Below are 121,896 nucleotides of genomic sequence, written 5' to 3'. Positions count from 1 at the left end.
TCTGTTCTGCCGAGCATCCATAAGACTGAAACCCTTTTCATTATTGATTTTTCTTAACCTTTCTCAACCCTTCTCAAATGTACTGGGTTACAAGGGCAGTGGCCTGGAATGACTCAGACAAATATTTTTCTCTCTTTTATAATCGATATATTGACACAACAATGGCTGCAGAGAAAAGTTGTGATACTAAATACTATCTTTTAATACTCATGCTTCATCTGAAATACCTTAAATGGGAGGAAAAAAGTGAAGTAGAAACCTTGTTTGCTTTTACAGACCCAAATTATGTAGTGATGTGGACAGGAAAGTATTAAATACTGCCATTTATGATAAGATTTAGTTTAGCAAAATCCTGGAAGTAAATTTCTGTGGAGACCATCACCAGCACAGCAAAACATTTGCTTCACACGGGCTCCCACAGGTTTGGGAGAGTAGTTAACTGTCATTCAGCAGCATCTTATCCTGCAGTGGTTTCTATAAAGTGCCTTGTCACCGTGTGTCTGATGGGAACAGGAAATTCATTATTGGTGGAGGAACTCGTCTCTTTGTGCTTCCAAGTAAGTCTTCCAGGAAAAGCAGTGTTTCAGCATTTGTTTTCACTCAAAAATAGTGTTTTGGCACATCCCAGAGCCAGCGAGAGCCCGTTCCGTGCGACTCCTGAGCACTCAGCAGAGCTGGAGGCAGAAATGTTCTTGTGCTCTGGTCCCAGGGATCTTCTGCCGAAGATTCAGGTGGAATGTTTAATTCAGATTCCTCCTAGAGCCTCGCAGCAGTATAAACAGACAGGATAACTGCAAGGGTCTGTTAAATTCTGTCCTGCCCTTGCAATTTCCGTGAGGTGCTTTTTATAAAGCAGTTTGTACTCAAATCTCCAGCGCCAGATTTTCACCTCCAAGCTAATATCTGACAAAGCCCACAGACTTTTCCAGGGGCTATGACACAAGTAGCTACTCCTTTCCTGCCCATTTACAGCTCTTGGCTGTGCTAGTTCGAAACTGCTGCATTGTTTGGGCAAGTTCAACAATCAAGAAGCAATTGGAAGTCTAATGGACCTCCCTCTGAGGCTTAGATATTCGAGCTACTTAAAAGTCATCTCGTTCTACCAGGTTGAATGACTTCATTGTCTGTTGAATATCCTGGAAAAATGGGCACTTGTGAGAGAGATATACCTGAGAAAGAGAAATCAGTTAAGTAAAATGAACTTTCTTTTCACCTTGTAGAAAAAAATCAGAACAAACCTTTGTTCATAGGAAAATCTCCAATTTGTAGTCAAAATTTAAATAAAATTCCTGAGGAAGAAAGGAAGAAAAGCAGTCCAGACAGCATTTCCTGTAAAATATTTATGTACACTTGACTGGTTGGTTCTGGGGTTTTTCCCATTTTGAACTGTTAAAGGGACGACTTTTTCTTTATAGGCAGGTCCTGTGACTCACCAGCATGCTTTTAGCTGAGAAACTATAAAGTTCAAACTTCAGAGATTATTTTTGTAGAGAACTCTCAAGCAGGGCAACTGTAGGAGGAAGAAAGCAGATATTTGGACAGGGAACACAGCTGTGACAATTAAGTGTAATCTGGTTAAGGAAGCAGCTCTTCTTCCCTGTTTACCTTCCTACTCTGCCAGATATTTTGCAAATGTACTCAGATCCAATTATTGGCCTATCATGCAGATCCGCAGAGTGTAATTCTTCTTCAGTTGTGACAATCTCAAACACTGCAGCAGTCTTACACTCGCTTTTCCTGCCTGTGTTATGTACAGGTCAGGGTAAATGTCTTAGTAAGTCCTGATTCCTGACTTATGATCAGCATGGGGTTTCTGTCAGATTTTGCCTTCGATTCACAGGTGAGAATCTGTGGTTCTGCTGAATTCTGTGACAAGCATTTCTCTTTTCCAAATATCAGGAAATACTGGAGGAGGGGAGAATGCTGGTAATGCAAAGTCATAGGGAGAAAATGCCAGGAGGAAATCCAAGGCTCACCTGAGTGAGCACCACAATGGGTAGGTTAATTCAGCTACAGGCTTGGTTTGATCCGGATCTTATTCAGGATGCAGTGAGTGATTTGTGCCCTGACTGGATGCAGGGAGGACAACTGCATGGGGCTGCAATCAGGCCATCTTCATTATTGCATTTCTGAAAACCTCCCATAAGCAAGTCATCCACTTAAATGTGTGTTGAACCACAGAGGATATGCAAGGAATAGCTGAAAGGGGCATATCCATCACAGAAACTCATTAGGAGGGTGCTTAATTACCTGACTGCAAGGCAAGAGCTCTTTCTCTTCTTTATATTTCAGTGAGCAGATATTTTCTGAATTCTTAGTGAGGAACAAGGAACGGAGGCCTGCAGTTAGGATGGAAGTGTTTTCCTGTCCAGGTAGCTTGCAGAATGGAAACATTTTATTGAGATGCCAAAGATATGCCTAGATTTTCTTTGTCAGGTTCAATAAGTCTGGGATGGGATTATCTGAGTTCACTCCTGTCCAGAAATCATCAGAGAGCAGGAGTTCTCCTGTTTTGTGTGCATTTGCAGAACAGGAAGGGTTTTTGCAAAGGAATTAAATGATGTGTGAATTCAGGAAGCAACTATGGAAGGTTGCAGTTTGGCAAAGGAACGAGGCTCAGTGTTAAACCAAGTAAGTGCATGATCTGAACAAGAGTGTTTTGAGAAGTATTGGAGAATCAGATGCTTGGAACTGGCAGTATGTAATTACCCCGTGAGGGGAATCTCCTTCCATATCTACTGCTTCTAGGGCTGAAATGAGAGTGGCTGAAACATTTACTGGAAACAGAGCAGCAAGAAGTCAGGGGGTTTTTTCTGTAAGGTCTGAGAGCTCATGGAGAGTAGCTGTTACAAGAGGAGTCCTTCCAGGACTTACAGTAAATTTCTACTCACACAATGGATGCAAGGACTAAATTCCCAGTGAAATGGAAACCATGTAATTCAGTGTGGCGTGCTAGAGAGATGACAAATCTTTCACCAAGCTACAGAGCTATCTCATTTCTCAAGTTGCTTGACCTTCATGGTATCCCTTGGTAGAAGGAGATACTGCAAACACTGTAAAAGAATGGATTTTCCTTGTGCTTTTCACATTTATCCCTTTTGAAGAGCACCACAAGGTCTCCCCAAGTGTGGAATTACATGAGCAAGAAAGGAGAAGATGGCTCTTCAGAGAACTGCCAAGTCTCTGTCCTATGAAAAAGTGATTTAATATGTGTTAACAGACACAGAAGAGCCTGTAGAAGTTCTGCTTGCATCAAATACTGGGTCAGATACTGTCCCCAGTCACATCTTCCCCTGCAAAACCACTCAGGACTGGGGAGTGCAGTGCTCCTGGGAATGTCTGTCCTTCCAAAGCACAGCTTTGAAAATAGATTTCAGCTCTGTGTTTTCTGCAGGGAGGGCCTGAGTTGATTCCTGGCTGTGTCAAAGCCTCCCACGATCAGGGCACTTCATCTTTTGTGATCTGTGTTGAAATATAACCTGCAAGGAGACAGAGAAGAGACAACCCAGCTCCATTTTATGGGGATCTCTAATGGGCACTGTGCACATGCAGTTTTATTTTGATTACAAATAGAGTCTCCTGCCCCGGAAGCTGAAATGTGCAGAAGAGTGTGGGGTTTTTGTAAGGGAGTGTTTGGCTGTGGGTATTCAGGAAATGCAAACAAACTGACCTTTGGAAGTGGAACCAGGCTCCTGGTAAAGCCCAGTAGGTATCTCTTCACGAAGGACAGACTGGATCTTTTAGGTTTTCTGTTAGATCTTCCTTAAAATACAGAGGGAAAAGCTTCTTTTTAACATGAAGGAAAGATGGCAAGGGGGAAGAGAGCACATTCTGAACAATTAGCTTCTAACTGCTTTGCCATGTTGCTGTGAGTGGAACAGCTCAGAAATTGCTCCTGTTCAGTGAATGTGTTTGTGTTGTGGAACACCTCAGTCAGAGGAAGCCTTCAGGACAATGTATTTGAGATTAGCATACATGAAAAGCCTTTATTTACTCAGAAGATTTAATAGAGCTGGTTTCTAGGGCTTGGGTTTGGATCCCTTACTGGGTTCCTTGTCAGGTGAACAAACAAAAAGATTTAGGACCTTAGATTGGTTTTTTTCTGGAAGTTTCTGTCTGTTTAATTTTTCTTTGCTTCTTTCTCTCATGGGTCTGGTCCCTTGCTTGCTTCTGAGATTGACCAGCTCCTGATCTGCCTGGCTCCTTCTTTAGGTCATGAGACGTTTTAGAAACAGCTCTGTTAGATGTTTTTAAAAGTGATGGAAATTTTATCCTCTTTTGAAATGTCCAACAGTGTGTTCTGGCTGTTAAAGGCTGAGGCTTCTCTCCTTTAGCATTTTTGTATAAAGGTTGATTACTGTGGGATAACTGAGTCTTCCTGGAAACTCACCTTTGGGAGAGGCACGAAACTAATTCTGAAATCAGGTACATCTAAAAACAAATAGTTGTTTCACATTATAAGTGCAGGCTTGAGATTCTCCTCTCCTAAACATTACAAAAATTGTTCAACTTAAAAACTGCCCAAGAACTTCAATTATGTTATGCTAACTGGGTTGGGTTTTCCACTGCATTCAGAATTGTTTCTGTCTGGAAAGATCAGAGGTATGCAGCTGGCAAAACATCCTAAATTAGACTCAAATGTATGTAACAAGGGTGACATCTGTTTTCCCCCTTGATCTCTTTAGAAAAACACACTTATTTGTGTGGACCCAAAGTTGTGTGAGGTTTTTGTAAGTGAGTGTGTCACTGTGTGAATTCAGGATCTGGCTGGAAAGTGACCTTTGGAAGTGGGACACAACTGATAGTGAAACCAGGTGGGTGAAAACCTGAAGGCAGTTAAGGGTAGGAAAGCCTAATTCCTCTTTCCAGGAAAGCATTGAAACAGCCATTAAAATTCCATTGTTCTTTCCTTCTGAGAGCAATTGAAGGTCACAGGTTGACCTTCCATCAGAGGAAAAAAAAAATCATTATAAAGCCTATATCGTTATAAATACCTACTTGGGGGGCTGGATTTTCCTGTGCCCTGTGTGTCATTGAGAGCTGTGGCTTTTGTGAGTGGTTGTCTTCATTACTGCCTCTTCCCAGAAATCTCCCAGGCCTGTGGACCTCTCACTGTCCTTTTATTTCCATTGTCCAGAACCCAGGCAAGGTCTTCATTAATTCCCAGAAGCTGCAGTTCCTTCTCTGCTGGGAAAACTGTCTTAGCCTTTGCTCTGTTGCTCCGACTTCTGGCTGCAGAGAGGTTTCCATCCAGGTTTGCACTCCTTGACAACAAAAAAAACCTGGGCTGTCATGGAAAGGGGTTGGAACAGGCAGAGCATTTTTATTTGGGGAATCAAGAAATGTGTTTTGAAGCAGTGCAGGAAGGTCCAGGAGGAGATCTCTGCTTTTAATGCTGATCTAATGATGAGGGAGGAATTTTGCTGTGCGATTTCTTTGCATGAATGAAGGAGAAAACTTTCAGTCAGTGGCCATCTCTGTCCAAATGGAACGAGACCACAAACTAGGAAAAGTCTTTACAGGAAATGTAAGTTAAAGTTGCCAAGGAGTTAAAACATTAAAAAGAATGTCAAGTAGGGCCTAATTAGGTACTGGAGGGAAGAAAGGGTTTTTGTTATGAGGGCAAACACTGTGTGAATAACTATGGAAACAAAATCACCTTTGAAATCGGAGTGCAGCTAAGGGTAAAACCAAGTAAGGTTTAAACCATTTTTTTGCACAATATTGTATATATAAAGAAGAAAGATACAAAAAGTCATACTAGTGATATGAGCTGAAGAGAGGTCTACTAAGGTATGTTCTCAATTGCCCTGGCAGTGATCCATGTCCTTCCTTTCAGATATGCAGTGGGGAGTCCTGGCCACATTTGCTCAGGGCATTTTGTGCCATGGCCATGCCAGCAGGGGTTACTTTTCTTTCTCAGAATGAGGATGAGTTTGTGTTCTGGCTGAGCTGAAAACTGCTGTGTGAGCTGTGGCACAAGCTCACACTGGCAAGGGGACCTGGCTTCAAGTTTCAGCTGGTGAGTGCATCCACTTTCTTGTTAAATCATTCCATGTGGGGCAAAACTGCCCCATGGCCAGCGAGATTTCCAGGATGCCCTTCTTAGGCTACTGGTCCTTCAGTTATGGGGTTACAGGTCACCTTCTCTTCCCCAAGACAGGCTTTGGCTTTGGGCAGAAGCAGCAGTGCTCTCAAACAGGGTTTGCATCCACAGGTGCAACAGTGCCCTTGATCCCACAGGCACATCATGGGAGATCTTCACGCTGTGGCTGAATCCTTGTGACATTCAGCACTGCCCAGCTGGGCTGTGGGTGACCAGTGGTACCAGGTGGTGGGGAAGGTTTTTGTCAGGGGAGGAAATGCTGTGTGAACACAGGATCGGGTGCTTATAAACCTGCCTTTGGCTCTGGAACGAGACTCACGGTTTGGCCACGTAAGTCCAACGCTGCTCCTGCGCCTTCTGCTCTGTTTGAGGTCATTCTTTGGGTGGCTGAGAGCAGCAGCCTGGCTGGGGGTTTGGTCAATAGGTGTGTCCATAGCCAGGGGTGGGCTTTGCTTTCAGGGAATGTCCAAACCAAGCCTCCTTGCTCTCTGTGGGACTGGGATGCACAAAGTGGCCACACGCAGCTCCCAAAGGTGCCAGCTGCCCGTGGCAAGCCTGTCCTGTGCCCCTGCATCCCCGTGAGGCACAGGATCCAGTGTCAGGCACTGTCTCCCTTCTGCTGCCCATCTGAGTGTGGCCATGGCTGGGCAAAGGCTGGCAGAGAGGTGCTGCTCTGCAGGGGCTTGCTGGGCTTTTTGTAAGGGCAGGAAATGCTGTGTGATTATAACTCTGGCTCTGGCTACAAGCTGACCTTTGGCTCGGGGACCCAACTGTCCATCCAGCCCAGTGAGTGAGCAGCTTTCCTGTGTGTTCTTTGTCCAAAGTCCTTGAGTGTCCACTGCTTGTTTGGAGGGGCACAGTTTTGGGAAAGACAATGTTCGCACTCCTGCCATTCCCCAGGTGTCCCTTGCATTTGCTTTTCCCACATGTCCCCCTGCCTTCTGCTCCTGCGTGCTCTGTTACAGAGTCAAAGCTTCTTTGCCTGCCCATCCCCATTGCCCTCTTCCCTCTGAGCATGGATGGGCGTCACAGAGAACTGACCCTTCACCTGGCACACCTGTTCCCACCCACCCTGCAGTGCATCCAGGGCTCCTCTGGCTCTCCAGTGTCCCTGCACGCAGCACGGTTTGTGTTGCAGTGGCAGCAGCAATGTGTGAGCAATGGTGCTGCCCACCAGGACACCTCTGGCAGTCGGACAAGGCTCCTGGGGATGCCCAAGAAGTGCTGGCAGAGCAGGCACAAGTGCCTCATTCTCTTAAATCTCTCTGAGCCCTGGGGAGCCTGTGCCATCAGACTGGGTTCTGTCACCACAGCAGAGATTTCCCACTCTAACAGCAACCCAGGGCACAGCCTGGAGGCACGGTGGGCACAGGAGGAGGGGGAGGAAGAGGAGGAGAAGGAGCTTTGATGGCTTCTGCCCAAGCCCTGACCTCATTCCTTGCAGTCAGATTGTCAAGCACTGCTCTTGTCCAGGGACCTCCTGCCTCACGCCTCCCTTCTGCTGCCCATCTGAGCGTGGCCATGGCTGGGCAAAGGCTGGCAGAGAGGTGCTGCTCTGCAGGGGCTTGCTGGGCTTTTTGTAAGGGCAGGAAATGCTGTGTGATTATAACTCTGGCTCTGGCTCTGACAAGCTGACCTTTGGCTCGGGGACCAGACTGTCCGTCCAGCCCAGTGAGTGAGCAGCTTTCCTGTGTGTTCTTTGTCCAAAGTCCTTGAGTGACCACTGGAGAGTCTTCCAGACAGACTTGTTGTGTCAGAGTCATGTTTGCTAGGGGAGGGAGAAGACAGCTGGCACTTCATTGAATGCAGATGATGCAGAGGGGTCTCTGAGATGGGCAACCTGCATAAGATACCCTCTGGTTTAGCCCAGGGCATGAGCAGCAGCCATTCAGGCAGGGGCTTGTACTTGTAGGTGCAACAGTGCCCGTGATGCTTCACTCAGAGCATGGGAGATCTTCACTTCACGCTGTGGCTGAATCCTTGTGACATTCAGCACTGCCCAGCTGGGCTGTGGGTGACCAGTGGTACCAGGTGGTGGGGAAGGTTTTTGTCAGAGGAGGAAATGCTGTGTGAACACAGGATCGGGTGCTTATAAACCTGCCTTTGGCTCTGGAACGAGACTCACAGTTTGGCCACGTAAGTCCAACGCTGCTCCTGCGCCTTCTGCTCTGTTTGAGGTCATTCTTTGGGTGGCTGAGAGCAGCAGCCTGGCTGGGGGTTTGGTCAATAGGTGTGTCCATAGCCAGGGGTGGGCTTTGCTTTCAGGGAATGTCCAAACCAAGCCTCCTTGCTCTCCGTGGGACTGGGATGCACAAAGTGGCCACACGCAGCTCCCAAAGGTGCCAGCTGCCCGTGGCAAGCCTGTCCTGTGCCCCTGCATCCCCGTGAGGCACAGGATCCAGTGTCAGGCACTGTCTCCCTTCTGCTGCCCATCTGAGTGTGGCCATGGCTGGGCAAAGGCTGGCAGAGAGGTGCTGCTCTGCAGGGGCTTGCTGGGCTTTTTGTAAGGGCAGGAAATGCTGTGTGATTATAACTCTGGCTTCAAGCTGACCTTTGGCTCGGGGACCCGACTGTCCATCCAGCCCAGTGAGTGAGCAGCTTTCCTGTGTGTTCTTTGTCCAAAGTCCTTGAGTGTCCACTGCTTGTTTGGAGGGGCACAGTGTTGGGAAGGACCATGTTTGCACTCCTGCCATTCCCCAGGTGTCCCTTGCATTTGCTTTTCCCACATGTCCCCCTGCCTTCTGCTCCTGCGTGCTCTGTTACAGAGTCAAAGCTTCTTTGCCTGCCCATCCCCATTGCCCTCTTCCCTCTGAGCATGGATGGGTGTCACAGAGAACTGACCCTTCACCTGGCACACCTGTTCCCACCCACCCTGCAGTGCATCCAGGGCTCCTCTGGCTCTCCAGTGTCCCTGCACGCAGCACGGTTTGTGTTGCAGTGGCAGCAGCAATGTGTGAGCAATGGTGCTGCCCACCAGGACACCTCTGGCAGTCGGACAAGGCTCCTGGGGATGCCCAAGAAGTGCTGGCAGAGCAGGCACAAGTGCCTCATTCTCTTAAATCTCTCTGAGCCCTGGGGAGCCTGTGCCATCAGACTGGGTTCTGTCACCACGGCAGAGATTTCCCACTCTAACAGCAACCCAGGGCACAGCCTGGAGGCACGGTGGGCACAGGAGGAGGGGGAGGAAGAGGAGGAGAAGGAGCTTTGATGGCTTCTGCCCAAGCCCTGACCTCATTCCTTGCAGTCAGATTGTCAAGCACTGCTCTTGTCCAGGGACCTCCTGCCTCACGCCTCCCTTCTGCTGCCCATCTGAGCGTGGCCATGGCTGGGCAAAGGCTGGCAGAGAGGTGCTGCTCTGCAGGGGCTTGCTGGGCTTTTTGTAAGGGCAGGAAATGCTGTGTGATTATAACTCTGGCTCTGGCTCTGACAAGCTGACCTTTGGCTCGGGGACCCGACTGTCCATCCAGCCCAGTGAGTGAGCAGCTTTCCTGTGTGTTCTTTGTCCAAAGTCCTTGAGTGACCACTGGAGAGTCTTCCAGACAGACTTGTTGTGTCAGAGTCATGTTTGCTAGGGGAGGGAGAAGACAGCTGGCACTTCATTGAATGCAGATGATGCAGAGGGGTCTCTGCGATGGGCAACCTGCATAAGATACCCTCTGGTTTAGCCCAGGGCATGAGCAGCAGCCATTCAGGCAGGGGCTTGTACTTGTAGGTGCAACAGTGCCCGTGATGCTTCACTCAGAGCATGGGAGATCTTCACTTCACGCTGTGGCTGAATCCTTGTGACATTCAGCACTGCCCAGCTGGGCTGTGGGTGACCAGTGGTACCAGGTGGTGGGGAAGGTTTTTGTCAGGGGAGGAAATGCTGTGTGAACACAGGATCGGGTGCTTATAAACCTGCCTTTGGCTCTGGAACGAGACTCACGGTTTGGCCACGTAAGTCCAACACTGCTCCTGAGCCTTCTGCTCTGTTTGAGGTCATTCTTTGGGTGGCTGAGAGCAGCAGCCTGGCTGGGGGTTTGGTCAATAGGTGTGTCCATAGCCAGGGGTGGGCTTTGCTTTCAGGGAATGTCCAAACCAAGCCTCCTTGCTCTCCGTGGGACTGGGATGCACAAAGTGGCCGCACGCAGCTCCCAAAGGTGCCAGCTGCCCGTGGCAAGCCTGTCCTGTGCCCCTGCATCCCCGTGAGGCACAGGATCCAGTGTCAGGCACTGTCTCCCTTCTGCTGCCCATCTGAGTGTGGCCATGGCTGGGCAAAGGCTGGCAGAGAGGTGCTGCTCTGCAGGGGCTTGCTGGGCTTTTTGTAAGGGCAGGAAATGCTGTGTGATTATAACTCTGGCTCTGGCTACAAGCTGACCTTTGGCTCGGGGACCCAACTGTCCATCCAGCCCAGTGAGTGAGCAGCTTTCCTGTGTGTTCTTTGTCCAAAGTCCTTGAGTGTCCACTGCTTGTTTGGAGGGGCACAGTTTTGGGAAAGACAATGTTCGCACTCCTGCCATTCCCCAGGTGTCCCTTGCATTTGCTTTTCCCACATGTCCCCCTGCCTTCTGCTCCTGCGTGCTCTGTTACAGAGTCAAAGCTTCTTTGCCTGCCCATCCCCATTGCCCTCTTCCCTCTGAGCATGGATGGGCGTCACAGAGAACTGACCCTTCACCTGGCACACCTGTTCCCACCCACCCTGCAGTGCATCCAGGGCTCCTCTGGCTCTCCAGTGTCCCTGCACGCAGCACGGTTTGTGTTGCAGTGGCAGCAGCAATGTGTGAGCAATGGTGCTGCCCACCAGGACACCTCTGGCAGTCGGACAAGGCTCCTGGGGATGCCCAAGAAGTGCTGGCAGAGCAGGCACAAGTGCCTCATTCTCTTAAATCTCTCTGAGCCCTGGGGAGCCTGTGCCATCAGACTGGGTTCTGTCACCACGGCAGAGATTTCCCACTCTAACAGCAACCCAGGGCACAGCCTGGAGGCACGGTGGGCACAGGAGGAGGGGGAGGAAGAGGAGGAGAAGGAGCTTTGATGGCTTCTGCCCAAGCCCTGACCTCATTCCTTGCAGTCAGATTGTCAAGCACTGCTCTTGTCCAGGGACCTCCTGCCTCACGCCTCCCTTCTGCTGCCCATCTGAGCGTGGCCATGGCTGGGCAAAGGCTGGCAGAGAGGTGCTGCTCTGCAGGGGCTTGCTGGGCTTTTTGTAAGGGCAGGAAATGCTGTGTGATTATAACTCTGGCTCTGGCTCTGACAAGCTGACCTTTGGCTCGGGGACCAGACTGTCCGTCCAGCCCAGTGAGTGAGCAGCTTTCCTGTGTGTTCTTTGTCCAAAGTCCTTGAGTGACCACTGGAGAGTCTTCCAGACAGACTTGTTGTGTCAGAGTCATGTTTGCTAGGGGAGGGAGAAGACAGCTGGCACTTCATTGAATGCAGATGATGCAGAGGGGTCTCTGCGATGGGCAACCTGCATAAGATACCCTCTGGTTTAGCCCAGGGCATGAGCAGCAGCCATTCAGGCAGGGGCTTGTACTTGTAGGTGCAACAGTGCCCGTGATGCTTCACTCAGAGCATGGGAGATCTTCACTTCACGCTGTGGCTGAATCCTTGTGACATTCAGCACTGCCCAGCTGGGCTGTGGGTGACCAGTGGTACCAGGTGGTGGGGAAGGTTTTTGTCAGGGGAGGAAATGCTGTGTGAACACAGGATCGGGTGCTTATAAACCTGCCTTTGGCTCTGGAACGAGACTCACGGTTTGGCCACGTAAGTCCAACGCTGCTCCTGCGCCTTCTGCTCTGTTTGAGGTCATTCTTTGGGTGGCTGAGAGCAGCAGCCTGGCTGGGGGTTTGGTCATCTAGGTGTGTCCATAGCCAGGGGTGGGCTTTGCTTTCAGGGAATGTCCAAACCAAGCCTCCTTGCTCTCCGTGGGACTGGGATGCACAAAGTGGCCACACGCAGCTCCCAAAGGTGCCAGCTGCCCGTGGCAAGCCTGTCCTGTGCCCCTGCATCCCCGTGAGGCACAGGATCCAGTGTCAGGCACTGTCTCCCTTCTGCTGCCCATCTGAGTGTGGCCATGGCTGGGCAAAGGCTGGCAGAGAGGTGCTGCTCTGCAGGGGCTTGCTGGGCTTTTTGTAAGGGCAGGAAATGCTGTGTGATTATAACTCTGGCTCTGACAAGCTGACCTTTGGCTCGGGGACCCGACTGTCCGTCCAGCCCAGTGAGTGAGCAGCTTTCCTGTGTGTTCTTTGTCCAAAGTCCTTGAGGTGCTGCAGGAGATGTCGCTCCCAGCTGGCAGAAACCCTGGGCTTGTGCCAAGTGCTCTGCTCTTGTGCCACCAGCCCCAGTTCACCCTGGGCTCAGGGGCTCAGTCCCCTGTGGCCAAGGAAGCGGCTCAACGCCTGACTGCTGCAATCTCCCCCAGCAGTTCTGTGCTGGGGCTGTGCTGGGGCTGGGCAATTGAAGGAATGGCCCAGCTGAAATGTAGAGCAAGGCTTGAAATGCTGGAGCAGCTCTGGCATTGCACAGATGCCTCCTGGAGCTGGAAATCTGGGCTGCTGGGAAGGTGGGCTGTGTCAGGGACCCTGAGGCCAGGCTGCCTCCAGGTGCTTCTTCCCTTCCCTTTTGCCATTCCAGTGCAAGCAGCCTTTGGGGCAGGGAGCGCAAACTGGTCCCTGATAACTGAGGGGTTGGTGCTTCCCATCTGTGACGTGTTCAGTGGCCATAAACAAATGCAGTTATCCCCAGGGATGTGGACAGAGAAATGGGCTTTGGGCAAAGAGAGGCCAGAGGAGATGTGTGGAAATCTCTGTGGCTGTTCAGAGGCTCTTGCAGGGGCAGCTCCAGCACTGAATATGTCCCAGCCCTGCAACAGCCCCTGAGGGGGCTGCATGGAGAGGCCCATTTTGTAAAGGGCTCTCACACAGTGCTGCTTCTAGAGCCTGGGGAAAACTGACCTGGGGGAGTGGAACCAGACTTCTCATTGTCCCAGGTGAGTTGCGTCCCCTCTGAGCCAGGCTGGGCTCAATACAGACAATGTTGTTCTCCAGCTGCACCAGGAGCAGTGCAGGGGCTTCGTGGAGGAATTTGGTTGCAATTTCACCCAGCAATTCTGTCTGGGGGCTGTGCTCCAGCAGCAGCAGCAGCAGCACGGGACGAGCACCCAGGAGAGGAAAGGGAACCTGAGCTCCCCAGGAAAGGGAATGTTGGTGCTGAACTGGGAAAGCCCTGGCCAGAGTGGGATGCCCAGCAGAGCAAGAGCAAGCCCTTTGGGCACTGTGCTGGCAAGTCTCAGTGCCAGGAAAGGACAGGTATTGTGCAGACAGCCCGAGAAAGGCAGCCCTGAGCTTTTCTCTTTGCCTCCTCTGGGCGTTGCGGTTCCTGCAGTTCCCAAGGCATCTCCTGTCCCAGGGGCTCATCCCTGTCCTCCCAGAAGGAGCTCAGAGCAGGCAAGAGGCAGCCTGAGCCCTGGCTTCCTGCAGGAGTGTCTCACATGGTGGGGCCAGGGACAAAGCTGCATCTTGTGCCAAGTACCTTTGCTGCTGCTGCTGCTTCCCTCCAGGCTCTCTCCTCCTGCTGCGTTGCTGCCCTTATGCACCTTAAGATCATCAAGAGCAGTCAGGGCTGTGAAATTCAGACACGGATCATTTGAGTTTCCCCAGCTCTGGCAGGGCTGAGCAAAGGCTGGCAGAGAGGTGCTGCTCTGAGGAGGCTCCTTGAGCTTTTTGTTAAGGGAGGAAATGCTGTGTGAATACAGACTACGAGAAGCTGACCTTTGGCTCAGGGACCAGACTGTCCATCCTGCCCAGTGAGTGAGCAGCTTGTCTGTCATCTTCCAAATTCCTCTCCTGCAATGGGAATGTTTCATATCCCTCCTTTCATTCCACCTTTGCACACCCGAAACGCCTTCTCTGCCAGCGCAGGCTCTGAGAATGCCCTCAGTGTGCTCTTTAGGGGGGCTGTGCTTGCCCAGAGGAAATCTCAGCTCCGGCTCTGTGGGATCTTTGGAAAAGTGGCCCCCGTGCCTTGCTGGGACGGTCCTTGTCAGGCACACTGAAAGCTGCCGAGCACTGGGCACAGGAGAGCACTGCTGGGATGGCTTTTGTGCTGTGAGTCCCGTGGGATCAGGTCCTCCCTTGGAGCTGGGCCAAAGCGAGGTGTGAGACCTTGTGTCTCCCGTCAGAATTACCTTTCAGCCCTAGAGGGCAATGCAGAAATGTGCAAAGCAATAAAGTCGGGGTGGGAATGTTGGGAAGCCTTTCTGGAAGCACAGAGAACCCTGTGTCCTCTCTCTGGCAATGGAAGAGCTCTGAGCTGCTGTGGGAGGAGGGCTCCGGGCACAAAGTTGTCTTTGGGAAGGGGGGAAAGCTCAAAGGCACATAAATCTGTGAGATGGAGACAAGTGCTTGTGCCCTGAGCAGCCCTGGCTGCTCCTGAAGGGGCTCCAGACCGTTGTGGGCAGCTCTGTGTGAGCCTGGTGTGCGGGGCAGGATGTTGTCCCAGCTCAGGAATTGGTGATTTCCCTTGCCTTTCCCTGCTTCTTCCAACCTCTGCTGAGAGAGACAAGTGTCACTGTCTTCTGGGTGTTTGCTCTCTGGTGGGGCTGTGGGGTTTTGCTAAAGCTGGCCCTGGCTGTGGCATTTGGCAGGGGCAGGGCTTGGCAGGCTCAGCTTTGGGGCTGGCAGCAGAGTCACTGTGAAAGCCACTGAGTAGGTCCAGGTTAACTGTGCTGGGGGCTGAAACACGGGGAAGGAAGAGGGACCTGGTCACCCCTGGCACTGGGAGCGGCTCTTTCTCATCTGCTTCACGTGGGCACAGGGCTGGGATTCCATCTCCATGGATTTCTTGGTTGTTTTTACAGTCTGAGAACTCAGAGGAATGGGGCAGGCAAGACATTGCTGTGTGGGGGACGAAGGTGACAAGGGCAATACCCATTTCCCCCTTGATCTCACTGGGAAACCTGGTGCTGTTCTCTGGAGTAAAAGTGGTGTGTGGGTTTTGTTAGTGTGTGGGAATTGAGCATCCACTGGAAAATTGCCTCTGGGAATGGCACAGAACTGAAGGTGCCTCCTGGTAGGTGGAAACGCAGCTGGAAGGAGTGGGGATGGCAAAGTGCCACCCCTCAGCTGGAGAAAACCCACCTGGCTTGTGTTGGAAAGTGCTCTGCACAGGGCTGGAGTTGGAGCATGGGAGGGGGGGAGAGCCAGAGAGCAGCCAGGAGCAAGAAAGGTGTTTTGACTGCGCAGAGTGAGCAGGAAGGTCCAAGAGAAGATCTCTCATTTAGAGCCGGGTTCCCAGCACTGAGTGAGGAGCTCTGATCACCATTGTCCATCTCTTCTCTCCATGGGACCAATTGGCCCCCAGGGATCATCTCTGCCAGCTGTAATTCTGTCAAAGAAATGCTTTCCAGGCAGCAAACACAGCTTTCCAGGGAATCAGCCTGTGAGGAGACTGACAGGGTTTTTGTTGTGAAGGCAAACATTGTGTGACTGGTTTTGCCAACAAGGTCGTCTTTGGAGGTGGAACTCAGCTAAGAGTGAACCCCAGTAAGTTTGAAAGCTTATTCCTGCTTCACCCTGTGGAACAGTTCTGTGGTCACCTCTTAGTGAGGGAAGTGGAGGGAGATGGATGCAATCTGTGGGAATTTTGCTGTGTTTTCTCAGGCTACAGAAGGGACCTTGCCTCAGCAAGGCCATGAATTTCCTCCTTCACTGAGCCCTGCCAGCCCCTGCTCTCTCCTTTCCCCTGAGCAGACAGAGGTCCTGAGCCCTCTTGCTCAGGGCGAGACAATTCATCCCATGGCCATGCAGCCCTCTGGAAATCAGGGTGGGACGCTGATGGCTCTGTCTGGCCCAGCCCAGGGAGCTGCTCCTTTGCTCCACAGAGGAAAGGATGAATGAACAATGCTCCTGTTTGCCCCACAATCCCAGCTGCCATCCCTGCTGAGGGTGGCGTTCCCCAGACCCTTCCTTTGGAGGCTGCAGGGACTCTTGGCTGCCAATACCTGGTGTTGGTTGGCAGGAGCTGATCGGCTGCAGGGCCCTGGAGGAGGAAGTGGCAGCAGAGCCGATGGTTTTTGTTAGGCTGTGAAGGACTGTGTAACTCAGGGAACTACAAAGTGGTCCTGGGGACAGGGACACGCCTGGCTGTGAAGCCCAGTGAGTACAAGTGCTGCCCAGCTGGGGGAATTCCTGGCCCTGCTATCCCTGTCCTCCCTTTCCAGCTCCCTGAGCACTTCCCTTGAGCAGACTGGAGCTGCCTGGAGCAGGCACCCCCGGGACAGGAAGAGAATCTGCTGCTTTGGCCTTTCTTTCCCACCCCACTCTCCTCTTCCCCAGCAAGTGGATCTGGCTCTGGGCTGCACAAAGTGTGCCCAGTTCCAGGGGCAACCACGGCTCTCAGAGCCACCTTTGAAACCCACCCACACCCAAGGCTGGGCAATGTCCAGGAGGTCCCTGCACAGGAGCAGCTCCCCCTGATTCTGGGAAAGCCTTGCCGTGGCTGGGGCTTGTCTCTCATGGGAGCTAAAAATGAGGCAAGGCAAAGGGAACTCGGACTTTTCAGGCAAGAGCTGGGGAATAGATGTTGCCTTGTTGCAGGGAATGTCAGCAGACTGGAGCCTGTTGTGTCAGGAAGCTTTGCTGGGGCCTGGATTTTCAGGTGCTTTGTGCTTGAGATCAAGTGCAGGGCTGACAGAGGCGTTTTTGCAATGAGATGTGTCAGGGTGTAAATGTCGCAGCCAGAGTCAGTTTTGGGAAGGGGACGGTGCTTTCAGTGCTGCCAGGTGAGCAAGCCCTTGTCCTGGAAAGTGGAATTGCTTCATTTCTCTCTTGCTCTTGGTTGTTTGGAGGGGCACAGTTTTGGGAAGCACAATGTTTGCACCCCTGCCTTTCCCCAGGTGTCCCTTGCTTTTGCTTTTCCCACACGTCCCCCTGCCTTCTGCTCTGTTCCCGCATCAAGATGCTTCTTCTAGAGATGCTTGTGCCTGGAAGCATTTCCAGGAGGAGGATTTGCTCTGTATGGGATGTGCTGTGGCCATGGTAATGACATGCTGATCGTCCATCAGTCCAGAGGAACAGAGGGGAGGTTTAGGAGAGAGAGACACATTGATTAACTGGTACTCAGTGCTTGTGTGTGTCTGTGGAAAGTGCCAGCTCTGGGCTTGTGCCAAGTGCTCTGCTCTTGTGCCACCAGCCCCAGTTCACCCTGGGCTCAGGGGCTCAGTCCCCTGTGGCCAAGGAAGCGGCTCAACGCCTGACTGCTGCAATCTCCCCCAGCAGTTCTGTGCTGGGGCTGTGCTGGGGCTGGGCAATTGAAGGAATGGCCCAGCTGAAATGTAGAGCAAGGCTTGAAATGCTGGAGCAGCTCTGGCATTGCACAGATGCCTCCTGGAGCTGGAAATCTGGGCTGCTGGGAAGGTGGGCTGTGTCAGGGACCCTGAGGCCAGGCTGCCTCCAGATGCTTCTTCCCTTCCCTTTTGCCATTCCAGTGCAAGCAGCCTTTGGGGCAGGGAGCGCAAACTGGTCCCTGATAACTGAGGGGTTGGTGCTTCCCATCTGTGACGTGTTCAGTGGCCATAAACAAATGCAGTTATCCCCAGGGATGTGGACAGAGAAATGGGCTTTGGGCAAAGAGAGGCCAGAGGAGATGTGTGGAAATCTCTGTGGCTGTTCAGAGGCTCTTGCAGGGGCAGCTCCAGCACTGAATATGTCCCAGCCCTGCAACAGCCCCTGAGGGGGCTGCATGGAGAGGCCCATTTTGTAAAGGGCTCTCACACAGTGCTGCTTCTGGAGCCTGGGGAAAACTGACCTGGGGGAGTGGAACCAGACTTCTCATTGTCCCAGGTGAGTTGTGTCCCCTCTGAACCAGGCTGGGCTCAATACAGACAATGTTGTTCTCCAGCTGCACCAGGAGCAGTGCAGGGGCTTTATGGAGAAATTTCGGGTGGTTTTAGTGTTCTCAGGCAATAATTTGGAGATTTTGTGCTTAACCAGTGTGCACTAGAAATGTTTCCATGCTGGGGAAAAGAAGTATTGGAAAAGTGACAACAAGTACGTGAAATGCAAGAGCAGGGATGTGTAAGACAAAGTAAGATTTCTGAGATTTGGGACACTGAACCCAATGGAAAACTTCAGTCCACTCAAAGCCAGGGTTAATGTTTGCAAAGGAGGAGCGAAACGCACTTGAAGTTGTTGGCAACAAGCAAGAGCAGTGATCTCTGGGTTACTGCTGTGTCTGCTGGGAAGTGTAGAACGGGAGCTATGATCCAGAGAGCAGAAATGGGAATGACACAAGCTGTGGATCTTTCCTGTTAGTTGTGGGGACTGGGAGGATGCATTTGGACACTCTTGGCTAAATTACACAGTTTAGGGGTGAAAAAGGCACTGCTGGGGTATGGGTGTGACCTGATGGTCTTAGAGATCTTTTCCAACCTAAACAATTCCATGTTGCCATGATTCTAAGTGTGAATCATTACAACATGAAGGGTGGCCTGCAAAGGAGGGTGGACATTGCAAGAGAAGAGAGTAAAAAGGTGACACAGGGTGGTGAGACTCAACAGCAGCAGTCAGGAGGCTCCAAACACAATCTGGGAGGTTTTATGTGCACACAGTGATGGACAGAGGCTGCTGCTGTGTGGACACAGAGGACAGAATACACAGAAAATTAATTAACCAGGTGGAGGAAGTGGCTGAAGGAAGTGCTTATTTATGCTGAGGTGGCAGCCAGTAACGTTGGTGAGCTGGGAGCATGTGTCGATCTGCTGGAGGATAGGAGGGCTCTGCAGGGGGATCTGGACAGGCTGGATAGATGGACTGAGTCCAGCAGTGTGAGGTTTAACAAGCCCAAGTGCCGAGTCCTGCACTTTGGCCACAACAACCCCTGCAGGGCCACAGGCTGGGGACAGAGTGGCTGGACAGGGGCCAAGCAGAAAGGGACCTGGGGGTGCTGATGGACAGCAGGCTGGACATGAGCCAGCAGTGTGCCCACCTGGCCTGGATCACGAATGGAGTGGCCAGCAGGACCAGGGCGGGGATTCTTCCCCTGTACTCAGCACTGGTGAGGCCACACCTCGAGTGCTGTGCCCAGTTCTGGGCGCCTCAGTTCAGGAAGGACGTGGAGATGCTTGAACGTGTCCAGAGGAGGGTGACAAGGCAGGTGGGGGGTCTTGAGCACCAGCCCTGTGAAGAACGGTGGGGGAGCTGGGGTTGTTCATCCTGGAAAAAAGGAGGCTCGGGGGTGACCTCATCACTCTCCACAGCTCCCTGACAGGAGGCTGTAGCCAGGTGGGGGTCGGGCTCTGCTCCCAGGCAACCACTGACAGAACAAGAGGACACTGTCAAGCTGCACCAGGGGAGGTTTAGGCTGGACACTATGAAAAAATTCTTCACTGAAAGAGTGATTGGGCACTGGAATTGTCTGCCCAGGGAGGTGGTGGAGTCACTGTCCCTGGACGTGTTTAAAGAAAGACTGGACGTGGCACTCAGTGCCATGATGTAGTTACTAAGGTGGTGTTAGGTCACAGGTTGGACTTGATGATCTCAAAGGTCTTTTCCAGCCTGGTTCATTCTGTGATTCTGTGATTCTGTGAGCTGCTTCCAATAAAACCTTGCATTGCCATGTTCTCCAGCCTTCATGCAGCAAGTACACATCCCAGTGCACCATTTTGCAAAGCTCTGTGTCACAGTGCTATGCTGGGACTTATGGCAAGCTTACCTTTGGAGCTGGAACCAAACTCATGGTTTCTCCAGGTATGTCTGGATTCCCAGGTGGAAGTACTTCTTTCAGTTCACAAGTTATTTTGCCTACTTTGCCACCCCGCTATATATTAGCAACAGGACTATGAATTTTCAACTGGTATTAAGAGTGATTTCCATGGCTGCAGCTATATTCTCCCCTCCCTACTCCTGAGAAAGAACATAGCAGAGGTTTTACATGTGCCAACAGGAATTTTCTTGGAAAGTCAGCAGGAAGTGGTCTCCTAAATCAAGCTCCTCTAGCAGAGGACAAGTGAAGCGAAATGGTGAAAGCCAGCACAGACCAGGAAAATGAGGAGGGGTGAAACTGGTTTCATATAGGTGAAAAGGACTTTTCTAGTATGTGGATAGAAATAGTTGGAGATAACCAGACTCATAATTGTATGTGAACACAAAAAATGCACATATTGGGTCTCTCCTGAGCTGTAACCGTAGGGGGTGGGTTTCTTTTGTTGGGGTATTTAATTGCTGCAGGCTCCATTCAGTACTGCTCTGGATATTGTAGAGGCCTGTGCTGTTGTGTGGCTACGGAGGTAATTACAAACTCACATTTGGATCTGGGACGAGACTTCTGGTTTTGCCAGGTACATTTATCCTGATTTTTTTACTAATTAGCAGGTTTGTTAACACACACCAAGATCTGGGAATGGCAGCTGTCATAGGCATTGCAGCCCACCTCAAGCAGTGGCATTTAGCTCAGGGCAGCTGTCCAAGCTGGCAGGGTCATGCTTTCAGTGCTCCTCCTCCAACTGCATTCCTGGGATCAGCTAAGACAAAGCCTGGTTCTGCTCCTCTGCAAAGTCAGTCATGTGGATTTGTTGTCTCCTAAAGGATCTATCCATTGGCCTCAAGAAAAGTAATAGATTATATAAGTCAGATGGAAGTGCATTGAAAAACAAGGATGTTTATGATATTTACATTGCTGGCCAAGAGGCAGGGATGTGCACTCACAGCCCAGAAAGCCAACTCCATCCTGGGCTGCACCCCCAGCAACACTGCCCAGGAGATTGAGGGATTGATTCTCCTCCTCTGCTCTGCTCTGGTGAGACCCCACCTGCAGAGCTGTGTCCACCTCTGGGGTCCCCATACAGGAAAGACAAGGATCTGCTGGAGTAGATGCACAGGAGGGCCACAAAAATGCTCAGAAGGGATGGAGCAGCTCTCCTGTGAGCACAGGCTGAGAGGGATGGTTTAGATGGTTTAGCCTGGACAAGGCTCCAGAGAGACTTTATTTCAGCCTTTCAGTTCTTCAGAGTACTTTCAAAATTAAAAGAAAGATGGAGATTAAGTTTTTAAAACAACCTGTAGTGACAGGACAGAGAGTAATGGTTTTAAACCAAAAGAGGGTAGATTCAAACTGGAGCTAAAGAAGAATTTTTTTTACTGTGAGGGTGGTGAAACACCAGCACAGGTTGCCTAGAGAGGAGGTGCATGCCCCATTCCTGGAAACATTCAAGGTCGGGTTGGATGAGGCTCTGAGCAATCTTACCTAGCTGAAGTTGTCCCTGGTCGTTCCAGGAGAGTTCACCTAGATAACCTTTAAAGTTCCCTTCCAATCCAAACCACCCTGTGGTTCTATGATTTAGAACATACCCACTTGGGGTGATTATCACCATTTTAGCTGGTCTTTGCTTGTATCAGAATACCACCAAGGAGCATTGCACTATAACATTTTTAATACCAGTGTTGGAATGGATTTGACTGCCTTTTGGCTGGATTATCTGATGTACAGACACTCTATTACCCACAAATACTGCAAGGGGATTCTGTTTGTCACCGAGACTTGCAGGTTTGCTGAGCTGTCACAGCTGCAGGACCATTTGTGATGCTCCAGGCACTGCACAGCTGAGAGACAGAGTGGGAATTCCCAAGAAATAGAGTTACCAGGCTGCCTGTGAGGCTCCAAGCCCGCGGCAGGGGCACAGTGTGCCATGGAAACCTGTAAGGACAAAGCTGTAACCAAGGCCAGTGGGGTCCTCACAAAGGTTTCCTGGGTCACATGAGTTATGGGGATGGAGAGGGATATAACTGACATTAGGAAAAAGAGCCTTGTTGGTGATCAAGGCACGTGGGTAGTAAATACCCAGGAGAAAAGCTAGACTGAAAGGCTGTGGCCCTTAACTGCCCGGCTGAGGGAACTGGGATTTTAGGTGATGTTACAGGTGGAAAAGCAGATAATTCCTTGTATTGCCCCAAAATATATAACACCACACAACTGTAACCAGGGAATGAATGAACATTTTTAAAAACTTTGATCTCTGTGTTTCTGACCCTGATAATTTTCTAGTAGATTTATCTGGTACTTTGATAGTGTCCTAAGTCAGCAAGTTTCATCATTGCTCCCTTAAGTTATCCCCTGCTCTGGACTGTGTGTTGACCTGGCTGCCAGCATGCATTGCAAAAACCTGCCCACATTTTTGTAGAGGCTGGCACCAGTGTGCCAACCAGGGATACACGAAACCCACGTTTGGAACTGGGACCCAACTTGTTGTTACCCCAAGTAAGTTTGAGCTTTCTGCTCCATATTAACCCCAGGAGTGGTAAATCATTTGTTTGTTGGGTAAACGGACCAGGGATTTCATGGAAGCATATTCCAACTTTTCAGCTTCCCTTGGCAAAAGCCAGCTGGAATAGAGATGCTGTCTTGCAATGCAAGGAGGGTTTGGCTGTGGTGTGGCAGTGACCCACTGCAGGACAGAACAGTGAGAGAAGGTGGTGGTGTCCAGGTTTAATAGTCATGGCATGGTGACTGGAGGCTCTTCTGACTAAGGGCTTAGAGACTGCATTTTCTGAGTCTTAGCCTAAGAGAATATGTAGTGATCTTTCTGTTTTAAAATCCATAACCATTATACTATTCCAAGAATTTTTTTTCTGGAAACAAAACCTCTGCCATATATAATTGAAAACTTGATCTGGCAATTGAAAACCAGTTCGATTGTGGAAGAAAATGCACGGAAAAGCATTTTGTGAAAATGACAAAGGTTCTCAGGAGGTGCATAAACAGCCACTTCGAGTCTTTTTGTTTACAGGAAATTGTCACACAGATGGGTTAATCCATCTCAGTTACCCATGAGAGAGTGGATTACATAAGCAGAATTGCTCCTTCTCACTCCCAAAAATCTTTTCTTAATGTTGTTGAAAGGAGAAGCAGAGGAGATTGTAGCAATTCTCTCCGGTGGTTTAGATGGCGCATGAGTAGATCCATACATAAACACAAACAGGGTATTGTTTCCTGTTGGAGTGAAAGCTCCTCTGGACCCAGGCCCAGAGGAAAGCCAAAGCACAAGGGTTGAATTAAAACCTTTGGATAAGCTGAGATACATGAAGCCACACCAAAGTGAAATAAAAATATAGATTTTTAACTTTTAGTAGAAATATATGCTGAGTGCTGCAGCAAGGAAATCTTAAACACAGTTCTTACTGCAGCAGTGTTGCTTTTCACAGAATTTCTTTACTTTAGACAAAATATAGATAGAACTATGTGCTTCACATTTTTTAGAGTGTTCACATAAACAATAAGAGCTGATAGAAACTGTAAATGCAAATCTGTGTAATACCTATGTAACACTTGTGTAAGTTTCACAACTGCTAGAATGAGACCGGGATAGGTTAAGAAAAGAAAAACTAGACTAATGTGTTAGTCTTATTGGTCAGTTAACAAATATAATCCACACTTCTGTAAGTTTAGAGAAGAAGAAGAAGCTGTTTTCTACTTGCTGTTTGACTGCTGCTGCTGCTGTTACTGCTTGGCCTTATCATGTAACCCCCTTGAACTCTGCCTTCAGAAAACTATGAGACTATGAAAGAAAGAACTTTGCAGGATAGGAGCCTCCTCTGCTCTTTCACCCTCGTCTGAAAAGGAAGGGGATCCCATCAAAAGCGCAACAGTTTCCCAATAAGAAATTTAAGAAAAATTAATCTCATTTTTTTCTGAATGTGAACACATGCTAAAAGCCCAGGATTTGTCCTGGTTTGATACTAGAGAGCTATTTATTCCATTGAGCACTTGATTTCTCCTCATATACTGGGTATCTTCCTCTATTAATTCACTGTTACTTTTGGTTCAGTGGGAAATCTTTCCCTTAAAAGGTTTGTGAGAAAGACTTTGGATGGTTTTGATAGTTTGACTTCCCCAAGTGTAATTACAGAGGCAAAAACAAATACATTTTTTGGAAGGAGACCAGAATGATGCCTGAACTGTGCCAGTGAAGCAGCATATTCACATTTGCAGACGCTGAATCTTTCCTCAGTCTCTGCACTTTGGATGACTTGGCTAATGCTGGACTAGGACCTGCTTCTGCTACCTGTCTCCAGACAGAGTCTAGACAGTCTAGGAAGAGTTCCAGTCCTAAATGTGTTCATCCTGTCTTGCTGTAGTCACCCCAGCATCCAGCTGGGAATGGAACAAATGAGGAACTCTTATTTCCTCATCTGTGAGTGATAAAGAAGATTTTGAGACACTTTCTAGACTTTCCCCATGGAAAGAAATTCTTCACCTGGGAGCTAAACTGTCTTCAGTATTTCTACAATATGACTGATTTCACAGAGGACTTCTGGTAGACCTTTTAGAGCATGCATTGGAGGACAGACAGGAAACATCACTGAAGTGTTTGTTAATTCATTGGAGTTGCTCCTCTGGGGGCAAGATTGGCCTGTATGAGTGTGCAGGGGGTACAGGTGGCCCCAGAGTGGGGCAATAGCTCCAGGTTGACTCTGGATGTGGAACATCATGTCTTAGGCTGAGGAGTGGTAAGAACACCAAAGAGCACCAATTCCAGTCTGACCAGAGATGCAGATGGTTTGCTTTGGAAGGAATGGAGAATGTGATCATTTTCTGCACAATACCAGCTGGGAATTAAACCAGTTCAGGATTTCTACTGCAGCTTGGTTGGAGGGGAAAAAAAAAAGGGCACAGGTCTCAGTCTGATGTTGGAATAGGGTTCTACTGCTCTCTCCCTGAAATCAGCCTCTAGTTGGCTGCCTCTGTATACTGGGCAGGAATAGCATTCCAACAGCTCCTGCTCTTCCACCTGGAAGACATCCTTTAGTAAAGATAAAATTAGGCAGCATGGAAAGCTCAGAGTACCATTATTTACTTCTCACTCTTTCCTGTAAATAGAGGGCATAAATATACAACACCTCCAGCACATGCACCAGCTCATTAAGACAGAATAACAGGTCCTAGTGCTGTGGTTAGAGCGGATGGTATTTACCAAAACTATCTGCAAACTTTCACAGCAGTGGGCAAATACACAAAGGAACTTACAGGAACTGAGCTGCAGCACCAGAACAGAGGCAGCCACCACTGAGTAAGAACAGGAAACTAATATTTTGCAAAACTGCTGATGCTTCCTGTGGAAAACAGACTTTATTGTTTTATGTGTTCAAGATCACAGCATTGCACAGATTGAAAGGGAGAAAAACACCCTAATTCAGAGAGAGGTAGATACTTCTCTCTTCAGAAAGCACAGTACTCATTATGAGAAAGAAGCAGAGCAGCTTGATAAATTCCTCCTCTTCTCTTTCATTTCCCTGTACCCATGGCAATGATCTACCCTGGCTCATCTGTATTTTATACAGGGATGTATCACCAAGCCTTTTACCAGCTCCTGCCTTCCTCTCCCTAACAAACAATCACCGAAACCTATTTCCAAAACACTGACTGGGAGTATGGGAGGTGGAGAGTGGGGTTAAGGGAGTTCCAACATACATTAGGCTGTATTTCTGCACAGTTTGCAAAGAGTCTCATCAGGTTCTTCAAAGCCAGGACAAAGCTAGAATGGATGAATTACAGCTCAGGAGATGGGCCAGAGAATGAACTCTTGGGCTTTGTGGATTAGTTTTTTTCTGAGATCATATTAATAGAGAAGTATGGCTATTTCTCTAAGGTGGCACAGCTGGGAATGGAACATTTATTTCAGTGATACAGAAGATTTTGAGACACTTTCTAGGCTTTCCCCATGGGAAGAAATGAAAATTTCTTCATCTGGGAGCTAAGCTGTCTTCAGTATTTCTACAACACTTAGTGAGGTACAATACAATAATCAATGAGGTGCGTGAACAAGGAGAGAGCAAAGATTAATCTAAACTCTCAATCCTACACAAGAACATTTAATCAGTTTATAAACGTGAACTGAAGCTCTCATTGAAATCTGTGAAGGCCAATGGGAAATGCAGCCACAGGGTTGCTGAGAGCCCCAAATCTGCATTGTGGCTACACTATGTCTGTAATGATATTTCATCCAGAAATGAGAGTGCTGCAGTGTCCAGAACATTTTACTGTTAGCCATGAACAAAGATTTAGGAACACACCTTCTCATAGAATCAGATGAAGTGTGTCTTTAGAGTACAAGTTTATAAAGTTAAATATGCAAAAAAGGGTTTAACCACAGGTTGTGTTTTGATATGTGTGGAAAATCCCAGTCTGACTGACTTGCTAGCAGAGTTTGAAGCAAAAAACCAGTACTGAGCCCCAGGTGTCCTGTATCTGCAGTCTTTAGTGCCTCAAACCCCTCTCTGCAGGGTAAAATTTTGTAAGAAAATTTGGTACTGCACTGTCAAGCAGTGGAACATAAGGAAATATTTGTTTGCTTCCCCTTTCTTTCCCTGAATGCAGCCCTCTGTTCCTACTTTGCCATGGCTTCTCGAGCTTCTGCTGTAGGAGCACTGTCAGTAGACCGGTGGTAAATGTGGACAGCCTTCAGATTTAGTGGTTTATCCTCTGCCCCTCAGGACGCAGGGAGGAAGTGGGATTTTGCATTTGGTGGATTTGACAGAACATTTGCAGAAAAAGCAGACTGTCCCTGAGCTGTCTCAAGAATCACAAAATCACAGCATGGTTTGGGTTGGGGGGGACCTTAAAGACCGTGTTCCAACCATGGGCAGGGATAACTTCTGCTAGGCCAGGTTGCTCTTGTGCTCTCTCCACCTGTTACACACATCCTTGGGTGCACCCAGGACAAGATGCCAGGCTGCAGAGCAGGGTTCAGCAAGTTGTCACCGAGAGGAATGGCTGGGTGAGATATGGACATCCAGGGTGTGGATGTCCACGAGACTTTTCAGATGCTCCAAGAATTCTGCCTGGCCACTCTGTGCCTCCCACACAACATAAGTCAAAAGAAGTAGCTTCTGCATCATCTGCTGTAGATGCTTTGGTTCTCTAAAGGTGTCCTAGCACAAGGTCCCAATGATCAGGCAACTTCCCACTGGATTAATGGAGAAACCTGCATTTCTAAGTGACTGTATGTTAACACTGAAGGAACTATGAATGTATAGTCTCATCTAATGACTCTTCTTTTCTCCACTTGCAGAAGTCACTCCATCTCCCTCAGTCTACAGGCTGACCTCTAAAGATGACCAGGATTTGGAAATGTGCCTTATCACAGATTACTCCCCTGAAAAGCTCGCTCTTAACTCGGCTGAGCAGCACACATCCGCTGTCGTGGAGGTGGCAACTGCTGAGAACCACGAGGAATCCAGCTACCTGTCAACCTACTGGGCCAAGAGGGATGAGATGCAGTGTGGTGCCAGCCACGAGGGCTTTGGAGAACTGGAGGGCGAGGATCCTGAGAGTGGTAATGGCATTGCTGGGCATGTGAAGGGTTGGAGGCATTCTGGGCTCTGTGCTGTTGGTTTGAGCAAGACTGGGTTGCAGCTCCCAACCTTGCGAGCCGTGCTCTGCTATGGTCCCACAAGACAGGGGAAGGTTGCCTTGTTGCTTCTGTTTTCTCTCTCTTTCATCCTTGGTGGAAAAAAGATTAAGGTTCAGTAGACTGGTACAGTCATAGCAGAGAGATCTTAAAAACACGCTGAGGGGGATAGAAAGCTTGAAATTCCTCTGTCCAATGGGACACTGAAGTTTAGTTAGGTCATATTTTATGCTTGCCCTGAAAAAAGGAGAAAAGACTGCTTATGGGAGGGTTTGTTGGCCAGAAACTCTAATTTAGTCCTTCTAAGCAGAGCTATCTTTATAAACCTCTGAAGAAGTACATTTTTGCTGCTAATCAAATTTATTGTTACTCTCTGCAGGTGCCAGCACTGTCTGTGTCACGGGGCTGTCCATGCACTTCAGGACAGGTATGTAACACACCATTTTAGGAGAAAAGTTTGGCCTGACTAAAGTAAATGCCTTCCCACGTTTTTGCTGATTTTCCCCGCTTGCAGAATTTTTTTGAAGCAAAAGGTCAGACTGGAAATTTCCAAAAGGGCCCCCACAGGCTTTAAATATCAAGGCTGAAAGTCGTGGTGTTAATGCAGCCTCCCAGATCCATTTTTCATGATAATTAATATCAAAAGATGCATAATTTAATGCAACCAATGTAGCTAGTGCCCACATGCTCTTGCTCTGACTCATCACAGAGCTGCTGCCCACCACAGAGTGACTCCAGGTACTGGGATGAGTCAGCACTGCCACATTTCAGACTTCAGAAGAGTTGGGTTATTTTTGGGTGCAGAAACACCTAATGAAGCAATAGCTAAGGAGGTGGTTTCTGCAGCTGTGCTCGGGCTTCGCTAAAGCTGGGGTGCATCTAAGCCAGCTCTGCCTCAGCTCGTGGCTGGGGAGGGGTCAGGGCAGGGCTGCAGCCCAAGGATCTGCTGCTGGTGCCACTTCAAAGAGCAGAGCCCGTGCCTGAGCCTGCCCTGCTCACAGAACAGCTGTGCTCTTGCAAATCTTTCCAAAATACCATTTCAGGAAAACAGTCATCAGTAAACACGGCTGATTGGATCAGCCTTTCAGCTCTCTGAAAGGTTTTCAGTCATAAACATACAATGAGTTTTTGCTGACAGCTCCCTACTTCTCCAGGACAGATCAATGTATTTTCAAATACAAATGGCTTTGTAACTTCGGATTAATATAAAATTCAAATACAATTGTGTTCTATGATTAAAATCAAAATTGCTTTCCCCCTGCCCATCTTTAAGAATTTTAGAAAGAGGAAGGAGGGCTGCCAATGCACAGTACTTAAAACCAGTTAGATGGCTGGCAGACTGGTGTATTGGATAATTAAGTGGTTACTGAACAGAAGAAATTAAAGTCTCTCAGTCCTGCTCCCTATCTCCCTTCCTGTCCTACCAGCTGACTCCACCACTCAACGGAGCAGCTTCATCAAGAAGGGCTTTTAAGTCTGTCTGGAACACGAGGATGTCTCAGTGCTCTTGTGACTCTCATTTTCTGTTTTTTCCAGATGAACACTTGAACACACTGTCTTTATCACAGCTGGGCCTCAAAATAGTTTTAATGAAAGGAATAATTTTTAATGTGCTCATGACGATGCTTATGTGGAAGAAAAAAAAAGTGAGTATGCTTGGGGGGCCGGTCTGAAAACATCTGGATTGTTTCTTCAGCTATGAATGCTCCTTCTCTCTGGAAGAGCTGTTTATGCAGTCTATCCATACTTCTTTTGTCTGCCAACAGTAAAATCCCTCTATTCCTCTGGTCATACCATTTTCATCTGCTCCTCAGGTACTCTTCCTTGTCCATATGCAATTTTTTTTCTTTCAAGACATTTCTCCCTTCTCTTTCTACATCCATCCCTTCCCTTGCCTGCATTCATCCATCAGATTTATCCCCTCATCTGTCTCCAGCTGGGAAAGTTTGATGGTTATTGACTTTAATATAAGTCCTAATACATTAGGTTTTGCCCAGTGTCTCTTTCTTCTCTTTCTCTTGCCTGGACACTTCAGCTCTACAACTGTGCAGCTGTGACTGTAACCCAAATAATGATTTAACATCCCTTTGTTTTTGTTACAGGACTGAAAGTAACCAGGTGGTGCAGTCCTGAAGTACCAAAACCATCTGCTTTGAGAGACCATTGTGAGCAAGAGGGAGCACAGGGACATTCCTTGTGCAAGGGACATCACCTGCTGTTCTTACATATCACACCAGCCATTATATTCTAAGTTGCTTTATTTGCATTGCTATAAAAGTACTCAAAACGAAACATTTCCAGCATTCTGCCCTCCAGATGCCTGGGTCATTCACCATACAGCGTCTCTTTTGCATGAAGCAGACTTTGCTATAACTATACATTGCCAAACATCGCTTGTTACTTGCATTAAAATGACAACTTCTGCCTGGAGCAGTGCTGTTTGTTAAAAACTGCAGGCTAAATATCACCTGAACATGATTTTTTCCTATTTTGGTAGCTTTAGGGTATTCATGTCTCTTAGGGTTCACCCCCCAGACACCTTTTCAGGTGTAAATGAAACGCTTTGAAAAACAAAGGGAGACTTACTCAGGATGCACTGTCCTGCCACCCTTTTCTAGATCAGAGCAAGATACCCCTTTTTTTTCCTCAAGGATATGCTGCAGGTCTCCCGGAAGTCCCAAGTTCAGTGAAACTGTCACCTCATTATCACAGAAAAGAAAAAAAAAAAGAAAAAGAATATTTGGGTTTTTTTTAAGTGTATCTGACTGTAACAGCTTCTTAATTTAAATCAGTTTAAGATTTGGCTTTGTGCTTAGTAAAAATACAAACCACTTTTGTTCTTTTTGTTTACTTCTAACAACCTGAGATTTCCCAAGTTCATTGTATTACAATTGCATAAAAATATACTGAAATATTTACCCGTCCATGCGTGCCCACCTTGGAACAGTGCTTGTTGTGATATCTGTATGCTGCTAATTCATGAACTGTACTGGCACCCACAAGAAGTCTTGGCACTTCTTTATGCTGTTATCAAACAATTCTTACAAAAAAATGAGAAACGTGTTTGTCTTTTGTATTTGTTGTTCGAGGCATTGGTTCACCCTTTCAGCTGAGCTTTGGGGTGGAGGAGGGAAGGGGTTGGAGGGTGGGAACAAAGTCCTTCTCCAGGACATCTGTGCTGTGTCCCTGTGAGGACAGTGGGGAGGGAGAGAAAGGGGGGAGCCCCTCTCCCCCAAGGGCAGACTCTGTGCTGGGTGAAGACAACATAAAACATGGCTTGGCCACAGTGAGGAGGGCCCAGGTCCCTGGAGGCAGATTGCTGCTGCTGTGGGGGACACAGGACCCTGAGGTGTCCTGTCCCCAAGTCCCACTGCAGCACAAGGCACCTGCTTTGCAGTGAGGACACCAATGGACCCTCTTTGCCTCCAGGTTCTGTCTGTCCTGGCAAGTCTGGAAGGGAAATGTTCTCCGTTTGTGACATCAATTTCTCCAACGTCTTCTGAAGCCCCAGAGGTTTCTCTGTGGGGGAGAAATGAGAAGTATGCTCTGACAGAAACACACCCTCCCTGCAGAGCTTGAACCCTGCCTGTACCTCACACCAATGCCCAAACCCAGTGGCAGGAAAAGCCTCACTGGATCAGTGGGGGTGATTGTCCCTCACCCAGCTGGACTCACAGACTTCACAAAGAGCTGGTTTGGAAAGGGTCATGAGTCAAACACTTTTAGCCAAAAGCCCTGGTGCTTCATGTGGGAGGACCATGCCAGGATCTGACCCCACACTGCTGAGCAGCAACACCACAAAGCCTCCCAGGTCTCCTGCCTTGGTCCTGCACCTGACCACTGAGCAGGTGACCTGTCACAGGGTGACAGAGTTACTGACCCCTCCTGCCAAGGAGCAGCTTTAAACTTTCCGTCTCTATTGCCCTGATTATTTTATAGTACAGATATTCAGGGACTTGTTCTCGTCTCTCCTTGACACAACCACCATTCTCATAACTCTCCAGCTGTAGGAAGCCCAGGGCTCCTTAAGTGCTGGATTCCAGGCAGCTCTTGGAGCCTACATTTCACTCATGATGAAATCTGCCATGTCACTGGGAAACTTGAAGAAGCTGCCTAAACCATATTTGAACTATAAAGCAAGTCACTGCATTTCACAGATTTCCAACCGATTAACCTCCTTCCAGAAACTTTCAGGGATGTGGAAGAAAACTTTCCATACTCATCTACCTTTAGTATCACTTTTAAAATTAATATCCATCGTAAATTTTTTATGTTGCACTTCAAACCCACTCCCAAATGAAAGGGCAAGAGTTAAGGACTGTGCTGCCTCTGTTTCCACATCTTGGTCTTTCCTCTTCCAGGTTAAACTGATCCCAGGGACAGGATTTGTCAAGTGGGAGATGAGTTGAATGGTTTGACTAAAGTGGCTCTTGGCATGTGACCTGCAAAGCACTGGATTTGCAAGGTCTACTTCAAAGACACTTTCAGATATCAGGCTGCCAATCTCCCACCACCACAACGTGCCCCCCCTTCCCTGCACTTTCTTGTTTATTTCGAGATATAAAAACCACAGAGCAAAGCAAAGGAAATAACACAGCAGGACAGGAGCTGGAAAGGGGCTCATGGCCCAGGTGGGGCAGGAAGAGGCCACAGCACAAGTTCCATGACGCCACAATCGAGATCTGGGTCACCACTGATGCTCGTCTATGCCTGACCACAAAAACCACTTCCTCTGGAAAGTGGAGCACAAATGGGGAGGGGGTGCAGGGCTGGGGTGGCACGTGGCAGGGAGGGGGAGAAGCTGTGGAAAAGAACAGCAGACGTTAGACCACAAGCCAAAGTGGAATGAGGTTAAGACATTCTGTCCTCCTACCCCTCACCACAGCCTGCATTTGGGGAGTTGTTGTGGGTACAGCAGGAAGGATTGAGCTATGTATAGAGTGGGCACGGAAAGGAGGGGAGAAATGCTTTATAAAGTGTGGTGGGGAGAGCTCTTAGAGTTGTGTCAGATTTCTGAATTTGCTGATAGATCTTTGCACCACTTTTACAGATTGAATCTGTGCAGAAAAATCCTTCTGCTTCTCCTGACCCAGATGAGAAGGAAGGATGAAGGGGCAGGCCAGAGTCCTCTGACACTGTCAGGGAAGGAGGCTTTGCATGGTCCAACTTTAGCATCTTCTCCCCTCTGTCACTGCCTGTCCTGCTATGGGTAGGAGATGAACTTTGTGTGTGTTTTCTCAGGGTTTTGTTGGAGAGAATATCCTGCTCAATATTTGTCATCTCTTATCAAACACGGCCCTGTGCACAAATCATCCTCTCTTATTTTCCTCCTCCTCCTTGTGCAACCAGGGACCCGAGTGTGGACTTTACAAGGACCAAAGCCTGAAGGTATCAATGGACCTGTTGAAGCTTATTCCAATGTGGGAGGTGCTCTGACAGGACTCGGATTTATCGTAGATTCACAGAATCCCAGAATGGTTTGAATTTGTAGGGACCTTAAAGAACAACCAGTCCCACCCTCTCCCATGGGCAGGGAGCTTCCACTATCCCAGACTGCTCCAAGCCCCGTCCAACCTGGCCTTGGACACTTCCAGGGATGGGGCAGCCACAGCTTTCTGGGCACCTTGTGCCAGGCCCTCACCACCCTCACAGGGAAGAATTTCTTCCCAATATCCCATCTAACTCTGCCCTCTCGCAGTTTGAAACCATTCCACCTTGTCCTGTCACTACATCCTTTGTGAAAAGTCCCTCTGCAATTCTACTTTCCCCTCAAGAATTTTACAGTCGAGCTAATGGTGACTGGAGGAATCGTAAGCAGGTTAGAAGCAGGAAAAAGGGGGAGAAACAAAAAGATCCTTCCCAGCAAAGCCCCGCGTGTCCTCTGGCTCAGCCCCGTGCAGCTCCGAGCAGCGGCCAGGGGAGGGCCCAGCCCGGCAAAGGCAGCGGCTCCGTGCCCGACCTGAGCATCATCACCCCCGGACTGCTGCTCCCTGCTGCTCCGGCTGCCCGGGCACGGCTCAGGGCCCTTCTCACGGGAAAGAAGAGCTGGGTGGATCATTTACCAGCCCTGCACCCTGTGAGTCCCTGCCTGCTCTCCCAGCGCTGCTGCCATTGCAAACAAGTCCACAAGTTGGTGGTGCTGGCATGAGTTCTTTGTTCCTGACACAGACCCAGACTCCATCCTCGAGGACAGTGAAGACCCTGCTCCCTCACACCTCACAGCCCATGTTAGGCAAGAGATTTGGGAGCCCCAGGTTTCAGACTTTTACAGGTTTAATGGCTGCAGCACAGCTGGAAATGTTACAAAGGTGGCAAACAGGAGCCAGAATAGAATTCTGAGAGGTTGAAGCCATCAGAGACCCGAAGTTCCATCTTCTCAGTGCAGCACATGAACACTTCCATGCCACGGAGCCTCAAGGCTCTCAAGGTTTTACCTCTCCAGTGTTTCAGCTGCAGAGAAAACCAGACAAGAAGCAGGATCAGTGTAAGGACAGAACCTCATTCATGAAGGTTCTACAGAGACCTGAACAGGCTCGATCAATGGGCAAAGGACAATGGCATGAGGTCCAAGGCCAAGTGCTGGTCCTGCAGTGGGGTCACAGCAAGCCCCTGCAGCTCCAGGCTGCGGGAGGAGCGGCTCAAGAACTGTTCAGCAGAAAGGGACGTGGCAGAGCTGGCTGACAGCTGGCTCAACATGAGCCAACAGTGGGCCCAAGTGGCCAAAAAGACAATAGCAACCCGGCTTGTATCAGGAATCGCGCAGCCAGAAGCGATCATCCCCCTGCACTCGGCATTGGTGAGGCTGCAGCTCGAGTGCTGCGTTCAGTTCTGGACCCCTCACTTTAAAAAAGGACTTTGAGGGGTTGCAGTGTGTCCAGTGAAGAGCAACAAGGCTCATGAAAGGACTAGAAAACATTTCTCTTCTGAAGAATGGCCACAGGAGCTGGGGCTGTTTAGTGTGGAGAAGAGGAGGCTCAGAGGGGTCACATCTCATCTGTGACAGGGTGTAGTGAGGCGGGGTCAGTCTCTTCTGCTGAGCCTGCAGTGAGAGGACCAGGGGAAACGGCCTTGAGCTGAGACAGGAGAGATTCAGATTAGATCAGGGTGGTCAGGCACTGGAAGGGGCTGCCCAGGGAGGTGGTGGAGTCACCACCCCTGGGGTGTTCAGGAGGCACTGGGTGATGTGCTTTAGTTACAGTGCCAGTGCTGGGGGGATGGCTGGACTGGATCATCTTGAAGGTCTCTTCCAACCTTGATTCTGTGATTCTGAGGGGGGGGGAGCTTCTCTGTGGCCCCAGAGCAGCTCAAGTGCTGCTCTAAGGCCCTGACAGCTCAGCAGTCCATCCCAGCATCCTTGAGTTTACCAGCACATCCAGGGACACATGCAGGGACACTGACACCGTGGTGGGATGCCTGTACCACCCACAGGTCCCAGTGAGCCTGTAAGTCCAGCTGGGACATCCAGATGTGGCCCACGTGTCTCTGAGGTATGTGGGAGGGTCTGTGGAAAGCTGGGTACACCTGGGGATGTGCTGGAGGACACTTCCTTCCCTTTGTGACCACTAACCACAGCCTCATCTGAATTTTCCACAGCTCTGAAGCCCAGGGGTACATTGGAAACACCTGTAAGATCCAAAGGCAAGAAAGAGGGAGATGAAAAGGGTGCATGACAACTGAGTTTCCATGATCGCTTGTTTCCTGCTTCCCTCCAAAACTGGGGCACAGAAATAAAGCCTGCTGGGTAGAAAGGAAGGGAGAGAGTTAAACCAGAGTGATGCCTGAGAGGGAACTTGGATGCAGGAGACGCTCTGTATTTGTCACCAATATGGAAAAGGCTGCAGTGTCATAAAGGGTTTTATTGACGGAAAGGATCACTGTTACAACAATGAGGCTGCAGATTCCTCCACAGGACACTCGGGGGGGGGAAATCTTGAGCCCTGCGTCCCCTTCCTCCACCAAGGAAGGTGAGAGTGTGCTGGGCACTTCCCTATGCCGGGCTTTGCCATCAGGAGCAGTTCAAGACCTGGAAAGAGAGCAGGCAACAGGAGCAATGTTACTGCAAAGCAGAGGGGATGAAATTCCCCCAAGCCCCAGTGATCCTGTGGCCCCTTGCAACAGCAACAACAGGGCATGTCCTCCACTTCCCAACACCCAACTGTCCCTGTCCCCAGCTGCCTCATCTGCAAAGAAACTCCAGACTTGGACCCCAGCCATACCATGGCTTCTGAAAAGGACAACCCTCACAGAGCCCAGGACTTTGAGCTCCCAAAGCTTCTCCTGCAAAGAAGAATGGGGAGTCTCTCTCCTAAGAGAGCAATGTGGGTAGGTTTCTGTAACAGTCCTAGTTAAACTCTTAAATTATAAAAGCCAAAAAGCATATGCTCAAAACCAGAAAGCCATAAATCCTCACTCTGTGCCAACCCAGAGGACAACAGCTCAGTTATGCCTGGCCATGAGGAAGCTGGGAGCTCAGGGGACTCCTGGATTCAGTCTCCTCCGAGTTCTCCCCAAAATCACTGCAGTCCTGTGGTTGCCCCTTTTGTGACTCCAGAGATCAGTACCTGGCAGCCTCTCCCAGAGCTCAGCCAACAAAATTGATGACAACGAGATGGAGAATGGTGTTGGCAAAGAGGAAATCAGCAAACGCCCGCTCCGGTGAAATGCCCTGGAACTCGCCCTTGTTCTGGGGGTTGATCTGGATCCGGAGGCAAACTGCACAGCAGAGAAAGAATGAGCCAACAGTGAGCACAGCCTTCCTGGGGCAGCCCAGCCCAGGCAGGGCCACTGCTCCACCAGGAGAAAGTTACTCCATCATTACTACAGATGAGCAGGACATGGCAGGGAATTTGCATGGGGCTGTCATGGGGTCAGTGCTCCCACAGCACCACACCACAGGGTGCCCAAGTGAGTCCTGAGGGGAACAGGCTCAGGGCAGGATTGGACTCACATAAAAGTGTGGATATTTCTATGTCCTCCATTGGGCGTGTCAGAAACACAGAATGATTTGCATGGGAAAGGACCTTAGAGATCATCTCATTCCAACCCCAGAGACACCTTCCACTATCCCAGGCTGCTCCAAGCCCTGTCCAACCAGGTCTTGGACACTTCCACGAACTGGGGCAGTCACAGTTTCTCTGGGCACCCTGTGCCAGGGCCTCCCCACCATCAAAGGGAACAATTCCTTCCCAATTTCCCATCTATTCCTGCCCTCTGGCAGTGGGAAGCCATTCCCCCTTGTCCTGTCACTCCAGGCCCTTATCCCAAGTCCCTCTCCAGCTCTCTTGGAGCTCCTTTAGGCACTGGAAGGGGTTCTCAGGTCTCACCGCAGCCTTCTCCCCTCCAGGCTGAGCACCCCCAGCTCTCCCAGCCTGTCAGCCCCCGAGCTGGGGAGGGCTGCACAGAAACAGGGTGGGTTGGGGGTATTCTGGGGAGCAGCACCCTACACGTGTCACTCCTGGACTCCCGGTTTCACCGAGCCCCTTGGCTGCAAGGACACCTGAGGGCAAAAGGATCCGAGCCGGACCTGCAGGTCCAGAGCTGCCGAGGAGCTCCTGCCCGCCGGGAGCAGAACGGGGGGCTCGGGGAAGGGCGGGGGGTGCTGAGGGTACCGGGGACTCCCCGGCAGCTCCGAGCGCTGCTCCAGGACACCCGCTGCTTCCTAAGGATGCCCGCGATGCCCGCGGGCGCGGCGGGGGGAGGCCCAGGGTAACCCCAACCCGCGCTATGGCCGTGAGGGGGATGGCGGGGCCGGCACTGACCGCCCAGGATGAAGCTGCCGACGGCGGAGATGAAGCCGCTGAGGAAGGAGTTGAAGGGGAAGGTGCCGACGCCGAGGCAGTAGCCGAACTGCAGCGCGCCGGTGAGCAGCACGTAGAGCAGGAAGGCGTCCAGCGCCTTGAGGCGCCCGGCGGTGCCGCCGCCGTACTCGGACAGGAAGCGCCGCGCGACGGCGCGCACCGAGCCCGCCATGGCCGCGCCCAGCCCCGCAACCGGCACCGCGCAGGCGCCGCGCCGCCCTCCCGCACTGCGCACGCGCGCACGACGTGGCGGGAAGCGATAGGGGGGCGGCTCCGGCTGGCTCATGCGCAGAGAGCTCCACGGGGGCCGCGCCCCTGGTGCTTCGCAAGAGCCAATAGGAGCCCAGGGGCGCCTGTTGCTGGGCAGATTAGAGAGCCGTCTCTTCCGAGGGCCAATGAGAGCGCAGCGCTGCGGGCGGCGCCCTGCGTGAGGCGGCTCGGCGGAGGGGCGGGCGGGGGTCTCCGCCTGAGGGACTGGCCGGGGTTTGTGGCTCAGGGATTGTCCGGGATCTGCCACGACGGTGGTGGAAAACTGACCTGTGTCGCCCTGCTTGGAGCTGGGGAAAGGGAAACCACTGCTTTCGTTTATGTATTTTTTTTTCTTTGAAAACTATCGTGACACTGAGCCTGAAGTGAGAGGAAAACAACTCTGCTGCTTTTAGGTTTCTGAACGGGGGAACCACTTTTCAGTAGACCAAAGCAGAGTTTTTCTCTCTACATCCATTCTGTTTAAACCATTCCAGCCTTCCTATCTCTCCAAAATGAGGGATGCTCTCACTGTGCCCAGTGGATGCTCCCACACAGGCTCTGCAGTGAAGGCAGGGCATTTTCCTGCCGTAGAACCACAGACTGGTTCAGCTTTGGAAGGGATGTTACGACCCGCTGCAGAAGGTGAGGGTAACCCAAGTTCTTGCTTATACTGATGTATTCCATTTAGTGTCTTTCTGTAACTTTTCTTGTCCTGTCAGCTGGAAGCATAAGGGAATATGCACAAATCACAAAAGTCTCCTTTTGCAGTCAACAACAGACACTAGACTGTGGTGGTTCACTGTCTCATCCTAGAAGTCTGCTGTGGGGTGGCAGTCACCTCACCGTGGCTGTAGTTGCCACCTCACTGTGGCTGTAGTTGTCACATAGGTGTCAACCCCTTGCCTTGATCTCAAGTTGAATAGCTGAATGTGACAGGATGTGGTCAGTATGACAATGGCAATAACTGTGAGATGAGCCTTCACAGAGGCCACCAATGAGCAAGTGACAGAAGAGCAGCACCTAAAACTGCTGGAAAGCTGTACCATGGTATCTCTGGGCACTGACTGCATTGACAACTTGTGCAGACACTTGATTGTGAATCCCCGGTAAGAGATATGGGGGGAACACTGGACCCTGTGGACACAAAGAACATGAGCTGCAAAGGTTGTACATTGGTACCAGGCCCAACTCACCCCTCTAAAGCAAGAGGTAAGAGCAGTGGTCACAACAGCACAGCCTTTCCAGAATTTACAGTTCCAATATTCCTTAGACTGGTGGATGCTGGAGATCTGTGATGTGACATCTCACTCTCGGTGAGCCACATCACCAGCAGCAGATGTAGCTGCAAGAAGTGACAAATACCTCTAAAGTTTGAGTTATGTATTGAAACTCCTCAGCTCTTATCTCCATAGAAGAAGTTTTTACAATATGAAGAAAGAGTTAAGGTTTCTAGGACCCGATCACCATTGATTAGCTTGCACCATACTAGTTTTTTCACCATTTTTGTGTATTGAGTGCACACACCTGTGAAAACTTAAGCCCTCTAATGATGTATGATGCAAATCAAAATATAATTGCATCTCTCTATTGCACATATTTGCTAGATGGTGGTAAGGCAAAGGGGTAGAACACAGTGAGAGCAGCACACCCCGACCTCAGATGAACCGTGGCAGACAGGACCGTAAATGGGCTGAGGGTGATGAGCCCTGGTACAGACCATGGAGTAACAACTGGCAGAATGACACATGAACCTGCTGGAAACACATTTCACAATATCATCCTGGAGTTCCCACTCCTGCATCAGGACCTCCTCATTACTAAACATCGTATGCTACTGACTTTTTACTAGCTCTGGAAACTTCAGCAAACTAGAGGAAAGCACGTCACAAATAAAGAGATGGGCTGTAGCCTGGAATCCCTGTCTTTCCTCCTGTACTAAATGGCTACTGGTACTTTTGTTTATTTGTTCTTGGTGTGTGGTGATGGAATTAAACCCAACCTCTGAAATTATTCCCTCAGGAAGAGGGAAAGTATTAACTGTCAAATGTGGAGTTTTGATTCTACAGAAGTGAAATTTTCACTCATTAGTGAGACACTAATGAGTGTCCTTTCCTCCTCTCCACAACCACAAATGAGCTGATGGAGATGAGGGAGTCCTAATTTAAGTAAGAATCTGGGGTACACCTTCTCACTGACTTAGCAAATGAACTTGGCTTACAAGTTCTTGCAAGGGTATGTTTCCTCCTCACTTCAGGTCTCTGCTTTAGGAATCCATGTTAGTCACCTCATTTCTAATACTGAAGAGAGAACATCAACAGGACCAAAGGGTGCTCTAATACTCCAGTCACCATCCCTGGCAGTGTTCAAAAACTGAGTGGATGTGGCACTTTGTAATATGCTTTAGTGGGCATGGTGGTGTTGGTTGAAGGTTGGACTTGATCTTGGGATTCTTTTTCAACCTCACTGGTTGTGGATTCCTGTCTGACATTGGTGCTTTGAACTCAGCCTCTGGCTGTAACCTCGGCAGCTGGGGGACCAGCTGTGCTAAGTGCAGGGGACTGTGCTCCCTCACTTGTCCTGCACATGGGATGGGATAACCCCATCTGTAGGTGCAGGCTGTGGAGCAGCTCTGGATAGACCCGTGATTCCTGGGGTTGGACATGCTGAGCACACCAGCAGTGCCTCTGGGACACTGAAGGGTCATTGCATACCAGGCTGCATCCACAGCCCGTTATGGCTAGGCACTAAATTCTTGTTGCTTGGCACTTGTGGGACTGTATCAGGACAACTGTGCACAGTATAAGAAAACCCCAAAGATGTTACTAGAATGGTGTGAGTCCAGTGGAGGACAAGCAAGTTGATCCGAGAACTGGGGCACTTGGCACGGGAGGAGAGGAGAGGAGAGGAGAGGAGAGGAGAGGAGAGGAGAGGAGAGGAGAGGAGAGGAGAGGAGAGGAGAGGAGAGGAGAGGAGAGGAGAGGAGAGGAGAGGAGAGGAGAGGAGAGGAGAGGAGAGGAGAGGAGAGGAGAGGAGAGGAGAGGAGAGGAGAGGAGAGGAGAGGAGAGGAGAGGAGAGGAGAGGAGAGGAGAGGAGAGGAGAGGAGAGGAGAGGAGAGGAGAGGAGAGGAGAGGAGAGGAGAGGAGAGGAGCATGGCTTAAAGTAAATCTTCAGTGTACATGAAAAAATAAATATTCACAATGAAAACACAAGGGAAGTTGTGGCAGGGAAGGTGAGACATCCCCATGCTTGGAGATATCCACACTTATCGAGAGAAGGTCATGAGCAGCCTTGTCCAGCTTTGCTTTTAGCAAGGACTGGACATCCAGAGGTCCTTCCCAATCTCATTTTCTCCATGGTTTGATTGTGCTCTTGCCGTTTTTCATAAGTGTTTTCCCACAAGGTTATTTTCAGATTTCGATACCTAATTGGTCCCTGAGGTTTGACACAGTGAGGAAACACAAGGCTGCAAAGCACTGCCACTATTATAAAAAGGAGCTGAAGAGAGAGGAAATTTATTTGCCAAAAATCAATTGTCAAACTAAGTTAAGGAGAAACAGAATCAGACTCAGAATACTTTTCGTACCATCCTGGATTGTTGTGAATATGCTGGTAACTATCTGGAACATTTCTTAGAGTTTGGGTGCAGTTTTTTGAATAGGGAAAGTTTAAAGGGGCATTGACTTGGAAAACTGAACTTTTAGTCTTCAAACTAAAGTAAAAGCCTTTAGCTGTTACTGAGGGAGTTTCTTGGTTTAGAGGACCATTCTCAACTTCCAGATAATAACTGTCCATCTGTGGTATTGTATGTCCTATATTTCATATGATTTATGAGAGGGAGGTTGTTTTGTATTGGTGTTTTTTGAGAAACAACCATAAGACGATGCCAATACACTCCTGTGTTTTGCTGGAAAAAGGGCACTAAGCGGAAAGATTTGATGGGAATAGTGCATTAAGAAGGGTTGTAGCATCCTGTCTTATATCTATCTTTTTGTTGAGCATTTGAAGAAAGAAATTTGAGTGTCTTGTTTGATTTGGGCTATGAGGTAAATAAGATGCGCTTGCTTTTCCTGGAAATTCCCTGTGCTGGTGTTTACTTCAGTCATTCAGAAATACCTGAAATGAGTCTGAAATTAGTCTAAAAGCAGACTGAAATATCCAGATAACATAATAGAAAAAAACTGGGAAACAAAAGTGCAAAACAAGACATGTTCCTTTTTAGGGCGAGGAGGGCTGGTGTCTGGGAGGAAGAGGAGGGAGAATGCAGTTGAAAAACCACAGATGGGACCTGGAAAGGCTGCAGGAAAAGAATGTGATTGAAGGGCATCAGACAGAGTTTTCAGGTTTCACCTCACGAGGTAGTGGGATGGTAGTGTAGTGCAGTAGTGCCATAGACTCGGTGCACTGGACAGAGTACACGTCTGACCTTGGGGTGGGGTGTTTGAGGGTAGAGGGATGCTTGGAGATGGGGGCTCTGAAGAAGAAAGAATGTCCATCAGCATCAGAGTTGATCACTGGAGCTGTAGAGCCGAGGGTAAAGAAACAGACAATTTCCCCACAGTTTTTCGCATTCCCTCTCTCACACTGGTGCTTGCTGTAGCATCCAACCATTGCTCTGTGCATTTTGCCTTCTCTCAGTGGCAGCAAGACAGCCTTAACGTTGTAGCATTGCTGTCTTTCTGTCTGGCCTCTTCTCTGTAAGTCTCTACCTCTCTCTCTCTTTCCCTGTCTCCTTTTAACTGCAGTAAGTTTCTCTTTTGCAGGATTAATGTATCCTTGAACCAATCTAATCTGCCTCAGAGTAAGTCTGCAGTGTGATTGCATTCCTCTGTGGTAAGTCTCTGGACACAGGTGAAGTACTCACTCTGGGCATTTGGCTTTTTCCAGTATTTGCTGGAGGGTGGATGTTGTCAGATCATTCCGAGTTTGTCCCAGGGTCTAGAACATCTTCTGCACCTCTCTCAAGTGTGCTGTGAGGGAACTGTAGGGATAATTTTGGCTGGGGTGAGGACTCAGTCTTACAAATGGAGTTTGGGACTCCTTTTACACGACCAGGATTTTTAAAATGTGGTTACTGTGGCTACTTCAGTCCTTTACAAGAGGTTTGTTGCTGGTATTGCCCTGTAATGTTAGCAAAGCCAAACTGACACATGTTCAGTTGTTTTCCAGCAGTTCCCAAAACAGGTCTTTTCTGTTTCTGCCAGCAGTGATGCCTCAATGAACCGCACAACTGTAGTGGAATTTGTCCTCTTGGGACTGGCTAACAGCCGCCGTTTGGAAATCGCCCTCTTTCTGTTCCTCGTCATTGCCTATTTCTTGATCCTGTTTGGAAACTTTTCTGTCATCAGCATCACTCTTGTGAATCATTTCCTTCAGACCCCGATGTATTACTTCCTCAGGAATTTTGCCCTTTTGGAAGTCACTTTCACCTCCACATTCATGCCCAGCACCCTGTACAGTCTTCTGACAGAGAGAAAGACAATTTCCCTGCCTGGTTGTTTCCTTCAGATGATGTTTTTCTACTACTTGGGTACCTGCACGTTTTTCCATATGGCAGTGATGTCCTTGGATCGCTATGTTGCCATTTGCCACCCTTTGCATTACACAGCTATTATGAACAACAGATTTTGCCTGCACCTGATCCTGAGCTGCTGGGCAGTGAGTTTTCTATTGATGTTTCCTCCCACCATTATGACTGTCCAGTTGCCATTCTGTGGTCCCAATGTCATGAACCACTTTTACTGCGACGCTTCCCTGCTGTTGCAACTGTCCTGCACAGACACAGGGCTCATCGAAGAACTGATGTTTGTCGTAGTCATTATCATCCTCTTTGGTACCTTAACAGTAATTGCTCTTTCTTATGGCTGCATTATTGTCACCATCTTGCACATACCATCTTCTGCAGGTAGGAGGAAGGCATTTTCCACTTGCTCAGCTCACCTCATAGTGGTGATGGTGTTTTACAGCACATGTATTTACAGGTACATCCGCCGGGCACAGCGAGGTGGGCAGGACTCTGACAAAGTTCTTTCTTTGTTCTTCTCTGTGCTGACTCAGATGCTTAACCCCTACATCTACTCGCTCAGGAACAAGCAAGTCAAGCAAGCTTTAAGGGAGAGCATTCTGAAGTTTTCTGGCTCCCTGAGGCAGCCGTGAACGGCGGAATATCCCATCCAAGTAACTGAACTGTTTCCCAGATGCAACATCTGTATTGTGAATTAAAGATGCTGATTGCAAATGGTTTGTGCTTTCTAGGTGTTATGTAGCTCCTTCTGTTAGCAATGAAAATATGCCAACACAGAAAGGATTTTCTAGTCTTCCGGTACCCAGCTTCAGCTTTGCCCCAGTATTTTCCCCCCTTGCTGGGATGTGTTAGCCTTAGTGAACAACCAAATTCCCACTCACACCTCCCACCCCACACTGGACAGAGCAGAGGCAGAAAAGAGGAAAAACAGAAACAAAAACTCTCGTAGATTGAGATAAAGACAGAGAGATGGTTTGCCAATTTCTACCAGGAGTGAAACATACTGGATTTGGGGAAAACTAACATAATTTATTGCCAACTAAAATAGTTTAGATTGTGAGAAACAAAATTAAATAGTAAACACCTCTACTTCCCCCTTTTCTGTGCTCGAGTTTATTCATTCATTCCAGACTAGTCCTCCACTGTCCCCAGCAGTGCAGGGTGGGTGGGGAGGGTTATGGTCAATGCATCATGTTTCCCCTCTGCTGCTTCTTTCCTCTCACACTTTTCCTCTGCTCCACTGTGGGTTCTCCACAGGCTATGGAGAACACATTGAGCTACCATTCTACAAAGCAAGTACAGAAATACCATTCTTATTAATATTTTCATTTTTAGAACTTCAGCTGCCACAAAGCTATGTTTACAATCACTCCCATGCGCAGTATAACCACCAACAAAATTCCTTGTCCTCCCTCTAATTCAGTATGGGACAATCCTTGATCCCAAGGACAATTCATGGAACATTTTGTTTCAGTCTGTCCATAAAGGCATTTCCAGGTTTGGGGCTAGCTTTGGCCGTGTGTAGTGAATCCAGGGATATCCACCAGTAATTTTCACAGCTGTGTGGATAGTCAGGAGAACTTGGAATGGTCCTTTCCACTTTTGCTTGAGTGGTTCTTCACTCCAAGTCTGGCTATATACCCAGTCTCCTGGGCAGTTCAATGTAGTCGAACATCCAAGGTCACTGGTGATACTAAAACAATAAACCTAGGCAAGGATGAGAGTGTTTTTTCCCAAATTTTCCCATATTCCCTCAAATTGTGACTCCTTACCACGTGTCTTTCCCTGGGTATAATTACAGCCTGACATTGTCTCCCGTAGAGGATTTCATATGGGATTATTTCTCCTTGGAGCTTGGCTGAATTCTAATTCTCAGCAATGCCAGAGGAAGAGCCTGTGGCCACTCAAGTGGTGCTTCCTGACAAATTTGGTCAGTGGTCTTGTTGAACCTCATGCCGTTGGTCCTTTGGACACTCACTGTTCCCACTGACTGTGGCATTAGTGTGTCCAGGTGTGAGTGTCTGCACAGAGGCCGTTTGTGTGTGCAAAAATATTTAATGTAACAAGTGACACCAGGACCCTGGAAGATCACTTGTTCCTAAACAAATAATAGAGAACAGATTGCCAATCCCTAAAACAAACAAAATAATTTACAAAAATAATAATAAGAGACAGGAGAGAAGAGAGAGAGGGAAAGGAGAGAAATGTATGATTATAATAACTAACATTGCATTCAAATGAAAAAATTTAAAAACATTTCTTCTCATTATTTCCTTCAGTACCTGTTATATTTTCTAGTTTTTTCTAGCTTTAACCCCAGCTGGCAGCTAAGCACCACACAGCTACTCACTCACCTCCCCAGGGTGGGAAGGGAGGAGAATCAGAAAAAGGTGAAACAGGGCTTGAGATAAGAACAGTTTAATAATTGAATAAAAGTAAAATATAATACTAATAATAACAATGATAATAATGAAACAGAGAGGGAGGAATAAAACCCAAGGAACCAAGGGGTGCACAGCACAATTCCTCTCCTGACCAATGCCCAGCCCATCCCTGAGCAGTGACTGGTGCCTTACAGGCTGTGATGCATTTCTTCTCGACTTGATACATGGCAAGCGGGGAAGGTAGAAATAAGATAGTCATCACAACATTTCTGACCCTGGAATTCAGGAATATCCCAAATTGCAATCTTTTCTTTTCCTCCTTCCCTTGTTGAGCCCCATCATCACTGTGATTGGCAGTATCCTCATTTTTGTTTTGGTGGTGGCTGATAGGCACCTCCACAAATCCACGTTCTTCTCCCTGTGCTGTTTGTCCTGCTTAGATACCTGCTACAGCTCCACCATCCTGCCCAGGTTATTGTACAGCTTTCTGAACGAGGACAAGAGCATTTCCATTGGCAGCTGCACCCCACAGTTTTATTCTTTTGGTTCCACAGCAGTCACTGAGAGTTTTCTCTTATCCACGATGTCCTGTGATTGGTATTTAGCAATATCAAACCCCTTCAGTCCAGAGCTTTGTAATTTTTAAAAAAGAATTTAATTACATGCTGGTAACTCTTAACTGGCTCCACACTTCTTAGACATTTCATATTCATATTTGTTTGTAATTCTGCTCTCAGCTGTTTTCAGCCATTTATGTGAACTTCAAAACCTTTCTTTTCTAGACCAAACACTGATGGCAAATGCAAACATGAGTTCTACAGACATGCCTTACCCAGCATCCTCTTACAAGGTTTATCTCACTGAGCAGAGAAGGATGTGCTAGAAGTCTAATGGAACAGAGGACAGGCCCTGAGGTGCAACGTTTAAACCTGTATGTTTGAGTGCAGGGCTGACCCAGATCGGGGTGGAAGAAGGGAACTGGGAGTTGGGATGGCTGCTGGGTCTTGAACATGTCGGCAGTGTGTGTTGCTGTCACTGTGTGTTGCAGTCACTGTGTGTGTTGCAGTCACTGTGTGTTGCAGTCACTGTGTGTGTTGCTGTCACTGTGTGTGTTGCAGTCACTGTGTGTTGCAGTCACTGTGTGTGTTGCTGTCACTGTGTGTGTTGCAGTCACTGTGTGTTGCAGTCACTGTGTGTTGCTGTCACTGTGTGTTGTTGTCACTGTGTGTGTTGCTGTCACTGTGTGTGTTGCTGTCACTGTGTGTGTTGCTGTCACTGTGTGTGTTGCAGTCACTGTGTGTTGCTGTCACTGTGTGTGTTGCAGTCACTGTGTGTGTTGCTGTCACTGTGTTGCTGTCACTGTGTGTGTTGCAGTCACTGTGTGTGTTGCTGTCACTGTGTGTGTTGCAGTCACTGTGTGTTGCAGTCACTGTGTGTGTTGCTGTCACTGTGTGTGTTGCAGTCACTGTGTGTGTTGCTGTCACTGTGTGTGTTGCAGTCACTGTGTGTTGCTGTCACTGTGTGTGTTGCAGTCACTGTGTGTGTTGCTGTCACTGTGTGTGTTGCAGTCACTGTGTGTTGTTGTCACTGTGTGTGTTGCTGTCAGTGTGTGTTGCAGTCACTGTGTGTTGTTGTCACTGTGTGTGTTGCTGTCAGTGTGTGTTGCTGTCACTGTGTGTGTTGCAGTCACTGTGTGTGTTGCAGTCACTGTGTGTTGCTGTCACTGTGTGTTGTTGTCACTGTGTGTTGCAGTCACTGTGTTGCAGTCACTGTGTGTTGCTGTCACTGTGTGTTGCTGTCAGTGTGTGTTGCAGTCACTGTGTGTTGCAGTCACTGTGTTGCAGTCACTGTGTGTTGCAGTCACTGTGTGTGTTGCAGTCACTGTGTTGCAGTCACTGTGTGTGTTGCTGTCACTGTGTGTGTTGCAGTCACTGTGTGTGTTGCAGTCACTGTGTGTTGTTGTCACTGTGTGTGTTGTTGTCACTGTGTGTGTTGCTGTCACTGTGTGTGTTGCAGTCACTGTGTGTGTTGCTGTCACTGTGTGTTGCAGTCACTGTGTGTGTTGCAGTCACTGTGTGTGTTGCTGTCACTGTGTGTGTTGCAGTCACTGTGTGTGTTGCTGTCACTGTGTGTGTTGCAGTCACTGTGTGTTGCAGTCACTGTGTGTGTTGCAGTCACTGTGTGTTGCTGTCACTGTGTGTGTTGCAGTCACTGTGTGTTGCAGTCACTGTGTGTGTTGCTGTCACTGTGTGTTGCAGTCACTGTGTGTGTTGCTGTCACTGTGTGTGTTGCAGTCACTGTGTGTTGTTGTCACTGTGTGTGTTGCTGTCACTGTGTGTGTTGCAGTCACTGTGTGTGTTGCTGTCACTGTGTGTTGTTGTCACTGTGTGTGTTGCTGTCACTGTGTGTTGCAGTCACTGTGTGTGTTGCTGTCACTGTGTGTTGTTGTCACTGTGTGTTGCTGTCACTGTGTGTTGCAGTCACTGTGTGTGTTGCTGTCACTGTGTGTTGTTGTCACTGTGTGTTGCTGTCACTGTGTGTTGTTGTCACTGTGTGTGTTGCTGTCATTGTGTGTTGCAGTCACTGTGTGTGTTGCAGTCACTGTGTGTTGCAGTCACTGTGTGTGTTGCAGTCACTGTGTGTTGCAGTCACTGTGTGTGTTGCTGTCACTGTGTGTTGCAGTCACTGTGTGTGTTGCTGTCAGTGTGTGTTGTTGTCACTGTGTGTTGCTGTCACTGTGTGTTGCTGTCACTGTGTGTGTTGCAGTCACTGTGTGTGTTGCTGTCACTGTGTGTGTTGCAGTCACTGTGTGTTGCAGTCACTGTGTGTGTTGCTGTCACTGTGTGTGTTGCAGTCACTGTGTGTGTTGCTGTCACTGTGTGTGTTGCAGTCACTGTGTGTTGCTGTCACTGTGTGTGTTGCAGTCACTGTGTGTGTTGCTGTCACTGTGTGTGTTGCAGTCACTGTGTGTTGTTGTCACTGTGTGTGTTGCTGTCAGTGTGTGTTGCAGTCACTGTGTGTTGTTGTCACTGTGTGTGTTGCTGTCAGTGTGTGTTGCTGTCACTGTGTTGCAGTCACTGTGTGTGTTGCAGTCACTGTGTGTTGCTGTCACTGTGTGTTGTTGTCACTGTGTGTTGCAGTCACTGTGTTGCAGTCACTGTGTGTTGCTGTCACTGTGTGTTGCTGTCAGTGTGTGTTGCAGTCACTGTGTGTTGCAGTCACTGTGTTGCAGTCACTGTGTGTTGCAGTCACTGTGTGTGTTGCAGTCACTGTGTTGCAGTCACTGTGTGTGTTGCTGTCACTGTGTGTGTTGCAGTCACTGTGTGTGTTGCAGTCACTGTGTGTTGTTGTCACTGTGTGTGTTGTTGTCACTGTGTGTGTTGCTGTCACTGTGTGTGTTGCAGTCACTGTGTGTGTTGCTGTCACTGTGTGTTGCAGTCACTGTGTGTGTTGCAGTCACTGTGTGTGTTGCTGTCACTGTGTGTGTTGCAGTCACTGTGTGTGTTGCTGTCACTGTGTGTGTTGCAGTCACTGTGTGTTGCAGTCACTGTGTGTGTTGCAGTCACTGTGTGTTGCTGTCACTGTGTGTGTTGCAGTCACTGTGTGTTGCAGTCACTGTGTGTGTTGCTGTCACTGTGTGTTGCAGTCACTGTGTGTGTTGCTGTCACTGTGTGTGTTGCAGTCACTGTGTGTTGTTGTCACTGTGTGTGTTGCTGTCACTGTGTGTGTTGCAGTCACTGTGTGTGTTGCTGTCACTGTGTGTTGTTGTCACTGTGTGTGTTGCTGTCACTGTGTGTTGCAGTCACTGTGTGTGTTGCTGTCACTGTGTGTTGTTGTCACTGTGTGTTGCTGTCACTGTGTGTTGCAGTCACTGTGTGTGTTGCTGTCACTGTGTGTTGTTGTCACTGTGTGTTGCTGTCACTGTGTGTTGTTGTCACTGTGTGTGTTGCTGTCATTGTGTGTTGCAGTCACTGTGTGTGTTGCAGTCACTGTGTGTTGCAGTCACTGTGTGTGTTGCTGTCACTGTGTGTTGCAGTCACTGTGTGTGTTGCTGTCAGTGTGTGTTGTTGTCACTGTGTGTTGCTGTCACTGTGTGTTGTTGTCACTGTGTGTGTTGCTGTCACTGTGTGTTGCTGTCACTGTGTGTTGCAGTGCCAGTGTCTGCGCAGTGCCAGTGTCTGGGCTGAGCATTGTAGCTGAAGCCTGGAGAGCAGGGTCTGTGCATCTGCCAGAGGTTTGAAAGAGCAGGCTTGGAGAGGTGGGTCCGTGGCATTTCCTTTCCACCTGCCATGTGTGTGGATTGCTGACAGAAAGCACCACCTTGGCACTACCTGGGCACTGCTGTTTGACTTCTGTGAGGGAAGGTTGATACAGGAGAAGTTTGGGGCTTCCTGAGCTGTCTGTAATCAAGGTCTGTGAGTTCGTGCTCTAATGAGCCATGGGAACACTTTGTCCAGCTCCGTTTCTGGTCTCGCACCTCGCTCTGGGCTCTATTAAAGCTCCAAGTAAAGTTTGTTTCTGCTTCTGCCTGTCATTTCCTCAAGGCACTGATTTGCCATGGCTGCAAGGAACAGGGAGGTGGCACCACGGTCCTGCAGGGGCTCATTAAAATGCTGACAGCCATAATGAGCTCTGTGGTTGTTCCTCTGCTGCTCCCCGCAGCGCTGCAAGCATTGTGTGGTTAATTAGGGAGCTCCCAGCTGTGTTTCAGTGAATACCTGCAGCGTAATTGCTGTTTGTCTTTTGTTCTAATTATGCGTGACAGGGAGAATGGAAACATTTTGAAAGGGAATTAGTCAAGCTTATACCCTGGTGGGAACCAGGCAGAGAGAGGAAAATTAACTCTGTCATCAAGCAGGGAGAGGCCAAAGTTTGATTCATGTGCTGGCAATAAGCAAATTCTTATTCCAGCCTCTTCTTCTGTTACTGCAAACCACAGCAGTGCTAAAGGCTTTGTTTGCAAAACATATCTCTGCTCTAATTAGCACTACCTTTACCTGCTGTACTAATTATACACAGAAACAGAAGGAATATTCATCACCATTGCAAAAGGCTTTCAAGGCCCTTTTTAATGATTGAAAGAAAAAATCTTAATTAACAAAAAAGTCATATCTTTTACTCTGATCCCCCTGAGCTCCAGTTTTCTCAGGACATGAACCCTGAAAAGAACTGGTTCAGTGGGGAGATGGACAGGCGACAGAATTTTTCAGGCACAATTAGACTAAGAAATACTTAAACAAAAAATTAGGAAAAACTGAATATCTACCTGGAGATCATGATGAGTCGTGTCACTCACATGTCTGTGCTAGGGCCTGTTGCAATACTACAAAGGTAATAGTTATAAATTAAAAGACAGTAGATTAGCCTCTTAGTTATTAGAATAGATATAAGGAAGAAGATTAACATCTTAATTATTAGATTAGATATAAGAAAGAAATTTTTTATGATGAGGGTGTCAAACAATTAAATAGGCTGCCCAGAGAAATATTAGATGCCCCATTCCTGGAAACATTCGAGGTCAGGTTGGATGGGGCTCTGAGCAACTTGGTTTAGCAGAAGGTGTCCCTGCTCATTGCACAGGGGTTGAGTTAGATGGTCCCTTACAACCCAAATTGTTCTAGGATTCTATGAGTGTTTCCAGTAGCTCGAGGGAGGTGATCCTTCCCCTCTGCTCAGTACTAGTGAGGTGGCACCTGGCATACCGTGGGCAGTTCTGAGCCCCCCAGTAAAAGAGAGGTACAGATATGCTGGGGAGAGTTCAGCAAAGTGGCACGAGGTGGTGAAGGGGCTGGAACGTCTCTCCTATGGGCAATGGCTGATACAGCTGTGAGTTTTTACCCTGGAAGGGGCAGGCTGTGGTGGGATATTATCCATGGATATAAATATCTGAAGGTAGGATGTGAGTGGGAGACATACACGTTCTTTTCACAGTGGTGTGCAGTGACAGGACAAGAGCTGATGGGCACAAACTGAAACATGAGAGGCTCTGTCTGAGCATCAGGAAACACATTTTCCTGTGAGGGTGACCAAGCACTGCTACAGGTTGGCCAGGGAGGTTGTGGTGTCTCCATGCTTGGAGATGTTCCAAAAACACCTGGAACTGGTCCTGAGCAATTGGTGCTTTAGGTGGATCAGATGACAACTGAAGGTACCTTCCCACCTCGACCATTTTGTGTGACTCTAGGGTAGTGCCAGTGTACAACAGAGTAGAAAACAGCTCTAATACGTGCTCTGGTGACCATCTGCACACAAGGTTTCCTGTCCCTGACTCATAGTTCAGTGGTTTGTGGACAGTGTCTTCAGGGTGGGAAAGGCTAGGCTGGTTGCAGCACAAAGGTTTGGGTGGTGCAACCAGAGCAGGAGAGGGAGGGGTGTTGAGCAGGGATGTGGTGTTCAGCAGTGTGGCCCCCATGAGAACAGCCCAGGGGCTGCCTTCATGCTGCTCTAACACCAGACAAAGACAGTTCCAGAGGGCTTGACTATGGACACATCTCGGACCAGGGCTAAGCCAATCAATGAAGCTGGTGGTGCCTCTCCAAAAAAAAATATTTGTAAAAGGGCAAAATGCTGCATGGCAGTGAGGAGTGAGGTAAAAAAAAAAAAAAAAAAAAGTGTGAGAAACAATCCTGTGACCAGCAAATCACAGAAGGAGAGGGGAGTGCTCCGGGTGCTCCCTGCTGTCCTTGGGAGAGACTATGGTGGAGCAGGGATTCCCCTGCAGCCTGTGGAGAGGACCCCACTGTAAGAGATATCCACACTGCGGTGGATGAGACCATGGGAGAGCAGGTGGACATGCCTTGAAGGAAGTGTGACTTGTGGAGAGCCCGTGCTGAAGCAGGCTTACCCTGCAGGACTGTAACAGCCCTCCTGAAACAGGATCTTAAAATATGCCCCATCTATCCGGGCAGTTTCGTCTGGAGATTTCTCCTCCTTCCTGAATGCAGCCCAGAATGAGCTCAAGAGCATGTCCAAGAGGAGGAGCCAAGTGCTGGAAGCTTAGTTAGCACTGAAGTCCTGCCACTGCTTACCCAAATGCCCGGTGCAGTGGGACCCAGAGGGCTTTTGGAGCTCATTTGCTGCTCAGGGAGAAGTTTCTCCTTGTTTTTCCTCCTGGACAACAACACTGACAACAGTAAAGCTATTTCTGCTCAAAACTTTGGCTTGTGATTCTTGGCCTTGAAAACTGGTGGTGTCCTGAGCTGCACCAGGAGAAACAAAGCCTGTGGAGGGAAGCGTTTATTGCCTTTTAGGCAGCGCTGGTTAGACAGGCTCTGGAATAGTGCATCCAGTTTGGGGTCCTCCAGGATGAGAAAGGCTTAGATGAGTCTGATGGAGGTGACTGAGGTGGCCAAGGTGCTGGAAGAGCTCAGCGTATTTGGTGAAAGGCAGGGAATGTGGGAGTTTCTTGGAGAAGAGGAGGCTTAGTGGGACCTTGTGGCAGCTCTCCAGTCCCGATGGACAGGCCACTGAGAAGGCAAACACAGGCCCTGCAGAGAGGTACCTGAGAGGGGGACACTGCAATGATCACAGATTGAGAGAGCAGAGGTTCTAAGTGGTTTTCAGGAGATTGGAAAATGGCTCTGACAAGAATGGTGCATTGACAGTGGTCTGTGCAAGTCAAATTGGTACTAGAAACCCACATGATGTCCTCTTGTATGTGGAGATGCTTCTGTTTCTGAAAGGCTGGATAAATGTTTTATACAGGCCGTTGTATCTGCCTGCTGGCTTGACTGCAAGAGGCTGATGGAGACAAGGGGGAGCATTTGTAGCATTTGGGGACTGCGACCTGTACTGCATGTCCCACCTACAATCTAGCTCAGGTTCTCTCAAAGAGTGTCATCTCCTCATTCGCACGCTCAGGGTTTGCATCCAGTTCCCAAGAAGGCTGCAGACACAAGCAAGTTTGAACATGCTTTTATTGATGGCCAGAAAGCAGAGGAGGAGCAGCAATGGGAGAAAGGGAACAAAGCTGTGTGTACTTGGGACCTGCATTTTTACCTTGCCACGGAGACTTTCCTTAGAGCAAAAGCCTGTGCCTGTGCCATGGGGGCTTCTCTGACTCCAGTTCGGCTGCCCCTGGGAGCTTCTGAGCACCAAGAGGTGTTTGGTGCTTTATGGAGAAGGGGCACTGAGCATTTTAGTCAGAGGAGGGAGACCCAGGCAGCTCTTGGAGTGCAAACCTCCTCAGCTGTTCACGTATCCAGGGCTCAAAATACGAGATTCTGGTAAATACCTCAGGGAAGAGGCATTGTTTATGTCCATGAGAAACAATGCCATGAGCCTTCTGACCGCAGACTAATGGGCCACCAGAATCACCCTGTGTCGTGAAAGAAGTGAGAGGGGTCAGACATGCCACAGCACAGCTCTTCCTGCCTTAAGGAACAAGTTTCCTCTTCCCTCCCTCCATGTAAAGAACCTCCTCTTCCAGCCACCTCCCTCCCTCCAGACCCGGCTCTGCAGGGTGTGTAGCTGCCTCACTACTTCTCTAAGCCCATCCATGAAACAATTCAGGCCTGGAGGCTCTTTGAGATTCAAAAGCTCAAGAAGAACATAGATCTACTTTAGACGTGGGGAAATATCCAAGCCATCCTAGCAAGGATGTTACAAAGAATTTACACACTGGAGCACTGGTTAGGCTGGGTAGAACATCCCCACGTAAGTAAAAAAGCAAATGATGTTGATATTTGGGAAAATGCACCCCAATTCAGGGAGCACATCAGCTTCAGAGCTTCTGTGAGGACCCTCAGCTCATCATTCTGAAGGTCCTGGTTCATTCTGGTCTCTTTTTACTTTCACCTGAGAACCAAGATAACTATCTAGTCCCAACCTCCTCCCAAGCTTGCAGCCCAAAACAACACTTACATGGTAAACTGCCTTTTTACCATAGTCATCACCAACACAGATCATAGACTGACGCTGGTAGTTACGGAATTGCTGACATTTTTCCTCATTTTGCACCTTCAGTTCCACCTCCTTCATCACGTTAGTCCTGAGCCCTGTCACCGATGTCCAGCCCCAGCCAGACACCTTACATTCAGCTCCTGCTGTCACACGTTCATTGCTCCTGGGCAAGGAGAGAAGCTGCACGTACTCAGTGATCCTGGCCGTTGGCTTCAGCTGTCAGGCAGAGAGAATGTGGGGTTAGAGCCAGCAAAAGGTTGGGAACAAGTTCACAGGTCTGGGGAGGTGAGCAGGGGGAGATCCCTCAGGCAGGAGGGATGTGTTGGGCCGTACCTTCAGCAGCACAATGTCATTTTTGAAGCTAACACGGCAATAGTTGGGATGGATGACCCAGTGTCCAACACGGATCTTCTGCTGGCTCCGTTCTCGGTCACTTATGTTGTGGGCTCCCAGAATCACAGTGACCCTCATGATCCTGCCAGGAAACACCAACACGTTCCAGCTGCACTGGCCACAGGAGCACAGCCCCCACTGCAGGTGGCTGGAGGGAGGTGGTGGTAGGATAAAGTTCCCCAGAGAGTAGCTGTCAGCAAGATGTCCTCTGCAGCCTGGGCTCCTTCCACACTCAACTGAGGATCCCTCACCACACACTGACAGAGGTGGGAGGTGCCCCATGCTGAAGACAAAGGGGAAGCAGGGAAGGGGAGACACTGGTCCCTCTTCTCCAGCAGTAGCTCTAAGCTGTGGTAGGAACCTGGAGACCACTGTGAGCATTCCTGTCCCCAAGGACACTCAGCCCCTGGCAGACAATTCCTGCAGCTCACAGAGGACAGCTCAGCTCATGGAGATCCCTGCTGTGCCTGAAGAGCACGGGGTGCTCTTCCAGCCCAGACCAGTACTGAGGCCTTTTGGGACTTTGTGAGACTGGAAAAAATCACCTGTACAAGAAAGACAAGGTCTTACCCTTCTTTGTCCACACAGTGAGCTGCTGAGAGCACTGCATCTGGGCGAATCAGGAACCCTCCACAGGAACTAGTTTTTGAGTGAGTTTGAATTTTTAAATAAGCCATGTAGGGTCTGGAGTGGGGCTTCACTTCTCGTCCACCAATGATCCTTCCTGGAAGAGAGATGGGAAATGTCAATATCACATATGCTGCTATTTTCTGTCAAGTTTGGAGCTGTAAAAACAGAGAGGGTCATCCTCTAACGTCACGTGCCAATGATACCAACAACTTTCCTTCCTTGTGCTGTCCAAGCATTGCTGGTTCACAATGGAGAGAAAGATAGCAGCACAGTCTGGGTATGACTGACCACACCTGGCCCTGGATGACTAAAATGCCATCAAAGGGCACAGCTCTAGTCCCTGCAATGCCTCACTGGTTCCAGGCACAGTCTGAGTGAGCTGAGAGATAAGAGGAGAGAGGAAAGTAGGAGTGTAGAGATAGAGAGAAGGCAAGGCAGGAACGTTGCTTGAGATTGCCTACTCAGTGTCCATCTGTGCCCTTGCATGTGCTTGTCTAAATCCCACCTCTTTACTCACCAGCCCCAGCCCAGGGCAGAAGGACAGAAGCACTCGTGAGCAGAAGGAGAAGCAGCATCTTCTACCACTGTGCTGATGAGCCAAACCAGTTGTTATGGCCAGGCAGGAGACAGGTACAGAATGACAACCTCTATATTTGTCATGTGGAGCTGGAACAGGAAACCTCAGCCTGGCTGCAGCTTGTGTCATTTGCTGCTTTTGTTCTTGCAACCCCCAAACTGTGGCTTGGTGTGGGGTTCATGACACATTCTACGCATTTTTGTCACGATCTTCTCAAAAAGATGGTGAGATCTGGGCTTGTTCAGAGCACCCATAGTGGCCACAGCAGGGAGAGGAATGGTGTATCTGCTGAGTGCATATCCCACTGGAGACCTTTGGAGAGAGCCCCCTTGGACCCTACATGTGGGCTGGTTCAATTTGGATTTTTTTTCTTTTTGGTTTTTTTTGTTTCCCCCCCATCCTCTGATAGGAATGGTGAGAGCTGGCCAGGGCCAGGCAAAGATCCTGGTTCTTATCAGAGGGGCTGACTGCCATCAGAGGTGTCCTTGGGAAATCAGAAATCACCAATCAGAGTAGCTAAGGGACAAGGCCAAGGGGAGCCTCACAACCTCAAGCACTGGTGCTCTAGATGATCTGACAAGTCTATAGTGATGAGGAAGTCTGAGGTCCAGCTGGGAAGTCAGACTGTGGGCCCGGGTCCAGATCAGCAGGTGCCCTGGCTAGGTGCAGGCCTGGCTGAGACACAGCCGGAGCTCAGGTGAGGACCAGGGTCAGAGTGTCCACGTGAGAAGGGGAGCAGCCCTGCCCAAGGCCTCTCTGAGTCCTCCCTGGGAGCTCTGGCTCGTGTTACAAGCTGGAAGGGGCTCAGCCTCGTTGTACTGACCCTCCTTTGGCCGTGAGCCCAGCCAGTGAAACCTCCAGGACGTTACCAATTTTATGTGGCTGTGGTCTAGAGAAAGCCCACAATTAAATCCTCTAGAGCAGACTGGCATTCCCCCTTACCCTGCATTCTAAAAAGACAATGGACTGTAGTACATGTCCTGGGGATCCTCCTGAAACCTGTTTGGTGGAAGGGATAAGGGCGGAAAGGAGGAGTTCCCGTTAAAGCTCGTAGCCCACAAGCAGCAATCCCCAGAGCCACAGTGTGACTGGCTCAGTAAGGGGTGACTCAGCCTATCCCAGTCATGTCTGTAATCAACACCTGCAGTGCTGCAGTGACGTGGCCTCAGCTGTGGCGCAAGTGGAGATGGGGCCTTTAGGCCCAGCCATCCCTTTCCTTCAGCATTGTGGAGAAAGGAGGTTTATGCAAAATAAGGAGAGAGAAAATGGGAAGAAGGAAAGAGGCAGAAGCAGGAGAGGTTATCCCAGTGAGTGGAGAGACCAGTGTGTCTGTGGAAGAAAAGCTTGAACAGCCTGGTGTGCAGGACATGGTGGGTGTGATCCGGCTGCAGGGCAGCAGGTGGGACTGGACAGGATGGAGGTTTGGGGCGACATTCCAGGAGCTGGATCCCTGCATGACTGGAGGCTCTCTGACAGGTCTCTAACATGAGTAGCAGGGCACTGCTCTGTAGCAGTCTTTTCACTGCTTTGACAGAGAATCCCAGGCCAACAGCCCCGGCAGGGATAGGAACCTCTTCAGTATTTGTTCTGGTTTGGCCAAATTTAGAAATACATCCTCTGAGAGAAGGCAGGCTACAACCAGGTTCGGGAAAAAATAAATTTTCCTCAAAGGAAAGTGAAAGAGATAAAAACTATTTATTTAACAAACACACAGGAAAAGGGATAATGATGCTAAATAATAAAACCTCCCGCTCTGCTGAGAGAAACCTGGGAAAATTTCAGAGTCCTTCCGTAGATCTCCCTCTCCCCCTCCTTGGAGCTGGGACGGGGTGGTGGGCCCACCTCCAGGGCCAAGGCCTCAGTGGAAAGTCCTCCCAATGTATTCTGATGTTGAAACAGTCCAGCAGAAAGAAAAGGAAAAAAACAAAGTCCCAGGAAAACAAAAGTTCAACTCTCTGGAGGAAAGGAGCTGGGGGAAAAAAAAACTTCCAAAAGCCACTGGAAAGAAAAGCAAGCCAGGAGCTTCCCTTCCCTCTCACCCTCCTGCCACAGCTGAAAAAAAAGTCTCTATCTCTGTGTGACCTTGAACAAGCTGCAAACTGCTTTGGAAAAGATTTGCTCAGTTTTTCCTTCCCCCTCTCAGGCTCAGTTTAAAGGCATAGAAAGGCACAAAAATTAATTTCTGGGCATAGGGCAGCGATATGGGATACACATCATAAAGTCACCCCAAGGCAGTATTTCAGGTGAGGGCACAGCCAAACAACACTGCCTTCACAGAATGACACACAAAATGTTGTAGAGGAATAGCTTGACAACGATTTATTTCTAGCGTATTACCATTATGCACTTAGGCTGTCTCTGCTTTTTTTAGTGTCTTAAAATACAAATCATAGGAAGAATGAGGGAAAATCACGGCCACTATCCTGAGACTGAGCACATAATCATGGTGAATAATTTCTCATAATGTTAAATGATTATTTGATTAATGGTTTGTGTGTTCTTCACTAAAGCTCTGATTTTATAATAAGAAACTTTAAAACCACAAATATTAGATAGATTATCAGTGGGTATTCTGAGGTGAACAAAGGAGGCCATTCTTGATTACCGAAGGCAGAATCAGGCCTTCAGGGCACAATTTCAGATGTGGTTGGAGGTCTGAAAAATTCACACAAATTCCATCCTTAGAGTGTTTTTTCCTCTCTGCTGACCACACAGGGGGATTGGCTCAAAAGATCACCAGCATTTCCGTGCCATCACATGGCTACAGAAAAGAAATCTCTGTTTGCTCACCTCTCTTGTATGGATAGGAAGCAAATTCTGTGAAATAAAAATATTCAGTCATTGAATGCAGGAACTTCATTCCCCCTACATTTTGATCTCCTATTGGTTATTGATCCCTTCACCTTTCATGCAAATTTGGTCCTCATTTTCTGGTTCTCTTATCAGTCTTTTCCCAGACTAGGTGTCTTCGACCACATCAGGGGATAATGCTACTCAGAGCTCTTTTTAGGTTGGTACTAGGTACAGATTTAATTAATGCAATTCCAATCAAATCTGATTATTGTTTGGTTGGCTCTTTTTTCCTACTGTAATTGATAGGAAATGGCCAGGAAGGAAGGAAGGAAATGATTCACAGCTGACAAGTAGTCACATAAGACTGAAGAATGAAATGTGAGGGGCTGGAGTTGAACGGAAACTCTCCTACAAGAGACAGCACTGCCCCTAAAGCCACCCAGCCCAATTAAACAAAGGCAGCAGGCTTCATCAGGCTAATTCTGTCCCAGGAGTCACACATCCCTTGATGTTTCCAGCTATTGCTCAGACCTTTCAGGTTAACAATCAATCACCAGCTGGTGCAGGAGGCAGAGTTCATAGCCTTAGACGTGTAAGACATGAGGTGCCTGTGTCTGCAGAAGTCCCTCTGGTCCCACTTTGCAGACAATGGAGGGAAGGCTGCCACCCAGAAGAGCATTTCACGTGCTGCTATAAGGATGTCATTGTTTGCTACATCCTCTTGCCCACAGAGGGAGCACAGTTCTGAACAACCATCCCTGACATTTCTGAAATCAGATTAAATCAATCTCACCTGTAGGGGAATTAGGGCTTGCAAGAGGCTCTGCTTAAACCAGGCGTCAGAGGCAGCTCAGCTGTTCCCTTCTTGGGCAAAAACCAGAGATGCATTTAGATCTCTACCTTTTCTGCTGCGGCCAATTCAACTGAATTGAAGCAAATCTAACAAATTCCTTTTCTTCCTCTCTGTCAGACAAGTCTTTGCTGACTTTCTATGGTATATACCACGTACTAATGTCAACAGATTATTTAAGCTGTGACAGAAGATCATCTGCATTTAAAATATAATTTTTAATCTGCAATGTAAGCTGACATAGGAATCATCAGCCCAACACTGTCCCTAATGCAAGAAAACAAGGAAAATACTTCTATCAAAATTTGAATGACCCATTTTGGAGGCACTGGATGGAGAACTGCTGGAGGTAGGACACTTTACTTCAAAATGTCTATTGTGAATGTATACAGAAAATCCAAGGAAGAACTGAGACCAAAACTTACTTAAAGGGCCTCAGAGCCACTACACAAAAATTACATAAATTGAGGGCTGTTTCTGAGAGGTGTTCTGAATTAGGGAATAAAAGACCAACTGTCAATAAAACAGTGGCTGCTGTGAGTGTTTCTGACTTCAGCAAAGAGCTAATGATCAAAGCAATAGTCCAAACCTTTCATAAAGGCTTGGAGAGCAGAATTAGCTAGTTTCCACTTCAGCTACATGGATCTAACAAGTTAAGAGAACCGATGTGAATGAGTGCTGTTAGAGGTTGCAGGGAGCTTTTCATGCTGTTCTCTATTACTGCAGGCCTGGGTCCTAGGGTATATCCCTGTGTCCTGCAGCCATAGGGAGGAGGAGGAGAGAAGATCCAGCAGGCAGGAATTGTGCAGCAAGATTGATTGATTTAATTATTTTACAAACTCTTTTATAGACTTTTTTTCTTCATAGTCTAATTGGACAAAGGATCAGCCCCCCCCCCTTGGGGTGATTGGCTAAAATCCTAAAACATCCATTGTCAAAATATTTTTCTACTATACCATAAACAAGACTTTTCAAGGTTGCAGGTGGCTTGGTTGTTTACATTCCCTGCTACCTCTTCTGTGAGAGAGAAAAGTCTCTCACGGACTTAGAAAATAGCAAGAAAATCCTTGCTAGCAGCATTTTTGTATCTACAGTTCTCTATCTGTCATGCATAGGCTGTAGGGAGGTACCACTCAAAAATGTTCTTCCGTTCCTTATTTAATGGAAACAGTCGAGCCCAGAAAGATCCCTTTCAAATACATCAGGCCATCAAATGTCTGAGAATATTAGGAGTTTCTTTATTGTGCTTGTGTGTTAAACTCATCTGGGGCTCCGGGATCCACAGCTTGCACCTTCGTGTTCATGTCATAAAACCCACAGACTAAAGATGTCCTGTGTGAGTAACTTCCAGCCTGAAGGGGAAATCAGACGGAGCCAGAGTGAGGAGTGACGGAGCCATGGCAGAGCCGTGTGCACTGCTCTTGCTTCGAGGCTGTGTCCTTCTCTGCATGCCAGCTGTGTTGACATGCTCCATGTGTGTACAGTGTAAAAGGTGCTTCCCCCTCTGTCCCCATTTATGGAAACATTTCTGACACCAAAACGCATTTTTGTGCCTTGAGATTTGCTAGTGTAGGGCAGTGGCTGGTGCCCCTTTGGTAAGAGATGGTGAGTCTGAAGGGTGCAGAATTAACCACCCCTTTCTCCTCTGTGGCAGGCTGATCTCTTCTCTCTTTCAGTGCCTCAGTTTCCCATCCTGGGCAGTGAGAAAAACAGAGCTGGTCCAGCACTGCGTGAACATCCCATTGGCATCGCACACGCAGCAATGCTCCTCGGGGTAACGAGGCCATGTGAGTCATGAAGAGGATGGAACTGAGCTTCACCCTCTGCACTTTCTTATCATTCTGCATGGGTACCTCTACCTCGAATTATTCCTTCTTCCTTTTCCTGTCTACAGACAGGATTTTGCTTTGGTTTACTTTGGTGCTGCTTTCTTTTGTCTGTGGGTGTTTTGGTGGATGGGAGTTGGCTTAGGTCTTCCCTTCACAGCTTTTGCTTGCTCTGTTTGGGAGTGCTTTCCCCAAAACTGGGCTCTTTGAAGTATTTCTGTCCCACAGGCAGCTGGGGATTGATGTGAATATGAGCCAAAGCCTCCCACAGCTCAAACTTCCCTGGCTTCCATCTGAAGTTGAGCTGCTCTAAAGGTAACTTTGGATGTCTTGGGGGAAGGCTGTCTCCCCTGTCAGTCCACTCAGCAGGAAAAACAGAGTGCAAGGAGCAGTGCCCACTGCTCCCTAAGGTAGCAAAATGGGTTTTCTTTGGTCTGTGGGTGTTTCAGTTGTCATCTGGGCATTCCCCTCACTGCAGAAAGTGCCTGTGGGACCAGCTGGGAGCAGAGACCTGACATCTGGGGGGAGTGCATATTGTCAGCAATAAATCCTGCACCCATTATGAAGCCACCCCTTACATGCCAGCTCCTCTTAGTGGAAGGTTTGGTGACTGTCTCAAACAATGGCACTTGGAGGGCCCTGACACTATGCACTTCCAGCACACACAACCATTGCCTCCTCAATTTGCTCAGCCCAACCTGCTCTAGAGTTACACCATCTGATCCAGCAGCTCTGCAGCGATTCACAAGAGACTCCTTGTCTGAGTAACTGGCTGAAGCACCCTGATCTTGGTGCAGTGACTATGGCTCTGATGGTCTGTCCATCTGATTCCTCCTAGATGGAGCCAGCAGAGGAACGAGATGCAGGAAACCACACCCTGCTGACCGACTTTGTCCTCTCTGGATTGTCCAGCCGCCCAGAACTTCAGCACTTGCTGTTCTTCACAATCTGCTTTGTTTACAGCTTGACTCTCTTTGGAAACCTTCTCATCTGCATGGTCACAGTGCACCCCACCCTCCACGTGCCCATGTACTTCTTCCTCCGCGTCCTGTCCTTCCTGGATATTTCCACAGCATCAGTCGTTGTCCCCAAGATGCTGGTAAACCTCCTGTCAGAGGACAGGAGCATCTCCTACTCGGGCTGTGTCACACAGCTCTACTGTGTGGTGTTCTTAGCGGCCACTGAGTGGTACCTTTTGGCAGCCATGGCCTATGACCGCTACATGGCCGTATGCAGCCCCCTGAGATACGCTGCCATCATGAACACCAGAGTCTGCCTCTCCTTGGTGCTGCTGTCCTGCTGCAGTGGCAATGTTGTGTCGGTGGTGCAGACAGCCTGGGTGTTCACGTTGTCCTTTTGTGGGCCCAGGAGGATTAACTACTTCTTCTGTGACATCCCCCCGCTCATCATGCTCTCCTGCACTGACACCTCGCTGTACGAGAAGCAAATCATCTCAGCCACAGTGCTCGTCATCCTCACACCCTTCTGCCTCATCCTGCTGTCCTATGCCTGCATCATCTCCAGCATCCTGAAGCTTTCCTCTGCAGAGAGCAGACACAAGACCTTCTCCACCTGTTCCTCACACCTTACTGTTGTAACATTGTACTGTGCAAGTGGGACTTTGATTTACTTACAGCCAAAATCCAGTAATTCACAAGACACAAAGAAAATCCTTGCTCTGATATACACAACTGTAATTCCCACATTAAACCCCCTGATTTACAGCCTGAAGAATAAAGAAGTGAGAGAAGTACTAATCAGAGTGATAGCTGCGTTGATGAAGAGATGAAGATTTTCTTGTCCATGAATGTGCGGATTAAAAACCTTATTTCCATTTTTGGTGGGTTTTGATGGTTTACTAGCTCAGTGGAAACTGCAGGCACAAAGATCTATTTCACACTTGTAAATATTTTGTCTTTTTCATTGCTTCAGAAGCAAATTATTTGGAATTTCTATCTCAATTTTTTCCTTAGGAGTACAATATATATACCAGACATTTCTTCTAAAGCAGAGCATCTGAAACCCACCCCACTCCCCATGTCTAATTCAGGTGTCTAGGTTGGAACTTCTCACTTCCATTGAGGAGTTCACCTCACCCTTTCACTGAAGAAATACTCCTTTACAGTGAGCTTTTCAGGCTAAGCATGACTAATTGATAGGGACTAGGTGTTTTGCTTTGCCCTTTTTTCCCCTTGTTATATGTTTTCCATTCCTTCCAGCAGAAAAGAGTGAAAGTGATAAGGAAATTAGTTCACTTCTTTCAGAGACTCATGTTTTTCATTTAAGGTGTGGGGAAAGTAAAGGAAAGGAAGATTAACTAATGCTCATTCCTTATTTCCAGTGAGAACTCAGCATTTAATACAGTCCAGTGCCCACACACCAAGCACTGCGGAGTCTGAGTCATGGGACAAGAGTATTCTGCCTGTCTCAGCTTGAGAAATTCATTCATGAAAAGAAGACAGTTTCAAGAGGATTAGCTGATATCTGCAGGGGCACACAGAGAAAAGGGCTGCTACAACCTAGGAGTATTTATTTGGGAGGGTTTTGAAGTTTGTTCTGAATAGAACAGGCCCCCTGGCTTGGTGAATAGCCTGGGCCTGAGCCTGCAGCATCAGAACTGTGGTTTCCGTATTGAGGCCAAGCAAAAGAAATCTTCACTACCAGTGTGGTCATACTGATCTTTGAAGGCTGTCAGAAAGGTTTAAGGTTTCACCTGACTTAGTTACCTGACCATAAAGGCAGTAAAGGGCAGTATAATTGAGTATAATGTTCTTCTTTTGGTTTAGTTTGCCTGTAAAAGAGAAAGGCAATGTAAGTCATCTCAGGATGAAGCCATTGCCTGACTTCAGAAACTTCACAACAATGAACTGAGTTAATTCACAGCAATGAATTGAGTTAATGACAAAGTGGTTAATTGCATTTGGCAATGTTGTTTGCTTAGACTCCTCTAGGGAACTTAACTTGTCTCTGTATTGTTGAAACCCTTTTTTCTTTATAATTAGAACACTGGAGAAAGAGCTAATGAAATTTCATTTACAATTCTACAGGCTTTGCTTCTGGGACCTGATCTACTTTTACCTCTGTAAAAACAGAGAATTTTTTTTCTTGTTTTATTCCCTGAAAAGATAATACTGAAAGAAACATTTCTTAAAAAAAAAAAGAAAAAAAAAAAGATTAATTACTCTAGTATAGTAACAGTAGTGTTAATCACTTTAAGGGACATTGCATTCCAAATGGTTAAAACTTTTAATTTGCCTCTTTTAAAGATGTCTCAGACTCCAGCCCAAGGAGAAAGAGACATCCAAAACCATTCATCCATTTGGAATAAACCCTTTTTATATCTGCTGGAGTGCCCTCCCACCAAACACTATCAGCAATTTACTGTTTTTCCTGAATCCATCTCTTCTGTTTCCTGTTTCCATAATGCCACATGTGCATCAAAGATACCCCAAACAGAAACTGATGTGGTAGAAAGCCAGACAGGTCTTTAGCTGATGTAAATCAGAATTTCACCTCTAGCAAGGAGCACTGATTTTTGGTCTCTAAGAAACAGCCATTGGTTTTGCTAGAGCAGAGCTCACTTACACCGTCCTCTCTCCTGTATAAAAATGGGAAGTTCTGGCTAAATTATGGATTCAGTGGATCACAGCTTCACAAATAGATCAGGGCAGAAGTTTGTGCCTGGATTCATCTCCCCAACCCCAATATGTGAACTGTTGATTCTAGCATTTTTATGGAAGAATGCATTTTAAAAACTCATCTATTTTAACATTTTAATTTCTTTCTATTAATTATTTTCAGAAGTCTGTGTGAAATGGTATTTAATAATTAATTAATTCACTTTTTCTGACAAAAATTAGTACTGATTTAAATGTCTATCTTGATATGGGCTGCTGAGCTCTTGACATGCTGCCACAGTTTATGGTTCTGTCAAGATCACCTCCTATCATGGGTGCACTTGGTCTCCTTAAGGAGGCTCCAAGGAAACAGCTAAATTAGTCATTAGACATGTGTCATTGGTGCAGTACTTGATTCTTCACTCTAGAAACACCAAATAAAATTTTAACATTGTTGGAATGTGCTGCTTCTTTAATTTAGCTTATAACATTAAAGGTCAGTGTTGAGTTTAATTTTTTATTGACATTACAAGGGGTTTATTAATATACACGTGTATATATAGTATATAATGTATATTAGAGAGAAAGGAAAGGAGAAAGGGAAAAGGAAAAGAAAGGAAAGGGAAAAGAAAGGCAAGGAAAGGGAAAAGGAAAAGAAAAAAGAGAAAAGGAAAGGAAAGAAGCTAGATTTCTTGAATTGTTGAATTTATATTAAAAGTGATCTGGAGAATTCTAGATGATGGCTCCTAGAGGTCACATGGTTCAGAAATAAGATAAGTTACAATAAATAATAAATACAATAAATAATTATAAATAAATTCGTGCACCTTACAGCTTGATGCCACAATTCTGTAATTATCACCCTTGGAGCCAGAAACAACCAACACACTCTGACGAGGTGAGGAAAGCGTTATCTAAAGGATGCAAAGAGACAAACCCTTCTCCAGTCTCTGGCACACAATGCTCACCCTCTACCAGCAGGGAGTGAGTGAAGCAGCTCCATCAGAAGCAGCCTGGGCACAGCTGACATTTGGGCAGTCAGACCTCCAGCCTGATGGGCAAGGATTCACAGTTAGCTGAGAAATTAAATATCAGTCAGTTTATACACACAGCCAGCACAATGAGCCCTTCAGCTCCCCATGGAAGAAAGGAGAGATGGAGAAAACAAAGAATGTCAAGGAATTTTTTGATTTTAAGACATGACATGAAATTCTGACCTTTGACAAAACCATCAAATAGGAGGTGTTTTCCTCTTGTTTCCTTTTATTACTTTCTTACTTTTATCTTCTTTTTTTTCTTTTTCTTATTCTGAATTCTACATCCTCGTATCACTTTCTCTTCCCATCAGTTGTTTATATGTTTTGTGGGGGTTTCTTTTCTTTCTACCGTCATGAGGGATTTCATTTCTCACTTGTCTCTCTAAGGGAATTAAACTCAAACTGCTCTAAACCTAAATAACCCTTACAGCTCTGAGAATTTTCTCCCACTAAAGCATTTTCAGTATGCTTTTTTCTCTATCTCAACATTGCCAGTGAAGTTACTAATGAAGTAATGTGCAGATGCCATCATGCTGATGCCAAATTGATTTTTGCCTTTTTTCTTTCACATATTCTCTGTATTCTTTACACATATATTTGTAGCTCTGCAGCCTATTATTGTATTCTAGCTAGTTTTTCCAGTACTTTTCCCTGCCCTGATAGGCAGAAAGACAAAACACATTCCAAGGCCCCTATCCTATCTTAGTTCTCCCTAGGAACCAAGGTTGAGACCCGCTCTTCGAGACGTATTTTTATAAACAAAGCTTAGTTCCCATCTGAGGGGGGAAGACTTAGAAAAGGGTTGAACCCAGGGGGGGAAATTACCTCACCTCTTATGTCTCTAATTGGTGATTTTTGTCAAATATACTGATTTGCTAAACTTATCAAACTGTATTCACCCTGGGGGAAGGTGGGCATTTTGTGGACACTTTCCATGTCTGCCCCTGGAGGCCTCCAATAAAGACCAGCCTTTATATTACCTCCTATACTAATACCATCTCAAAAGTGTGTTGTTTTAATTCCAGGTTCCTTAAGGCATCAGTGCTAACTTAGAGGTGAAACTACACTGGATTGCTAAAGAGAAGTGAGACGTGCTGGAGTGGAAGGCTCAGCTGTGATTTCCACAGGAGAGAACAAGGGCGTGGGTAGGGCCCCTTGCATGGTCAGTATCCAGGGTGTGTCGTGGTGATGTCTTTGCAGGTGATTTATTACAAACAACTTTTATTAGGCCCTAAACATTATACCATACTCCATGGAGGATGAGAAAACATGTGACTGACCTTCCTAAACTGATGGGAGGTGAATGTTGTCCCCATCTCACATCTAGGAAGTTGCTCGCTAACTGAAGGAGCAGGGATACCAGTGGTGAACAGAGTTTTGTCATGGAAACACCAGATTTGATGTCTTTGGATCTGCTATCCGATGTGGTTTCTGTATGCCTCCTGACAGAAATATTTTCCCCAGTGTTCTCCTGATGGCCTTTTTCATCTCAGTGTTTCTCAATGTGTAGATCATTGGGTTTAGCATGGGAGTGACCACAGTATAAACAATGGAGGCCACCTTGTCCCTAGGGTGTTTCTTATCAGGCTGAGCATAGGTGAAGATGGAGGGGATGAATATTAAGCTCACAACAGTTATCTGTGTCCCACAGGTAGACAGGGCTTTTCGCTTCCCTTCTGTGATGCACATCCTTATCTTAAGCAAGATGACAATGTAAGAAATAATCAAGATTACAAACAGGGTGATGAGGATCCCTCCACTGTTAAACACCATCTGTAGTTCAGCCCTGCGAGTGTCAGTGCAGGCTAGTTTGATGACTTGAGGGACATCACAGTAGAAATTGTCCAGTACATTTGGGCCACAGAATGGTAGCTGAAGAAGAAAACCAGTTTGTATAACAGAATGAAGAAATCCAGCAAACCACGCAGCTGCCACCAGTCCTGTGCACACGTTCCAGTTCATGATAGCCAGGTAGCGCAGCGGCTCGTAGATGGCCACGTACCGATCAATCGTCATCCCTACGAGTAAAAAAGACATTGCACCTGCAATGAAATGGAAGAAGAACATCTGGAGGAAGCACTCACTGAATGAGATCGTTGTACGCTGGGTGAGGAGGCCTGACAGCAGTTTGGGAGTGTTGACCGAGGAATCGCTGATGTCAAGGAAAGCGAGGTTGGCCAGGAGAAAGTACATGGGTGTGTGGAGCTGCTGATCCACAGCCACCATGGCAATGATGGTGAAGTTCATTAGCCAGGTAATTACATAGATGAGAAAGAAGATCACATAGAGACAATACTGCAGCTTGTGATTCCGTGTCAGGCCCAACAGGACAAATTCTGTCACCGTAGTGGTGATGTTCTTTAATTCCATTCTTTATCCCTGCACCAACAAGAGCAATAAAGATGACTATAAATGTGTGTTGGACTATAGAATTATTAAAACAAAGAATCATAGAATGTTGGGAGGGATTTCTGGAAGTCATCAAGTCCCACAAACTCTGGACTGTTCAAGTGTATGACCAGTCTTATAGGAAAAACAAACAAACAAACTCCCTTACATTTAGAGAGAACTTAGGATGTTCCAGTTAGTGTCTGTTGCCCTTCATCTTACTGTTGTACTGCTCCAGGAAGTGTCTGGCTCCACCTCCAGACGCTTCAGCGTCTCATCAGCTAGTTATATACAGCTCATCAGCTAGTTATATACAGAAATAAGGTCTCCCCTTAGCCTTCTCTTCCATAAGGGTGAACATATCCAGTTCTCTCAGCCTCTCCTTGAGATCCAGTGATCCAGCCCAGTGATTAATTTGGAGGCCCTCCAAGGAATTCAGTCGACTGTATCACTGTCTTTCTTGTCCTGGAGCGCTGTGGTCTTGCCACAGTCCTGCACTGATAGAGGGGTGGGATCATTTCCCTGCACGAGCTGGCCAGACCTTTGCTAGCAGAGCCAAAGCTGTCTGTGACCTTCTTTGACAGAGGAACACATTCCCATCTCCTGTTCAGCTGTTTGTCTACCAGGGTCATTATCTACACAGCTGCTTCCTGGACAGGCCACTAGCCTCTGCTGACTGCACAGGCTTGTCCTTTCTCAGATGCCAGATGGCATATTTACTCATGTCAGACTCACCAAACTGTCCCTACAAATACCAGCCCTGCCATCCAGTGTACTGCCTACTTTCCCCATTTTGCTGTCCTCCACAACTCCTATCACTACATGCCGTTGCATGAAGTCCCTCTCTATTTCTCTTTTAGGCCTCTTTCTGGTATTGGAAGGCTGCTGGAAGGTTTCCCCAGAGCTTTCTCACCTCTCCATACACTAAATAACCTCAGCTCTCTCAGCCTATTCTCACAGGGGAGGTGCTCCAGCCTCCCCTCCTTGGATCAGGAGGCCCATGGTCCATTTGTGCAGGTCCATGTGTTTCTTATGCTTGGGGCCCCAGAGCTGAGCACCATTCTCCAGATGGGGTCTCAGGAGAGGGGAGTTTATGAGTGGAATTATCTCCCTTGACTTGCTGGCCGTGCTGCTTTTGATGCAGCCCAGGATAGGATTGGCTTTCTGGGCTGTGAGAGGATATCGACAGGATAAATCCAGTTTCTCATCTACCAAACACCCTCAAATCCTTCTCTGCAGGGCTACTCTCAATCCATTCATTGCCCAGCCTTGGGATTGCCCTCACCCACGTGCAAGACCCTGTACTAGGCCCAGTGGAACTTCCTGAGGTTTGCCCCAGCTCACTTCTCTCCTGTTAAGGTCCCCCTGTATGGCATCCCTTCCCTCTAGAACATCAGCCACACCCCTCAGCTTGTAAAGCAGCACCTCTGCCTGGAATGCACCTCACCTAAAGCAAGGGCTTGCAAGTTAGGGTGAGCTGAAGCTTAATCCATGCAGCTGAAGGGGTTCTGTGTCTGAATATAGACAGAAGAGTCACCCACACAGGACCTGCTTTCCTTAATCCTCCACTCCCATCATTTGGACTGGCTGGACATGTAAGTCCACACTGGGCCAGGTGATCTGTGCACTAAAAAATAAGTCAGGACAAGGGAGGTGGCTGTCTCAGCTCCCATCAGAGTCAAGAAATCTGGAGAGGGAATGTGCTCCCCCTAAAAGGTGACACCACTGTGGTCAGGCTACTCCTCCTTGGGCTCCATGGACAGCTCAACCCCAATTTCTTTCCAAGTTCTGACCTTCCCTTACATTAGATTATTACAAAGATCTCTGCATCACAGTCCTTTTTCAAACTTCTTTTCAGTCAGATAACTGGCATGAGTTAAAATCACAGACACGGTGTTTCAAGTTTTAGAAAAATAATGTTGTAATATCCAGTGAATTTGGAGACACTGTGAGGAAGTTCTAAGAGAAGATGGCATCTGCTCACCTGCACCCACAGCCCAAGATGACTGAGCCATTTCCCTGATGAGAAGTTGCTGCCTCTATTTGGCTGCTGAAACAAAAATCTAATTCCTTACAAGAAAAAGCCATATGCAGAATAAACCACAACTGTTTTATCTTCCCCTATAAACTGTTAAACTATTCCCAAAATGGAATTTCCGACAACTGTAGAAACCAGAACTTGCTGCACATTTCCATTGTCTCTGGTGAATACTCTGCAGGGATTCTGTAATTTTTTCCCTGTCACAGTTAGCTCCTTAGTGTCAGTGAATAATTCCATTTTAAATCCTTATACACCTAATCCTATTTTCTGCCTGAAAATTGCAGACTTTTTCCACAGGTCCAAAAAGGAAAGCTGCTTTTGGTATGAAATCATGTTTTCTAGCAATCCTGTTAATACTATAATAATAATAGTAATTATTAATTATAATGATTACTATTAATAATAATCCTGTTTGTTCTCATTTCCCATAAAAAGTAGTATTTTCACAGAAGCTTGGGGGAGAGAAAAAGCAATTTGCTTTCAACTCTAATCCAACCTTTCTTTTTTGCCTCAGTAATCTCCCTAACATAAAAGTAAGATCGAGCTCCAGCGAAAAACTGAAATACAGAAATGCTGTGAGACAGCTGGGACTCGTGCAGCACAGCCTGCATTCTCTCAGACCTCTCCCAACACATGGGGAGTATCTCTCAAGATGACTCTCTTAAGTAAGATATATCACAAGAGATAAGCAAGCGTTTTCAGGTCATCTTCTCTTTCACAGTATAATCACTGGTCACTGGCAGCGTGTGGAATTCCTCGTCCTTCCAGTACTTTTGGCAGAAAGAGCAAATACCTTCAGCAAACTCCTGTTTCTGTGATCCAGCTTCACAAAAGCTACGAGATGCCATTCTCAAGTTACAAGATAATACAGCACAGCTCTACTCAGAGGAGCAGGGGATGCAAAGCTACCTCCAACAGAAGACTCCAACAACCTTCCCTTGTAGGATTCCTGATGCCTTTGTTAAGGGAAATGATGGGATTCAAGAAGAAAGCAAAATCTCAAATCACCTTGCACTTCTGGTCATTCAAAAAAGAATAACAATAATATAATTAGCAAAACTCGATTTTGTCACCATGGGGCTAATTAAAAAGTTCTTGTAGTGCTTCATGTCATGTGGATCAGGACCACGTGCAGATGCAGGAACCTTGTGATAATTGGAACAGAACTAAGATGGGAATTTTCATGGCAGTGTAGTCACTTCTCCCATTCACAAGACGAGAAAATGCAAATTATAACTCTCCCAACCACAGACTTGCTGCCCTGGAGCTTGTGTTCAACTGTGCTTTGAAATAAAAGTTCAGTCATTGCTACAGGATTGTCGTATCAGTAAAGCTTTCAGGGCAGTGATTATTCCAAAACACTTCTCTGATCCCTTACAAAGCAAATTTTTTAGTTATACAGGAAAAAGTTGGTCTACACATACACAAAGGAGCACAAATGCCCACCAACAGGTAGAGAAGCCACAGTTACCTAACCAGAGAAATGGACACTGACCCACCTCTTCCAAGGGCTCTCCCAGGAGATCCACCAGCCTGGACAGTGACTGTAATCAGTACAATCCACTGCCAAGGGATGTCAGGAGCAGCTGTCACCTCCTGCAGACCCAGCCCAGGACCCTCCTGTAAAGCTTCTGTGAGCCCAGCCTAAACACCTGATGGCTCAGGGTCTCTGCCCAGGCTGAGGGATGGGGCTGCTGCTTTCCCCTTGGCAGGTTCAACCAGCAGCACAGCCAGGAACCTGTCCCAGACACAGACAGAAACACAGATGTTTGCCCAGAATTTCAGCTTCAGATTTACAATTTTTTAAGCTGTGAGAAGGGAGAGGGTAGTCACAACATGCCCTAAAATCTTGGAAAATTGTCCCAGTCAAGTCTGAACCATGGTTCAGTGGAAATTAAGGGGTACTAGGAAGGGAAATACCAACTTTAATTAGGAAAACAATGTCTTAACAATTTGTGAAAGAATGTGTAAAGCAGACTAACAATACAAATGGTGCAGAACTACGACAGGTACAAAAAACTCAGAATTAAGCCTTGCTGTCTTTAATACTGTGTTGCAACTTTGCGATCAGCCCAGAGCTAACCCCAAAGCGAGGCACCAGTGCAGATCACTCAGCTCTGCCAGAACGAGACCAAAACTCCAGGATCAACCTGGTCACAGATGTCACATGCCCTGGTGCCTGGAGAGATGTGGCTATCACAGCCATACACTGGACTTGCCTGTACAAACTGATGCTTACAGAGGTGCCTCCGTGTGTTCCTGCCTATTGCCTCTGATGGGGGACCAGTGACTGCAGCCTTTGCTGACACACACAACCCCTTCAATGCCCAGAGGGGTCATTGCCACTCTGAGTACAGCCCAAAAGGAGGCCCATTTGGGCCCCAGGGGAGTGAAGGGTGCAGCCTCTGTCCAGAGTCCCAGCAGCAGGGCAGTGTCAGGGGACATGGAAGGAGCATGTCTGCTCTTTTGGGAACATCTGGTCAAAGGAGCCATAAAAGGCATACAGTGATGGGGAGGCTGTGATGAGAAAAAACCTGATCAGGCACCCAAAGGGGTAAGGATGTGCGAGGCTGAGAACATTTATTTTTACAGTAGGGAAGTAATGGGAGACAGTCATAAAACCTGACCAATTAGCATTAACAAGGCAAATAACCAGAAACAAATGGCATCACTCACACCAGTTGATGAGCTTTTAAGAACCCATAGGCAGCCAGGATTTTGCAGCTGATAAGGATGCAAACCTGAGTGTCCAGGATGTTGGATGAAGACAGTGGGATGTCAGCCGTTGAGGGACTGTGCAGGGACAAGGAGCAGCCAAGAGGAGGTTAGATAGAAAAGGGTTATAAGAGGCTGGTTGGGTGTAAACCTGGGCCAGGCACTGCTGGTCTGGCTGAGCTCTACACTGACCACCACAGTCCTGGCTTATTTAATCTTTCTGTAACTCTCCCTGTGCAACCTCACAGGGTCCCATCTGCATGCTGCAAGGACCAAGTGCCAGCTGGCGGGTAGCCAGCATGTGCAGATTTGGGGCCAGCTACTGAAGTCAGAGAGGGGCACAGGGACAGCAGAGACCCAGCCTGTGGTAGCAGCTCCTGACACCAGTGGGAACTCACCCTACAGCCACTGAGGCAGGAATACCCTGTGTCCACAAGAGCAATTGCTGGGGGGAAGCACAAGCAAGGGGAGTGAGAGGCTCCATGCCAGCAGCTGGAGCAGGACAGCCACTCACAGCATGTGCGCCCAATTCTGGGGGAGGCAACTGTGTGTACATCCCACAAACCAGGTGTGCATGTGGGTATCCACCAGCAAAAACTCAGACCAGCTGGCAAGTAGGAGACCCCAGGTCTGGGCAGGATTATCAGGAGGGCAAGGGATCCACGTTGGTACCTGCAAGTGTGGTGTGCTTTTGGGATAAGCATCTGGGTGCTGCATCTTTGGTGTTTCAAGCTGGACCAGCTGGCAAGTAGGGGACCTGTGGGATGGGTCAGGAGTGGTCCATGTTGGAGTGCTGGGTGCACAGAGGGGTCACACCAGTGCTCAAAGGATTCCTGAGTGCATGTGCTTGCGAACCCTGAGGGTGTCACGTGTGTCTGCCAGCCCCATCATGCTGGGTGCTTGTGTGTTACCTGTGTCCTAGGTGGGGTGCTGCTGACAGCAGAATCTTGGCTGGGGCTGTCTAACAGCTGTGTCAGTGTCATCTGTGTGTCACTTGTCCATGTGTCTATGTGTCACAGCAGCTCAGCATCAGGGCTGGCTGACCCTGCAAACAGGAAAGGAACAGCTGTGTCCTCAGCTTGGACAGAAACCCTGGGTATGGGGCCCCCAGGCTGGGGTGTCAGTGGCCACCCAGGAGGGTCCTGGACCACAGCTGCTGAAGGCAGCAGCTGCTCTTCACATGGCTTAACACAATCATCAGAGACACCTGCCCCGAGGCAGAGGGGCACAGCAGTTGGCTCAGGTGTGCCTGCAGAAACATTCTGCTAGCCCTGAGCACCAGAACGCCAGCACTGGGGTAACACAACACCTGTACTCAGGATCACAAAGTCTTGCAGCCTGAGGATCAGGGCTTCCTTAAGGCCATCAAAACCAGACACATCCAATCTAGATTTCAGCCTGCTATCACCCAAACACACATCTTTTGTGGCTCTACTACAGAGAAAGGGGCACAGGGTGTGTGTGAATTTATCATGATGGAAAGGCTTAACTGCACTCAGAAGACAGTGCTTCCAGATCCCATATACAGATTCAGATGACAAGCTCATTTAAACCTGTGATGTATTTAAGCCAAACACCATGCAGAAGCAACTTTTCAGAAGTCCCCAGTGAGTTACACATCCAGGCAGGGAGTCCAAGGCTTGGGAACTCTGCTTTGTGGCAGTCCTCTGTGGGATACAACACCCCTTTTAGAAGAGCTGAAGGTGACAGTTCTTCTCCAGCTATACTTGTTTCCATTTCCAGTCACAACCCACAGCCATTGCAATCATCAAGGTACATACAGGCACAGAAATGACCTAACTGGGCTGGCTAACCAGCCTGGCTGACAGAAGGATGCTGCAGACCACAACATCTGGGGAAGCTCTGAAGCCTGAGGCTCCAAAAACCCAGCTGAAGTAACTAAAGCAGCAGTGCTGATTGTCCCCACTGTACTGGCCCACAAGGAACTGGCTCTGTATGTCAGAGTAGGTCAGACCACTCTCACAGACAGGAAAGTGAAGCACATGGGAAGAGGAAGGAAGCTGCACCTAACAGACAGCGAAGACACAGTCCAAGCAACCCACATGCATCTCAAACCATATTGCTTTTGTGACTATTCCCAAAGTCCCCTTTCACCTGGCTGTGCTTACACTAACTGCAAGGACTATCTCCAGTTCCATCTACAGTCCCATTCTAATTTTCCTGCCTGGAAAGCCACCAGATTGCCATTCTGTCTCCAAGATGTACTGAGTAAAGAGGAAGAAGCGTGGGGCATCTAGACTTCACCAAGACTGATTCTTCAGCTACTCTAACAACATGTCATAAACCAGAAATATGTGGACTGCTGTTGTTCTGGATGGTTTCTTATTTCAAGAGCAGGTCTTTATCTGCCTGAAGTAACTTTTAACAGCATTTTCGAGCCCCAACTTACATCACACTATGAATATTTCTCCAGAAGTACTGCTATAATAAACTTCACTGCTCTGTGGACTTCACACCCTGCAACCCACTTTAGGATGTGGAAGTGGGTCAAGGGAAGCATATGGATACATTTCCTGCCACTACGAGATGATGAAATTGCCATCTTCTCTACAAGGGAAGAAGTACTGCTTCCCAAGGCAGACCAGGCAGCTTGGATATTCTCAGTGCCCAGTCAGGAGGAACACCCTGAACACAAGTACCACCTCATGGGATTAATGAAAGAAAACCACCCCAATCTGAGGTAAGGACAATGATGGCAATGGCTGAAATGCTCCTTTAGACTAAAGCAGTGACTGGCACTGCCTCACACAGTGCTGTACCACCCAGTTTTCCTCAGCACAAGCTTAGATGTAATGGGCACTCAGCCAAGGCAAAGCAGTCCAGGGGCCACGGCCTGATTGTCACCCTTTTCCCTACAGGCTGGCAAAGCAGTGCTCTCCTTCATCCCTGCCGCAGCATAAGGGATATGGAACCCTGGCAGGGGGTAATTCTTTGGACTAGACTCAGCTGAAGGTACTGACACATCAACTTGGTACCAGCCACACGAAAAGAGAGGGCAGAGTCTCCAAGCACTCAGTATTCAGCACCCTTGGCACTCCCCTAAAGATGGACCTTCTCCCACAACCACTGAGACTGAGACTTCTGCTCCTCTGCTTTGCCTATGTCATCATGGGGAAAAACAGGAAGGGTGACTTCCAGTACCATGGAAGAATTACAGCAGCATTACAACCTCTTTCTTGATGCCAGCTGTCTCTCAGGGGAGAAGACATTACACCCCCAGCTGCTTTGCCAGCAGTTCACACACACACCATGCAAAAGGGAAGACAGGCAATTCCACAGTCACAATCCTTTGAGGGGCTTGTGCCCTTCCCCAAATGCAGGTAATGTTGAGATTCAGATGGCAGTAAGAAGGATGATTCCTAAACTGGGATGCACACAGGGAGATACATGGGGAAAAGATCGCTCACCCTTTCTGGATGGGGATGGGGAAGTGTGAAGGGGCAGGGCTTCCCTCTTTCATGGGAAGGCACATCCCATGAGCTCACAAAAACAGGGCCCAGCCCAGCCCAACTGGGAAGGCCTTAACCCACAATGTCCTTCAGAGCTCCAGCCAGGTCAGGGAAGATGAAGTGGTAGCCACTCTCCAGGGTGCGTTTTGGCAGCACCCTCTGTCCCTCCAGCAGCATGACCGCCCGCTCTGCCCCAAAGACAGCCCGCACTGCCCAGGCAGGCACTGGCACCAGGGCCGGGCGCCCCAGGGCTGCAGCGAGCTCCTGAGCAAAGGTGCCATTGGAGGTGGCAGGGGAGGATGGGGCAACACCATTGAGGATGCCTTGCACGGACTCTTTCTCCAGGGCATGACACACAATCCCAGACAGGTCCCGAATGTGGATCCATGGGAAGGGCTGGAGTCCAGAGCCCAAGGGGCCTCCAAGTCCCAGACGGAAAGGCAAGAGCATCTGAGAGATTGCACCACCATCCTGACCCAGCACTACACCTGTGGGGAGAAGAGAGTGAGACAAGGTGCCCCTGCCCAAAGGGCAAAAGCCCCTTCCACACCCAGACCTATAAGCAGGAGAATCCTTAGAGGGCTGGACTGGAACAGGACACCAACAAAGAGAGACAGAAGAGCTGATGCCCTTTACCCATCTCTTCCCACTCTCGCCCCAGCAGTAAAGCAGAGTCACCCCTAACAAGCATGATGCCCCATCTCACCTGATCTCACCACAACTCCACGAGCTGGGCTCCCAGGGATGAGAGCTGCAGCCTCCCACGAGCTCACCAGGCGTGAGAAGAAGTCAAAATCCCCTCCTGGACTGTCTTCAGTATACTCAGCTGTGGGGCTGGGGCGGTAATAACCTGCAGGGTAACAGCAAAAAGGGAGTCAAGGGTCGAATGATGCCACCAAGCCCCCCCTTCCCCATCAGACCATCTTCTCTGCCTCCAGGAGCCCAGAACTCCTGTGAGGAAAGGCTGAGAGAACTGGGATTGCTCAGCCTGGAAAAGAGACCTAATTGCAACCTTCCAGTATCTGAAGGGAGCTTACAAGGAATCTGCAGAGAGACTATTTACAAGGGCCTGGAGTTCCAGGACAAGGGGGAATTGCTTCAAATTGAAAGTAAGTTTAGACTGGCTATTAGGAAGAAAATCTACCCTGTGAGGGTGGTGAGGCTCTGGCACAGGGTGCCCAGAGAAGCTGTGGCTGCCCCATCCCTGGAAGTGTCCCAGGCCAGGTTGGACGGGGCTTGGAGCAACCTGGGACAGTGGAAGGTGTCCCTGCCCATGGCAGGGGTGAAACTGGATGGTCTTAAAGGCCCCTTCCAACCCAAACCATTCTGGGATTCTATGAGCATGAGCACTCCACCAGGGACATCCTCATATGAACAGCACAGGGTCTCTGATGGCAATGCTGACAAGTTTTTGAACTACCAGTGCACTCTATGGGTTCAGTAGGATGCACTAACACTCAGGCAGCCCCAAAACCCAAACAGGCCTGCAAGCATCACACTGAAGTGGCTGGAAGCTGCCTGCTTTAATACTGGGCATCACAGAGCATAAACCACGGCAGCTTTGAAGACTGCAGCAAGCAGAAATGCAAAGTTGGAGACAATGCAGAGAGCTTCAGCTGAGGCCTTACTCAGACAAATTGGTTCTACAGAATGCCTAAAGGCTTTCACTGGGAAACACAAAAAAACTTCTGTCCTAATGACACCAAGACAAAGCATACAGACCCAAATTCCTCTCCAGCAGTACTAAAAAGCTTATCATGGCTTGCCTAAACACAGTGACATTGATGGCAATGAAGCTGACATTTCAAGGCAAGACATGTGCTCCCATGGAACTGTGTTTCTGTCTGCAGGTAAAACCTCTCCAGGTCAGCATGAGGGATGTCTTGGCCAGGCCCAACCAATACCTACGCCAGTGACCAGGACCCAAGCACGGGGTGCCTGTTCAGCAGCAGCAATGGCTTTGGCCAAGGTCTTCGTGGTCTCCACCCGGCTGCTGATGACTTCCCTGGAGAAGGCATCACTCCATCTGGAAAAGGGAGAACCATGGATTATGCACCTCACAAGGACACCCCAGGAAACACTACCACCAAGGGGGATCCCGGCAACGCCCACTCACAGGCACAGCAGAGGTCACAGGAACTTCCCCTACCCCAGAGCAAAGGGAGGATGTGTCATTTACAACATAAATGCAGCTTTGGAAGATGGTGGCTCTTCACTTCCCTTAAAAGATTGTGGGGTTTGGACTGCCTTAGGACAAAGTCAGCAAAGGAGCTAGACACCAAAGCTGGTGTTCCTCCTAGAAGTCAAACTTTGGTTCTGATTTTGCATTATCAAATACAGGCACCCAATGTCCTTTTGAAAATGTGGGACTAATTTTTCTGGCCTCCAGCTGTAGATCCAGAAGGGAACCTTTCTTCCAAAGGTCTCTCAGAACCTACCAGGCCCACAGAAATGTTTTGGGTACTTGAGGATGCAAATGTCAACAGTCAGTTAACTCAAGAGCTTCCTGATGATGTTGTTTCCTCCCTTTCCACCTCCTCTGACAACACAGGACAGTGTTGCCTTCACCTTGTCCCAACAGCACTATGGAAGATCAAGTTACCTGCGGAAAGGGTTGAGGACATTTTCCCCAGCCAAGTTGACCACAGCATCGCACGGGGGCAGTCCGGAGTGGGACAACTCTTCCTAGGCAGGAGTAACAGAGACATCACACATCAAGCCTCCCCTCTACTCAAGCCTTCCCTACAAATAAGCAGGGCAGGCTCCTAGGAACTCCAGCCAGCTTCTTCCTGACATTTCTGGGGCACAAGCACGAATGGAGAAGGTTTTGCTCCTTGGAGCTACAGCAGCACCCATTCCAATGACTGTGACCCATGGAGGACCCAGCAGCCCAAAAATACATCCACAGGAGCCAGACTTCCCTTGGCAGAGCCCTTCTACGCCATGGAAAGCCAGGGTGCGCAGGCTTGTTTCTCAGCCCTGTCGCGTTCCCCCTCTTGCGACCGCTCCCATCTCATACCCAGCTGATCCGATCCGTGCCCCCTTGTCGGGACACGTGGGTCACTTGGTGCCCTCGGCTCCGCAGCAGCTGGGTCAGGGCTCGGCCCACGAAGCCTGTCCCACCACCTGGTGAGAGACAGACAGGCAGTCACCGGTGCGTCCTTGGGCCACCGCTCCCCGGCCGCAGAGGCGAACCGTGGCTGGGAGCGCATCACCACAGCGCCGGCAGCGCCGCCGGGCCCTGGCCCACGCACCACGTCCAGCTCCCCATACCCGGGAGAAGAGGGGGCCTGGCCCCAACCCAGCGGGCAGCACCCGCAATCACACCTACCCCTTCCCGAAACCCCGCTGCCCTCAGGGCCCCGCTCCCCTCAGGGCCCCGCACGCACCCACCACCACCCGCATTGCGGAGCTGCGCATGCGCCGAGCAGCGCCCGCCGCGCATGCGCCCCCCAGCGGGGGGAGGCGCTTTACGGGCCAGCGCGGCCCGGAGCGGTGCTCGGCAGGGCCCGGGGAGCGGGGCTGGGGAACGGGGAACGGCCCGGAGCGGTGCTCGGCAGGGCCCGGGGAGCGGGGCTGGGGAACGGGGAACGGCCCGGAGCGGTGCTCGGCAGGGCCCGGGGAGCGGGGCTGGGGAACGGGGAACGGCCCGGAGCGGTGCTCGGCAGGGCCCGGGGAGCGGGGCTGGGGAACGGGGAACGGCCCGGAGCGGTGCTCGGCAGGGCCCGGGGAGCGGCCCGGAGCGGGGCTATGGGAACGGGGAGCGGCCCGGAGCGGGGCTGAGGGAACGGGGAACGGCCCGGAGCGGGGCTGGAGAATGGGGAACGGCCCGGAGCGGGGCTGAGGGAACGGGGAACGGCCCGGGGCCGAGGGGGGTGTCACGATCCGGTAATGAATGCGGGGGTCGTGATGGTTCGTTTATCGATCTCAGAGTGTAAAAGGACACAAGGGATTTCAGTTTTAATCAGAACAGCGCACCTTATATTAAGTGCCCACAACACGATAATGCGATAGAGGAGAGAAAGAGAGATACAGAAAACAAAGTAAAAGGGTAGAGAGGAAGAAAGGATGGGGGGGTAATAGCTACCAACGGATGAGACGAAGTCCTCTTGGTCTTCTGCCGATAGATTCGTCTTCTTTCCGTGGGGAGATCTCGTCTCAGTTATTTCAGAAAGTCCCTTTATAGTCCTTTTCAGAAGCCAAGAGGTTGGGAAATCTACAGCCGTTGTTATGGGGTCCGTTGCTTTGGGAAACAGGTACAGGACAGACGTATAGGACAGGTGTACAGGAGAGGTGTACAGGACAGGTCGTTCCTTTCCGCGCAGTCCTTCCCGCCTGGGCAGCAAGAACGGCGCAGTCCATTGGGACCTGCACTAATTTTCCTCAGGAATGCGTACCAGTTCCCAGTGGGCACACCCGTAGGCAACACTTGGCAGACGTCCCACCTCAGCCAGGCCAGGACTCCTGTGTTCAGTCTCTGTCCTTGGCGATGATCATGAGGCAGATGAGGGATTTTCGGACCGTCTCTTACAGGGGGACAGGGGGAACAGACCGGGGCCGAGGGGACACTTGGGGAACGGACCAGGGCCGGGGGGAGACTCGGGGAATGGACCGGGGCCGAGGGGGGACACGGGGAACGGCCCGGGGCCCAGAGGGATACACTGCAGTTGAGGAGGAAGTGAGAAATGGCATGCTTGGTTTTGTCTTTCTAGGAAGTTCTATCCAGTGAAACACCGTGACACAGAGGGATGTGGTGGGGAAATACAAGTTTGAGACATATCCAAAGGTCCCTTACAACTCGGGTTTTTTGATAATTTACACTGTAGGACCTGCTAGGCTGCCCTCTGGTACAGCCATCTGCCCTTTATGGAGGAGTTAAAAGGAGAATATGCATACAGCACCTTCAGCTAATGTCACCATCATGACCTACCCAGCAGACAGAGGTGGAGCAGACCACACTGTGTTTGGAGAGCAGCTCCAGCTCACCCACCCACCTGACAGCACGTGCCACACAGAAACCAGCTGCTCATCTCCACCTTCATCCTGTGAAGCACAGAGATGCATCTTCCTGTACAAATAACTCTTTGAGTCTCTCAGATTTCCAAGCTGGCTCCTAGAAACCCCATTTCTTCCTTGCTTAACATGCAGGACATAACACTTCTATAGAGCTGGTGCTGTGAGGGATAGGGACAGCTGTGGCTTGCTCAGCCACCTGTGTGTAGAGACCCTGTGTGTAGATGCCTACAGGCTGTTGTCACCCTCTGCTCTTTATAGGGCACAGGTAAAAGGAGCTGACAACACAGGCAACTCTGCATGAAGCAAAGGCTGCTCCAGCTGTCTGCAGGTGGGAAGTTGTGTCCCCAATGTGTGTTATGACATCTCAGAAGAGACACTTCAAGTCCACTGGCAGAATTACATCCTTGAAAGAATTTCTTTTCCCATGACCCCAAGGAGACATGCAAGCAGGTGTCAGAGAGAAGGGAGGTTCAGGGTCAATTAAACAGTCCCTGCCTAATTCCCAACTGCACAATCCTTCATTTTCTTCTAGCAATATTAAAAGCACTTCATAGAATAGCAGAATCATAGAACCTCAGACTGTTTTGGGTTGAAAGGGGCCATAAGGCTCATCTCGTTCCACCCCCTGCCATGGGCAGGGACACCTTCCACTACACCAGGCTGCTCCATCCAACCCAGCCTTGGACACTTCCAGGGATGGGGCAGCCACAGCTGCTCTGGGCATTCACTTCTGCTCTTTTAACGAAATGATAAATTGGCCGGACCATCTCCCTGGGGTTGCTGTCTCCTGGCTGCTGCCCCGCTCAGCGCAGCTCCAGGCACAGCCACTGGGCCCCAGGACGTTCCCGGTGCCTCCCTCTGGGCCCCGGGCCATTCCCCGTGTCCCCCCTCAGCCCCGGGCCATTCCCAACCACGGGATGCTTGATTCCATACTTGATACAAAAGCTTTAAGTTGGTATTTTTGAAAGGTGCTTTTTAAACCAGAATTTCAAACCACTGCAAGCAGCTGTAAAGTTGAACTTAAACATTATCTTCATGTTGTCAAATTGTGTTGTGACAAGCTTACCTGTCACAGACAAATAGCTCCCACCCTGTTACAAACACTCGTGTGAACACAAACTCATGGAATCAGAATCCTGCTTTTTTTTTTCCCCTTTTTTTTGTGTCAAAGAGCATTTCAGGCAGAAGATTTCAATTGTCCCTTAATGCTTAATGGTCGTAATGTTAATTTCAGTGGTTCTTCTGAAAGAGAAGTGATTAAAAGCAAAACTGAGAAAAAAATAATTAAAAATATTAGGAGTCACAGGCAAATAAATCTTCCATTTCACTTGTTTGACTTAATTTAGCAGTGGATATATAGAGTGAGAATGCTTCCACCTGAACTGGTTGTGTTCCAATGCATAGAAATAAGGTACTGCCAGAATCTTGAGTTTAGTATCCTATTTTAGATGTTCAGTACACTTAGATACTCTTCAAATTGCCCAACGCAATAATACTAATTATGGCTTTAAAATGCTGGTATCTTTTGAATGGCTATAAGAGGCCTCTAAATTACAGCTCAGATGGATTGTAAATGTCTAAACATGGTTAAATGAAACCTCACCTTCATCTGCTCTAGATTCTCCTAGATGTTTTTATACTTCCTGCTTTTATTGACCATTTAGAAACACAAAAGACTCCTGAAAGCAGGTCCTGATGTGCTTTATTTTACATTCTAAGCATCTGTTCATCCCAAATTGGGGTATTCATTCTCAGCTTCAGTAAAGGTGCTAAAAAAACCCTTTCCTTTTTAACTGTTTTTTCAGAGACCCTATTACCTCCTTGTTTCGAAGGGTGTAAATGAAAGGGTTTAGCATGGGAATAACAATTGTATAGAAGATTGAGATGGTTTTGTTTTTGTTGGGTGAAGATGTAGCTCCAGGCCGAGCATATGTGAAGAAAGCTGTCCCAAAGAACAAGCAGATTGTCATCATGTGAGAAGAGCAGGTGGAGAAGGCTTTGTGCCTGCTTTCAGCTGAAGGCATTTGGATGATTGTGATGATTATGTAACCATAGGAGATAAAAACCACCAAGGCAGTGCCCACAATTATGAATCCACACACTGCCAGCATTACGAGCTCATTGACAAGTGTGTTGGAACAGGAGGCATGGATCACTGCAGCAACATCACAGAAGAAGTGGTTTATTTCTCCAGGCCCACAAAAGGACAAACTGAATGTGAAGCCTGTCTGGATGGTGCAGTTGATGCAGCCTGACAGATAAGAGCCCATCACCATGAGAACACAAAGTCTTTTGCTCATAATGACTTGATAGAGCAGTGGATTGCAGATGGCAGTGAAGCGATCATAAGCCATCGCAGCAAGAAAGAAGGCTTCTGTTGTACCAAAGAGAGAGAAGAAGAACATTTGTGAAGCACAGCCGTTGTAGGAAATGTTTCTTCTGCCCAGTAAGAATGCCAGTGCTGCCCTGGGAGTGATGACAGAGGAATAGCAGATGTCCAAGGTGGACAAATTCTCTAGGAAAAAGTACATTGGAGTGTGCAGGTTGGAGTCCATTCTAATGATGAGAATGATGCAGACATTTCCCACTACAGTGACAATATACATCGTGGAGAAGAGAACTGAGAGAAGGAGTTGTGATCCTGGGTGAGATTTGAACCCAACCAAAATGAACTCACTTATCCTGGTGTTGTTTTCCATGTTTTCTTTCAGATGATGTTCCAAAAGGAAATTAGGATGTAGTAGATTGCAGACAGTTTGTCCGGAGAAGCAATTATAGAAGAATAAGACAAACGATGAGATATATGAAACACAAGAAATATTAAAAATAGAAAGACGGAAAAGAGTAGAAAATTCATTGATATATCATATCTGTAGGTTTTTGTCAACTGTTACAGGGTAATTTGTAAACTAACTACCCTGTAATGTTATCTTCAGTATAAAGAAACATTCTGCATGCAGCTTAACTAACCTATTTTAATTTAATAAACTTTACACTCAACTAGAAACAGACATTTTGTTCTACCGTTGAAGACCTACTTCAGATTTAACTGGGCAGAAAAAAATCTCGTACTAAGATTGCAACTAACCCACAAAAGACACTCTCCCCTAAAGAAAAGAACAAGTGAATGTTCTTCTTCAGATGATGCAAAACAATTAAAAATATATATGAGCCAAGAAATGTATTAAAAGAATGTGGATAATTGTTTAAAACCCCAAGTCAATTATTTTAAAAACCCACACTTTTTAATGTGACAAACAGAGCTTTTTCTTTTATAAAAGTACTTGAAACAAAACCTTCAAATGTTGAGCTATCTGAAATAAGTTTTCTCTACTCAAATGCTAATTCACATAGTATGGAAAAAATTGACTAATTTATAGAATGTTTCAGGTAATTCCTTTTCAATTATATTTAGTAATTTTATTTTCATGAGCTAGTTGTCCTCTCATCTAGGCTTGAATATATTTTGTGGGTTGATGCCTACGCTAGAACTCATAGTTTGGATGCCTTTAAATTCCATGGACAGAAATAAACACTCCAGCTTTAGGATATTTATTGTAGAAGGTATGAATCATGTGTTAAGATTTTCTGGTTCTCTCCATTGATCTAAAGGAAAGTCCAGCTATTCTTTGTGTAAAAAGATGGACATAGATGTGTAAAGCTGAGTGATAGAAATCCCCATCCAGTTACTGGTATTTTCTTTGGTTTGCTGTCATTTCCATGAGATCATTTCTCTTAACCAGCATGTACCTAATCTTTTCAAAGCACTGAATTAATTTTTAACACATTACTCCAGCTGTCCCTCCATGGTTTGAAATGTAGCCTCAGCTCTAGGTATCCTAGGAGCTCTATTTAATCCTTTGTTCTTATTTACCCATGAGTCTTAGAAAAGAGAAATAAATTTGGAGAAAGAATTTATCTTTGCTTAACCTTGCTGATCAAATATTTTGGCTACTTTCCCTGGGGATTTTTGTGTGCAGAGAGCTCAGGTTTAGGCAGTCAGGGTCAAGTATCCAGTCAATGCCTATTCAAACCTGTTGTCTACAGCTTTCACAATTCCTAAAGCTTCCCATATTGCCAAAAGAGAGAAATAGATGCATCCACAGTGTGATTCTTCTAGTCTCACCACACCTGTTCAAAACTGGGGGAAAACAGTCCCTTAGAAGTATCTGTCTTTGTGGACAAAAGTATCTCTTTTTTCTTATTCTTTTCTGGCTAGCTTATTCCTTTCCTAACAGTGATGTAAAAGAAAATGTCAAAATTGTGTGTCACTATGGTCAGCCATTTAAGATGTGTGGTCTTGGCTTACCTAATTGACCTTATTTTTAAATTCTTGTTTTTATTCTGGTTTTATGTGTAAGCATCAATGATTTAAATGTAACAGATGTAAACTTATGAAATAATTTCATACTAATCAAATATATTCTCCACTGAAGGATATCCTACATCCTATCAAAAATTGTTTAGTTGAAATAACAATTACTACTGCTTTAAGTAAATGGCTTTGTAAAGAGGTTAACAAAAACCACAGCTAAGAATAAAGATACTGGAGATGCTTTTTTAGCCAGTGAGGAGGGAAGATTTTTGATTCACCTGAGAGGTCTCTGGGACTGTCTCTTGGTTGATTAAACAGAAACTCTAGAATGTAGACACATTAAATACTGGCTTCCTGTTAAGGTACTTAATTTCCAGAAGAACTAACTATATTCATAAGCCCTGATTATTACATGCTATGTAATGAAAAAAAGAGAAAACAACCATTTTTAGCCCAGTTCTATCACTAAATTTATCAAAGCAGAGCTCAGACAATACACCACAATACACATACCTTGTAATACAGTGATTTAAGCCAGGTTTGGTTTTTGGAATTCAGGTTTCTTGAACACATCGCCAAAAAATACTGAACGTTTTTTCTACTCAACTGATTTTTCAGTAGTCTCTTGTAATCAATACATCACTGGCCTTTCATCTTACTGGTTCTAAAGGCATTCTCCTCAGCATGTTGTTTATATATACTTCAATAGGTGTGCATAAAAACACTAGGGAATCAGTTTCCAGAGTCCTGGACCTTCACAGCCGACATCTGAACCTCAAATGAGACATTTTTCCCTTGTGCCATTTTTCTTTGCTTGCAAAAGAAGAAAAACACAAGGTATAAAAGGAAGACAATAATAAGGAATAAAACACAAACAATAAAGTGTAATGCTGTTTCTGTGTGTCTTTTGCCCCTACTTTTTTCACTGTTTCTTAGGCAGAACCCTTCCTGCCCCTTGTAGATTTCTTTCTGCTAAGCAAAACACTGTGGACCTAATCAAAACCTCATTAGCCATTAGAATCTGCTTCCTTCCAAATTATCAAAACAGACACCGTTACCTTCTCCCCAGCCAATATGCTTCTCTTCTCTAAACAAAAGCAAGTTTTCACTAAGTGAAAAATGACTGGCAAGGAAAGTGTACTCACCGTCTAAAACATAAAAGTATGATTCAGATGAGGGTCCAGCCTCCAAGGAAACACTGCTCTGGAATCCAGCAACCACTCCAGGAGGGGAAAAAGCATCTGCTAGCTCCTGTGTGGGTATCTCAGACACCCTAGGATACGGATATTTTTCAACAAGCAAACCTGCATTCTTCTCAGCACAGGAGCATCACTTCTAGTTACAGCAGATGATAATAAATTTTCTTTGTTTTGGCATGTGGTTTTAAATAACTCTGCGTTAAATAAATGTTTCTGTTCTTGATATGATGGCTTCCCAAATTTTGTGACTGACAATAGATCAATATCTTCTAAAACCAGACTATCTTACATTTGCATACATTCTTATCAGCTCCCAGAGGTGGAGAGTAAGATTAAGAGAGATGGAAAGTTTCTCAAAAGCTAAGATTGAACTTGTAGTCTTACCTACTTTACTTGTGGGAGATGACTTATTTACAGTACTTTAAAAGCACCCAACCTTGAATTTGCAAAAGTGTTTATTAGGAAAACTTCCAGAAATAAACTTGGATGCAAGAGAGAACTTGCATTCTCAAAAAGTTTGTGTTTGTGTAAGACTTCTCTGTGTTCTTCCCTAAGAACACTTAGGAACTCCTGTTGAATAGGTTATGAATTATTTGTTTCAGGTTTTCTAACACCATTATTATTAGTGTACATAAACCCAGTAAAAATTGGATGATAATCCTCTTCACAGTGTATTTGAAGGATTTTCCTGACATTATTTCAAAACAATCACCTTCAGATCACTGCTTTAAATCCAGTCAATGTGTGTAGCCAAATCACTGTATTAAAGGAACTTCACACCCTGCAAAATTTCTATGAAAAACTCACTGAGGAGAACTGAAATGCTGTGGTTTGCACTTTATGTACAAAAAACTGAAATAAGAGAAGAAATAGATTCGGTGATTATTGGTGTATCAGTACTTTAATATATTGTAATAAGAAAGAAGCGAGCCTGATGCTGTACTGATAAATTACTTCACCATAGCTTGTGTGGGACTAAATCCTGGATTTGTGATGAAAACCATATTGAGAACAGAGGAATGCTTCAGTTCTTGCTGAGCAGTGCTGGCACAGGCTGGGAGCGAGCAAGAAGCTGTGAGGGGACACAGCTGGAACAGCTGATTCAGCTGACCAGAGAGCCATCCCAGACCATGTGGCATCGTGCTCAGCAATAAAAAGTGCAGGAAAAAGGAGGAAGGGATGTTTCTTCCAAAGTAACCTTTAGTAACCTTATCTCATCTAAGGCAAAGGTCTAAAATAAGCCAGATGAATGATGCTGTTATATTATCCATCCAGTATAAAGAAATGATAGGTTATGAGCTTATAGATAGACATTCACATTGCCAGTGTTTTAGTTTCTACATTTAAACATTTCTAAAGTTATGTGATGTATATTCCATGAACTGTGAGAGAAATGTGAAGTACCACAAGGATATATTCATTTTGGTATTAAAACAACCCTCCATTTTCTTGGAGATGGCTGAGCATAAAGGCACATGTTATAGATAAATACAATAAGCATCCTCTAGGGTGATAATCCATACCCATGAGTAGTAAAGGAGCTGAGGGTAGTTTGCTTCGATGTCTAAATAGACATGTCTAATTTTTACGTATTTTTAGAAGAATTCATATCTAGCTGTACCTGTGGCTCTTGATTTCTTATGCAAATCTAAAGAACTACTGGATTTTTTTGGGCTCCTTTCCAATGGTTCATATTGTAATGTACATTCATTTTGTGTCAATTACCTATTTTCTCATAGCAGATTTTCTGCTAATACCTGGAATACAGCAAGCACCCTACATTTCTGGTGATCGCTCCCCATTGTGGTTGACTTCAAGCTATTCCTGACATCTCTCTTTTACATTATATTCAAGTCCTCAAAAAGGTCTTGTTTGGAACAATTGTGTCCATGGCATTATGGCACAGGATGCACAGACAAGTTTCTTCCAGGTTTCTTCCCTGGAAAGCTAAATATTTCATCTGCATAATTGGAGAAGTCAGTGTGCTAGTACAGAGCATAGAATATCAGATACCACAGTCTTAGTCATAAACTTAAACCCAGATTTAATTTGGTCATATGGAAATGCACTCTGCTGACAGAGTTATTTATTTATTTGTGTGTTTGTTTGTTTGTTTATTACAGAGTATTAAAAGTTCTGAAGCACTGTGATAGTCTGAACACAGAGTAGTTTTCTTAGAGGCACCATTTTATTTCTAACTGATAATCAGATTTTCTCACAGACGATCCATGTTTAGCTCAGATTCATCAGCTGTGTTTCCAGACTCCTGCATAAGATCATTACTGCTGATGAAATACTGCTGGATCCAAGGCTTGTGCAGCCAGAAGGAAATATTGAAGTGATTTATCCTTTCAGGAATGTCTGAATTTCTTCATGGAACACATTATTTGGTGTGCAACAAGGTTGTTTAGGCATACCTCAGTCCTGTGGTGAAGCTGAGACAGAGGCCAAGTGACAATGCAGCTGTACCACCTGAAGAGCATGAGTTACTCACATTTTACCTTCTCTAATGCCATATTAGAAAAATATTCTTCTTCAGAGGATGGTTCCTCAGAGGATGGTTCCTTTTATCCTACACCAGGTATCCAAAATTGTTCAAATTACCCATTCTTTTCTGCTGCCTGTATCTTTCAAGGGATAATAACAAAATCTCAGAGTAAATAAATCACACATAGATATCTGGTTTTCAAATGCATTTTACAATGTTTTCTGGACTCTATTCTATGTAGGGCAAACAAACCTGGGGTTCATTTTCTAGCATTTCCAAACCTCTTTAAAAACAGAGCAGTCATTCAGCAGGAGATTTTTAAGAAAGGGTGACAGCATAGATTCTTAAGGGGAAAACAAGCAAAAAAAACCCAAACCCAAACATCTCAAGTCAAAGCCATAGTATATACCTAGATCTAGCTTAGATATATTAAGGTCTAGTCCAATAAATATGAGTAGTGTGTGCATGAATAGGAGAGTTTCACTTTGGTGTGGATTAAGGTCTGGATCTCCTGACTTTAGCTCCTCAGCACTTCCAGTTGATCTTCATGAGCAAAGCCCCTTCTCCGGGACCCTTTCGTTGCTTTCTTTGGTGTGTCTTCTGCAAGTAAAAGTCCTTCTCATGGCAAACCTGACTTCTTTGTTTCTAAGACAATATATGAGAGGATTCAGAAGTGGCACAACCACCGTGTACAGGACTGATACCAACTTGTTAGCACGATAGGTGTACATGAGCTTGGGACGGCTGTAAGTGAAAAGGGTGGTGGAGTAGAACAAAATCACCACGGTCAGGTGGGAGCTGCAGGTGTAAAAGGCCTTTTGCCTCCCCTGAGAAGAAGGAATCTTCAACACGGTGAACATGATGCAAATGTAGGAGGCCACCACAATACACAGAGGTACCATGATAACCATCAGAGCCAAGATGAAGTCCACTAGCTCAGCCAAAGAGGAATCGCTGCAGGAAATATTCAGTAGGGGTGAAATATCACAGAAATAATGATTGATTTTGTCCACATCACAGTATGAGAGCCGGGCTATAAAGCTCAGCTTGATGGAAGAAGTGGTCAAACCACACATCCAACAGCCAGCTATCAACTGAGCACAGAACTTGTGACTCATGATGAGTGGGTATCTGAGAGGTTTGCATATGGCCACAAAGCGGTCGTAGGCCATAACAGCTAACAGAATATACTCAGTACAAACAAAAGTCACAAAGAAATACAACTGTGTCATGCAGCCCTGGAATGAGATACGTTTGTCATGAGAAATGACATCTACGATCATCTTTGGCTCAATGACAGAAACATACCAGATCTCCAAGAAAGACAGACTCCCTAGGAAGAAATACATGGGGTTTTGCAGACCCTGGTTGTTGCGGATGATGAGAATGATAAGGAAGTTTTCCAACACAGTTAATAAATACACCAGAAGTAAAGTAGAGAAAAGGAGCAGCTGCAGTTCAGCAGTGGTGGGAAAACCCAGGAGAATGAAATACATTACTTTGGTTTCATTCCTCCCACCCATTCTGTAGCAGAAAGATGAACCTTATCCACCTGCAATAAATTAATACAATCACACCTAACTACTCAGGCTTAAATTCACAGCCATATGTTACACCACCACTTAAAGACACTGTAAAAGTTCAGACATTTTGTTGCTTGGTTTTTAGACATTAATTTTGTGAAATTTATCTGCTCAATTCAGAATTTTTCATTTTAAAAATTAAATCATGCTTTTTACTTTACATTTCATAGAGATAAATACATATTAGAAGCTTATCTCATCTAAGACAAAGGTCTAAAATAAGCCAGATGAATGATGCTATTATATTATCCATCCAGTATAAAGAAATGATAGGTTATGAGCTTATAGATAGACATTCACATTGCCAGTGTTTTAATTTCTACATTTAAACATTTCTAAAGTTATATGATGTATATTCCATGAACTGTGAGAGAAATGTGAAGTACCACAAGGATATATTCATTTTGGTATTAAAAAACCCTCCAAACACATCTGAAGGACCCCACTATAGAAGGTTTCTATATCTAGCTCAGAAAACACTTACATCTACACAAAGTCTGTTGAGATAAAAGGTACACATAGCATCCCAGATACAGCATAAGTGCAAGCAAATTATAATTCTGGGTCTGCTTTGTTTGCAACTAACTCAGATTAATCCTTCAAAAATAAGAATGGCTCAGCCTGTGCTATTAAAAACAAAACTGTTCTCAACCTTCTGTGTAGGGAATCCACCGCCTTAGCTGATCCTGGAGAATATGATCAGTAGGGTACAGATGAAGTGTAGACTGGTATGTCAGTTGGGTGATTTATAAATCAACACAGATAAATCAACACTTGGTTTATGTTTGGTGTCTCATGAGATCTGATTTAGAAATTACAGCTAGCCTCCCAATGGAAGCAATCACAGGAAGAGGAGGGATGTTATTGTTTCCTCTGTGATTCCATGCAGAGTAGAAGCAAGAAGCTCTGAAGATTTTTTTCTGAGACACTGAACAATGAAAAAATACCAGTAAGTGTCTACTGATTTTTATAGGGCAGAGGAAAATAAAAGCATACCCTGAGGCAGGGGATATGGCAGTCTTTTACCAAAAGGTAATCTAGAAAAATATTCTAGTACCCTAATCTAAATCTGTAGCCTTAACTGGTAATCGCTTTTGGAGTAAGTGATTTTGGATAAGTGTAGTTTCACCTACACTGGAGTTATTTGTACAATCTTCAGATACACAAACAGCCAAGCTATGCATTTTCTGAATAGTGAAATGCAGGACAAATATGTTCAGAGCAAAAGGAGGATCCGAGATGACATTGGTCTGTTACCTGAGGAGCTCAGCTGCCCCCCAAACAGGGCTCAGGTGCTGCTGCAGGATTTTGTTGCACGAAGAACACAAAACTTGCTCTGGTCTCCTCCATACTGCCAAGTGGGAGCAGTCCCTGGACTCAGCTATTTGTAAAATCACCTTCCAGTTGGTCTCATATGAGGCAGATATCTTAAGCCAAAACCATGATTAAAATTATATTCATACAGAGAGAATAATGGAAGTTTAGCATCTGGGAGAGTTGGAACTACAGAATTTATTTGGCTGTTGGATCATAGAGTTTGATTTAATTTGCAAATATGTTAAAATCTAGTGATATTTGATATACCTTATGGTATGTTGGCTGAGTTCTAGCTACTGGCCAAAGCCATGTGTGCATTCTCAGGAATGTAAGGGCATCTCATGAAGAAGGCAACTTTAAAATAATGTAAGTGCATGGAGAAGGAAGAGTAGTGTTGTCAGAAGCACAAGTGTTACTTCTTCCCTCATCCCTCATTTCTGTTGGGCTGGTGAGGGTCCAACTACCATGGATCAATTTTGGGATCTCTGCAATTCAAGGAAAATGTGGATAAGCTGGAGAGGTGCTTACTAAAGCCTGCTGAGATGTGAGGACATGGCATGGGTACATGCACCATGAGAAGAAGTTGATGTAGCTGGGTTTGTTCAGTGTGGTGTACTGGAGGCTGTGCTGTGGTCGAACAGGTACAAGGTATATAAAGGGACAAAGGCAATGATTTGCAACTCAGTAGGGTTCCATAATTGCTTCCCTGCTATTTAGGCCATTAGAAGATATGAGGTCAGAAGAGTGCTTAAACAGTCTCCCAGAGAGATTGTTGTACTTCTGATGTTTTCAAATCTCAGCTAGACCGAGCCTCAGCTGACGTAATAGAGAGATGGGGAGCGTTATGCTATAAAAGGGAAGTCACATTATAAATATATTCACACCTGGAGTACTGCATCCAGTTCTTGGCTCCCCAGTGGACGAGTGATGTGGAAATACTGGAGAGCACCCATTCCCTGGATAGTATTGAACGTATTGCTCGTGTGCCAAAACCTACTGAGTGGGTAGCTACAGCCAGATTCAGCTCCCTAAACACCAATTTCTATTGCAGTTTGAGATGCCACAGGCTTTTCCATTTGACATCCAGATCAAAGAACCATACAAAAACTTAGGTTGGAAGGACAGAATTTTACTTGTGGACTTTTTTAACTCACTCTGCTGTCACAAACGGTTCAGTGGGGTCAGGTTTTTCAGGGACTTGTCAGGTCAAGCATTGAAAAGCTCAAAAGACAGAGATTTCATTACCTCTCTGGGACTGTGTTGTGGTGCTTAATCACTCTGATCAATTTTGTTTGATTTTTTTCTTTTTTTGGACTATCTTATCTGAATTTAATTTGTTCTAACTAGTTCCTGTTGCTTTTCTCTTTTCAGGTGTGGTTCATGATCTCCTGTCACAGCTATCTAAAGTGACTGTTATTATCTGAATGACTGAAGTTCCCATCCTCATTCCTGTGAAGAAAGTTGACATAACCATTTATTTGGTGCCTCAAGTTCTTGAATCGTAGTTTCATGTTAAGTTGAATCAAGGTCAGAATGCAATTTTGTTCTTTGATGCACACCAAAAAAATACATTAAGACAAGGCAATTACATTTATTGCCTTTTCTGCTCCTCAGGAATGATGTGTGACATGTTCAGTAGAGCCACCTTTCACATTTGCATAGATTCATAGATTTTAGCTGAACATGCAGACTGACTCGGGAGAAGGAATTCTTAACCACTGATGTTGAAAGAAAACCCTAATAACCATTTCTGTCAAAGTAAAAATCCTATTAGACTTTCATAGGATTCAGACAAATTCAGTCTGAAGGTTATCTTCCAAGCATCACAGATCTGATGCAGAAACTCTGGAGACAGCGGCCCTGCTACACAAGACCTTCAGTAAAGTGTCCTTCACTTCCTGGTTCCTCAGGCAGTAAATGAATGGATTTAGCATTGGAGTGACTATAGTATAAATTATGGAAAGCAGCTTGTTGAGATCCAAGGAGTTTATACTCCTGGGCCGGGCGTACATGAAGAGTGTGGTTGAGAAGAAAATGATGACCACAGCCAGGTGAGAAGCACAGGTGGAGAAGGCTTTCTTCCTGTTCTGGGCCATGGGAATGAGCAAAATGGTGCTGATTATGCAGATGTAAGAAATTATGATGACAGAGAGGGGGATCAACAAAATAAGCAAGGCCAAGACAAAGTCCACCATCTCTGCAACTCGCCGCTTGGTGCAAGAGAGGTTGAGCAACGGGCTGATGTCACAGTAGAAGTGGTTGATAACGCTGGGACCACAGAAGGAGAGCTGGGAAATGAAGAAGACCTTGAGCATGGACAGCAGAAAGCCAAGCAGCCAAGAGCCCACGGCCAGCTGCACACAGGCCCTGCGGGTCATGATGACCGTGTAGTGCAGGGGGCTGCAGATGGCCACGGAGCGGTCATAGGCCATGACAGCCAGGAGGACACACTCAGTACACACCAGGGCAATGAAAAAGTAGAGTTGGGCCATACAGCCTGTGAAGGAGATGTTCTTATTCCTCACCAGCAAGCTGACCAACAATTTGGGAACAGTGACTGAAATGTACCAGGCATCTAGGAAAGCAAGATGGCCTAGGAAAAAGTACATGGGCTTGTGGAGCTGGTGATTACTTATGATTAAAGTGATGATAATTATGTTCTCAGTGACAGTCAACAAATACACAGTAAGGAAAATCACAAACAGCAGAGCCTGTAGCTCTGTGGTGGTAGGGAATCCCAACAGGATGAACTCATAGATGTGGGTATCATTTTCTTGTACCATGATGACCTTGAAGACCTGGAATGTATAAGGAGGGAAAAGGAAAGAAATAGGGAACATTTTTTATTATCTTCCCCAAGCATCCTCTTCATACTGGACTTGCAAATACACAATTTAAGTAGAGATTCCACACCAGTTATTTAATTGACATTCTTTATTATTTAACCACCTCTGAATTTTTTTGTGTCCTACAGCAGGATTGGTGATTCAGATCCTGGCTCCAAGAAAATGTTTGGGCTTCACTGATTTCTTCTTCTTACCCCTATCTTAAAAGACAATCTTAAAAGACTTAAAAGACAATCAAAGGAGAAGAGGCAACATTTTTAAGAGTGCATTGGATCTCAGTTCTGAGCTACCCCCCAGATGGTCACCAATGCCAAGCCATGTGGAGAGCACAGTCTTGCTGGACTCACACACAGCAAACTTGCCTTGAGCTGTTTTACAGTCTCGCTTACTCTTGAATATTTGCAGAAGAAAAGAAGTGTTTGCTCTCTCACACGGAGTACTTTATTTAAAGTTTGCTAGGGTTATGGGATGTATGCATTTCGGTTTTTTCTTTCAAAATTGGAAAGGACCTGTGCATCTGAAAATTTCTCTCCTTTTCAATGGTTTGACTAAAATAAGCCACTTCTCCCCCCAAATAAGTTTTTATGTAGTGTCTTATACTACAATAATAACAATAGCCACCCATAATTTTTCTGCTGCGTTAATTGATAGAAATAATCTTGATTTATCACAAAATACCTGAAGTTTGATGTTTATTCTTCTTCTTTTCCACTTCTTAGGGACGGTTTCAAACAACCTTTTTTCACCTATTCCTGCACATTCCTATCCAATAATCAGCTGACTTTCTAGAATGATGTTCAATATTTGTCATTCACAAAATATTTTTCATACAAAAATTAAGAAAAAGATCCATTATTGTCATGGGGGAAAAAAAAAGAAAAAGGAATATGTATTTCTGTGATTTCATTATTTATTTGTCTTTGAGTTTCAAAATATTTCAAATTTGATTTTTCTCTCACATACAGATAATCTGTGTAGAATCAACCTAATTACATAAGTTACATATTTTATTACAAGTACATCACTGCTGCCAAATAACAAAGTGACAGAATACTAAATACAATTTCATTTCTAAGGATGGCTTTCACCACCTCCCAGCTTTCCATGAGATTTAAGCTGTGGTAAATGCTGATAGGTGAGGCAGGTAATTCATTTTCCAGTATAGCCAGTGGAGATTCAGGCAGTACAGGGAAGAAAACCTAGTTTAAGTGATTTAATGTGCTATAGAATACAGACCATAATTGAAAAGTACCTGAATGAAAAGGATATCAAGAAGAGAAAATAAAAATTATGGTTCCACATTCCAATATAGGCTTTAAAAATTCCAGATCTACCATATAGTACCTTAGAATATTGACTGTCAATAATTTAATTTTAAAAGGGTGATTAATTGGAGAATTTCAGGTACCTGTCCTCAAATAACAGGTCACTCTCAGGTGGCATAGAAAGATAACTTCCATGTTTCAAGAATGAAGCTTTTTAGGGTAAAAATAATGGTGAATGCTTTTTACATTCTAGTCCACTGAAAGTGGACTACAAATGTGGTTTTTTACCACATAAACATGTTCAGAAGTACTGCTACTGCATAGAAAACACAGAGAGAGAGTGAGGGAAAGGTTCTATTTAACTTATACTGTCAACAGTGGTCATAGGATTTTTAAAAGCACAAAAAGTACAATAAGAAATTTCCATATTTCTAGATTTTATTAAGTCCAGCTCTGTTTTCCTTTCCAAGCAATCCCCCTCTCTCTTCTCTCTCACACTTTGAGAAACATGTCCATGTTTGTCTTGAAAACTACTCATAGAATCCCAGAATGCCAGAATGGTTTGGGTTGGAAGGGACCTTAAAGACCATCCCATTTCACCCCTGCCATGGGCAGGGACACCTCCCACTGCCCCAGGCTGCTCCAAGCCCCAATGTCCAGCCTGGCCTTGGGCACTGCCAGGGATCCAGGGGCAGCCCCAGCTGCTCTGGGCACCCTGTGCCAGGGCCTCACTGCCCTCCCAGGGAAGGATTTCTTTCCAATATCTTTTCAGTTTGAAGCTCTCCCCCTTGTCCTGTCCCTGCAGTTCCTGATAAGAACTTGGAATGCCGTTTCCAAGACACTCACAACTTATGTTGGTATTCTCCGAGTTCAGGTGAGATCAGATGAGAAGAAAGACCTCTAACAAAGCTAGAGAAGAGGAAATAAATGCTCTTTGTCTGAGCGAGAGATCAGTATCTACGCTTCTTTCTCGATTTCATTGAGCTAAAACCTTACCCCTTTGCTTTTCTGTTTCTCTCTGAATGGCTGAGAGCCGCTGTGAAAGGCTGTGACCATAAACAGTTCCTGCAGGCTTCTGTCGCTTCGGCTGAGCTAAGATTTCCCAGGGTGATAAAATATCGCTCAATATATTATCCTTCAAAGCCCAAGAGAACTGAGAACAGAATTAGAGGGAATAAATTTCCCTCGTTTTTCTAAACCTCACGGAAGGTGTTGCTCTGCTTGTTTGCTTGTTAATTTTTTTAATGTATTAACTAGCTAATGTAGCACTATCCATGGGTTTTTTTTCTTTCTCCAAAGTCAGTGCTGTCTATGTGACAAGGCATCAGACGGGAACTCAGGACTCATTTGTACTTTGCTGGTGGCTCATGATGGGTAGCTTTGACCAACAAAACTTCATTTGTCAGTGCCTTCGTTTCTCCATATATTAAATAGTTATTACACTGGTCTTGAAAATTACTGGAGGTTCCACAGAGAAAGCAGCACCCAAGCATTAAGTATCAATAATATTGGAGGTGTGAACGACACCATTCAGAGGGGAAATCCAACTCCCTCCACATGCCAACAACCCAGAGTGAGATGCAGCCCAGAGAGAAGACACAGAAATACAGGTGACAATAGTGCAAATTTCTGTATGTGAACTACATGACTGAACTCCCATTAAAGTCAGCTGGGAGAGAGTCAACAGAAGAGTCTGGACAGTGTTTCACCTCATTCAAGAGTAACCAAAGTGTTTGGGATTCATTTTCCAAAATGTGTGTCTTTTTCAAACACTGTTGAGTGATCTTCACAGCCAGCAGCTCTGCATTTTCTGGGTTGTATTTTCCAGACCGGTGAAGATGTCTTGGATGCCCGAGGCACTAAGCATCTGTTCCCTTCCTTCCTTTATTTATTAAAATAAAGCAGATTTGTCCCAGACATCTATGTGTCGCTACAGTAACTTCAACTCTGTGCCGCTGGAAAATCCATTGCTTGGGAAAGACTTCCTCTCTGGAAACTGATTCTCTTAAGAAGTAGAGTGCAAATAAATGTAACTCAGGCAGACAGAATGTTCAGGCCTTATTTCAAGGTGTTGTCAAACAAAAAAGGAATATTAGTGCAGTAAATATCACCGTATCCCGCAGCCGTAGGGAGGAGGAGAGAAGATCCAGCAGGCAGGAATTGTGCAGCAAGATTGATTGATTTAATTATTTTACAAACTCTTTTATAGACTTTTTCTTCATAGTCTAATTGGACAAAGGATCAGCCACCCCTTGGGGGTGATTGGCTAAAATCCTAAAACATCCATTGTCAAAATATTTTTCTACTGTACCATAAACAAGACTTCTCAAGGTTGCAGGTGTTTGGTTGTTTACAGAACTCTGCTGCCTCTTCTGTGAGAGAGAAAAGTCTCTCATGGGCTTAGAAAATAGCAAGAAAATCCTTGCTAGCAGCATTTTTGTATCCACAAAGGAACTGTGAAGCACTCCAGAAGAGACTTCAGTTAAGCTTTCAGGCAGGCCTGTATGTATTTTAGCAAATAAATTCCATTTCTAACTTAATCCAAGGAAATCTTGAGTTGTCCATTAATCATACCTGTATGCTTCATGCAGAGTTACAGATCCTAGAACTCGCAGATTGTGTTTCATGGAACTGAAAACACACTTTTCTGGACTGTGATACAACTTGTGGTTACTTCAAAGAGAAATCTCAAAGAGTTCACAGCAATACAAGACCGAGCACAGGGAAGACCTGGGTGAAATGCTGTGATGTGATGTGCACATAGCAACCAAGTCTATGGGTCTAATGCCAAGTAAATTTGGTTGGGGGGGGCCATGGATCACTTGGGGTGGGGTGTTATTAATAGCATACATGTAGACAGACTTTGTTTTTGCTGTATTTGTGATGCTCTGATGAAATTAATGTCAGTAGCTGGAACTATGGATAGACATTTGGAGTGGTACCGAGCATAATTAAAGTCATAAATAACCAGTTTTGGACACAGTACTTTTGCATGCCTGGAGACCAGAGCAGGAGGATGAAATTAAGAAAAGTTGGGTACTTGTAAGCCTAATTGTGACCTGCTCATTCTCATCCCACTCTTCCTGCTTCTCAGTATTGTGTTAAATTAATGCTCCTTCAGGGATGTAAATAGCGATAATGCTAGGTGCAAGAGAACTCTGCAAAACATTTAAATAATTTTGCATATGTGACCACTTACCTTCATTTTTATGCCTTATTTTCTTGTTACTATTCACCTACCCTTTCTTTAGCCTACTTTTTTCATTATTCCTCTACACTTTCTGCCTCCTAACATTTTAAATTAGGAGTAAGCTTCATTTTTAGGCATGTAGGATATAGCATCCTATACATAACAGATTGGCACCAACAGAACAGAATCACCTTATGGAGGTCTTGAATAACTCTTCATAGACAACTGTATTTTCCATAAGTAAATGAAGAGAAGCACTCAATGGAGTAGCTCGCTTAAGCATCCTTTAGCGCTGGTGTATCTAAAGGTTTCCTTTAAGATTAACTTAATTATGCTCTGAAAGTGTTTATTTCTCTCCTGGGACTACCAGAAGCACTTTCATTTCAGTGTGGTTGGAAATGTCTATATTACAGATACTTTCCCCTACAACAACTCTTTAACAAAAACACCTACATTCAAAAAAAAAAAAAAACCACAAACCAGCAACTCCATATCGGAAGTTTAGGCAGTCGCCTTCTTGCTCATCAGAAATCTCAGTGTTGAAGTGTTAGGGAATAACTGGTTGTTGCAAGTTTCTTGCTGTTTCCCCATTACTCAGGACACAGCACTCCCACAAAAGGTGAAGAACTGGGTGGAGGGCCCTCCTCTGGCCCTGAGCCCAGCTGCTGACACACGGCTGACACACAGAAAGGATTTGCTGTGCTGGTTCTGGTTCGGCAGGTGTGTGAGCAGAGGGGAAGCAGCAGGGAAAGAGAACAGGAGCTGCTGGAGTGTGAGGACTGAAAGAACCACAGGTGAGTGTTGTGGCTGGGCTTAGGCTAAGAAAGGGGTTACAGCAGGAAGAGATGCTGAAGAGCAGCTGACAGCAGGGGATGGTAATACTGACAAACACAGAATGCTACAAAGAGTCTTTTCAGAAGGCTGGCACAAAGGAAGATGTGGCTGAATGGATGGAGAAGAGAAGCTGACCTAGAGAAAAGGATTGTGACCTTCAGCTTAGAAAGAAAGAGAACTGCACTGGTGAGAAACACGGTAGAAAGCCCAAGGAATCCAAGGAATCCAGGTCAAAAAGGAGAGCTAGACAGAAAAAAAGAGAGAAAAAGAGAAAGAAAGAGAGAAAGAGAAAGAAAGGGAAAGAGAGAAAGAGAGAGAGAGAGAGAAAGAAAGAAAGAAAGAAAGAAAGAAAGAGAAAGAAAGAGAAAGAAAGAGAGAGAAAGAAAGAAAAAGAAAGAAAGACAGAAAGAGAGAGAAAGAAAGAAAAAGAAAGAAAGAAAGAGAGAGAAAGAAAGAAAAAGAAAGAAAGAAAGAAAGAGAGAGAAAGAAAGAAAGAAAAAGAAAGAAAGAAAGAAAGAAAAAGAAAGAAAGAAAAAGAAAGAAAGAAAGAAAAAAGAAAGAAAGAAAGAAAGAGAGAAAGAGAGAAAGAGAGAAAGAAAGAAAGAAAGAGAGAAAGAAAGAAAGAAAGAAAGAAAGAAAGAAAGAAAGAAAGAAAGAAAGAAAGAAAGAAAGAAAGAAAGAAAGAAAGAAAGAAAGAAAGAAAGAAAGAAAGAAAGAAAGAAAGAAAGAAAGAAAGAAAGGAAGAAAGAAAGAAAGAAAGAAAAAGAAGCACTGGGAAAAAAAAATAAAACCTGATTCAGAGAAAATCTGAAATGAGAATTATTGGTTTGAACAATTTAAAGTGGTTCACTATACTACTACTTGAAAATGAGAGCTGTGTGTGGAATATCTATTGTAAAGATGTAGTATCTGTTGTAAATACTGAGATGTAAAACTTTCTATCTAGAAAAACTAATTTTTCTCTGTATTACGTTCAGACCTGCAGTGCAAAACAAGACTGACTCAATATTTAATAACAACGGTATTTTCTGCCTTTTTGTTATTGTGTTTTCTTTTTTTCACTTTGCTGTCCATCCAGAGTTCACAATCTTTTTTTCAGCACTAGTGACATGGGAATAACAAAATGGCATGGACTGGCTATTCTAGTGACAGCAGGAATCACTGGCGCAATCTGGTGGGTGTTTAACCTTTGATAATTATTCTCAACTAGCACAGATTTCTATTGCCCAGACTGAGACACGTTTCTTCTAACTATACTTATGCAGATACAATGTGAGCATTTAAATTCAAAATCCCCTTTCACATTCAAAAGATGAAAATAAGCAAGGTGTGGACACTTTTAGTATCTTCTGTGAAATTTAAAAAATATGATGAATTGGGCTCTGTATATTCCTGTGAGCCTAAGTGTGTGTTTTCATGTTTACATCCCACAGTGACACCTCTGTGCTCCAGACCAACACAAGGATCCTGGCACAGAGCTGGAACTCCGTGGAGTTGACTTAGCTGAGTTTATTCTGCACCATGGTTGGCTTGAGTCTCCCTTGGTTCTCATGTCTCTAGGCTAGCCTGCTGCAGTAAGGCTTTCATAGTGTGTGTTCAGTGCCCTGGAGCCTGAAATGAGATCAACTGGGCTTAATTCAGAATGCAGAGTTTGAATATTGAAAATAATAATGAAATATATAATGAAATAATAATAAAGATAATGAATATTGAAGATCTGTTCCAACTGGAGGAATTAGGACAAGCTTTTCACCCACACACTCTCTCTGCAGCAGAGCATCCATCACAAATGCTCACATTTTTGTTGACAGTACAATCACTTCAGAGGAGATCCCACACCCTGGCCAGAGTAAAGTGATGCTGTGAACACCTTGTTTCAAAAGGCAGCTACACAGTCAGTTCCTAGAATCAGCTGAGACCAAACTCTGCTGTAAAGCAGACACATTTTGTTTGGTGCAAGTAGTCTTGGGCAAACCAAATCATTCACAGATCCTCAGAGTTAATAGATCTGCAGATAACATGAGGCTAGAGAGCTGTCTTGAAACAGCTGAGCTCTGCAAATCCTCATCACCCTATTGATGCCACACATCTGTATTCTGTTAGGTTTGTTTTATAGTTTCAGTCATAAAGGAAGCAGAAGAGAGGTTGATTTTTTTTGAATCATTGACTCATTGCTTTCTTATCCTGTCCAAGGTATCATCACCCTTTCTCCCCAGCCAGAGACCAGGAACACACAGCCTCCCCTGAAGAGGGCTCAGTCCTGTAAGTTCATTCTTCATGTTTTGCAGGGTCCTGCATGCCTGTCACTGTAGGCACGAGGACAAGACTCATCTGGAAAGACTCATTCTTAAGCAGGAGATCCATGCCCTAGAAGTGCTAATTTCCATTTTGAGATAAGCCATCCTGCAGTGCCCAGCTAAAAGGCTCCTCTACTCCTCTACTGTGAATGCCTTGAGCTGGATGAACAGGCTCAGATTCCAGAGACTTAATACGGGGAAATATGAATCCACTGATGCAGCTCCCCCAAAATCATGCAATGAAAAGGCAGCTTAATCCCACCTGGTCTGGTCACCTAGAAGCTGGCTGTCTCTGTACCAGGAAGTCATCCAGGCTTCCTCTGTATTCATTAAGAAAAAGTGGGCCCTTTGGCACGTTGTCTGCTCCCTGTGATTTAGTGTTGTGCACAAACATGATGAGAACAAATGGATTCTAGATATGGAATCAAGAAAAAGTCTAATCTGGTACTTTACCACACTGAAACTTGCTGGGTTGTTAATGCTTGATTTCATTTAACTGAACCATATTTTATTATGTTCTGGTTTTGTCTTATGAATTACACTTTTCTTATCCCCACTGCTTTTTTGACTTAGGTTTCCCCTCGTCATCACTTCTTTTCTTATACACACAGTTGTGTAACTCTCTAGAAATGCTGCTCTAAGGAGTCTAGCACGTATGACTAGGGGAGAAATAAACTTTAATGCCAATGAAACAATATGACAAAAACAATGCATTATTTTTGTAATTAATTTGAAATTTAAAAGATTCCAGTATGAGACAGGATTTTCATACCACCACCACTCCCCTCCCCACCCCCCCCCCAAAAAAGGTTAATATGGCACCATATCTTTCTGGTTTCATGTATTTGTGATTCTTTTAATTTGCCTCTATTAGCCTGTTGAATCTATTACTTTTAGTAGGTGTTTCCAGTTTATAGAACCTGTTTTTCCTGCTGGAAAATCTAGGAATCAAGACTGGTGGGTTCCTGTTCAGTGAGCCATCTACAGGAACCTGCACAAGTGATGAGAATGGAGAGCAGTGACGTCTGCTCTGTGTCCTGTGGACTCCACAGTGCAGGCATGCAGACATAAACCTGTCAGCAAAATACAAACTGTGTGCAAAGTGCTTGGCCTTATTGGGCCAGGCTCTCGCTGTGTAGAAGTAAAACTGAATTTTCCAAAAATGCACCACAGAAACAGAAACGGTGAAAATAATTTAAAAACTGATTAATTTGCATTCAGCTCTAATTATACCAGCTGAGTTGTCTGTTAGATGTAGTTCACATTTTATATGAAGGTGAACTAACACAAATAATATAATTGTATTTGTGATGGAGTCTGACTGGATACTCACTGACATTGTATCCCAGGGCAGTACTGCTGAAACACCTAAAGATCTCTTGTGGGGCTCATCTCTCAGAAGAAGAAAATCTGAAATTTTTGTGCTATGATGTATTTATGTGTCTTTTATTTCTCCCTTATTTGCAGAAAAACAGACTTACATGAAACATCTCTAATGCTTCCATGGTAAGTGTAACTCCTCTAGCTTCATTAAGATTGTTCTCAGAAACACACACAACTGTGACTCTGGCACAGACAAGTCAGGACAGCTGAGAGCAAGGCTGAATGAACAGGAAAGGAGAACAGGTACTCTTCCAGAAACCATTAGAAATGCATAGATGAAGAATCTTTAATTTGTTTACTTTCAGAAAGGAAACTGAGAAATTACGGTGAATGTTGAAAACATTTTAGTTGAATTTTATCTTAATTCATTTTTTGCATCCCCTGTGAGCACTCATCTCAGAAGCTAAAAAACAAGAGGCCTTGGCTGATACTGTTTTTAGTAGTAACAGCATCATACATGATGTGTAAATGTCTGTGGAAGGAACATTTTAGGTCACTGGGATAAATTATTTTCCGGAATTGCCTATTCTAGAGCCATTTACACTAGGAAAAGAACAAAAAAAACGGTAATAAAAGAGGTATGGACATACTGGAGAGAGTTTAACAAAGGATGATGAAGGGACTGGAGCACATCTCCTGTGAGGTAAGGCTGAGAGAGCTGGGGTTGTTCAGCACAGAGCAGAGAAAGCTCTTGTATCTGCTCTGCAAAGCAGCCTGGCTGAACTTACCAGCAGAGCTCAAAACAACATTCCTTGTGCAAAGGGGATGTTCTTCTGAGCATCAGAGATAACCAGAGTAAACAACACCCTATGAAGCATCAGGGAAATACCTGTCCATCATCCCAAAGGAATTAGAGAGCACTCTTTCCAAAGGATGATGAGATCCACAGCCCTGCTGGGGAGCCTCCATCAGTGCACGAGGCACAGGTAACGAGCAGAAGGAGCAGAAAACCAGGGTGCAATCAGAAAACTGTGGGGTAATTGCTGTCACAGAAACACAGTGGAGAGCTGCACATCTGGAACACTGCAGCTGAGGGCTGGCAGCTTTCCAGAAGAGACAGACTGGGAACAATGGGTGGATGTGCTGTGCTCTGTGTTAAGGAAGGGATGGATTGTGAAAAGCTGCCTCTGAGTAACAGCCACAAACAGCTTTGGAGCTGTTGGGTAAAAACCAAGGATAGAAACCTATTTCAGGTGTCTGCTCCAGGATAAGATGACTCACATCTCAGATTGTGCTGACAGTACTTTCTTGACCCCTAGTAATTTCAGAGGGAGACTGGGATGATTAACTCAGAGGTGGATGTCTGTGCTTGTGTTTGTCTTCATGGATTTCCTAGGCCATCTAAACACTGCCCTCATTCTCAACTCCTTGCAGGAGAAGGGATGTGCTGGTGTTGACTCCGTGGTTGGCTCCAATTGTCTGGGAAGGCACCTTCAGTAGAGACATCCTGAATGCTCAATACATGCAGAAGAACTTGGTCACTGGAGTGGTCACTTTTGCTGTCGAAAAGTATTGGTTTGTCATTTATTTCTTGTCAAATAGTTAAACCTCTCACCTGCCAGTTATGCTGCAATGCTGCTCGTGGAGCACAAGTGAGAAACATTCCAAAGACTGAATATGAGCAGCTTTAGACTGGGAGAAATGTGACATGTGAGTGTCACCTTCCAAAGTAAGGCAATTGGTTGTGACATGGTTTTGAAAAGGACAAAAGATACCCTTGGAAATACAACTAGCATTTTGTATCTCAACCCTTGACATAAAAATTCTAGCTCCTGCTATGATTCTAACAACAAGCTTTCCCTCTATCCTGCACTAAAACATGGAAAGATTCTGTAAAGTTGCTATTTTATTGAGTTTCTCTAAGAGTTTAAAGTTAAAATATTAGCTCTAGTAAAATTATTAATCATGCTGTTACAGCTTGTATGTTCCTGGGGAGGTTCTTTTTCAAGATTCTGAGTAAAGATCTATACTCCCTCTATCTGCACTGGCATCTTAGGGTTACATAGAGACTTCAGGTACTTCAAGGCAATCAAAACTATTTAATTGCTAATTTTGACCCTCTCCTATGAACACAGGCTGAGAGAGTTGAGGAAGACAAGGCTCCAGGAACACCTTAGAGCCCACTGCTGTACCTAAAGGGGGCCTACAGGAAAGTGGGAGGGGGATTTTTTACAAAGGTAGGCAGTGCCAGAACAAGGGAGAATGGCTTTAAACTGAAAGAGGGTAGATTTAGACTAGATATTAGGAAGAAATTCCTCACTCTGAGGGTGGTGAGGCCCTGGCACAGGTTGCCCAGAGAAGCTGTGGCTGCCCCTGGATCCCTGGAAGTGTCCAAAGCCAGGCTGGACGGGGCTTGGAGCAGCCTGGGATAGTGGGAGGTGTCCCTGCCCAAGGTAGGGGGTGGAATGAGATGAGCTTTAAGATCCCTTCCAACCCAAACCATTCCATGATTCTCTGTTGATTCTGTGATCCTCTCTAGGAAGTTAAGAATGTTACACTGCAGAAAGAGTGCCAGTGTGCAGGTAAAAGGGAAGGATGAGAAGAAGTATTTACATTATGGAGTGATATTAGAGAGCAGCAATGAGTAGATGGCATGTGTTCTGTGCATAGTGAAAGCTAAAATGTGGTATCATGTGCATGGGGAAGGTTTGAAGGGTAGCAGCTGTGTTAAATAAAGAGCACTAATGTAAGAAGGAGCAATGAATAGAAAAAGACGAAGAACACAAGCTTGAAAAGCTGTCATTCTTCAGCAGCAGGAGCCTCTCTCCAGTCTTTTCCTTTCCATGTCTCTTAGATATGTCCAGTTCATAGAGGGATTCATGAGATCTGCCAACAAGTACTTCCTTGCTGGGCACCAAGTGAATTTCTACTTGTTCACAGACAATCCTGAGAAGATCTCTCACCTTCAGATGGCCCCTGAGAACCACCTGTTTGTCATCCCTGTCCAGAATCACTCGGGGTGGCAGGATATCTCCACAAGCCGTATGGACATCATCAGCACATACATCCACAGCCAGTTCCAGTATGAGGTGGACTACCTGTACTCCATAGACATCCATGTCCAGCTCTTGGCACACATCGGTGTGGAGATCATTGATGCCCTGGTGGGAACTATCAGCTCTTGGCAGTTCACCCCACACCATGAGAACAAAGCCTATGGGACACACCCCGAGTCACAAGCTGCCATCCCTGAGGGAGAATGGGACTTCTATTACACAGCAAGCTTCTATGGGGGAAGCGTGTCCGAGGTCTACAAACTGACAAGAGCCTGTTTTAAAGGGGTGATGGAGGACAGAGAAAATGGCATTGAAGCTCGGTGGCGTGATGAGAGTCACCTCAACAAGTATCTCCTGCATCACAAGCCCACCCGCCTGCTGTCCCCAGAGTACTACTGGGATGCAGAGCTGAGCTCACCCAGCATCATCCAGGTGAAGAGGATGGGCTCTGTGCACAAGGACAGCTAGAGGCAAGCTCCTGAAACAAAGAATGTAAAGCCTTTCCTCTTTACAGCCCCACTAAACAGAGGGTAATGGGCCAAAGGAAGTTTCCCTCTCTTTGTAGGACTGCACACATTTTCTGCACAACCTAGCCCATGAAGTGGGTCTCCTTAGCTAGAGACCACTCAACCCAGAAATATCCTCCGTTAGCAACTTTTTTTCCAACATTTTGCTCTTCAACAGTTCTTTCATCTGCATGTTTGCAAGCACAGGCTTCTAGCCATGCTGAGAACATACCAAAATTGACAAGGGCATATTCAAAATGACAGTATTTAGGTATCTGAATAAAGTCAGTTTGCAAACCTACAAACGGTCCCTACAGATTAGGGTGTGCGATTATATTTGTCTTCTGCTGTCTTATATTATTTGCTTAAAAGATGTCCTAACAATATGATAATTTAATAATTTGAACAATACATTACTAGCAAGCTTCAATCACTTACTCCTTAATTTCTGACAAAATGAAAGCCCCTTCCTCATCATTCAAGCTATAGAAGTATCTGATTAATTAAAAACATGTGTGAATTTACAAATCCTAAATGTATGTGGACTATCAAAAGAAAATTAAATCATATTTAAAGGTTTTCAACTTTCCTTTTTCAGTATTAGCTGTAACTTCAGATACAGCAATATTTTAATGATGTAATCATGAGCTGAATGACTCCATTAAAGCTTTCTATTGCTCTCAATAGAAATGAGAATAGACAAATAACTGAAAGTTATGTACACAAGAAAGAGCTGGGGCAAACCAATCCTGTCACACTGCTGCAGTCATACCCCTGTTGCTGAAAGGCCACGTGAGCAAGAGCAAGTCCATGTGGTGCTCTTGCTGTACTCCTGTCATGAATGGGTAACTCAGGCTGTCTAAAGAACCACTGCCAAAGGGGTCAGAGAAAGTGCTTCTACTGGAATGTAATGTTGTAAAAATGCAGCTTAACAAAGTTAAGCACAAATCAGAACATGAGGTAGCGTGGCTGACCCATAGTCAGGACACATGAGCAAACCAGGCCATGCAGGAGGCTGAAGTGGGTGGGACTCTCTCATTTGTCTGGGTATTACATTTGCTGTAATATCTGTTATGAATGTGATGCTCTTTGCTCCATAAATCTTGTTTGGTCTTTTAATGGTGTTATCTTTTTTATTGCAATTGTATTCCTTCAGAGTGGTTTCCCAGATTTGGAAATAGAACAAGATGTTAACATCATGCTCAAACCTGGCTTGTCCAAAGACTGGGCAGTAAAAAGTTACTGGAAAAGGGCCAGACAAGAGGAATCTGTGTGATATGAAGAGTTTTCAGATAAAGATTGGTGTGAAAGTTCAGCTGAAGCATTCTGGTGAATTGAATTAGTATACTTAGGCTAAAGTAATCAAATAATTTTAGATTAATGGAATGGGACACAGATTGAGCTATAAAACTCAGAGAAAGTCAATTCTGGTATGAACCAGCCCTTTTGAATCACTTTAGAAAGCATAGATGATGATGGTCCAATGAAATGACAGTGTTGAACTAGGTGAGGGGAGTAATTTAATATTCTTTTTGCAGCATGGCTTAATCCTCTGCTGCTATCTGATTTCTCAGACACACTCTCTGCCACTGCCAAACAGGTTTTACATGTGAAACTTGACACCTTGGGAGACAGGACACTGCAAGTGTCCCACTCCCACTTTCCAGTGAAGAACAAAGACCCCCGCAGGTTCTACAGTCCCACTCCCTTGGAACATCCTGAGGACTGGAAGATCTCTTATCCATGCCTGCTCACTCCATGCAGCTTCCTTGCCCAATGCCTCTGGAAACCAGAGAAAGGTTCCCCACCACCTTCACAGACAGGACTGAACACACAAGGCACAGAGAAGAGCTGAGTTGGCAACTCTGAATGAGGGCTACCAAATGCTCTGCCTTAGTAGCCCACATCTTGTTAAGGTAAGAAATGTTGGCTGATCCTTTCACCACGCAAATTTGTGCCTTGTGCTGGGGTTAAACCTGGCCAGGAAAGAGGGTGAAAGGGGGTGGGTCATGGCAAAATGTACTGCAACTGCATGAACAGAACAGACTTCAACAGAGCCCTGCACCTGGGCCAGAGTAACACTATGCAGCAGGACAGGTTAGGCCATAGGAAATGTAATTTTCTATTATTTCCATTCATTAAAACACCTGGCTGCAAGGAATGGTATAATAGAGCGTCTGTGCCGAGTTGCAATTTAACTTTGAAGACGGTATAAAGATTTCTTGTGAGATTTAGCCTTACTAGCTTCCAATATCTAGGTCCATTGGAAATAAGAAATCAGTCTTTAAAGGCTAACAAATGGTTTATCCTCCTGGACAATCTGACATACATTATCAGGTCTGTTGACAATGCCAAGGCCTTCCATTATCAGAGATGGAATGGGTTGTGGATATTGTAACTCATTCCTGTGGTATTTTATACAGGAAGAGCTGTAAGGGCCTAGTAATGAGGATGTATAGAGATGCTAGTGAGTGGTTCTGCTTGAGAGGAAGGAACAAAGGACTGACACAATCATGTCAGGCCAGACAGTGGGTTGGGATATGTCACTGAGTCCCACTGGGATCATGTGGGAGAAAGAGCCCAGAACAGAAAGTTAACATGGGTAGGTTAGAGCAGGGCACAAAGTCTCCATCACTCCTAACCTAGGAGTAAGGCTGAACCAGGATGCCTTTCAGAGCTTAAAAGAGAATTGAAGAGGAAAAATGAAACTGGTCCTTTCCTCATGTTCCTTAGTAGGCCACACCACCTAGAAGAGGTGTCTAGGATCTTTTTAGCTCCATATACTTGTCCACAGAGATTCTGCAAAGGAAAAATTTGTGTCCAGATTTCCACAAACTTGAATATGTGCCAGGATATTATGGCTTAGGCTGGCAGCTGGAGTAGATTGCTGTTGATCCCTTAGTGTCTTTGTATTTAAGTGCTTCTGCTATATAAACTAGGTGGAATAGGTCCCTTGAAACACATCAGTGACAGCTCTGAGGTGTATTGCCACTTCTTTAGCATGAATGGGGTGAGATCTTACTGATGTAATCCAGCATACCTCAACACATGGCTAAGTTGTTGTTACCTGTAAGAGGAAAATACATGATTTCACTTGAGTGAATGCGAGCCAGGTGTCTGTGTTCACACCTTAAGAGGTTCTTATTAAATCTCAGGTTCAGATAATATGGATAATTTATTGCTGTCACAACATTCTTACTTTTTTTCTCCATGCACACTAAATCTACTTGTTTTCTTGAAGTGTGGATAGAAACTGAACATGAATAAGATAGCCCAGAGGAAACCGTATTTTGTTTTGTTGGGGCTTACAGATGTCAGTGAAACAACAGGTTTGAACATGACTGAGATAATGGGTGTAAAATGGGCAGAACAAACTAAACTAAAGAACTAAGAGTGATGAATCTGGGCAAGAAAATTGTAGGATAGGTGACCAACACATAATCTGGACTGGGCTCAGATCTTCAAACTTGGAACAAAACCTGATGGATTAAAATTGAGCACAAACAGTAACAAATACCATCAGGTCAGAGCAGAAAGAAAAAAAAATATATAGATAACACAGGGACATAGCTTTAAGATAATCTCTGAGTTCTTCCTCCCATCAGGACTCACATAAGTAAATAATTTTGATTTTAAGGCAATTAATGGGCACCAGATATCCAGATCCTGTTGGTTTTGCTCTAATGAAGTAAAATGTCACATTTATGTAATCAAAATAGTTCCACTGCATTCTCTGAACTCTTATTTATTACTGTGATAATAGAGCTATGATATTCACTCTGCCTATAATTAGACTAGGGCTACAACCTTCTTATTATGAATTTTTTCTCAGAAAAGCTTTGTCCCAGGTCATCCATGATTACCTTGGACTACTTTCAAACATGAGTAGACAGCCTATTCCTGAGGAATGGATCCAAGTCCATCTGGTTTAGGGCCAAGAAGCTATCCTCATTTCTGAAGAGGGTAAAATTTCTGATCAAAGAAGTCCCAGATTATAAAAATGAACACCAGAAACCTGTTTCAGACCCTTTTAATTAAGCAACTAATCCATTAATTTATTAATCCTCTATTGTCTTCCCTAGAGAAGAGCGTTGACCACAGACAGACAGGCCAGGGACTTGTGTACCCAGGGTGGGCTAACTCAGATCTCAGTAAGTTCCATGGATCTCACCAAGGTACTGTGTTACTAGAAGTGGACAAATCTATAACAGTAATCTTTTTTTCCTTTTTTTCTCCTTTTTTATGAGATCAGACAGTTGACTGATTTTTGGAACCACGTTTGTATAATGTCTTAACACCATTTCTCAAGGTCAGGAATTGCATTAGGGCTCAACACACCAAATCAAAGGGCTAGTGTAGGTCAGTTTTGTCATTTTGTTGAACTGAATGGACTAGGGCAAGGCATAAGTACAAGTTATGGTCCATGCTCTCTGTGGGAATCAATTATTTTGTGCTTGTTTGTCTCCCTATTAAAAGTCATGCCACCTTCAGAAATCCTTGGCTTTTAAAAGCCGACACTAAGAGAGTATTGGCACCGTAAGACAAAAGTTTGTGAAGCCTTAGAACTTCTTGAAGGAGAATGGAGAGGCCTATGTAAACTCCATGCTCCTCAAGGAAAAATAAATCCTAAAATTGGTGCATTAAATTGGTGCCTGTTTCATACATAAGGATTTATGCTCCACTTAGAGCCTATAGAAATCTATACAAAACCATTACAAGCCTCTCTATACTTGCAGGAATGTGAAATACAGGTGGATTTGTAGTCAGGGAACACAAGACAGGAATCACAACTTGTTGCCTTCAGAGGTCAGGTTCACTCTCTGGTAGACTCTGTCACCCAAGTTTTTGAAGGAAATTCAGAGTGATGCATCCAAAAGAATTCCCAAGAATGAACCACTGTTCTCACTGAGGGAACAGGGGGCTGTGCATTTTAATTGGCACCTGGAGGAGGAAAAGGCACGTAGCTGAACCTGTCCAGGGCACTGGAACACTGACAGACCAGAACAGTTCAGCTGGTGAATGCAGAAGGACTGGCTCTGTCAAGGAACTGCTGCGGGTGGAACAGGCCAAGTGCCAAGCTGATAAGGTGGAGCAGAGCAGGAAGTCAGTGATAGTATGAATCAGAATGGAGCAGTCTGTGATCACCTAGCATCTAGCATGATAAATCAGTGGCTCAACATGGAAGTTATGGCCTCCAAATAGAGATTCATGCTGTGGATCAGGTTTGATAGGACCAGGGCACAGCAAAGCCAGGCTACTGAGAAAATATAGATGGGGATGGATAAGTAATGAGTGGAAATGGATGTACCAGAATATGGTAGCAATCTTTAGATTGGGGTAGTGGGCAAAATGTGAAGCCAGAGCAGGTTAGCTGTGATGCAGAAGTGAATATAACTAAGGAAGGAGACAGAGGTCAGTCCTATCACACTGTTCTCCACTGCCAATGAATTTTCCAGTATAGAAAGCCATCCTCAGAAACGCCTCCAGCAGTGCTTGTGACACAGTTCTGCAAGTCTGCTGAACTACCCCCACATACACACGGCCTCCCCCCATCTCTTTCTTCTACAGTGGCAGCTCTAGCACTTGGCATTCCTGTCTCTCCAGGTGGTGCCTGCAGCACAAATCCAGGCGGCTGCTTCCATCTGCTGCCCACAGCGCTCATTGCAAGCCATCCCTTGCCTGTGAGCCAGCAGGAACAGCAGCAGTTTGAAGCAATGTTCCCCAGCTTTTACTCAGCAAAAAGGAAAGCTTAAGCAGAACTTACACTATGGATGTACCAGATCAAAGATGCTTCACTGCTGTCAGACATCAGGAAACTCTTGGTGGCAGCATGTGACTGAACGAGCCTGAGGAGCAGGCTTGGCATGAATGAACGTAGAAACACCTCCCTGCACCTGCTGGCCATGTTTCTTTTGATCCAGACCAGGATGAAGGTGGCCCTGTGGGATGCAAGAGTACACTGTCACGTCATGTTGAGCTTCCCCATCCCCAAAACCCCCACATCTTTCTCCTCAGGGTTAGTGTCAATTCATTCTTCACTCAGATTATTTTTGTGCTAGGGATGGCCCTGACCCACATGTGGGACCTTGCACTTGGCCTTGTTGATCACGAGATTGGCACAGGCCCATCTCTCAAGCCTGTCCAGGTCCCTCTGTATGGCTTAATGCTGAGCTCAGCCCAGCAGGTACACAACTGTCTCACACTGGGGAGCCCAGAACTGAACACAGCACCCCAGATGTGTCCTCATCAGTGCTGAGTATTTCCTTCCACCTTCCTTGCCAGTCTGAGCAGCAGAAAAGGCCTTGGCTCTGTGCAAGCACAGCTCAGCAATAAAGAACCCCTAATGTTTACATGGAGATTCTGGTGAGAAGAAGGGAATCAGTATATTGTTAGCAGAGGAAACATTTCCATCTACTTCTCTATGTACTGGTAATGGTGAGAAAGAGGAGGTTTATTCTGAATGTTTCCATTGATGTTTTAGACTAGGAGATACAGGAGGACATCCTGCCCTGCTTGTTCTATTAGAGATATTTTTGTTTTACACTAGAGCGTGTGTTTTTGAGCTTTTGAGCAATGGCTTTGGTTAAAGGAACTTACACCAGCCAGGAATAATATCTGTGATCTCTGTCTCTCGCTGGGAAGTGATTCTTGCTTCCCTTTGGTCCTTGCTCCTGGGATTTGTTAATCTCTGGCCAGGGGTAAACCAGGCCTCTTAGGATGCAGGTGCATGTTGGCCTCATGAACCCAATGCAATGTCCTGACAGCCCCTGGAGCTGTTCTGAAGTTTTTAAAAAATCCTAACTCTCTCCAGCTCTGATGTTACAAGGGGGTATAGCATCAAAAGAGGCAGTGTTCCCAGTCTCATCTAGATTTGCATTGATGTGATCCTGCCATTCCTTCAGAAAATTAAATATTTGTGTTTATTAAAAAGCTAAGAGCAATTATCTGGAGCTAACAAGGACTTCTGCAATTAGACTCACTCCTGAGATTAAGAACTTTTCTAGCTGGTGATTGGTTCTCTCCCCAATTCTCTACAGCCCAGTATCTCCCCTGGGAGGGACTCAGCCAAACACAAAGGCCTAGTTAAAACTTGGTGAAACTCTACTGCCTTGGGACCTATGCACTCAGTGTCTTGGAAAGAAACTTCATTGAGAAGAGGGAATAGGCAGCAAGGGAAGTGAGCAAGGGCACAGGGGAAGAGCTGAAGAAACTGAAAGACAGAGGTAAATTGAAGATATTTATAATATCAGTGACTGCAGACTGACATGCTGCAGTCAGTTCCTGATCTGTCCCAATTTAGGATCAAAATAATCTGCTCATTAGCACAAGAATAATGGTCTTGTTTCCGAGCAGATTTGCTGTGAGGCCTGAAGCATTATACCTGTTATGTCCAGGGCTGATTCCAGAGAAGGTCAGTTCTGTGAGGACTTTGGCAAACAGGCTGGCAGAAAGGCAGGTCTGAAAGGTCACAGAATCACAGAAAATCCTGAGTTGGAAGGGACCTGCCAGGATCATCCAGTCCAGCCCCTGGCCCTGCACAGGACACCCCAAGAGTCACAACATGTGTCTGAGAGCATTGTCCAGACATTTCCTGAGCTCAGACAGACTTGGTGCAGAGACCACTTCCCACGGGAGCCTGTTCCAGTGCCCAACCACCCTCTGGGTGAAAAAGTTTTTCCTGATATCCAACCTAAACCTCCCCTTACTCAGCTCCAGCCATTTCCTCAAGTCCTGTCACTGGTCATGAGAGGGAAGAGATCAGTACCTGCCCCTCTCTGCCCCTCGGGACGATGGTGAAGACCACAATGAGGTCTGACCTCAGTGTCCTCTGCCCCGCAGCAGAGCTCTACAGCTTCAAAGGAACCTCTTCACAGGAGCAGCACACAGGAGCCACACGATCCCAAACGATGCCATTGTCCAGTGGAGGGCTTCAAAGAGGATGAGGCGACCGGAGAATCCCTCTTAGGAGGACAGGCTGAGGTAGCTGGGTCTGGTCATCCTTGAGAAGACTGGGAGGGGATTTTATCACCATATATGAGTACCTGGAGGGAGGCTGTGTAGCAGGGCATTCCCCCCACAAGAGCTTATCTGTTGTTTGTTACCCAGTCAGGTAACTCAACCAGGCCAAGCTGTCCTGTAGAGAGTTATTTTGGTGCCATTTGGTTAACGCTGGCCTGGCATCTGGCAGCTGCCCAAAAACATCTCACTGTTGAAGCGAGATCTGGGAGATAAGCTGGATTTCTGACAGACACACACCTCGCTTTACAAACTTTATAAAAGCTACACCAAACTTTCACAAAGCAGAAATCTCCTACACATTCCATGGACATGTGTGGAGTTTCTCCTGTGAGCAGGGATGCTGCTTTGTACTTTCTCCCCTGGGGTTAAGTGAAGGAATCTGTACATTATCACCATTTCTCTGGTAAATTACATTTCACTAATGTAATTAGTGCTAATCAATTCTATTTCTTTTGCTAGCTTTAGTATGGGTACCTTGATATAGTGCACTGTTTTATGTTATGCTGTCATCTACTGGTAGTTCTTCAGGTTATTTTCTAGTTGCATCAACAGTGATATAAAATATGTCTCAAATATGCTTTTATATTTAAAATCAGAGATGAGATTTGAAAATATGATGAATTAAATCTTTTATTGGTGGCTCATTTTCTTTTTTAATTAATGCTGAAAAATATTCTACATTTTTCTGGTTTAACTGATTTTTTTGGGTACAAATTAAGATGTGATTAAAAACAAACATGTTAAGCTTCTGTAAAGAGTTACACCTTATAATTTTTCTGTGGAATTACAAACTCTCAAGATAAAAATTCATATGACATCAAATTAAGAACACTGGACTTTTATGATGCTTGTTTTTACAATTTTCAGGAATGAAGGATTAATTTAAGGAGTAATTCATGTCCCTAACTTCCTAATATCATTTAAGTTTTGAGGATTTAATATAAAGAATTTTATACACAGTTACAGAGCATTGCAGTGGTTATGTTCTTCAAATGTCTAGACTTGGTCTAACATGTTTAAAACAATTACTCTAAAATTAAAGAAAGATCTTTGGGACAGTCGGGCAGGAATGCAATTTTGCACACTTTTTTTTTTTTTTTCCCCCCAATAACAATCTCAGAATTAATAATCACTACTCATCAATTTCCTGGGCTCTACATTATAGCCTGAATTATGTCCTCTCCTTTCCCCAAAGAAATTTACTAAACATTTTCAGGAAATAAATGCAACTTGATGAAAACTTATTCTTCTCAGTTCTTTCAGTAAAATCAGGCTCCTGAATATTACTCTTTTGTTCAAAAAGTCAGAAGTATGTAAAACACAATTTTAAAGTTTCTGAAAAATAGTAAGGAAAAGAAAAATTAAACAGAAAAAGGTTTATTTATTTAAAAATTTCTTAAGTATGTGGAAGAAATTTCCTTCCAAAACCTTACCATAGCTTCTAACACTCCCTCTTACAATTGAAAATCTCCACTCTTCTCCCTCTTTCCTCCCCAAAAGCTGGAGTGTTATTGGGAATTATCTGGAAATTAATCTTACTGAACAAGAATTTAGAGTGAAAATTACCACTATGAACACCTGAAACAAAGCAAATATTCTATTTCATTTCCACACTGAACTAATTTTTCTCAATTTTTTCCTCAGGGCTCCTTTCACCTCCTTATTCCTCAAACTATAAATAACAGGATTCAATAAAGGAGTCACCACAGAATAAGAAAGTGAGAGGAACTTGTCAACAGATGCACAGTAGCTGTATTTTGGCCGCAAATACATGGAACCTGCAGTACCATAAAAAAGAGTCACAACCAAGAGGTGTGAGGAGCAAGTGGAAAATGCTTTCTGCTGGCTCTCAGCTGATGCCATCTGAAGAATTGTGGAAATGATACGAATATAGGAATAAATGATCAGTAAGAAAGGACTCAGAATAGCAAAGACAGCCACCACAATGACTTGGATTTCACTTGGAAAAGTGTTGCCACAAAGCAGGTCCGAGAAGGGCTGAATCTCACAGAAAAAGTGGTTGATGGCAGAACCACACAAGGGTGAGCTGAATGTTATGAGGGTGTGTACTAAGCCCACAGCAGTTCCACAAATGTAAGTTCCAGCAACCAGGCTTCTGCAGACCCTGCTGTTCATGATAATTGTGTAATGCAAGGGGTAGCAAATTGCAAAATAACGATCAAGGGACATGGCAGCCAAGAGAAAACATTCAGCAACTCCAAAGAAAAGGAAAAAAAACATTTGCATTGCACATCTTGTCTTGGAAATACTTACTGTTCCCACCATCAGATTCTCAAGAATAGTTGGGATAATGACTGACAAATAGCAGATATCCAAACAGGACAGCTGCGTGAGGAAGAAATACATAGGGGTATGAAGAGTTTTATCACAATTTATTACAAAAGCTATCACGGTGTTGGCCATTAAGGTGAGAATATAAAGAGATAATACAACTACAAAGAGCAAAGGATGCAAATGAGAGATTTCAGAAAAACCCAGGAGTCTGAATTCACTCACTCCACTGAGGTTCCCAAGGATCATCCTTCTTTGGTACCTAGTGGAACTCTCTTCGTTTAGTGTTCAGTGGCTGATGAAGCTGCAAACAGCCAGGCAAATCTGCAGCCAAAATACAACTGCATGATTGAACAGACAAAAGGATGACTAGCATTTAGAAACCATCCAGATTTTGAAGAGATCTTCTGAACAGATTATAAAAGTTTCTAAAGAACATAAGGTAGTCTCATGCATATATTTTTTGTCTCTGTTTTTGACTGATTCTTCTTCTTTCATATCATTGCCTTCAAACTTTGCGTACTCACTACCGTCTTCAAATGCTCAGCTACCATTTTTACCCTGTAGAACAAGAAAAAAAATTACAGCAGATATCTTTTTATTGATTAAACAGTTTAAGTCGCAATATCATCAGTAGCAACATTAGAATATAACAAAGGTAATTTCTCTGCTACCTTTTGTGGAGTGTGGGGGAAGAAGAGGAAGGAAAACAACCCCTAAATTATGAGGTCTCCAGAAAAGCTTTCTACTCAGAGCACTCTGCAGTGAAGCAGAAGAGATGCTTTTCCACAGTGCTTTATACTATACATATATATATGTGTGTGTGTGTGTGTTTATGAAGTCCACTGAGACTGGCTAGTGCTGATTGGAGCAATAAGGAATAGTTGTTAGAGGCTGGCTAAATATGATCCATGTAGATTAGTTGACTCACAGACACCTCTAGTTTTACACAGCTTGGAAAGCATTTCTATATAAACCCAGATATCCTACTGCAATCTTGAGATCTGGCTTTTACTTTGCAGTAATTACTATTACTTCATAATGCAGCCAAATTAATGACAGAGTTGCTACACAGGCTTACCACACTTAAGCTTTCTCAGTCAAATTTGAAGGTAAAGCAAAGATGCAGTCTACATTCATTTGGGGATAAGGGACATAAGACTCACTCGTTACCAATCTTAATCTTTATTGTGTCCTATTAAAAGTTCTTTTTTATGGAGCTGTTGTTGGGTTTATTACATGGTTTCTTATTCAGATCCATTAGCAACCCTGCATCGTCTCTCTCACCACAACGCCCCTCTCAATGCCAAAGGGATTGATTAAAAGCTGAATTACTGGCTGATACTCACATTTCCAGTCTTAAGACATCTCACTCAGTCTGATCCTTTTTCACCTGGCCTTAGGACTGTCTTTGCCCACTTTTATCCTTAGTCATTGACTGCAGAGTGACCTCTGCATCACAGTCACATTCTGTGAACAGCAGAAAGAAAGTGATTTTGTAGGGAAGAACCACCTAATGTGATGTAGGTGTCTTCTGTATGATAAGGTGACAGCTCAGAAGTGCAGTATCTTTGTTTAATTAAACAGAAATACAATATGATTCACGTAAATAAAGACAGAAATCCATAGAGGAAAACTTCTGAGAAATCTGAAGGACCTATCTGAGATGGCATGATGTGTTCTCTCACGGCAGAAGGACAGGTGGAATACAAATAATGCCTGAAGAGTTGCATTCATGCAGCTCATGAAGCAGGAGACACACACGAGAAGCACACAGAACCTCTTGGGCATAAGCACAGGGTAGAGCAAGGGGTTGCAGATGGTTATAAAGCACCATGTGGGCTTAGAGCCAGCAGGGAGCATTCTCCTGTCCCTGCAGTGCAGAACAGAAGAGAGGAGCTGTGCGTGCTGTGTGGGATATGATTTTTGTGTCAGCTAAAAAGGTCACGAGTGTGCCAGGTATGATGATGGTGGAGCAGCTGGCATCGGCATCTGAGAAGAAAAGGCTGCTGCTGAAGAAGTACATGGGGGTGTGGAGCTTGGAGTCAAGCTGGATGAGCACAGTCATCCCCAGATTTCCCACCAGGGTCAACAGATAGATCAGTAGGAACACCGTGAAGAGAAGGACCTGCAACTTCAGGTTGTCTGTGAGTCCCAGAAAGACAAACTCAGTCACCACAGTGTGATTCCCTTCTGCCACCTAGTGCGGGGGGAAGAATCAAGATTACACTGCAAAAGACAAGGTAAAAGAGACTGATACACAATGAAAGAATAATTTTATGTATCTTCCTACTCGTGTTTTTCAAGTTCTGAACTCAAAGTATCTCATGGGCATTTTCTGCCTTTTAGAGGTCTTTATTCTTTCCATGTACTCTGAAAGAGTCTGCTTATTAAGGCTAAAAATAAGCTTTCTGAGCCCAGGAACAAAAAACTTTAAAAAGACCTTTCAAGAACTGATTTTTACCACTTTCCTTTTCCAAAGAAGAGTAAATTTTACTTATGCAATGATGTAACCAATGTATTTTGGTCTAATTTGTTCATTAAAATCTACAGTACTACAGATTTCCCATGGTCCCTAGTCACTTTTGTTTCTTCTTAAAAATTAATGTTATTTAGTTTTCTGCCAAAGATTAAACCAAATTTTCCCACTGTAATTTAATTGAAAAAAAATTTTATGTCCCCCCCTTCCATTGTGGGCAGAAGAAAATCACTTTTCCCCTTCCACCATTTCATAGAACCATAAAATCATAGAATATCTCAAGCTGGAATGGACCCATAATGTTCATCCAGTCCAATTCCCTGCTCCTTGCAGAAGTTCTCAGTGGTGAATGAAGAATAGACATGCTTCAGACAAAGTGTGTCAGAGAAGCCCTCCTGTCAAGTCAGCAGGAACAGAAGGGACACTCTTGCTTTCTAAACTCCTTCTCAGAGAGGAGTCCGGATGCAGCTGGATCCCATCCCAGCCCCAGACTCCTCAACAGTTTATGTCTAAAGGGTTACAGAGATGTAATTGAGCCTGTGTACAACTTTGTCCCATGGGATTAAGGATTTGGCAAACCAAATACATTTATATAAATAAAATGAAGTATTTATTTAAATTAATTGCAATGATTAAGCAAAATAACTAAATCAGAATTATTTGCCAGATAGTATAGGTGGCCATAGTGTACAGTATACTAGTGTAGTAGAGTGCACTATTTTTGAAGTAATAGAGGAGCAACTATATTAAATCTAGCAAAAGAATTACTAAGTAGAGATTCATGTTACCCATACAACAACCATGAGCAAACTTATTTTGCTCAGCCTTGAGAAGTGACCTTAAGGGGCTTCCCTTCTCAAGGGAGGGATCTTCACATGCCTCAGGGAGGTGTGCTAGGAGTTCTTGTCATGCAAGAGTGGGAGTGCCTTTTACAGTATAAAGTGATTGGCTGCCAGTCATATACATTTTTAGGTTATGTGTTGTCAGGTTTAAAATATGCTTTGCTGCTGAAAAAGGTGTTAGCAGCTCTTTGGGTTCTTCCACTTGGCACTTCTGACTCCCATATGAGGGCCTGGACGTCCTTGCTGCTCCCACCCTCAAATCAGGGAGTACCTGTTTTGCACATCCTCATGGTGTTGGAAATGATATAACTTTACTAATACCTTTTCTAATTAATGGTTTTAATTAAGTTTTCTA

At 46.0% G+C, this 121,896-nt stretch overlaps 11 protein-coding genes and 1 gene segment (V, D, J or C); 4 read left to right on the top strand and 8 right to left on the bottom strand.

The window, feature by feature from the left end:
- The first annotated feature begins 3,581 nt into the window (after window positions 1-3,581).
- LOC116456040 lies at window positions 3,582-30,548 on the top strand. The segment is given in 5 exon segments: window positions 3,582-3,705; window positions 27,147-27,410; window positions 27,865-27,912; window positions 29,022-29,131; window positions 29,588-30,548. Coding segments are annotated over 5 exon segments (537 nt in total).
- Window positions 30,549-35,321: 4,773 nt separating this feature from the next.
- Window positions 35,322-37,489, bottom strand: DAD1 (defender against cell death 1). Its single transcript, XM_032134556.1, has 3 exons — window positions 37,244-37,489; window positions 36,047-36,197; window positions 35,322-35,508 (listed from the first exon to the last, which is right to left on the bottom strand). The coding sequence occupies exons 1-2, from the start codon at window positions 37,452-37,454 to the stop codon at window positions 36,067-36,069; spliced, it is 342 nt and encodes a 113-aa protein (XP_031990447.1). The 5' UTR covers window positions 37,455-37,489; the 3' UTR covers window positions 35,322-35,508; window positions 36,047-36,066.
- A 5,066-nt stretch (window positions 37,490-42,555) lies between these two features.
- On the top strand, window positions 42,556-43,695 carry LOC116456032 (olfactory receptor 49-like). The gene has a single exon (XM_032134529.1). It carries the CDS (start codon window positions 42,746-42,748, stop codon window positions 43,682-43,684), a length of 939 nt encoding a protein of 312 aa, XP_031990420.1. The 5' UTR covers window positions 42,556-42,745; the 3' UTR covers window positions 43,685-43,695.
- Window positions 43,696-53,334: 9,639 nt separating this feature from the next.
- Window positions 53,335-56,013, bottom strand: LOC116456036 (mast cell protease 1A-like). The gene is made up of 5 exons (XM_032134533.1): window positions 55,878-56,013; window positions 55,301-55,454; window positions 54,671-54,812; window positions 54,299-54,553; window positions 53,335-53,753 (listed from the first exon to the last, which is right to left on the bottom strand). Exons 1-5 carry the CDS (start codon window positions 55,933-55,935, stop codon window positions 53,574-53,576), a joined length of 789 nt encoding a protein of 262 aa, XP_031990424.1. The 5' UTR covers window positions 55,936-56,013; the 3' UTR covers window positions 53,335-53,573.
- Window positions 56,014-61,597: 5,584 nt separating this feature from the next.
- On the top strand, window positions 61,598-63,195 carry LOC116456030 (olfactory receptor 10A5-like). The gene has a single exon (XM_032134528.1). It carries the CDS (start codon window positions 62,245-62,247, stop codon window positions 63,193-63,195), a length of 951 nt encoding a protein of 316 aa, XP_031990419.1. The 5' UTR covers window positions 61,598-62,244.
- Window positions 63,196-65,473: 2,278 nt separating this feature from the next.
- LOC116456028 (olfactory receptor 4D2-like) lies at window positions 65,474-68,737 on the bottom strand. 2 transcript variants are annotated; one of them, XR_004244525.1, is made up of 2 exons: window positions 67,341-68,737; window positions 65,474-66,074 (listed from the first exon to the last, which is right to left on the bottom strand). XR_004244525.1 is itself a non-coding variant. In XM_032134525.1 (1 exon), the coding sequence occupies exon 1, from the start codon at window positions 68,428-68,430 to the stop codon at window positions 67,441-67,443; it is 990 nt and encodes a 329-aa protein (XP_031990416.1). In that variant the 5' UTR covers window positions 68,431-68,737; the 3' UTR covers window positions 66,193-67,440. The 2 variants fall into 2 exon arrangements, 1 of the variants encoding a protein (XP_031990416.1); XM_032134525.1 differs by lacking the exon at window positions 65,474-66,074 and having other exon boundaries at window positions 66,193-68,737.
- A 4,307-nt stretch (window positions 68,738-73,044) lies between these two features.
- SDR39U1 (short chain dehydrogenase/reductase family 39U member 1) lies at window positions 73,045-80,106 on the bottom strand. Its single transcript, XM_032134531.1, has 6 exons — window positions 80,064-80,106; window positions 79,694-79,800; window positions 79,277-79,359; window positions 78,579-78,700; window positions 77,381-77,524; window positions 73,045-77,162 (listed from the first exon to the last, which is right to left on the bottom strand). Exons 1-6 carry the CDS (start codon window positions 80,092-80,094, stop codon window positions 76,747-76,749), a joined length of 903 nt encoding a protein of 300 aa, XP_031990422.1. The 5' UTR covers window positions 80,095-80,106; the 3' UTR covers window positions 73,045-76,746.
- Window positions 80,107-83,421: 3,315 nt separating this feature from the next.
- LOC116456033 (olfactory receptor 12-like) lies at window positions 83,422-84,236 on the bottom strand. Its single transcript, XM_032134530.1, has one exon. The coding sequence runs from the start codon at window positions 84,219-84,221 to the stop codon at window positions 83,460-83,462; it is 762 nt and encodes a 253-aa protein (XP_031990421.1). The 5' UTR covers window positions 84,222-84,236; the 3' UTR covers window positions 83,422-83,459.
- A 6,001-nt stretch (window positions 84,237-90,237) lies between these two features.
- LOC116455805 (olfactory receptor 6Y1-like) lies at window positions 90,238-91,215 on the bottom strand. The gene has a single exon (XM_032134093.1). The coding sequence runs from the start codon at window positions 91,213-91,215 to the stop codon at window positions 90,238-90,240; it is 978 nt and encodes a 325-aa protein (XP_031989984.1).
- Window positions 91,216-94,415: 3,200 nt separating this feature from the next.
- LOC116455804 (olfactory receptor 6B1-like) lies at window positions 94,416-95,375 on the bottom strand. Its single transcript, XM_032134092.1, has one exon. The coding sequence runs from the start codon at window positions 95,373-95,375 to the stop codon at window positions 94,416-94,418; it is 960 nt and encodes a 319-aa protein (XP_031989983.1).
- A 5,181-nt stretch (window positions 95,376-100,556) lies between these two features.
- LOC116456029 (histo-blood group ABO system transferase 1-like) lies at window positions 100,557-108,488 on the top strand. 2 transcript variants are annotated; one of them, XM_032134527.1, is made up of 6 exons: window positions 100,557-100,687; window positions 101,806-101,901; window positions 102,921-102,989; window positions 104,492-104,530; window positions 105,782-105,916; window positions 107,202-108,488. In XM_032134527.1, exons 2-6 carry the CDS (start codon window positions 101,837-101,839, stop codon window positions 107,869-107,871), a joined length of 978 nt encoding a protein of 325 aa, XP_031990418.1. In that variant the 5' UTR covers window positions 100,557-100,687; window positions 101,806-101,836; the 3' UTR covers window positions 107,872-108,488. The 2 variants fall into 2 exon arrangements, with proteins under 2 accessions (XP_031990418.1, XP_031990417.1); XM_032134526.1 differs by having other exon boundaries at window positions 100,562-100,687; window positions 101,827-101,901.
- A 9,042-nt stretch (window positions 108,489-117,530) lies between these two features.
- Window positions 117,531-121,896, bottom strand: part of LOC116455802 — a 10,046-nt gene continuing 5,680 nt past the window's right edge. The window contains exons 7-8 of the mRNA XM_032134091.1: window positions 120,218-120,420; window positions 117,531-118,266 (exon numbers count right to left, since the gene is read on the bottom strand). Of these exons, the coding sequence (XP_031989982.1) occupies window positions 117,531-118,266; window positions 120,218-120,420 (939 nt within the window). The remainder of the gene's footprint in view (window positions 118,267-120,217; window positions 120,421-121,896) is intronic.

This window comes from Corvus moneduloides, chromosome 26, assembly GCF_009650955.1.
Source record: "Corvus moneduloides isolate bCorMon1 chromosome 26, bCorMon1.pri, whole genome shotgun sequence".
NCBI classification, from domain to species: domain Eukaryota; kingdom Metazoa; phylum Chordata; class Aves; order Passeriformes; family Corvidae; genus Corvus; species Corvus moneduloides.
The sequence above is the reverse complement of the archived record's forward strand: the minus strand, read 5'-3'. Positions and strand labels throughout refer to the sequence as shown.

Bases quoted from the DNA above. Each gene is read 5' to 3' on its own strand.
- DAD1 (XM_032134556.1), bottom strand. From the start codon at position 37,454: ATGGCGGGCTCGGTGCGCGCCGTCGCGCGGCGCTTCCTGTCCGAGTAC. The intron at 36,198-37,243 runs GTCAGTGCCGGC...TCTGCTGTGCAG, and splicing joins CGGCAGCTTCATCCTGGGCG to TTTGCCTCCGGATCCAGATC.
- LOC116456032 (XM_032134529.1), top strand. From the start codon at position 42,746: ATGAACCGCACAACTGTAGTGGAATTTGTCCTCTTGGGACTGGCTAAC.
- LOC116456036 (XM_032134533.1), bottom strand. From the start codon at position 55,935: ATGCTGCTTCTCCTTCTGCTCACGAGTGCTTCTGTCCTTCTGCCCTGG. The intron at 55,455-55,877 runs GTGAGTAAAGAG...TCTCTCTTCCAG, and splicing joins TCTGCCCTGGGCTGGGGCTG to GAAGGATCATTGGTGGACGA. The intron at 53,754-54,298 runs GTAAGTGTTGTT...TTCACGACACAG, and splicing joins GTAAAAAGGCAGTTTACCAT to GGTGATTCTGGTGGCCCATT.
- LOC116456030 (XM_032134528.1), top strand. From the start codon at position 62,245: ATGGAGCCAGCAGAGGAACGAGATGCAGGAAACCACACCCTGCTGACC.
- LOC116456028 (XM_032134525.1), bottom strand. From the start codon at position 68,430: ATGGAATTAAAGAACATCACCACTACGGTGACAGAATTTGTCCTGTTG.
- SDR39U1 (XM_032134531.1), bottom strand. From the start codon at position 80,094: ATGCGCAGCTCCGCAATGCGGGTGGTGGTGG. The intron at 79,360-79,693 runs GTATGAGATGGG...ACTCCTGCCTAG, and splicing joins GCACGGATCGGATCAGCTGG to GAAGAGTTGTCCCACTCCGG. The intron at 77,525-78,578 runs GTATTGGTTGGG...GTTACCCTGCAG, and splicing joins GGTCCTGGTCACTGGCGTAG to GTTATTACCGCCCCAGCCCC.
- LOC116456033 (XM_032134530.1), bottom strand. From the start codon at position 84,221: ATGTACTTTTTCCTAGAGAATTTGTCCACCTTGGACATCTGCTATTCC.
- LOC116455805 (XM_032134093.1), bottom strand. From the start codon at position 91,215: ATGGGTGGGAGGAATGAAACCAAAGTAATGTATTTCATTCTCCTGGGT.
- LOC116455804 (XM_032134092.1), bottom strand. From the start codon at position 95,375: ATGGTACAAGAAAATGATACCCACATCTATGAGTTCATCCTGTTGGGA.
- LOC116456029 (XM_032134527.1), top strand. From the start codon at position 101,837: ATGGGAATAACAAAATGGCATGGACTGGCTATTCTAGTGACAGCAGGA. The intron at 102,990-104,491 runs GTAAGTTCATTC...CCTTATTTGCAG, and splicing joins CCTGAAGAGGGCTCAGTCCT to AAAAACAGACTTACATGAAA. The intron at 105,917-107,201 runs GTATTGGTTTGT...CATGTCTCTTAG, and splicing joins GTCACTTTTGCTGTCGAAAA to ATATGTCCAGTTCATAGAGG.